Source organism: Chiloscyllium punctatum, chromosome 4, assembly GCF_047496795.1.
Source record: "Chiloscyllium punctatum isolate Juve2018m chromosome 4, sChiPun1.3, whole genome shotgun sequence".
Classification (NCBI taxonomy): Eukaryota; Metazoa; Chordata; class Chondrichthyes; order Orectolobiformes; family Hemiscylliidae; genus Chiloscyllium; species Chiloscyllium punctatum.
Window position 1 is genome coordinate 106,887,128 of NC_092742.1, and position 144,179 is coordinate 107,031,306.

Consider the following 144,179-nt stretch of genomic DNA (forward strand, 5'->3'; position numbering starts at 1 on the left):
TTCGTTCAATTGTTGAATTCAGCCTCAAACATACATTCAATGAATCAAACGTTTTTCATTGATTCAATGAAACAAACTTAACTCATTCTTTGTAAGAAACAAAATGTATTCGTTCAATTGTTGAATTAAGCCTCAAACATACATTCAATGAATCAAACGTTTTTCATTGATTCAATGAAACAAACTGCCCGAGATAATTCAATATTTATTCCTTCTCTCTTTCATTCAATTTCTCCAACTTAATCCATTCAATGAAAGAAACATACCATATTCATTCATTCAATGAAAGAAACGTTCGTGTTCGGGTTAGGGTTAGGGTTAGGGTTAGCGTTAGGCTTAGGGTTAGGGTTAGGGTTGTGTTATTGTTAGGGTCAGGGTTAGGGTCAGGGTTTGGTTTAGGTTTAGGGTTAGCTGCTCTCATTCATTCAATGCCTCGAGCTTAACTCATTCATTGAAAGAAACATACGGTATTCATTCAATTGTTGAATGAAACTGCAATCGTACATTCAATGAATTTAACGTTATTCATTGATTCAATGCAAAAACCTGCACGAGGTGATTCAATGAACATGGCTCCGCTCTTTTATTTAACATCACCAGATAAAATCATTCATTGAAAGAAACTAACTGTATTCATTCATTGAATCAAACGTTATTCATTGATTCAATGAGTTGAGCTTCTCTTATTCATTCAATGCTCAAGCTTAACTCATTCATTGTAAGAAACAAAATGTAGTCGTTCAATTGTTGAATTAAGCTTCAAACATACATTCAATGAAACAAACTGCGCGAGATGATTCAATAAACATACCTCCGATCTTTCATTCAATGTCTTCAGCCATACCATTCGTTGAAAGAAACAAACTGTATTCATTCAATGAAACAAACGTCATTCATTGATTCAATGAGTTGAGCTTCTCTCATTCTTTCAATGCCTCAAGCTTAAATCATTCATTGTAAGAAACAAAATGTAGTCGTTCAATTGTTGAATTAAGCTTCAAACATACATTCAATGATTCAAACGCTTTTCATTGATTGAATCAAACAAACTGCAAGAGTTGATTCAATGATTAGAACTTCTCTCTTTTATTCAATGTGTCCAGCTCCATACATTCATTGACTCAAACAAACTGCATTCGTTCATTCAATGAAACAAACGTTATTCATAGCTTCGCTTCTCTCATTCATTCAATGCCTCAACTTAACTCATTCATTGTAAGAAACAAAATGTATTCGTTCAATTTTTGAATTAAGCCTCAAACATACATTCAATGAATCAAACGTTTTTCATTGATTCAATGAAACAAACTTCACGAGATGATTCAATGATTAGAACTCCTCTGTTGTATTCAATATCTCTAGCTTAATACAGTCACTGAAAGAAACAAACTGTATTCATTCATTCAATGAACAAACGTTATTCATTGATTAAATGAGTTGAGCTTCTCTCATTCATTCAATGCTTCAAGCTTAACTCATACATTGTAAGAAACAAAATGTATTCGTTCGATTGCTGAATTAAGCCTCAAACATACATTCAATGAATGAAACGTTTTTCATTGATTCAATGAAACAAACTTAACTCATTCTTTGTAAGAAACAAAATGTATTCGTTCGATTGCTGAATTAAGCCACAAATATACATTCAATGAATGAAACGTTTTTCATTGATTCAATGACACAAACTGCACGAGATGATTCAATGATTAGAACTTCTCTCTTTCATTCATTGTCTCCAGCGTCAGACATTCATTGACAGAAACAAACTGTATTCATTCATTCAATGAAACAAACGTTATTCATTCATTCAATGAGTTGAGCTTCTCTCATTCATTCAATGCCTCAAGATTATTTCAATCATTGGAAGAAACAAAATGTAGTCGTTCAATTGTTGTATGAAAAATCCATCGTACTTTCAATGAATCAAACGTTGTTGATTGATAAATTTAAACAAACTGCTCGAGGTGATTCAATAAACTCAGCTTCGCTCTTTCATTCAATATCACCAGATAAAATCATTCTTTGAATGAAACTAACTATATTCATTCATTGAAACAAACGTTATTCATTGATTCAATGAGTTGAGCTTCTCTTATTCATTCAATGCCTCAAGCTTAACTCAATCATTGAATGAAACAAACCGTATTCGTCCAATTGTTGAATGAAACATCCATCAAACTTTTAATGAATCAAACGTTATTCATTGATTCAAGCAAAGTGCACGAGATGATTCAATAATTATAGCTTCTCTCTTTCATTCAATGTCTCCAGCCAAATACATTCATTGACAGAAACAAACTATATCATTCAATGATACAAACGTTATTCATTGATTCAATGAGTTGAGTTTCTCTCATTCTTTCTACGCCTCAAGACTAACTCATTCATTCTAAGAAACAAAACGTAGTCGTTCAATTGTTGAATTAAGCTTCAAACATACATTCAGTGATTCAAACGCTTTTGATTGATTCAATGAAACAAACTGCACGAGATGATTCAATAATTATAGCTTCTCTCTTTCATTCAATGTCTCCAGCCAAATACATTCATTGACAGAAACAAACTATATCATTCAATGATACAAACGTTATTCATTGCTTCAATGAGTTGAGCTTCTCTCATTCCTTCAATGCCTCAAGCTTAACTCATTCATTGTAAGAAACAAAATGTATTCGTTCAATTGTTGAATTCAGCCTCAAACATACATTCAATGAATCAAACGTTTTTCATTGATTCAATGAAACAAACTTAACTCATTCTTTGTAAGAAACAAAATGTATTCGTTCAATTGTTGAATTAAGCCTCAAACATACATTCAATGAATCAAACGTTTTTCATTGATTCAATGAAACAAACTGCCCGAGATGATTCAATAATTATTCCTTCTCTCTTTCATTCAATTTCTCCAACTTAATCCATTCAATGAAAGAAACATACCATATTCATTCATTCAATGAAAGAAACGTTCGTGTTCGGGTTAGGGTTAGGGTTAGGGTTAGCGTTAGGCTTAGGGTTAGGGTTAGGGTTGTGTTATTGTTAGGGTCAGGGTTAGGGTCAGGGTTTGGTTTAGGTTTAGGGTTAGCTGCTCTCATTCATTCAATGCCTCGAGCTTAACTCATTCATTGAAAGAAACATACGGTATTCATTCAATTGTTGAATGAAACTGCAATCGTACATTCAATGAATTTTACGTTATTCATTGATTCAATGCAAAAACCTGCACGAGGTGATTCAATGAACATGGCTCCGCTCTTTTATTTAACATCACCAGATAAAATCATTCATTGAAAGAAACTAACTGTATTCATTGAAACAAACGTTATTCATTGATTCAATGAGTTGAGCTTCTCTTATTCATTCAATGCTCAAGCTTAACTCATTCATTGTAAGAAACAAAATGTAGTCGTTCAATTGTTGAATTAAGCTTCAAACATACATTCAATGAAACAAACTGCGCGAGATGATTCAATAAACATACCTCCGATCTTTCATTCAATGTCTTCAGCCATACCATTCGTTGAAAGAAACAAACTGTATTCATTCAATGAAACAAACGTCATTCATTGATTCAATGAGTTGAGCTTCTCTCATTCTTTCAATGCCTCAAGCTTAAATCATTCATTGTAAGAAACAAAATGTAGTCGTTCAATTGTTGAATTAAGCTTCAAACATACATTCAATGATTCAAACGCTTTTCATTGATTGAATCAAACAAACTGCAAGAGTTGATTCAATGATTAGAACTTCTCTCTTTTATTCAATGTGTCCAGCTCCATACATTCATTGACTCAAACAAACTGCATTCGTTCATTCAATGAAACAAACGTTATTCATAGCTTCGCTTCTCTCATTCATTCAATGCCTCAACTTAACTCATTCATTGTAAGAAACAAAATGTATTCGTTCAATTGTTGAATTAAGCCTCAAACATACATTCAATGAATCAAACGTTTTTCATTGATTCAATGAAACAAACTTCACGAGATGATTCAATGATTAGAACTCCTCTGTTGTATTCAATATCTCTAGCTTAATACAGTCACTGAAAGAAACAAACTGTATTCATTCATTCAATGAACAAACGTTATTCATTGATTAAATGAGTTGAGCTTCTCTCATTCATTCAATGCTTCAAGCTTAACTCATACATTGTAAGAAACAAAATGTATTCGTTCGATTGCTGAATTAAGCCTCAAACATACATTAAATGAATGAAACGTTTTTCATTGATTCAATGAAACAAACTTAACTCATTCTTTGTAAGAAACAAAATGTATTCGTTCGATTGCTGAATTAAGCCACAAATATACATTCAATGAATGAAACGTTTTTCATTGATTCAATGACACAAACTGCACGAGATGATTCAATGATTAGAACTTCTCTCTTTCATTCAATGTCTCCAGCGTCAGACATTCATTGACAGAAACAAACTGTATTCATTCATTCAATGAAACAAACGTTATTTATTCATTCAATGAGTTGAGCTTCTCTCATTCCTTCAATGCCTCACGCTTAACTCATTCATTGTAAGAAACAAAATGCATTCGTTCAATTGTTGAATTCAGTTTCAAACATACATTCAATGAATCAAACGTTTTTCATTGATTCAATGAAACAAACTTAACTCATTCTTTGTAAGAAACAAAATGTATTCGTTCAATTGTTTAATTAAGCCTCAAACATACATTCAATGAATCAAACGTTTTCATTGATTCAATGAAACAATCTGCACGAGATGATTCAATGATTGGAACTTCTCTCTTTCATTCAATGTCTCCAGCGTCAGACATTTATTGACAGAAACAAACTGTATTCATTCATTCAATGAAACAAACGTTATTCATTGATTCAATGAGTTGAGCTTCTCTCATTCATTAAATGCCTCAAGCTTCACTCAATCAGTGAAAGAAACAAACCGTATTCGTTCAATTGTTGTATGAAACATCCATCATACTTTCAATGAATCAAACGTTATTCATTGATTCAATGAAACAAACTGCCCGAGATGATTCAATAATTATTCCTTCTCTCTTTCATTCAATTTCTCCTGGTAAATCCATTCAATGAAAGAAATATACCATATTCATTCATTCAATGTACGAAACGTTCGTGTTCGGGTTAGGGTTAGGGTTAGCATTATGTTTAGGGTTAGGGTTAATGTTAGTGTTAGGGTTAGGCCTCAAATTCGTTCGATTGCTGAATTAAGCCTCAAACATACATTCAATGAATGAAACGTTTTTCATTGATTCAATGAAACAAACTTAACTCGTTCTTTGTAAGAAACAAAATGTATTCGTTCGATTGCTGAATTATGCCTCAAACATACATTCAATGAATGAAACGTTTTTCATTGATTCAATGAAACAATCTGTACGAGATGATTCAATGATTAGAACTTCTCTCTTTCATTCATTGTCTCCAGCGTCAGACATTCATTGACAGAAACAAACTGTATTCATTCATTCAATGAGTTGAGCTTCTCTCATTCATTGAATGCCTCAAGCTTTACTCATTCAGTGTAAGAAACAAAATGTAGTCGATCAATTGTTGAATTAAGCTTCAAACATACATTCAATGAAACAAACTGCGAGAGATGATTCAATAAACATACCTCCGATCTTTCATTCAATGTCTTCAACCATATCATTCGTTGAAAGAAACAAACTGTATTCATTCAATGAAACAAACGTCATTCATTGATTCAATGAGTTGAGCTTCTCTCATTCTTTCAATGCCTCAAGCTTAAATCATTCATTGTAAGAAACAGAATGTAGTCGTTCAATTGTTGAATTAAGCTTCAAACATACATTCAGTGATTCAAACGCTTTTGATTGATTCAATGAAACAAACTGCACGAGATGATTCAATAATTATAGCTTCTCTCTTTCATTCAATGTCTCCAGCCAAATACATTCATTGACAGAAACAAACTATATCATTCAATGATACAAACGTTATTCATTGCTTCAATGAGTTGAGCTTCTCTCATTCCTTCAATGCCTCAAGCTTAACTCATTCATTGTAAGAAACAAAATGTATTCGTTCAATTGTTGAATTCAGCCTCAAACATACATTCAATGAATCAAACGTTTTTCATTGATTCAATGAAACAAACTTAACTCATTCTTTGTAAGAAACAAAATGTATTCGTTCAATTGTTGAATTAAGCCTCAAACATACATTCAATGAATCAAACGTTTTTCATTGATTCAATGAAACAAACTGCCCGAGATGATTCAATAATTATTCCTTCTCTCTTTCATTCAATTTCTCCAACTTAATCCATTCAATGAAAGAAACATACCATATTCATTCATTCAATGAAAGAAACGTTCGTGTTCGGGTTAGGGTTAGGGTTAGCGTTAGGCTTAAGGTTAGGGTTAGGGTTGTGTTATGGTTAGGGTCAGGGTTAGGGTCAGGGTACAGGTCAGGGTTTGGTTTAGGTTTAGGGTTAGCTGCTCTCATTCATTCAATGCCTCGAGCTTAACTCATTCATTGAAAGAAACATACGGTATTCATTCAATTGTTGAATGAAACTGCAATCGTACATTCAATGAATTTAACGTTATTCATTGATTCAATGCAAAAACCTGCACGAGGTGATTCAATGAACATGGCTCCGCTCTTTTATTTAACATCACCAGATAAAATCATTCATTGAAAGAAACTAACTGTATTCATTCATTGAATCAAACGTTATTCATTGATTCAATGAGTTGAGCTTCTCTTATTCATTCAATGCTCAAGCTTAACTCATTCATTGTAAGAAACAAAATGTTGTCGTTCAATTGTTGAATTAAGCTTCAAACATACATTCAATGAAACAAACTGCGCGAGATGATTCAATAAACATACCTCCGATCTTTCATTCAATGTCTTCAGCCATACCATTCGTTGAAAGAAACAAACTGTATTCATTCAATGAAACAAACGTCATTCATTGATTCAATGAGTTGAGCTTCTCTCATTCTTTCAATGCCTCAAGCTTAAATCATTCATTGTAAGAAACAAAATGTAGTCGTTCAATTGTTGAATTAAGCTTCAAACATACATTCAATGATTCAAACGCTTTTCATTGATTGAATCAAACAAACTGCAAGAGTTGATTCAATGATTAGAACTTCTCTCTTTTATTCAATGTGTCCAGCTCCATACATTCATTGACTCAAACAAACTGCATTCGTTCATTCAATGAAACAAACGTTATTCATAGCTTCGCTTCTCTCATTCATTCAATGCCTCAACTTAACTCATTCATTGTAAGAAACAAAATGTATTCGTTCAATTGTTGAATTAAGCCTCAAACATACATTCAATGAATCAAACGTTTTTCATTGATTCAATGAAACAAACTTCACGAGATGATTCAATGATTAGAACTCCTCTGTTGTATTCAATATCTCTAGCTTAATACAGTCACTGAAAGAAACAAACTGTATTCATTCATTCAATGAACAAACGTTATTCATTGATTAAATGAGTTGAGCTTCTCTCATTCATTCAATGCTTCAAGCTTAACTCATACATTGTAAGAAACAAAATGTATTCGTTCGATTGCTGAATTAAGCCTCAAACATACATTCAATGAATGAAACGTTTTTCATTGATTCAATTAAACAAACTTAACTCATTCTTTGTAAGAAACAAAATGTATTCGTTCGATTGCTGAATTAAGCCACAAATATACATTCAATGAATGAAACGTTTTTCATTGATTCAATGACACAAACTGCACGAGATGATTCAATGATTAGAACTTCTCTCTTTCATTCATTGTCTCCAGCGTCAGACATTCATTGACAGAAACAAACTGTATTCATTCATTCAATGAAACAAACGTTATTCATTCATTCAATGAGTTGAGCTTCTCTCATTCATTCAATGCCTCAAGATTATTTCAATCATTGGAAGAAACAAAATGTAGTCGTTCAATTGTTGTATGAAAAATCCATCGTACTTTCAATGAATCAAACGTTGTTGATTGATAAATTTAAACAAACTGCTCGAGGTGATTCAATAAACTCAGCTTCGCTCTTTCATTCAATATCACCAGATAAAATCATTCTTTGAATGAAACTAACTATATTCATTCATTGAAACAAACGTTATTCATTGATTCAATGAGTTGAGCTTCTCTTATTCATTCAATGCCTCAAGCTTAACTCAATCATTGAATGAAACAAACCGTATTCGTCCAATTGTTGAATGAAACATCCATCAAACTTTTAATGAATCAAACGTTATTCATTGATTCAAGCAAAGTGCACGAGATGATTCAATAATTATAGCTTCTCTCTTTCATTCAATGTCTCCAGCCAAATACATTCATTGACAGAAACAAACTATATCATTCAATGATACAAACGTTATTCATTGATTCAATGAGTTGAGTTTCTCTCATTCTTTCTACGCCTCAAGACTAACTCATTCATTCTAAGAAACAAAACGTAGTCGTTCAATTGTTGAATTAAGCTTCAAACATACATTCAGTGATTCAAACGCTTTTGATTGATTCAATGAAACAAACTGCACGAGATGATTCAATAATTATAGCTTCTCTCTTTCATTCAATGTCTCCAGCCAAATACATTCATTGACAGAAACAAACTATATCATTCAATGATACAAACGTTATTCATTGCTTCAATGAGTTGAGCTTCTCTCATTCCTTCAATGCCTCAAGCTTAACTCATTCATTGTAAGAAACAAAATGTATTCGTTCAATTGTTGAATTCAGCCTCAAACATACATTCAATGAATCAAACGTTTTTCATTGATTCAATGAAACAAACTTAACTCATTCTTTGTAAGAAACAAAATGTATTCGTTCAATTGTTGAATTAAGCCTCAAACATACATTCAATGAATCAAACGTTTTTCATTGATTCAATGAAACAAACTGCCCGAGATGATTCAATAATTATTCCTTCTCTCTTTCATTCAATTTCTCCAACTTAATCCATTCAATGAAAGAAACATACCATATTCATTCATTCAATGAAAGAAACGTTCGTGTTCGGGTTAGGGTTAGGGTTAGGGTTAGCGTTAGGCTTAGGGTTAGGGTTAGGGTTGTGTTATTGTTAGGGTCAGGGTTAGGGTCAGGGTTTGGTTTAGGTTTAGGGTTAGCTGCTCTCATTCATTCAATGCCTCGAGCTTAACTCATTCATTGAAAGAAACATACGGTATTCATTCAATTGTTGAATGAAACTGCAATCGTACATTCAATGAATTTAACGTTATTCATTGATTCAATGCAAAAACCTGCACGAGGTGATTCAATGAACATGGCTCCGCTCTTTTATTTAACATCACCAGATAAAATCATTCATTGAAAGAAACTAACTGTATTCATTGAAACAAACGTTATTCATTGATTCAATGAGTTGAGCTTCTCTTATTCATTCAATGCTCAAGCTTAACTCATTCATTGTAAGAAACAAAATGTAGTCGTTCAATTGTTGAATTAAGCTTCAAACATACATTCAATGAAACAAACTGCGCGAGATGATTCAATAAACATACCTCCGATCTTTCATTCAATGTCTTCAGCCATACCATTCGTTGAAAGAAACAAACTGTATTCATTCAATGAAACAAACGTCATTCATTGATTCAATGAGTTGAGCTTCTCTCATTCTTTCAATGCCTCAAGCTTAAATCATTCATTGTAAGAAACAAAATGTAGTCGTTCAATTGTTGAATTAAGCTTCAAACATACATTCAATGATTCAAACGCTTTTCATTGATTGAATCAAACAAACTGCAAGAGTTGATTCAATGATTAGAACTTCTCTCTTTTATTCAATGTGTCCAGCTCCATACATTCATTGACTCAAACAAACTGCATTCGTTCATTCAATGAAACAAACGTTATTCATAGCTTCGCTTCTCTCATTCATTCAATCCCTCAACTTAACTCATTCATTGTAAGAAACAAAATGTATTCGTTCAATTGTTGAATTAAGCCTCAAACATACATTCAATGAATCAAACGTTTTTCATTGATTCAATGAAACAAACTTCACGAGATGATTCAATGATTAGAACTCCTCTGTTGTATTCAATATCTCTAGCTTAATACAGTCACTGAAAGAAACAAACTGTATTCATTCATTCAATGAACAAACGTTATTCATTGATTAAATGAGTTGAGCTTCTCTCATTCATTCAATGCTTCAAGCTTAACTCATACATTGTAAGAAACAAAATGTATTCGTTCGATTGCTGAATTAAGCCTCAAACATACATTAAATGAATGAAACGTTTTTCATTGATTCAATGAAACAAACTTAACTCATTCTTTGTAAGAAACAAAATGTATTCGTTCGATTGCTGAATTAAGCCACAAATATACATTCAATGAATGAAACGTTTTTCATTGATTCAATGACACAAACTGCACGAGATGATTCAATGATTAGAACTTCTCTCTTTCATTCAATGTCTCCAGCGTCAGACATTCATTGACAGAAACAAACTGTATTCATTCATTCAATGAAACAAACGTTATTTATTCATTCAATGAGTTGAGCTTCTCTCATTCCTTCAATGCCTCACGCTTAACTCATTCATTGTAAGAAACAAAATGCATTCGTTCAATTGTTGAATTCAGTTTCAAACATACATTCAATGAATCAAACGTTTTTCATTGATTCAATGAAACAAACTTAACTCATTCTTTGTAAGAAACAAAATGTATTCGTTCAATTGTTGAATTAAGCCTCAAACATACATTCAATGAATCAAACGTTTTCATTGATTCAATGAAACAATCTGCACGAGATGATTCAATGATTGGAACTTCTCTCTTTCATTCAATGTCTCCAGCGTCAGACATTTATTGACAGAAACAAACTGTATTCATTCATTCAATGAAACAAACGTTATTCATTGATTCAATGAGTTGAGCTTCTCTCATTCATTAAATGCCTCAAGCTTCACTCAATCAGTGAAAGAAACAAACCGTATTCGTTCAATTGTTGTATGAAACATCCATCATACTTTCAATGAATCAAACGTTATTCATTGATTCAATGAAACAAACTGCCCGAGATGATTCAATAATTATTCCTTCTCTCTTTCATTCAATTTCTCCTGGTAAATCCATTCAATGAAAGAAATATACCATATTCATTCATTCAATGTACGAAACGTTCGTGTTCGGGTTAGGGTTAGGGTTAGCATTATGTTTAGGGTTAGGGTTAATGTTAGTGTTAGGGTTAGGCCTCAAATTCGTTCGATTGCTGAATTAAGCCTCAAACATACATTCAATGAATGAAACGTTTTTCATTGATTCAATGAAACAAACTTAACTCGTTCTTTGTAAGAAACAAAATGTATTCGTTCGATTGCTGAATTATGCCTCAAACATACATTCAATGAATGAAACGTTTTTCATTGATTCAATGAAACAATCTGTACGAGATGATTCAATGATTAGAACTTCTCTCTTTCATTCATTGTCTCCAGCGTCAGACATTCATTGACAGAAACAAACTGTATTCATTCATTCAATGAAACAAACGTTATTTATTCATTCAATGAGTTGAGCTTCTCTCATTCCTTCAATGCCTCACGCTTAACTCATTCATTGTAAGAAACAAAATGCATTCGTTCAATTGTTGAATTCAGTTTCAAACATACATTCAATGAATCAAACGTTTTTCATTGATTCAATGAAACAAACTTAACTCATTCTTTGTAAGAAACAAAATGTATTCGTTCAATTGTTGAATTAAGCCTCAAACATACATTCAATGAATCAAACGTTTTTCATTGATTCAATGAAACAAACTGCCCGAGATGATTCAATAATTATTCCTTCTCTCTTTCATTCAATTTCTCCAACTTAATCCATTCAATGAAAGAAACATACCATATTCATTCATTCAATGAAAGAAACGTTCGTGTTCGGGTTAGGGTTAGGGTTAGCGTTAGGCTTAGGGTTAGGGTTAGGGTTGTGTTATGGTTAGGGTCAGGGTTAGGGTCAGGGTACAGGTCAGGGTTTGGTTTAGGTTTAGGGTTAGCTGCTCTCATTCATTCAATGCCTCGAGCTTAACTCATTCATTGAAAGAAACATACGGTATTCATTCAATTGTTGAATGAAACTGCAATCGTACATTCAATGAATTTAACGTTATTCATTGATTCAATGCAAAAACCTGCACGAGGTGATTCAATGAACATGGCTCCGCTCTTTTATTTAACATCACCAGATAAAATCATTCATTGAAAGAAACTAACTGTATTCATTCATTGAATCAAACGTTATTCATTGATTCAATGAGTTGAGCTTCTCTTATTCATTCAATGCTCAAGCTTAACTCATTCATTGTAAGAAACAAAATGTTGTCGTTCAATTGTTGAATTAAGCTTCAAACATACATTCAATGAAACAAACTGCGCGAGATGATTCAATAAACATACCTCCGATCTTTCATTCAATGTCTTCAGCCATACCATTCGTTGAAAGAAACAAACTGTATTCATTCAATGAAACAAACGTCATTCATTGATTCAATGAGTTGAGCTTCTCTCATTCTTTCAATGCCTCAAGCTTAAATCATTCATTGTAGGAAACAAAATGTAGTCGTTCAATTGTTGAATTAAGCTTCAAACATACATTCAATGATTCAAACGCTTTTCATTGATTGAATCAAACAAACTGCAAGAGTTGATTCAATGATTAGAACTTCTCTCTTTTATTCAATGTGTCCAGCTCCATACATTCATTGACTCAAACAAACTGCATTCGTTCATTCAATGAAACAAACGTTATTCATAGCTTCGCTTCTCTCATTCATTCAATCCCTCAACTTAACACATTCATTGTAAGAAACAAAATGTATTCGTTCAATTGTTGAATTAAGCCTCAAACATACATTCAATGAATCAAACGTTTTTCATTGATTCAATGAAACAAACTTCACGAGATGATTCAATGATTAGAACTCCTCTGTTGTATTCAATATCTCTAGCTTAATACAGTCACTGAAAGAAACAAACTGTATTCATTCATTCAATGAACAAACGTTATTCATTGATTAAATGAGTTGAGCTTCTCTCATTCATTCAATGCTTCAAGCTTAACTCATACATTGTAAGAAACAAAATGTATTCGTTCGATTGCTGAATTAAGCCTCAAACATACATTAAATGAATGAAACGTTTTTCATTGATTCAATGAAACAAACTTAACTCATTCTTTGTAAGAAACAAAATGTATTCGTTCGATTGCTGAATTAAGCCACAAATATACATTCAATGAATGAAACGTTTTTCATTGATTCAATGACACAAACTGCACGAGATGATTCAATGATTAGAACTTCTCTCTTTCATTCAATGTCTCCAGCGTCAGACATTCATTGACAGAAACAAACTGTATTCATTCATTCAATGAAACAAACGTTATTTATTCATTCAATGAGTTGAGCTTCTCTCATTCCTTCAATGCCTCACGCTTAACTCATTCATTGTAAGAAACAAAATGCATTCGTTCAATTGTTGAATTCAGTTTCAAACATACATTCAATGAATCAAACGTTTTTCATTGATTCAATGAAACAAACTTAACTCATTCTTTGTAAGAAACAAAATGTATTCGTTCAATTGTTTAATTAAGCCTCAAACATACATTCAATGAATCAAACGTTTTCATTGATTCAATGAAACAATCTGCACGAGATGATTCAATGATTGGAACTTCTCTCTTTCATTCAATGTCTCCAGCGTCAGACATTTATTGACAGAAACAAACTGTATTCATTCATTCAATGAAACAAACGTTATTCATTGATTCAATGAGTTGAGCTTCTCTCATTCATTAAATGCCTCAAGCTTCACTCAATCAGTGAAAGAAACAAACCGTATTCGTTCAATTGTTGTATGAAACATCCATCATACTTTCAATGAATCAAACGTTATTCATTGATTCAATGAAACAAACTGCCCGAGATGATTCAATAATTATTCCTTCTCTCTTTCATTCAATTTCTCCTGGTAAATCCATTCAATGAAAGAAATATACCATATTCATTCATTCAATGTACGAAACGTTCGTGTTCGGGTTAGGGTTAGGGTTAGCATTATGTTTAGGGTTAGGGTTAATGTTAGTGTTAGGTTTAGGCCTCAAATTCGTTCGATTGCTGAATTAAGCCTCAAACATACATTCAATGAATGAAACGTTTTTCATTGATTCAATGAAACAAACTTAACTCGTTCTTTGTAAGAAACAAAATGTATTCGTTCGATTGCTGAATTATGCCTCAAACATACATTCAATGAATGAAACGTTTTTCATTGATTCAATGAAACAATCTGTACGAGATGATTCAATGATTAGAACTTCTCTCTTTCATTCATTGTCTCCAGCGTCAGACATTCATTGACAGAAACAAACTGTATTCATTCATTCAATGAGTTGAGCTTCTCTCATTCATTGAATGCCTCAAGCTTTACTCATTCAGTGTAAGAAACAAAATGTAGTCGATCAATTGTTGAATTAAGCTTCAAACATACATTCAATGAAACAAACTGCGAGAGATGATTCAATAAACATACCTCCGATCTTTCATTCAATGTCTTCAACCATATCATTCGTTGAAAGAAACAAACTGTATTCATTCAATGAAACAAACGTCATTCATTGATTCAATGAGTTGAGCTTCTCTCATTCTTTCAATGCCTCAAGCTTAAATCATTCATTGTAAGAAACAGAATGTAGTCGTTCAATTGTTGAATTAAGCTTCAAACATACATTCAGTGATTCAAACGCTTTTGATTGATTCAATGAAACAAACTGCACGAGATGATTCAATAATTATAGCTTCTCTCTTTCATTCAATGTCTCCAGCCAAATACATTCATTGACAGAAACAAACTATATCATTCAATGATACAAACGTTATTCATTGCTTCAATGAGTTGAGCTTCTCTCATTCCTTCAATGCCTCAAGCTTAACTCATTCATTGTAAGAAACAAAATGTATTCGTTCAATTGTTGAATTCAGCCTCAAACATACATTCAATGAATCAAACGTTTTTCATTGATTCAATGAAACAAACTTAACTCATTCTTTGTAAGAAACAAAATGTATTCGTTCAATTGTTGAATTAAGCCTCAAACATACATTCAATGAATCAAACGTTTTTCATTGATTCAATGAAACAAACTGCCCGAGATGATTCAATAATTATTCCTTCTCTCTTTCATTCAATTTCTCCAACTTAATCCATTCAATGAAAGAAACATACCACATTCATTCATTCAATGAAAGAAACGTTCGTGTTCGGGTTAGGGTTAGGGTTAGCGTTAGGCTTAGGGTTAGGGTTAGGGTTGTGTTATGGTTAGGGTCAGGGTTAGGGTCAGGGTACAGGTCAGGGTTTGGTTTAGGTTTAGGGTTAGCTGCTCTCATTCATTCAATGCCTCGAGCTTAACTCATTCATTGAAAGAAACATACGGTATTCATTCAATTGTTGAATGAAACTGCAATCGTACATTCAATGAATTTAACGTTATTCATTGATTCAATGCAAAAACCTGCACGAGGTGATTCAATGAACATGGCTCCGCTCTTTTATTTAACATCACCAGATAAAATCATTCATTGAAAGAAACTAACTGTATTCATTCATTGAATCAAACGTTATTCATTGATTCAATGAGTTGAGCTTCTCTTATTCATTCAATGCTCAAGCTTAACTCATTCATTGTAAGAAACAAAATGTAGTCGTTCAATTGTTGAATTAAGCTTCAAACATACATTCAATGAAACAAACTGCGCGAGATGATTCAATAAACATACCTCCGATCTTTCATTCAATGTCTTCAGCCATACCATTCGTTGAAAGAAACAAACTGTATTCATTCAATGAAACAAACGTCATTCATTGATTCAATGAGTTGAGCTTCTCTCATTCTTTCAATGCCTCAAGCTTAAATCATTCATTGTAAGAAACAAAATGTAGTCGTTCAATTGTTGAATTAAGCTTCAAACATACATTCAATGATTCAAACGCTTTTCATTGATTGAATCAAACAAACTGCAAGAGTTGATTCAATGATTAGAACTTCTCTCTTTTATTCAATGTGTCCAGCTCCATACATTCATTGACTCAAACAAACTGCATTCGTTCATTCAATGAAACAAACGTTATTCATAGCTTCGCTTCTCTCATTCATTCAATGCCTCAACTTAACTCATTCATTGTAAGAAACAAAATGTATTCGTTCAATTGTTGAATTAAGCCTCAAACATACATTCAATGAATCAAACGTTTTTCATTGATTCAATGAAACAAACTTCACGAGATGATTCAATGATTAGAACTCCTCTGTTGTATTCAATATCTCTAGCTTAATACAGTCACTGAAAGAAACAAACTGTATTCATTCATTCAATGAACAAACGTTATTCATTGATTAAATGAGTTGAGCTTCTCTCATTCATTCAATGCTTCAAGCTTAACTCATACATTGTAAGAAACAAAATGTATTCGTTCGATTGCTGAATTAAGCCTCAAACATACATTCAATGAATGAAACGTTTTTCATTGATTCAATTAAACAAACTTAACTCATTCTTTGTAAGAAACAAAATGTATTCGTTCGATTGCTGAATTAAGCCACAAATATACATTCAATGAATGAAACGTTTTTCATTGATTCAATGACACAAACTGCACGAGATGATTCAATGATTAGAACTTCTCTCTTTCATTCATTGTCTCCAGCGTCAGACATTCATTGACAGAAACAAACTGTATTCATTCATTCAATGAAACAAACGTTATTCATTCATTCAACGAGTTGAGCTTCTCTCATTCATTCAATGCCTCAAGATTATTTCAATCATTGGAAGAAACAAAATGTAGTCGTTCAATTGTTGTATGAAAAATCCATCGTACTTTCAATGAATCAAACGTTGTTGATTGATAAATTTAAACAAACTGCTCGAGGTGATTCAATAAACTCAGCTTCGCTCTTTCATTCAATATCACCAGATAAAATCATTCTTTGAATGAAACTAACTATATTCATTCATTGAAACAAACGTTATTCATTGATTCAATGAGTTGAGCTTCTCTTATTCATTCAATGCCTCAAGCTTAACTCAATCATTGAATGAAACAAACCGTATTCGTCCAATTGTTGAATGAAACATCCATCAAACTTTTAATGAATCAAACGTTATTCATTGATTCAAGCAAAGTGCACGAGATGATTCAATAATTATAGCTTCTCTCTTTCATTCAATGTCTCCAGCCAAATACATTCATTGACAGAAACAAACTATATCATTCAATGATACAAACGTTATTCATTGCTTCAATGAGTTGAGCTTCTCTCATTCCTTCAATGCCTCAAGCTTAACTCATTCATTGTAAGAAACAAAATGTATTCGTTCAATTGTTGAATTCAGCCTCAAACATACATTCAATGAATCAAACGTTTTTCATTGATTCAATGAAACAAACTTAACTCATTCTTTGTAAGAAACAAAATGTATTCGTTCAATTGTTGAATTAAGCCTCAAACATACATTCAATGAATCAAACGTTTTTCATTGATTCAATGAAACAAACTGCCCGAGATGATTCAATAATTATTCCTTCTCTCTTTCATTCAATTTCTCCAACTTAATCCATTCAATGAAAGAAACATACCATATTCATTCATTCAATGAAAGAAACGTTCGTGTTCGGGTTAGGGTTAGGGTTAGGGTTAGCGTTAGGCTTAGGGTTAGGGTTAGGGTTGTGTTATTGTTAGGGTCAGGGTTAGGGTCAGGGTTTGGTTTAGGTTTAGGGTTAGCTGCTCTCATTCATTCAATGCCTCGAGCTTAACTCATTCATTGAAAGAAACATACGGTATTCATTCAATTGTTGAATGAAACTGCAATCGTACATTCAATGAATTTAACGTTATTCATTGATTCAATGCAAAAACCTGCACGAGGTGATTCAATGAACATGGCTCCGCTCTTTTATTTAACATCACCAGATAAAATCATTCATTGAAAGAAACTAACTGTATTCATTGAAACAAACGTTATTCATTGATTCAATGAGTTGAGCTTCTCTTATTCATTCAATGCTCAAGCTTAACTCATTCATTGTAAGAAACAAAATGTAGTCGTTCAATTGTTGAATTAAGCTTCAAACATACATTCAATGAAACAAACTGCGCGAGATGATTCAATAAACATACCTCCGATCTTTCATTCAATGTCTTCAGCCATACCATTCGTTGAAAGAAACAAACTGTATTCATTCAATGAAACAAACGTCATTCATTGATTCAATGAGTTGAGCTTCTCTCATTCTTTCAATGCCTCAAGCTTAAATCATTCATTGTAAGAAACAAAATGTAGTCGTTCAATTGTTGAATTAAGCTTCAAACATACATTCAATGATTCAAACGCTTTTCATTGATTGAATCAAACAAACTGCAAGAGTTGATTCAATGATTAGAACTTCTCTCTTTTATTCAATGTGTCCAGCTCCATACATTCATTGACTCAAACAAACTGCATTCGTTCATTCAATGAAACAAACGTTATTCATAGCTTCGCTTCTCTCATTCATTCAATCCCTCAACTTAACTCATTCATTGTAAGAAACAAAATGTATTCGTTCAATTGTTGAATTAAGCCTCAAACATACATTCAATGAATCAAACGTTTTTCATTGATTCAATGAAACAAACTTCACGAGATGATTCAATGATTAGAACTCCTCTGTTGTATTCAATATCTCTAGCTTAATACAGTCACTGAAAGAAACAAACTGTATTCATTCATTCAATGAACAAACGTTATTCATTGATTAAATGAGTTGAGCTTCTCTCATTCATTCAATGCTTCAAGCTTAACTCATACATTGTAAGAAACAAAATGTATTCGTTCGATTGCTGAATTAAGCCTCAAACATACATTAAATGAATGAAACGTTTTTCATTGATTCAATGAAACAAACTTAACTCATTCTTTGTAAGAAACAAAATGTATTCGTTCGATTGCTGAATTAAGCCACAAATATACATTCAATGAATGAAACGTTTTTCATTGATTCAATGACACAAACTGCACGAGATGATTCAATGATTAGAACTTCTCTCTTTCATTCAATGTCTCCAGCGTCAGACATTCATTGACAGAAACAAACTGTATTCATTCATTCAATGAAACAAACGTTATTTATTCATTCAATGAGTTGAGCTTCTCTCATTCCTTCAATGCCTCACGCTTAACTCATTCATTGTAAGAAACAAAATGCATTCGTTCAATTGTTGAATTCAGTTTCAAACATACATTCAATGAATCAAACGTTTTTCATTGATTCAATGAAACAAACTTAACTCATTCTTTGTAAGAAACAAAATGTATTCGTTCAATTGTTGAATTAAGCCTCAAACATACATTCAATGAATCAAACGTTTTCATTGATTCAATGAAACAATCTGCACGAGATGATTCAATGATTGGAACTTCTCTCTTTCATTCAATGTCTCCAGCGTCAGACATTTATTGACAGAAACAAACTGTATTCATTCATTCAATGAAACAAACGTTATTCATTGATTCAATGAGTTGAGCTTCTCTCATTCATTAAATGCCTCAAGCTTCACTCAATCAGTGAAAGAAACAAACCGTATTCGTTCAATTGTTGTATGAAACATCCATCATACTTTCAATGAATCAAACGTTATTCATTGATTCAATGAAACAAACTGCCCGAGATGATTCAATAATTATTCCTTCTCTCTTTCATTCAATTTCTCCTGGTAAATCCATTCAATGAAAGAAATATACCATATTCATTCATTCAATGTACGAAACGTTCGTGTTCGGGTTAGGGTTAGGGTTAGCATTATGTTTAGGGTTAGGGTTAATGTTAGTGTTAGGGTTAGGCCTCAAATTCGTTCGATTGCTGAATTAAGCCTCAAACATACATTCAATGAATGAAACGTTTTTCATTGATTCAATGAAACAAACTTAACTCGTTCTTTGTAAGAAACAAAATGTATTCGTTCGATTGCTGAATTATGCCTCAAACATACATTCAATGAATGAAACGTTTTTCATTGATTCAATGAAACAATCTGTACGAGATGATTCAATGATTAGAACTTCTCTCTTTCATTCATTGTCTCCAGCGTCAGACATTCATTGACAGAAACAAACTGTATTCATTCATTCAATGAAACAAACGTTATTTATTCATTCAATGAGTTGAGCGTCTCTCATTCCTTCAATGCCTCACGCTTAACTCATTCATTGTAAGAAACAAAATGCATTCGTTCAATTGTTGAATTCAGTTTCAAACATACATTCAATGAATCAAACGTTTTTCATTGATTCAATGAAACAAACTTAACTCAATTTTTGTAAGAAACAAAATGTATTCGTTCAATTGTTGAATTAAGCCTCAAACATACATTCAATGAATCAAACGTTTTTCATTGATTCAATGAAACAAACTGCCTGAGATGATTCAATAATTATTCCTTCTCTCTTTCATTCAATTTCTCCAACTTAATCCATTCAATGAAAGAAACATACCATATTCATTCATTCAATGAAAGAAACGTTCGTGTTCGGGTTAGGGTTAGGGTTAGCGTTAGGCTTAGGGTTAGGGTTAGGGTTGTGTTATGGTTAGGGTCAGGGTTAGGGTCAGGGTACAGGTCAGGGTTTGGTTTAGGTTTAGGGTTAGCTGCTCTCATTCATTCAATGCCTCGAGCTTAACTCATTCATTGAAAGAAACATACGGTATTCATTCAATTGTTGAATGAAACTGCAATCGTACATTCAATGAATTTAACGTTATTCATTGATTCAATGCAAAAACCTGCACGAGGTGATTCAATGAACATGTCTCCGCTCTTTTATTTAACATCACCAGATAAAATCATTCATTGAAAGAAACTAACTGTATTCATTCATTGAATCAAACGTTATTCATTGATTCAATGAGTTGAGCTTCTCTTATTCATTCAATGCTCAAGCTTAACTCATTCATTGTAAGAAACAAAATGTTGTCGTTCAATTGTTGAATTAAGCTTCAAACATACATTCAATGAAACAAACTGCGCGAGATGATTCAATAAACATACCTCCGATCTTTCATTCAATGTCTTCAGCCATACCATTCGTTGAAAGAAACAAACTGTATTCATTCAATGAAACAAACGTCATTCATTGATTCAATGAGTTGAGCTTCTCTCATTCTTTCAATGCCTCAAGCTTAAATCATTCATTGTAGGAAACAAAATGTAGTCGTTCAATTGTTGAATTAAGCTTCAAACATACATTCAATGATTCAAACGCTTTTCATTGATTGAATCAAACAAACTGCAAGAGTTGATTCAATGATTAGAACTTCTCTCTTTTATTCAATGTGTCCAGCTCCATACATTCATTGACTCAAACAAACTGCATTCGTTCATTCAATGAAACAAACGTTATTCATAGCTTCGCTTCTCTCATTCATTCAATGCCTCAACTTAACTCATTCATTGTAAGAAACAAAATGTATTCGTTCAATTTTTGAATTAAGCCTCAAACATACATTCAATGAATCAAACGTTTTTCATTGATTCAATGAAACAAACTTCACGAGATGATTCAATGATTAGAACTCCTCTGTTGTATTCAATATCTCTAGCTTAATACAGTCACTGAAAGAAACAAACTGTATTCATTCATTCAATGAACAAACGTTATTCATTGATTAAATGAGTTGAGCTTCTCTCATTCATTCAATGCTTCAAGCTTAACTCATACATTGTAAGAAACAAAATGTATTCGTTCGATTGCTGAATTAAGCCTCAAACATACATTCAATGAATGAAACGTTTTTCATTGATTCAATGAAACAAACTTAACTCATTCTTTGTAAGAAACAAAATGTATTCGTTCGATTGCTGAATTAAGCCACAAATATACATTCAATGAATGAAACGTTTTTCATTGATTCAATGACACAAACTGCACGAGATGATTCAATGATTAGAACTTCTCTCTTTCATTCATTGTCTCCAGCGTCAGACATTCATTGACAGAAACAAACTGTATTCATTCATTCAATGAAACAAACGTTATTTATTCATTCAATGAGTTGAGCTTCTCTCATTCCTTCAATGCCTCAAACTTAACTCAATCATTGGAAGAAACAAAATGTAGTCGTTCATTTGTTGTATGAAAAATCCATCGTACTTTCAATGAATCAAACGTTGTTGATTGATTAAATGAAACAAACTGCACGAGGTGATTCAATAAACACAGCTTCGCTCTTTCATTCAATATCACCAGATAAAATCATTCATTGAATGAAACTAACTATATTCATTGATTGAAACAAACGTTATTCATTGATTCAATGAGTTGAGCTTCTCTTATTCATTCAATGCCTCAAGCTTAACTCAATCATTGAATGAAACAAACCGTATTCGTCCAATTGTTGAATGAAACATCCATCATACTTTTAATGAATCAAACGTTATTCATTGATTCAAACAAACTACACGAGATGATTCAATAATTATAGCTTCTCTCTTTCATTCAATGTCTCCAGCCAAATACATTCATTGACAGAAACAAACTATATCATTCAATGATACAAACGTTATTCATTGCTTCAATGAGTTGAGCTTCTCTCATTCCTTCAATGCCTCAAGCTTAACTCATTCATTGTAAGAAACAAAATGTATTCGTTCAATTGTTGAATTCAGCCTCAAACATACATTCAATGTATCAAACGTTTTTCATTGATTCAAACAAACTGCACGAGATGATTCAATAATTATAGCTTCTCTCATCCATTCAATGTCTCCAGCCAAATACATTCATTGACAGAAACAAACTATATCATTCAATGATACAAACGTTATTCATTGATTCAATGAGTTGAGTTTCTCTCATTCTTTCTACGCCTCAAGACTAACTCATTCATTCTAAGAAACAAAACGTAGTCGTTCAATTGTTGAATTAAGCTTCAAACATACATTCAGTGATTCAAACGCTTTTGATTGATTCAATGAAACAAACTGCACGAGATGATTCAATAATTATAGCTTCTCTCTTTCATTCAATGTCTCCAGCCAAATACATTCATTGACAGAAACAAACTATATCATTCAATGATACAAAAGTTATTCATTGCTTCAATGAGTTGAGCTTCTCTCATTCCTTCAATGCCTCAAGCTTAACTCATTCATTGTAAGAAACAAAATGTATTCGTTCAATTGTTGAATTCAGCCTCAAACATACATTCAATGTATCAAACGTTTTTCATTGATTCAATGAAACAAACTTAACTCATTCTTTGTAAGAAACAAAATGTATTCGTTCAATTGTTGAATTAAGCCTCAAACATACATTCAATGAATCAAACGTTTTTCATTGATTCAATGAAACAAACTGCCCGAGATGATTCAATAATTATTCCTTCTCTCTTTCATTCAATTTCTCCAACTTAATCCATTCAATGAAAGAAACATACCATATTCATTCATTCAATGAAAGAAACGTTCGTGTTCGGGTTAGGGTTAGGGTTAGCGTTAGGCTTAGGGTTAGGGTTAGGGTTGTGTTATGGTTAGGGTCAGGGTTAGGGTCAGGGTACAGGTCAGGGTTTGGTTTAGGTTTAGGGTTAGCTGCTCTCATTCATTCAATGCCTCGAGCTTAACTCATTCATTGAAAGAAACATACGGTATTCATTCAATTGTTGAATGAAACTGCAATCGTACATTCAATGAATTTAACGTTATTCATTGATTCAATGCAAAAACCTGCACGAGGTGATTCAATGAACATGGCTCCGCTCTTTTATTTAACATCACCAGATAAAATCATTCATTGAAAGAAACTAACTGTATTCATTCATTGAATCAAACGTTATTCATTGATTCAATGAGTTGAGCTTCTCTTATTCATTCAATGCTCAAGCTTAACTCATTCATTGTAAGAAACAAAATGTAGTCGTTCAATTGTTGAATTAAGCTTCAAACATACATTCAATGAAACAAACTGCGCGAGATGATTCAATAAACATACCTCCGATCTTTCATTCAATGTCTTCAGCCATACCATTCGTTGAAAGAAACAAACTGTATTCATTCAATGAAACAAACGTCATTCATTGATTCAATGAGTTGAGCTTCTCTCATTCTTTCAATGCCTCAAGCTTAAATCATTCATTGTAAGAAACAAAATGTAGTCGTTCAATTGTTGAATTAAGCTTCAAACATACATTCAATGATTCAAACGCTTTTCATTGATTGAATCAAACAAACTGCAAGAGTTGATTCAATGATTAGAACTTCTCTCTTTTATTCAATGTGTCCAGCTCCATACATTCATTGACTCAAACAAACTGCATTCGTTCATTCAATGAAACAAACGTTATTCATAGCTTCGCTTCTCTCATTCATTCAATGCCTCAACTTAACTCATTCATTGTAAGAAACAAAATGTATTCGTTCAATTTTTGAATTAAGCCTCAAACATACATTCAATGAATCAAACGTTTTTCATTGATTCAATGAAACAAACTTCACGAGATGATTCAATGATTAGAACTCCTCTGTTGTATTCAATATCTCTAGCTTAATACAGTCACTGAAAGAAACAAACTGTATTCATTCATTCAATGAACAAACGTTATTCATTGATTAAATGAGTTGAGCTTCTCTCATTCATTCAATGCTTCAAGCTTAACTCATACATTGTAAGAAACAAAATGTATTCGTTCGATTGCTGAATTAAGCCTCAAACATACATTCAATGAATGAAACGTTTTTCATTGATTCAATGAAACAAACTTAACTCATTCTTTGTAAGAAACAAAATGTATTCGTTCGATTGCTGAATTAAGCCACAAATATACATTCAATGAATGAAACGTTTTTCATTGATTCAATGACACAAACTGCACGAGATGATTCAATGATTAGAACTTCTCTCTTTCATTCATTGTCTCCAGCGTCAGACATTCATTGACAGAAACAAACTGTATTCATTCATTCAATGAAACAAACGTTATTTATTCATTCAATGAGTTGAGCTTCTCTCATTCCTTCAATGCCTCAAGCTTCACTCAATCAGTGAAAGAAACAAACCGTATTCGTTCAATTGTTGTATGAAACATCCACCATACTTTCAATGAATCAAACGTTATTCATTGATTCAATGAAACAAACTGCCCGAGATGATTCAATAATTATTCCTTCTCTCTTTTATTCAATTTCTCCTGCTTAATCCATTCAATGAAAGAAACATACCATATTCATTCATTCAATGAAAGAAACATTCGTGTTCGGGTTAGGGTTAGGGTTAGCATTAGGTTTAGGGTTAGGGTTAGGGTTAGTGTTAGGGTTAGGCCTCAAATTCGTTCGATTGCTGAATTAAGCCTCAAACATACATTCAATGAATGAAACGTTTTTCATTGATTCAATGAAACAAACTTAACTCGTTCTTTGTAAGAAACAAAATGTATTCGTTCGATTGCTGAATTATGCCTCAAACATACATTCAATGAATGAAACGTTTTTCATTGATTCAATGAAAAAATCTGTACGAGATGATTCAATGATTAGAACTTCTCTCTTTCCTTCATTGTCTCCAGCGTCAGACATTCATTGACAGAAACAAACTGTATTCATTCATTCAATGAGTTGAGCTTCTCTCATTCATTGAATGCCTCAATCTTTACTCATTCAGTGTAAGAAACAAAATGTAGTCGATCAATTGTTGAATTAAGCTTCAAACATACATTCAATGAAACAAACTGCGAGAGATGATTCAATAAACATACCTCCGATCTTTCATTCAATGTCGTCAACCATACCATTCGTTGAAAAAAACAAACTGTATTCATTCAATGAAACAAACGTCATTCATTGATTCAATGAGTTGAGCTTCTCTCATTCTTTCAATGCCTCAAGCTTAAATCATTCATTGTAAGAAACAGAATGTAGTCGTTCAATTGTTGAATTAAGCTTCGAACATACATTCAATGATTCAAACGCTTTTCATTGATTGAATCAAACTAACTGCAAGAGTTGATTCAATGATTAGAACTTCTCTCTTTTATTCAATGTGTCCAGCTCCATACATTCATTGACTCAAACAAACTGCATTCGTTCATTCAATGAAACAAACGTTATTCATAGCTTCGCTTCTCTCATTCATTCAATGCCTCAACTTAACTCATTCATTGTAAGAAACAAAATGTATTCGTTCAATTTTTGAATTAAGCCTCAAACATACATTCAATGAATCAGACGTTTTTCATTGATTCAATGAAACAAACTTCACGAGATGATTCAATGATTAGAACTCCTCTGTTGTATTCAATATCTCTAGCTTAATACAGTCACTGAAAGAAACAAACTGTATTCATTCATTCAATGAACAAACGTTATTCATTGATTAAATGAGTTGAGCTTCTCTCATTCATTCAATGCTTCAAGCTTAACTCATACATTGTAAGAAACAAAATGTATTCGTTCAATTGTTGAATTAAGCCCCAAACATACATTCAATGAATGAAACGTTTTTCATTGATTCAATGAAACAAACTTAACTCATTCTTTGTAAGAAACAAAATGTATTCGTTCGATTGCTGAATTAAGCCTCAAACATACATTCAATGAATCAAACGTTTTTCATTGATTCAATTAAACAAACTGCACGAGATGATTCAATGATTAGAACTTCTCTCTTTCATTCATTGTCTCCAGCGTCAGACATTCATTGACAGAAACAAACTGTATTCATTCATTCAATGAAACAAACGTTATTCATTCATTCAATGAGTTGAGCTTCTCTCATTCATTCAATGCCTCAAGATTAACTCAATCATTGGAAGAAACAAAATGTAGTCGTTCAATTGTTGTATGAAAAATCCATCGTACTTTCAATGAATCAAACGTTGTTGATTGATTAATTGAAACAAACTGCTCGAGGTGATTCAATAAACACAGCTTCGATCTTTCATTCAATATCACCAGATAAAATCATTCATTGAATGAAAATAACTATATTCATTCATTGAAACAAACGTTATTCATTGATTCAATGAGTTGAGCTTCTCTTATTCATTCAATGCCTCAAGCTTAACTCAATCATTGAATGAAACAAACCGTATTCGTCCAATTGTTGAATGAAACATCCATCAAACTTTTAATGAATCAAACGTTATTCATTGATTCAAGGAAAGTGCACGAGATGATTCAATAATTATAGCTTCTCTCTTTCATTCAATGTCTCCAGCCAAATACATTCATTGACAGAAACAAACTATATCATTCAATGATACAAACGTTATTCATTGATTCAATGAGTTGAGTTTCTCTCATTCTTTCTACGCCTCAAGACTAACTCATTCATTCTAAGAAACAAAACGTAGTCGTTCAATTGTTGAATTAAGCTTCAAACATACATTCAGTGATTCAAACGCTTTTGATTGATTCAATGAAACAAACTGCACGAGATGATTCAATAATTATAGCTTCTCTCTTTCATTCAATGTCTCCAGCCAAATACATTCATTGACAGAAACAAACTATATCATTCAATGATACAAACGTTATTCATTGCTTCAATGAGTTGAGCTTCTCTCATTCCTTCAATGCCTCAAGCTTAACTCATTCATTGTAAGAAACAAAATGTATTCGTTCAATTGTTGAATTCAGCCTCAAACATACATTCAATGAATCAAACGTTTTTCATTGATTCAATGAAACAAACTTAACTCATTCTTTGTAAGAAACAAAATGTATTCGTTCAATTGTTGAATTAAGCCTCAAACATACATTCAATGAATCTAACCTTTTTCATTGATTCAATGAAACAAACTGCCCGAGATGATTCAATAATTATTCCTTCTCTCTTTCATTCAATTTCTCCAACTTAATCCAGTCAATGAAAGAAACATACCACATTCATTCATTCAATGAAAGAAACGTTCGTGTTCGGGTTAGGGTTAGGGTTAGCGTCAGGCTTAGGGTTAGGGTTAAGGGTTGTGTTATTGTTAGGGTCAGGGTTAGGGTCAGGGTTTGGTTTAGGTTTAGGGTTAGCTGCTCTCATTCATTCAATGCCTCGAGCTTAACTCATTCATTGAAAGAAACATACGGTATTCATTCAATTGTTGAATGAAACTGCAATCGTACATTCAATGAATTTAACGTTATTCATTGATTCAATGCAAAAACCTGCACGAGGTGATTCAATGAACATGGCTCCGCTCTTTCATTTAATATCACCAGATAAAATCATTCATTGAAAGAAACTAACTGTATTCATTCATTGAAACAAACGTTATTCATTGATTCAATGAGTTGAGCTTCTCTTATTCATTCAATGCTCAAGCTTAACTCATTCATTGTAAGAAACAAAATGTAGTCGTTCAATTGTTGAATTAAGCTTCAAACATACATTCAATGAAACAAACTGCGCGAGATGATTCAATAAACATACCTCCGATCTTTCATTCAATGTCTTCAGCCATACCATTCGTTGAAAGAAACAAACTGTATTCATTCAATGAAACAAACGTCATTCATTAATTCAATGAGTTGAGCTTCTCTCATTCTTTCAATGCCTCAAGCTTAAATCATTCATTGTAAGAAACAAAATGTAGTCGTTCAATTGTTGAATTAAGCTTCAAACATACATTCAATAATTCAAACGCTTTTCATTGATTGAATCAAACTAACTGCAAGAGTTGATTCAATGATTAGAACTTCTCTCTTTTATTCAATGTGTCAAGCTCCATACATTCATTGACTCAAACAAACTGCATTCGTTCATTCAATGAAACAAACGTTATTCATAGCTTCGCTTCTCTCATTCATTCAATCCCTCAACTTAACTCATTCATTGTAAGAAACAAAATGTATTCGTTCAATTGTTGAATTAAGCCTCAAACATACATTCAATGAATCAAACGTTTTTCATTGATTCAATGAAACAAACTTCACGAGATGATTCAATGATTAGAACTCCTCTGTTGTATTCAATATCTCTAGCTTAATACAGTCACTGAAAGAAACAAACTGTATTCATTCATTCAATGAACAAACGTTATTCATTGATTAAATGAGTTGAGCTTCTCTCATTCATTCAATGCTTCAAGCTTAACTCATACATTGTAAGAAACAAAATGTATTCGTTCGATTGCTGAATTAAGCCTCAAACATACATTCAATGAATGAAACGTTTTTCATTGATTCAATGAAACAAACTTAACTCATTCTTTGTAAGAAACAAAATGTATTCGTTCGATTGCTGAATTAAGCCTCAAACATACATTCAATGAATGAAACGTTTTTCATTGATTCAATGAAACAAACTGCACAAGATGATTCAATGATTAGAACTTCTCTCTTTCATTCATTGTCTCCAGCGTCAGACATTCATTGACAGAAACAAACTGTATTCATTCATTCAATGAAACAAACGTTATTCATTCATTCAATGAGTTGAGCTTCTCTCATTCATTCAATGCCTCAAGATTAACTCAATCATTGGAAGAAACAAAATGTAGTCGTTCAATTGTTGTATGAAAAATCCATCGTACTTTCAATGAATCAAACGTTGTTGATTGATTAATTGAAACAAACTGCTCGAGGTGATTCAATAAACACAGCTTCGCTCTTTCATTCAATATCACCAGATAAAATCATTCATTGAATGAAACTAACTATATTCATTCATTGAAACAAACGTTATTCATTGATTCAATGAGTTGAGCTTCTCTTATTCATTCAATGCCTCAAGCTTAACTCAATCATTGAATGAAACAAACCGTATTCGTCCAATTGTTGAATGAAACATCCATCAAACTTTTAATGAATCAAACGTTATTCATTGATTCAAGCAAAGTGCACGAGATGATTCAATAATTATAGCTTCTCTCTTTCATTCAATGTCTCCAGCCAAATACATTCATTGACAGAAACAAACTATATCATTCAATGATACAAACGTTATTCATTGATTCAATGAGTTGAGTTTCTCTCATTCTTTCTACGCCTCAAGACTAACTCATTCATTCTAAGAAACAAAACGTAGTCGTTCAATTGTTGAATTAAGCTTCAAACATACATTCAGTGATTCAAACGCTTTTGATTGATTCAATGAAACAAACTGCACGACATGATTCAATAATTATAGCTTCTCTCTTTCATTCAATGTCTCCAGCCAAATACATTCATGGACAGAAACAAACTATATCATTCAATGATACAAACGTTATTCATTGCTTCAATGAGTTGAGCTTCTCTCATTCCTTCAATGCCTCAAGCTTAACTCATTCATTGTAAGAAACAAAATGTATTCGTTCAATTGTTGAATTCAGCCTCAAACATACATTCAATGAATCAAACGTTTTTCATTGATTCAATGAAACAACCTTAACTCATTCTTTGTAAGAAACAAAATGTATTCGTTCAATTGTTGAATTAAGCCTCAATCATACATTCAATGAATCAAACGTTTTTCATTGATTCAATGAAACAAACTGCCCGAGATGATTCAATAATTATTCCTTCTCTCTTTCATTCAATTTCTCCAACTTAATCCAGTCAATGAAAGAAACATACCACATTCATTCATTCAATGAAAGAAACGTTCGTGTTCGGGTTAGGGTTAGGGTTAGCGTTAGGCTTAGGGTTAGGGTTAGGGTTGTGTTATTGTTAGGGTCAGGATTAGGGTCAGGGTTTGGTTTAGGTTTAGGGTTAGCTGCTCTCATTCATTCAATGCCTCGAGCTTAACTCATTCATTGAAAGAAACATACGGTATTCATTCAATTGTTGAATGAAACTGCAATCGTACATTCAATGAATTTAACGTTATTCATTGATTCAATGCAAAAACCTGCACGAGGTGATTCAATGAACATGGCTCCGCTCTTTCATTTAATATCACCAGATAAAATCATTCATTGAAAGAAACTAACTGTATTCATTCATTGAAACAAACGTTATTCATTGATTCAATGAGTTGAGCTTCTCTTATTCATTCAATGCTCAAGCTTAACTCATTCATTGTAAGAAACAAAATGTAGTCGTTCAATTGTTGAATTAAGCTTCAAACATACATTCAATGAAACAAACTGCGCGAGATGATTCAATAAACATACCTCCGATCTTTCATTCAATGTCTTCAGCCATACCATTCGTTGAAAGAAACAAACTGTATTCATTCAATGAAACAAACGTCATTCATTGATTCAATGAGTTGAGCTTCTCTCATTCTTTCAATGCCTCAAGCTTAAATCATTCATTGTAAGAAACAAAATGTAGTCGTTCAATTGTTGAATTAAGCTTCAAACATACATTCAATGATTCAAACGCTTTTCATTGATTGAATCACACTAACTGCAAGAGTTGATTCAATGATGAGAACTTCTCTCTTTTATTCAATGTGTCCAGCTCCATACATTCATTGACTCAAACAAACTGCATTCGTTCATTCTATGAAACAAACGTTATTCATAGCTTCGCTTCTCTCATTCATTCAATCCCTCAACTTAACTCATTCATTGTAAGAAACAAAATGTATTCGTTCAATTGTTGAATTAAGCCTCAAACATACATTCAATGAATCAAACGTTTTTCATTGATTCAATGAAACAAACTTCACGAGATGATTCAATGATTAGAACTCCTCTGTTGTATTCAATATCTCTAGCTTAATACAGTCACTGAAAGAAACAAACTGTATTCATTCATTCAATGAACAAACGTTATTCATTGATTAAATGAGTTGAGCTTCTCTCATTCATTCAATGCTTCAAGCTTAACTCATACATTGTAAGAAACAAAATGTATTCGTTCGATTGCTGAATTAAGCCTCAAACATACATTCAATGAATGAAACGTTTTTCATTGATTCAATGAAACAAACTTAACTCATTCTTTGTAAGAAACAAAATGTATTCGTTCGATTGCTGAATTAAGCCTCAAACATACATTCAATGAATGAAACGTTTTTCATTGATTCAATGAAACAAACTGCACAAGATGATTCAATGATTAGAACTTCTCTCTTTCATTCATTGTCTCCAGCGTCAGACATTCATTGACAGAAACAAACTGTATTCATTCATTCAATGAAACAAACGTTATTCATTCATTCAATGAGTTGAGCTTCTCTCATTCATTCAATGCCTCAAGATTAACTCAATCATTGGAAGAAACAAAATGTAGTCGTTCAATTGTTGTATGAAAAATCCATCGTACTTTCAATGAATCAAACGTTGTTGATTGATTAATTGAAACAAACTGCTCGAGGTGATTCAATAAACACAGCTTCGCTCTTTCATTCAATATCACCAGATAAAATCATTCATTGAATGAAACTAACTATATGCATTGATTGAAACAAACGTTATTCAGTGATTCAATGAGTTGAGCTTCTCTTATTCATTCAATGCCTCAAGCTTAACTCAATCATTGAATGAAACAAACCGTATTCGTCCAATTGTTGAATGAAACATCCATCAAACTTTTAATGAATCAAACGTTATTCATTGATTCAAGCAAAGTGCACGAGATGATTCAATAATTATAGCTTCTCTCTTTCATTCAATGTCTCCAGCCAAATACATTCATTGACAGAAACAAACTATATCATTCAATGATACAAACGTTATTCATTGATTCAATGAGTTGAGTTTCTCTCATTCTTTCTACGCCTCAAGACTAACTCATTCATTCTAAGAAACAAAACGTAGTCGTTCAATTGTTGAATTAAGCTTCAAACATACATTCAGTGATTCAAACGCTTTTGATTGATTCAATGAAACAAACTGCACGACATGATTCAATAATTATAGCTTCTCTCTTTCATTCAATGTCTCCAGCCAAATACATTCATGGACAGAAACAAACTATATCATTCAATGATACAAACGTTATTCATTGCTTCAATGAGTTGAGCTTCTCTCATTCCTTCAATGCCTCAAGCTTAACTCATTCATTGTAAGAAACAAAATGTATTCGTTCAATTGTTGAATTCAGCCTCAAACATACATTCAATGAATCAAACGTTTTTCATTGATTCAATGAAACAAACTTAACTCATTCTTTGTAAGAAACAAAATGTATTCGTTCAATTGTTGAATTAAGCCTCAAACATACATTCAATGAATCAAACGTTTTTCATTGATTCAATGAAACAAACTGCCCGAGATGATTCAATAATTATTCCTTCTCTCTTTCATTCAATTTCTCCAACTTAATCCAGTCAATGAAAGAAACATACCACATTCATTCATTCAATGAAAGAAACGTTCGTGTTCGGGTTAGGGTTAGGGTTAGCGTTAGGCTTAGGGTTAGGGTTAAGGGTTGTGTTATTGTTAGGGTCAGGATTAGGGTCAGGGTTTGGTTTAGGTTTAGGGTTAGCTGCTCTCATTCATTCAATGCCTCGAGCTTAACTCATTCATTGAAAGAAACATACGGTATTCATTCAATTGTTGAATGAAACTGCAATCGTACATTCAATGAATTTAACGTTATTCATTGATTCAATGCAAAAACCTGCACGAGGTGATTCAATGAACATGGCTCCGCTCTTTCATTTAATATCACCAGATAAAATCATTCATTGAAAGAAACTAACTGTATTCATTCATTGAAACAAACGTTATTCATTGATTCAATGAGTTGAGCTTCTCTTATTCATTCAATGCTCAAGCTTAACTCATTCATTGTAAGAAACAAAATGTAGTCGTTCAATTGTTGAATTAAGCTTCAAACATACATTCAATGATTCAAACGCTTTTCATTGATTGAATCAAACTAACTGCAAGAGTTGATTCAATGATTAGAACTTCTCTCTTTTATTCAATGTGTCCAGCTCCATACATTCATTGACTCAAACAAACTGCATTCGTTCATTCAATGAAACAAACGTTATTCATAGCTTCGCTTCTCTCATTCATTCAATCCCTCAACTTAACTCATTCATTGTAAGAAACAAAATGTATTCGTTCAATTGTTGAATTAAGCCTCAAACATACATTCAATGAATCAAACGTTTTTCATTGATTCAATGAAACAAACTTCACGAGATGATTCAATGATTAGAACTCCTCTGTTGTATTCAATATCTCTAGCTTAATACAGTCACTGAAAGAAACAAACTGTATTCATTCATTCAATGAACAAACGTTATTCATTGATTAAATGAGTTGAGCTTCTCTCATTCATTTAATGCTTCAAGCTTAACTCATACATTGTAAGAAACAAAATGTATTCGTTCGATTGCTGAATTAAGCCTCAAACATACATTAAATGAATGAAACGTTTTTCATTGATTCAATGAAACAAACTTAACTCATTCTTTGTAAGAAACAAAATGTATTCGTTCGATTGCTGAATTAAGCCTCAAACATACATTCAATGAATGAAACGTTTTTCATTGATTCAATGAAACAAACTGCACAAGATGATTCAATGATTAGAACTTCTCTCTTTCATTCATTGTCTCCAGCGTCAGACATTCATTGACAGAAACAAACTGTATTCATTCATTCAATGAAACAAACGTTATTCATTCATTCAATGAGTTGAGCTTCTCTCATTCATTCAATGCCTCAAGATTAACTCAATCATTGGAAGAAACAAAATGTAGTCGTTCAATTGTTGTATGAAAAATCCATCGTACTTTCAATGAATCAAACGTTGTTGATTGATTAATTGAAACAAACTGCTCGAGGTGATTCAATAAACACAGCTTCGCTCTTTCATTCAATATCACCAGATAAAATCATTCATTGAATGAAACTAACTATATTCATTGATTGAAACAAACGTTATTCATTGATTCAATGAGTTGAGCTTCTCTTATTCATTCAATGCCTCAAGCTTAACTCAATCATTGAATGAAACAAACCGTATTCGTCCAATTGTTGAATGAAACATCCATCAAACTTTTAATGAATCAAACGTTATTCATTGATTCAAGCAAAGTGCACGAGATGATTCAATAATTATAGCTTCTCTCTTTCATTCAATGTCTCCAGCCAAATACATTCATTGACAGAAACAAACTATATCATTCAATGATACAAACGTTATTCATTGATTCAATGAGTTGAGTTTCTCTCATTCTTTCTACGCCTCAAGACTAACTCATTCATTCTAAGAAACAAAACGTAGTCGTTCAATTGTTGAATTAAGCTTCAAACATACATTCAGTGATTCAAACGCTTTTGATTGATTCAATGAAACAAACTGCACGACATGATTCAATAATTATAGCTTCTCTCTTTCATTCAATGTCTCCAGCCAAATACATTCATGGACAGAAACAAACTATATCATTCAATGATACAAACGTTATTCATTGCTTCAATGAGTTGAGCTTCTCTCATTCCTTCAATGCCTCAAGCTTAACTCATTCATTGTAAGAAACAAAATGTATTCGTTCAATTGTTGAATTCAGCCTCAAACATACATTCAATGAATCAAACGTTTTTCATTGATTCAATGAAACAACCTTAACTCATTCTTTGTAAGAAACAAAATGTATTCGTTCAATTGTTGAATTAAGCCTCAATCATACATTCAATGAATCAAACGTTTTTCATTGATTCAATGAAACAAACTGCCCGAGATGATTCAATAATTATTCCTTCTCTCTTTCATTCAATTTCTCCAACTTAATCCAGTCAATGAAAGAAACATACCACATTCATTCATTCAATGAAAGAAACGTTCGTGTTCGGGTTAGGGTTAGGGTTAGCGTTAGGCTTAGGGTTAGGGTTAGGGTTGTGTTATTGTTAGGGTCAGGATTAGGGTCAGGGTTTGGTTTAGGTTTAGGGTTAGCTGCTCTCATTCATTCAATGCCTCGAGCTTAACTCATTCATTGAAAGAAACATACGGTATTCATTCAATTGTTGAATGAAACTGCAATCGTACATTCAATGAATTTAACGTTATTCATTGATTCAATGCAAAAACCTGCACGAGGTGATTCAATGAACATGGCTCCGCTCTTTCATTTAATATCACCAGATAAAATCATTCATTGAAAGAAACTAACTGTATTCATTCATTGAAACAAACGTTATTCATTGATTCAATGAGTTGAGCTTCTCTTATTCATTCAATGCTCAAGCTTAACTCATTCATTGTAAGAAACAAAATGTAGTCGTTCAATTGTTGAATTAAGCTTCAAACATACATTCAATGAAACAAACTGCGCGAGATGATTCAATAAACATACCTCCGATCTTTCATTCAATGTCTTCAGCCATACCATTCGTTGAAAGAAACAAACTGTATTCATTCAATGAAACAAACGTCATTCATTAATTCAATGAGTTGAGCTTCTCTCATTCTTTCAATGCCTCAAGCTTAAATCATTCATTGTAAGAAACAAAATGTAGTCGTTCAATTGTTGAATTAAGCTTCAAACATACATTCAATGATTCAAACGCTTTTCATTGATTGAATCACACTAACTGCAAGAGTTGATTCAATGATGAGAACTTCTCTCTTTTATTCAATGTGTCCAGCTCCATACATTCATTGACTCAAACAAACTGCATTCGTTCATTCAATGAAACAAACGTTATTCATAGCTTCGCTTCTCTCATTCATTCAATCCCTCAACTTAACTCATTCATTGTAAGAAACAAAATGTATTCGTTCAATTGTTGAATTAAGCCTCAAACATACATTCAATGAATCAAACGTTTTTCATTGATTCAATGAAACAAACTTCACGAGATGATTCAATGATTAGAACTCCTCTGTTGTATTCAATATCTCTAGCTTAATACAGTCACTGAAAGAAACAAACTGTATTCATTCATTCAATGAACAAACGTTATTCATTGATTAAATGAGTTGAGCTTCTCTCATTCATTCAATGCTTCAAGCTTAACTCATACATTGTAAGAAACAAAATGTATTCGTTCGATTGCTGAATTAAGCCTCAAACATACATTCAATGAATGAAACGTTTTTCATTGATTCAATGAAACAAACTTAACTCATTCTTTGTAAGAAACTAAATGAATTCGTTCGATTGCTGAATTAAGCCTCAAACATACATTCAATGAATGAAACGTTTTTCATTGATTCAATGAAACAAACTGCACAAGATGATTCAATGATTAGAACTTCTCTCTTTCATTCATTGTCTCCAGCGTCAGACATTCATTGACAGAAACAAACTGTATTCATTCATTCAATGAAACAAACGTTATTCATTCATTCAATGAGTTGAGCTTCTCTCATTCATTCAATGCCTCAAGATTAACTCAATCATTGGAAGAAACAAAATGTAGTCGTTCAATTGTTGTATGAAAAATCCATCGTACTTTCAATGAATCAAACGTTGTTGATTGATTAATTGAAACAAACTGCTCGAGGTGATTCAATAAACACAGCTTCGCTCTTTCATTCAATATCACCAGATAAAATCATTCATTGAATGAAACTAACTATATTCATTGATTGAAACAAACGTTATTCATTGATTCAATGAGTTGAGCTTCTCTTATTCATTCAATGCCTCAAGCTTAACTCAATCATTGAATGAAACAAACCGTATTCGTCCAATTGTTGAATGAAACATCCATCAAACTTTTAATGAATCAAACGTTATTCATTGATTCAAGCAAAGTGCACGAGATGATTCAATAATTATAGCTTCTCTCTTTCATTCAATGTCTCCAGCCAAATACATTCATTGACAGAAACAAACTATATCATTCAATGATACAAACGTTATTCATTGATTCAATGAGTTGAGTTTCTCTCATTCTTTCTACGCCTCAAGACTAACTCATTCATTCTAAGAAACAAAACGTAGTCGTTCAATTGTTGAATTAAGCTTCAAACATACATTCAGTGATTCAAACGCTTTTGATTGATTCAATGAAACAAACTGCACGACATGATTCAATAATTATAGCTTCTCTCTTTCATTCAATGTCTCCAGCCAAATACATTCATGGACAGAAACAAACTATATCATTCAATGATACAAACGTTATTCATTGCTTCAATGAGTTGAGCTTCTCTCATTCCTTCAATGCCTCAAGCTTAACTCATTCATTGTAAGAAACAAAATGTATTCGTTCAATTGTTGAATTCAGCCTCAAACATACATTCAATGAATCAAACGTTTTTCATTGATTCAATGAAACAAACTTAACTCATTCTTTGTAAGAAACAAAATGTATTCGTTCAATTGTTGAATTAAGCCTCAAACATACATTCAATGAATCAAACGTTTTTCATTGATTCAATGAAACAAACTGCCCGAGATGATTCAATAATTATTCCTTCTCTCTTTCATTCAATTTCTCCAACTTAATCCAGTCAATGAAAGAAACATACCACATTCATTCATTCAATGAAAGAAACGTTCGTGTTCGGGTTAGGGTTAGGGTTAGCGTTAGGCTTAGGGTTAGGGTTAAGGGTTGTGTTATTGTTAGGGTCAGGATTAGGGTCAGGGTTTGGTTTAGGTTTAGGGTTAGCTGCTCTCATTCATTCAATGCCTCGAGCTTAACTCATTCATTGAAAGAAACATACGGTATTCATTCAATTGTTGAATGAAACTGCAATCGTACATTCAATGAATTTAACGTTATTCATTGATTCAATGCAAAAACCTGCACGAGGTGATTCAATGAACATGGCTCCGCTCTTTCATTTAATATCACCAGATAAAATCATTCATTGAAAGAAACTAACTGTATTCATTCATTGAAACAAACGTTATTCATTGATTCAATGAGTTGAGCTTCTCTTATTCATTCAATGCTCAAGCTTAACTCATTCATTGTAAGAAACAAAATGTAGTCGTTCAATTGTTGAATTAAGCTTCAAACATACATTCAATGATTCAAACGCTTTTCATTGATTGAATCAAACTAACTGCAAGAGTTGATTCAATGATTAGAACTTCTCTCTTTTATTCAATGTGTCCAGCTCCATACATTCATTGACTCAAACAAACTGCATTCGTTCATTCAATGAAACAAACGTTATTCATAGCTTCGCTTCTCTCATTCATTCAATCCCTCAACTTAACTCATTCATTGTAAGAAACAAAATGTATTCGTTCAATTGTTGAATTAAGCCTCAAACATACATTCAATGAATCAAACGTTTTTCATTGATTCAATGAAACAAACTTCACGAGATGATTCAATGATTAGAACTCCTCTGTTGTATTCAATATCTCTAGCTTAATACAGTCACTGAAAGAAACAAACTGTATTCATTCATTCAATGAACAAACGTTATTCATTGATTAAATGAGTTGAGCTTCTCTCATTCATTTAATGCTTCAAGCTTAACTCATACATTGTAAGAAACAAAATGTATTCGTTCGATTGCTGAATTAAGCCTCAAACATACATTAAATGAATGAAACGTTTTTCATTGATTCAATGAAACAAACTTAACTCATTCTTTGTAAGAAACAAAATGTATTCGTTCGATTGCTGAATTAAGCCTCAAACATACATTCAATGAATGAAACGTTTTTCATTGATTCAATGAAACAAACTGCACAAGATGATTCAATGATTAGAACTTCTCTCTTTCATTCATTGTCTCCAGCGTCAGACATTCATTGACAGAAACAAACTGTATTCATTCATTCAATGAAACAAACGTTATTCATTCATTCAATGAGTTGAGCTTCTCTCATTCATTCAATGCCTCAAGATTAACTCAATCATTGGAAGAAACAAAATGTAGTCGTTCAATTGTTGTATGAAAAATCCATCGTACTTTCAATGAATCAAACGTTGTTGATTGATTAATTGAAACAAACTGCTCGAGGTGATTCAATAAACACAGCTTCGCTCTTTCATTCAATATCACCAGATAAAATTATTCATTGAATGAAACTAACTATATTCATTCATTGAAACAAACGTTATTCATTGATTCAATGAGTTGAGCTTCTCTTATTCATTCAATGCCTCAAGCGTAACTCAATCATTGAATGAAACAAACCGTATTCGTCCAATTGTTGAATGAAACATCCATCAAACTTTTAATGAATCAAACGTTATTCATTGATTCAAGCAAAGTGCACGAGATGATTCAATAATTATAGCTTCTCTCTTTCATTCAATGTCTCCAGCCAAATACATTCATTGACAGAAACAAACTATATCATTCAATGATACAAACGTTATTCATTGATTCAATGAGTTGAGTTTCTCTCATTCTTTCTACGCCTCAAGACTAACTCATTCATTCTAAGAAACAAAACGTAGTCGTTCAATTGTTGAATTAAGCTTCAAACATACATTCAGTGATTCAAACGCTTTTGATTGATTCAATGAAACAAACTGCACGACATGATTCAATAATTATAGCTTCTCTCTTTCATTCAATGTCTCCAGCCAAATACATTCATGGACAGAAACAAACTATATCATTCAATGATACAAACGTTATTCATTGCTTCAATGAGTTGAGCTTCTCTCATTCCTTCAATGCCTCAAGCTTAACTCATTCATTGTAAGAAACAAAATGTATTCGTTCAATTGTTGAATTCAGCCTCAAACATACATTCAATGAATCAAACGTTTTTCATTGATTCAATGAAACAAACTTAACTCATTCTTTGTAAGAAACAAAATGTATTCGTTCAATTGTTGAATTAAGCCTCAAACATACATTCAATGAATCAAACGTTTTTCATTGATTCAATGAAACAAACTGCCCGAGATGATTCAATAATTATTCCTTCTCTCTTTCATTCAATTTCTCCAACTTAATCCAGTCAATGAAAGAAACATACCACATTCATTCATTCAATGAAAGAAACGTTCGTGTTCGGGTTAGGGTTAGGGTTAGCGTTAGGCTTAGGGTTAGGGTTAGGGTTGTGTTATTGTTAGGGTCAGGATTAGGGTCAGGGTTTGGTTTAGGTTTAGGGTTAGCTGCTCTCATTCATTCAATGCCTCGAGCTTAACTCATTCATTGAAAGAAACATACGGTATTCATTCAATTGTTGAATGAAACTGCAATCGTACATTCAATGAATTTAACGTTATTCATTGATTCAATGCAAAAACCTGCACGAGGTGATTCAATGAACATGGCTCCGCTCATTTATTTAACATCACCAGATAAAATCATTCATTGAAAGAAACTAACTGTATTCATTCATTGAAACAAACGTTATTCATTGATTCAATGAGTTGAGCTTCTCTTATTCATTCAATGCTCAAGCTTAACTCATTCATTGTAAGAAACAAAATGTAGTCGTTCAATTGTTGAATTAAGCTTCAAACATACATTCAATGATTCAAACGCTTTTCATTGATTGAATCAAACTAACTGCAAGAGTTGATTCAATGATTAGAACTTCTCTCTTTTATTCAATGTGTCCAGCTCCATACATTCATTGACTCAAACAAACTGCATTCGTTCATTCAATGAAACAAACGTTATTCATAGCTTCGCTTCTCTCATTCATTCAATCCCTCAACTTAACTCATTCATTGTAAGAAACAAAATGTATTCGTTCAATTGTTGAATTAAGCCTCAAACATACATTCAATGAATCAAACGTTTTTCATTGATTCAATGAAACAAACTTCACGAGATGATTCAATGATTAGAACTCCTCTGTTGTATTCAATATCTCTAGCTTAATACAGTCACTGAAAGAAACAAACTGTATTCATTCATTCAATGAACAAACGTTATTCATTGATTAAATGAGTTGAGCTTCTCTCATTCATTTAATGCTTCAAGCTTAACTCATACATTGTAAGAAACAAAATGTATTCGTTCGATTGCTGAATTAAGCCTCAAACATACATTCAATGAATGAAACGTTTTTCATTGATTCAATGAAACAAACTTAACTCATTCTTTGTAAGAAACAAAATGTATTCGTTCGATTGCTGAATTAAGCCTCAAACATACATTCAATGAATGAAACGTTTTTCATTGATTCAATGAAACAAACTGCACAAGATGATTCAATGATTAGAACTTCTCTCTTTCATTCATTGTCTCCAGCGTCAGACATTCATTGACAGAAACAAACTGTATTCATTCATTCAATGAAACAAACGTTATTCATTCATTCAATGAGTTGAGCTTCTCTCATTCATTCAATGCCTCAAGATTAACTCAATCATTGGAAGAAACAAAATGTAGTCGTTCAATTGTTGTATGAAAAATCCATCGTACTTTCAATGAATCAAACGTTGTTGATTGATTAATTGAAACAAACTGCTCGAGGTGATTCAATAAACACAGCTTCGCTCTTTCATTCAATATCACCAGATAAAATTATTCATTGAATGAAACTAACTATATTCATTCATTGAAACAAACGTTATTCATTGATTCAATGAGTTGAGCTTCTCTTATTCATTCAATGCCTCAAGCGTAACTCAATCATTGAATGAAACAAACCGTATTCGTCCAATTGTTGAATGAAACATCCATCAAACTTTTAATGAATCAAACGTTATTCATTGATTCAAGCAAAGTGCACGAGATGATTCAATAATTATAGCTTCTCTCTTTCATTCAATGTCTCCAGCCAAATACATTCATTGACAGAAACAAACTATATCATTCAATGATACAAACGTTATTCATTGATTCAATGAGTTGAGTTTCTCTCATTCTTTCTACGCCTCAAGACTAACTCATTCATTCTAAGAAACAAAACGTAGTCGTTCAATTGTTGAATTAAGCTTCAAACATACATTCAGTGATTCAAACGCTTTTGATTGATTCAATGAAACAAACTGCACGACATGATTCAATAATTATAGCTTCTCTCTTTCATTCAATGTCTCCAGCCAAATACATTCATGGACAGAAACAAACTATATCATTCAATGATACAAACGTTATTCATTGCTTCAATGAGTTGAGCTTCTCTCATTCCTTCAATGCCTCAAGCTTAACTCATTCATTGTAAGAAACAAAATGTATTCGTTCAATTGTTGAATTCAGCCTCAAACATACATTCAATGAATCAAACGTTTTTCATTGATTCAATGAAACAAACTTAACTCATTCTTTGTAAGAAACAAAATGTATTCGTTCAATTGTTGAATTAAGCCTCAAACATACATTCAATGAATCAAACGTTTTTCATTGATTCAATGAAACAAACTGCCCGAGATGATTCAATAATTATTCCTTCTCTCTTTCATTCAATTTCTCCAACTTAATCCAGTCAATGAAAGAAACATACCACATTCATTCATTCAATGAAAGAAACGTTCGTGTTCGGGTTAGGGTTAGGGTTAGCGTTAGGCTTAGGGTTAGGGTTAGGGTTGTGTTATTGTTAGGGTCAGGATTAGGGTCAGGGTTTGGTTTAGGTTTAGGGTTAGCTGCTCTCATTCATTCAATGCCTCGAGCTTAACTCATTCATTGAAAGAAACATACGGTATTCATTCAATTGTTGAATGAAACTGCAATCGTACATTCAATGAATTTAACGTTATTCATTAATTCAATGCAAAAACCTGCACGAGGTGATTCAATGAACATGGCTCCGCTCATTTATTTAACATCACCAGATAAAATCATTCATTGAAAGAAACTAACTGTATTCATTCATTGAAACAAACGTTATTCATTGATTCAATGAGTTGAGCTTCTCTTATTCATTCAATGCTCAAGCTTAACTCATTCATTGTAAGAAACAAAATGTAGTCGTTCAATTGTTGAATTAAGCTTCAAACATACATTCAATGATTCAAACGCTTTTCATTGATTGAATCAAACTAACTGCAAGAGTTGATTCAATGATTAGAACTTCTCTCTTTTATTCAATGTGTCCAGCTCCATACATTCATTGACTCAAACAAACTGCATTCGTTCATTCAATGAAACAAACGTTATTCATAGCTTCGCTTCTCTCATTCATTCAATCCCTCAACTTAACTCATTCATTGTAAGAAACAAAATGTATTCGTTCAATTGTTGAATTAAGCCTCAAACATACATTCAATGAATCAAACGTTTTTCATTGATTCAATGAAACAAACTTCACGAGATGATTCAATGATTAGAACTCCTCTGTTGTATTCAATATCTCTAGCTTAATACAGTCACTGAAAGAAACAAACTGTATTCATTCATTCAATGAACAAACGTTATTCATTGATTAAATGAGTTGAGCTTCTCTCATTCATTTAATGCTTCAAGCTTAACTCATACATTGTAAGAAACAAAATGTATTCGTTCGATTGCTGAATTAAGCCTCAAACATACATTAAATGAATGAAACGTTTTTCATTGATTCAATGAAACAAACTTAACTCATTCTTTGTAAGAAACAAAATGTATTCGTTCGATTGCTGAATTAAGCCTCAAACATACATTCAATGAATGAAACGTTTTTCATTGATTCAATGAAACAAACTGCACAAGATGATTCAATGATTAGAACTTCTCTCTTTCATTCATTGTCTCCAGCGTCAGACATTCATTGACAGAAACAAACTGTATTCATTCATTCAATGAAACAAACGTTATTCATTCATTCAATGAGTTGAGCTTCTCTCATTCATTCAATGCCTCAAGATTAACTCAATCATTGGAAGAAACAAAATGTAGTCGTTCAATTGTTGTATGAAAAATCCATCGTACTTTCAATGAATCAAACGTTGTTGATTGATTAATTGAAACAAACTGCTCGAGGTGATTCAATAAACACAGCTTCGCTCTTTCATTCAATATCACCAGATAAAATTATTCATTGAATTTAAACTAACTATATTCATTCATTGAAACAAACGTTATTCATTGATTCAATGAGTTGAGCTTCTCTTATTCATTCAATGCCTCAAGCGTAACTCAATCATTGAATGAAACAAACCGTATTCGTCCAATTGTTGAATGAAACATCCATCAAACTTTTAATGAATCAAACGTTATTCATTGATTCAAGCAAAGTGCACGAGATGATTCAATAATTATAGCTTCTCTCTTTCATTCAATGTCTCCAGCCAAATACATTCATTGACAGAAACAAACTATATCATTCAATGATACAAACGTTATTCATTGATTCAATGAGTTGAGTTTCTCTCATTCTTTCTACGCCTCAAGACTAACTCATTCATTCTAAGAAACAAAACGTAGTCGTTCAATTGTTGAATTAAGCTTCAAACATACATTCAGTGATTCAAACGCTTTTGATTGATTCAATGAAACAAACTGCACGACATGATTCAATAATTATAGCTTCTCTCTTTCATTCAATGTCTCCAGCCAAATACATTCATGGACAGAAACAAACTATATCATTCAATGATACAAACGTTATTCATTGCTTCAATGAGTTGAGCTTCTCTCATTCCTTCAATGCCTCAAGCTTAACTCATTCATTGTAAGAAACAAAATGTATTCGTTCAATTGTTGAATTCAGCCTCAAACATACATTCAATGAATCAAACGTTTTTCATTGATTCAATGAAACAAACTTATCTCATTCTTTGTAAGAAACAAAATGTATTCGTTCAATTGTTGAATTAAGCCTCAAACATACATTCAATGAATCAAACGTTTTTCATTGATTCAATGAAACAAACTGCCCGAGATGATTCAATAATTATTCCTTCTCTCTTTCATTCAATTTCTCCAACTTAATCCAGTCAATGAAAGAAACATACCACATTCATTCATTCAATGAAAGAAACGTTCGTGTTCGGGTTAGGGTTAGGGTTAGCGTTAGGCTTAGGGTTAGGGTTAGGGTTGTGTTATTGTTAGGGTCAGGATTAGGGTCAGGGTTTGGTTTAGGTTTAGGGTTAGCTGCTCTCATTCATTCAATGCCTCGAGCTTAACTCATTCATTGAAAGAAACATACGGTATTCATTCAATTGTTGAATGAAACTGCAATCGTACATTCAATGAATTTAACGTTATTCATTGATTCAATGCAAAAACCTGCACGAGGTGATTCAATGAACATGGCTCCGCTCATTTATTTAACATCACCAGATAAAATCATTCATTGAAAGAAACTAACTGTATTCATTCATTGAAACAAACGTTATTCATTGATTCAATGAGTTGAGCTTCTCTTATTCATTCAATGCTCAAGCTTAACTCATTCATTGTAAGAAACAAAATGTAGTCGTTCAATTGTTGAATTAAGCTTCAAACATACATTCAATGATTCAAACGCTTTTCATTGATTGAATCAAACTAACTGCAAGAGTTGATTCAATGATTAGAACTTCTCTCTTTTATTCAATGTGTCCAGCTCCATACATTCATTGACTCAAACAAACTGCATTCGTTCATTCAATGAAACAAACGTTATTCATAGCTTCGCTTCTCTCATTCATTCAATCCCTCAACTTAACTCATTCATTGTAAGAAACAAAATGTATTCGTTCAATTGTTGAATTAAGCCTCAAACATACATTCAATGAATCAAACGTTTTTCATTGATTCAATGAAACAAACTTCACGAGATGATTCAATGATTAGAACTCCTCTGTTGTATTCAATATCTCTAGCTTAATACAGTCACTGAAAGAAACAAACTGTATTCATTCATTCAATGAACAAACGTTATTCATTGATTAAATGAGTTGAGCTTCTCTCATTCATTTAATGCTTCAAGCTTAACTCATACATTGTAAGAAACAAAATGTATTCGTTCGATTGCTGAATTAAGCCTCAAACATACATTAAATGAATGAAACGTTTTTCATTGATTCAATGAAACAAACTTAACTCATTCTTTGTAAGAAACAAAATGTATTCGTTCGATTGCTGAATTAAGCCTCAAACATACATTCAATGAATGAAACGTTTTTCATTGATTCAATGAAACAAACTGCACAAGATGATTCAATGATTAGAACTTCTCTCTTTCATTCATTGTCTCCAGCGTCAGACATTCATTGACAGAAACAAACTGTATTCATTCATTCAATGAAACAAACGTTATTCATTCATTCAATGAGTTGAGCTTCTCTCATTCATTCAATGCCTCAAGATTAACTCAATCATTGGAAGAAACAAAATGTAGTCGTTCAATTGTTGTATGAAAAATCCATCGTACTTTCAATGAATCAAACGTTGTTGATTGATTAATTGAAACAAACTGCTCGAGGTGATTCAATAAACACAGCTTCGCTCTTTCATTCAATATCACCAGATAAAATCATTCATTGAATGAAACTAACTATATTCATTCATTGAAACAAACGTTATTCATTGATTCAATGAGTTGAGCTTCTCTTATTCATTCAATGCCTCAAGCGTAACTCAATCATTGAATGAAACAAACCGTATTCGTCCAATTGTTGAATGAAACATCCATCAAACTTTTAATGAATCAAACGTTATTCATTGATTCAAGCAAAGTGCACGAGATGATTCAATAATTATAGCTTCTCTCTTTCATTCAATGTCTCCAGCCAAATACATTCATTGACAGAAACAAACTATATCATTCAATGATACAAACGTTATTCATTGATTCAATGAGTTGAGTTTCTCTCATTCTTTCTACGCCTCAAGACTAACTCATTCATTCTAAGAAACAAAACGTAGTCGTTCAATTGTTGAATTAAGCTTCAAACATACATTCAGTGATTCAAACGCTTTTGATTGATTCAATGAAACAAACTGCACGACATGATTCAATAATTATAGCTTCTCTCTTTCATTCAATGTCTCCAGCCAAATACATTCATGGACAGAAACAAACTATATCATTCAATGATACAAACGTTATTCATTGCTTCAATGAGTTGAGCTTCTCTCATTCCTTCAATGCCTCAAGCTTAACTCATTCATTGTAAGAAACAAAATGTATTCGTTCAATTGTTGAATTCAGCCTCAAACATACATTCAATGAATCAAACGTTTTTCATTGATTCAATGAAACAAACTTAACTCATTCTTTGTAAGAAACAAAATGTATTCGTTCAATTGTTGAATTAAGCCTCAAACATACATTCAATGAATCAAACGTTTTTCATTGATTCAATGAAACAAACTGCCCGAGATGATTCAATAATTATTCCTTCTCTCTTTCATTCAATTTCTCCAACTTAATCCAGTCAATGAAAGAAACATACCACATTCATTCATTCAATGAAAGAAACGTTCGTGTTCGGGTTAGGGTTAGGGTTAGCGTTAGGCTTAGGGTTAGGGTTAGGGTTGTGTTATTGTTAGGGTCAGGATTAGGGTCAGGGTTTGGTTTAGGTTTAGGGTTAGCTGCTCTCATTCATTCAATGCCTCGAGCTTAACTCATTCATTGAAAGAAACATACGGTATTCATTCAATTGTTGAATGAAACTGCAATCGTACATTCAATGAATTTAACGTTATTCATTGATTCAATGCAAAAACCTGCACGAGGTGATTCAATGAACATGGCTCCGCTCATTTATTTAACATCACCAGATAAAATCATTCATTGAAAGAAACTAACTGTATTCATTCATTGAAACAAACGTTATTCATTGATTCAATGAGTTGAGCTTCTCTTATTCATTCAATGCTCAAGCTTAACTCATTCATTGTAAGAAACAAAATGTAGTCGTTCAATTGTTGAATTAAGCTTCAAACATACATTCAATGAAACAAACTGCGCGAGATGATTCAATAAACATACCTCCGATCTTTCATTCAATGTCTTCAGCCATACCATTCGTTGAAAGAAACAAACTGTATTCATTCAATGAAACAAACGTCATTCATTAATTCAATGAGTTGAGCTTCTCTCATTCTTTCAATGCCTCAAGCTTAAATCATTCATTGTAAGAAACAAAATGTAGTCGTTCAATTGTTGAATTAAGCTTCAAACATACATTCAGTGATTCAAACGCTTTTCATTGATTGAATCAAACTAACTGCAAGAGTTGATTCAATGATTAGAACTTCTCTCTTTTATTCAATGTGTCCAGCTCCATACATTCATTGACTCAAACAAACTGCATTCGTTCATTCAATGAAACAAACGTTATTCATAGCTTCGCTTCTCTCATTCATTCAATCCCTCAACTTAACTCATTCATTGTAAGAAACAAAATGTATTCGTTCAATTGTTGAATTAAGCCTCAAACATACATTCAATGAATCAAACGTTTTTCATTGATTCAATGAAACAAACTTCACGAGATGATTCAATGATTAGAACTCCTCTGTTGTATTCAATATCTCTAGCTTAATACAGTAACTGAAAGAAACAAATTGTATTCATTCATTCAATGAACAAACGTTATTCATTGATTAAATGAGTTGAGCTTCTCTCATTCATTCAATGCTTCAAGCTTAACTCATACATTGTAAGAAACAAAATGTATTCGTTCGATTGCTGAATTAAGCCTCAAACATACATTCAATGAATCAAACGTTTTTCATTGATTCAATGAAACAAACTTAACTCATTCTTTGTAAGAAACAAAATGTATTCGTTCAATTGTTGAATTAAGCCTCAAACATACATTCAATGAATCAAACGTTTTTCATTGATTCAATGAAACAAACTGCCCGAGATGATTCAATAATTATTCCTTCTCTCTTTCATTCAATTTCTCCAACTTAATCCAGTCAATGAAAGAAACATACCACATTCATTCATTCAATGAAAGAAACGTTCGTGTTCGGGTTAGGGTTAGGGTTAGCGTTAGGCTTAGGGTTAGGGTTAGGGTTGTGTTATTGTTAGGGTCAGGATTAGGGTCAGGGTTTGGTTTAGGTTTAGGGTTAGCTGCTCTCATTCATTCAATGCCTCGAGCTTAACTCATTCATTGAAAGAAACATACGGTATTCATTCAATTGTTGAATGAAACTGCAATCGTACATTCAATGAATTTAACGTTATTCATTGATTCAATGCAAAAACCTGCACGAGGTGATTCAATGAACATGGCTCCGCTCTTTCATTTAATATCACCAGATAAAATCATTCATTGAAAGAAACTAACTGTATTCATTCATTGAAACAAACGTTATTCATTGATTCAATGAGTTGAGCTTCTCTTATTCATTCAATGCTCAAGCTTAACTCATTCATTGTAAGAAACAAAATGTAGTCGTTCAATTGTTGAATTAAGCTTCAAACATACATTCAATGAAACAAACTGCGCGAGATGATTCAATAAACATACCTCCGATCTTTCATTCAATGTCTTCAGCCATACCATTCGTTGAACGAAACAAACTGTATTCATTCAATGAAACAAACGTCATTCATTAATTCAATGAGTTGAGCTTCTCTCATTCTTTCAATGCCTCAACTTAAATCATTCATTGTAAGAAACAAAATGTAGTCGTTCAATTGTTGAATTAAGCTTCAAACATACATTCAATGATTCAAACGCTTTTCATTGATTGAATCAAACTAACTGCAAGAGTTGATTCAATGATTAGAACTTCTCTCTTTTATTCAATGTGTCCAGCTCCATACATTCATTGACTCAAACAAACTGCATTCGTTCATTCAATGAAACAAACGTTATTCATAGCTTCGCTTCTCTCATTCATTCAATCCCTCAACTTAACTCATTCATTGTAAGAAACAAAATGTATTCGTTCAATTGTTGAATTAAGCCTCAAACATACATTCAATGAATCAAACGTTTTTCATTGATTCAATGAAACAAACTTCACGAGATGATTCAATGATTAGAACTCCTCTGTTGTATTCAATATCTCTAGCTTAATACAGTCACTGAAAGAAACAAACTGTATTCATTCATTCAATGAACAAACGTTATTCATTGATTAAATGAGTTGAGCTTCTCTCATTCATTCAATGCTTCAAGCTTAACTCATACATTTTAAGAAACAAAATGTATTCGTTCGATTGCTGAATTAAGCCTCAAACATACATTCAATGAATGAAACGTTTTTCATTGATTCAATGAAACAAACTTAACTCATTCTTTGTAAGAAACAAAATGTATTCGTTCGATTGCTGAATTAAGCCTCAAACATACATTCAATGAATGAAACGTTTTTCATTGATTCAATGAAACAAACTGCACAAGATGATTCAATGATTAGAACTTCTCTCTTTCATTCATTGTCTCCAGCGTCAGACATTCATTGACAGAAACAAACTGTATTCATTCATTCAATGAAACAAACGTTATTCATTCATTCAATGAGTTGAGCTTCTCTCATTCATTCAATGCCTCAAGATTATTTCAATCATTGTAAGAAACAAAATGCATTCGTTCAATTGTTGAATTCAGTTTCAAACATACATTCAATGAATCAAACGTTTTTAATTGATTCAATGAAACAAACTTAACTCATTCTTTGTAAGAAACAAAATGTATTCGTTCAATTGTTGAATTAAGCCTCAAACATACATTCAATGAATCAAACGTTTTTCATTGATTCAATGAAACAAACTTCACGAGATGATTCAATGATTAGAACTCCTCTGTTGTATTCAATATCTCTAGCTTAATACAGTCACTGAAAGAAACAAACTGTATTCATTCATTCAATGAACAAACGTTATTCATTGATTAAATGAGTTGAGCTTCTCTCATTCATTCAATGCTTCAAGCTTAACTCATACATTTTAAGAAACAAAATGTATTCGTTCGATTGCTGAATTAAGCCTCAAACATACATTCAATGAATGAAACGTTTTTCATTGATTCAATGAAACAAACTTAACTCATTCTTTGTAAGAAACAAAATGTATTCGTTCGATTGCTGAATTAAGCCTCAAACATACATTCAATGAATGAAACGTTTTTCATTGATTCAATGAAACAAACTGCACAAGATGATTCAATGATTAGAACTTCTCTCTTTCATTCATTGTCTCCAGCGTCAGACATTCATTGACAGAAACAAACTGCATTCATTCATTCAATGAAACAAACGTTATTTATTCATTCAATGAGTTGAGTTTCTCTCATTCCTTCAATGCCTCACGCTTAACTCATTCATTGTAAGAAACAAAATGCATTCGTTCAATTGTTGAATTCAGTTTCAAACATACATTCAATGAATCAAACGTTTTTAATTGATTCAATGAAACAAACTTAACTCATTCTTTGTAAGAAACAAAATGTATTCGTTCAATTGTTGAATTAAGCCTCAAACATACATTCAATGAATCAAACGTTTTCATTGATTCAATGAAACAATCTGCACGAGATGATTCAATGATTGGAACTTCTCTCTTTCATTCAATGTCTCCAGCGTCAGACATTTATTGACAGAAACAAACTGTATTCATTCATTCAATGAAACAAACGTTATTCATTGATTCAATGAGTTGAGCTTCTCTCATTCATTAAATGCCTCAAGCTTCACTCAATCAGTGAAAGAAACAAACCGTATTCGTTCAATTGTTGTATGAAACATCCATCATACTTTCAATGAATCAAACGTTATTCATTGATTCAATGAAACAAACTGCCCGAGATGATTCAATAATTATTCCTTCTCTCTTTCATTCAATTTCTCCTGGTAAATCCATTCAATGAAAGAAATATACCATATTCATTCATTCAATGTACGAAACGTTCGTGTTCGGGTTAGGGTTAGGGTTAGCATTAGGTTTAGGGTTAGGGTTAGGGTTAGTGTTTGGGTTAGGCCTCAAATTCGTTCGATTGCTGAATTAAGCCTCAAACATACATTCAATGAATGAAACGTTTTTCATTGATTCAATGAAACAAACTTAACTCGTTCGTTGTAAGAAACAAAATGTATTCGTTCGATTGTTGAATTATGCCTCAAACATACATTCAATGAATGAAACGTTTTTCATTGATTCAATGAAACAATCTGTACGAGATGATTCAATGATTAGAACTTCTCTCTTTCATTCATTGTCTCCAGCGTCAGACATTCATTGACAGAAACAAACTGTATTCATTCATTCAATGAGTTGAGCTTCTCTCATTCATTGAATGCCTCAATCTTTACTCATTCAGTGTAAGAAACAAAATGTAGTCGATCAATTGTTGAATTAAGCTTCAAACATACATTCAATGAAACAAACTGCGAGAGATGATTCAATAAACATACCTCCGATCTTTCATTCAATGTCTTCAACCATATCATTCGTTGAAAGAAACAAACTGTATTCATTCAATGAAACAAACGTCATTCATTGATTCAATGAGTTGAGCTTCTCTCATTCTTTCAATGCCTCAAGCTTAAATCATTCATTGTAAGAAACAAAATGTAGTCGTTCAATTGTTGAATTAAGCTTCGAACATACATTCAATGATTCAAACGCTTTTCATTGATTGAATCAAACAAACTGCAAGAGTTGATTCAATGATTAGAACTTCTCTCTTTTATTCAATGTGTCCAGCTCCATACATTCATTGACTCAAACAAACTGCATTCGTTCATTCAATGAAACAAACGTTATTCATAGCTTCGCTTCTCTCATTCATTCAATGCCTCAACTTAACTCATTCATTGTAAGAAACAAAATGTATTCGTTCAATTTTTGAATTAAGCCTCAAACATACATTCAATGAATCAAACGTTTTTCATTGATTCAATGAAACAAACTGCACGAGATAATTCAATGATTAGAACTTCCCTCTTTCATTCATTGTCTCCAGCGTCAGACATTCATTGACAGAAACAAACTGTATTCATTCATTCAATGAAACAAACGTTATTCATTCATTCAATGAGTTGAGCTTCTCTCATTCATTCAATGCCTCAAGCTTAACTCAATCATTGGAAGAAACAAAATGTAGTCGTTCAATTGTTGTATGAAACATCCATCGTACTTTCAATGAATCAAACGTTGTTGTTTGATTAAATGAAACAAACTGCACGAGGTGATTCAATAAACACAGCTTCGCTCTTTCATTCAATATCACCAGATAAAATCATTCATTGAATGAAACTAACTATATTCATTGATTGAAACAAACGTTATTCAGTGATTCAATGAGGTGAGCTTCTCTTATTCATTCAATGCCTCAAGCTTAACTCAATCATTGAATGAAACAAACCGTATTCGTCCAATTGTTGAATGAAACATCCATCATACTTTTAATGAATCAAACGTTATTCATTGATTCAAACAAACTGCACGAGATGATTCAATAATTATAGCTTCTCTCATTCATTCAATGTCTCCAGCCAAATACATTCATTGACAGAAACAAACTATATCATTCAATGATACAAACGTTATTCATTGCTTCAATGAGTTGAGCTTCTCTCATTCCTTCAATGCCTCAAGCTTAACTCATTCATTGTAAGAAACAAAATGTATTCGTTCAATTGTTGAATTCAGCCTCAAACATACATTCAATGAATCAAACGTTTTTCATTGATTCAATGAAACAAACTTAACTCATTCTTTGTAAGAAACAAAATGTATTCTATCAATTGTTGAATTAAGCCTCAAACATACATTCAATGAATCTAACGTTTTTCATTGATTCAATGAAACAAACTGCCCGAGATGATTCAATAATTATTCCTTCTCTCTTTCATTCAATTTCTCCAACTTAATCCATTCAATGAAAGAAACATACCATATTCATTCATTCAATGAAAGAAACGTTCGTGTTCGTGTTCGGGTTAGGGTTAGCGTTAGGCTTAGGGTTAGGGTTAGGGTTGTGTTATGGTTAGGGTCAGGGTTAGGGTCAGGGTACAGGTCAGGGTTTGGTTTAGGTTTAGGGTTAGCTGCTCTCATTCATTCAATGCCTCGAGCTTAACTCATTCATTGAAAGAAACATACGGTATTCATTCAATTGTTGAATGAAACTGCAATCGTACATTCAATGAATTTAACGTTATTCATTGATTCAATGCAAAAACCTGCACGAGGTGATTCAATGAACATGGCTCCGCTCTTTTATTTAACATCACCAGATAAAATCATTCATTGAAAGAAACTAACTGTATTCATTCATTGAAACAAACGTTATTCATTGATTCAATGAGTTGAGCTTCTCTTATTCATTCAATGCTCAAGCTTAACTCATTCATTGTAAGAAACAAAATGTAGTCGTTCAATTGTTGAATTAAGCTTCAAACATACATTCAATGAAACAAACTGCGCGAGATGATTCAATAAACATACCTCCGATCTTTCATTCAATGTCTTCAGCCATACCATTCGTTGAAAGAAACAAACTGTATTCATTCAATGAAACAAACGTCATTCATTGATTCAATGAGTTGAGCTTCTCTCATTCTTCAATGCCTCAAGCTTAAATCATTCATTGTAAGAAACAAAATGTAGTCGTTCAATTGTTGAATTAAGCTTCAACCATACATTCAATGATTCAAACGCTTTTCATTGATTGAATCAAACAAACTGCAAGAGTTGATTCAATGATTAGAACTTCTCTCTTTTATTCAATGTGTCCAGCTCCATACATTCATTGACTCAAACAAACTGCATTCGTTCATTCAATGAAACAAACGTTATTCATAGCTTCGCTTCTCTCCTTCATTCAATGCCTCAACTTAACTCATTCATTGTAAGAAAAAAAATGTATTCGTTCAATTTTTGAATTAAGCCTCAAACATACATTCAATGAATCAAACGTTTTTCATTGATTCAATGAAACAAACTTCACGAGATGATTCAATGATTAGAACTCCTCTGTTGTATTCAATATCTCTAGCTTAATACAGTCACTGAAATAAACAAACTGTATTCATTCATTCAATGAACAAACGTTATTCATTGATTAAATGAGTTGAGCTTCTCTCATTCATTCAATGCTTCAAGCTTAACTCATACATTGTAAGAAACAAAATGTATTCGTTCGATTGCTGAATTAAGCCTCAAACATACATTCAATGAATGAAACGTTTTTCATTGATTCAATGAAACAAACTTAACTCATTCTTTGTAAGAAACAAAATGTATTCGTTCGATTGCTGAATTAAGCCACAAATATACATTCAATGAATGAAACGTTTTTCATTGATTCAATGACACAAACTGCACGAGATGATTCAATGATTAGAACTTCTCTCTTTCATTCATTGTCTCCAGCGTCAGACATTCATTGACAGAAACAAACTGTATTCATTCATTCAAGGAAACAAACGTTATTTATTCATTCAATGAGTTGAGCTTCTCTCATTCCTTCAATGCCTCAAGCTTCACTCAATCAGTGAAAGAAACAAACCGTATTCGTTCAATTGTTGTATGAAACATCCACCATACTTTCAATGAATCAAACGTTATTCATTGATTCAATGAAACAAACTGCCCGAGATGATTCAATAATTATTCCTTCTCTCTTTCATTCAATTTCTCCTGCTTAATCCATTCAATGAAAGAAACATACCATATTCATTCATTCAATGTACGAAACGTTCGTGTTCGGGTTAGGGTTAGGGTTAGCATTAGGTTTAGGGTTAGGGTTAGGGTTAGTGTTAGGGTTAGGCCTCAAATTCGTTCCATTGCTGAATTAAGCCTCAAACATACATTCAATGAATGAAACGTTTTTCATTGATTCAATGAAACAAACTTAACTCGTTCTTTGTAAGAAACAAAATGTATTCGTTCCATTGCTGAATTATGCCTCAAACATACATTCAATGAATGAAACGTTTTTCATTGATTCAATGAAACAATCTGTACGAGATGATTCAATGATTAGAACTTCTCTCTTTCCTTCATTGTCTCCAGCGTCAGACATTCATTGACAGAAACAAACTGTATTCATTCATTCAATGAGTTGAGCTTCTCTCATTCATTGAATGCCTCAATCTTTACTCATTCAGTGTAAGAAACAAAATGTAGTCGATCAATTGTTGAATTAAGCTTCAAACATACATTCAATGAAACAAACTGCGAGAGATGATTCAATAAACATACCTCCGATCTTTCATTCAATGTCTTCAACCATACCATTCGTTGAAAGAAACAAACTGTATTCATTCAATGAAACAAACGTCATTCATTGATTCAATGAGTTGAGCTTCTCTCATTCTTTCAATGCCTCAAGCTTAAATCATTCATTGTAAGAAACAGAATGTAGTCGTTCAATTGTTGAATTAAGCTTCGAACATACATTCAATGATTCAAACGCTTTTCATTGATTGAATCAAACAAACTGCAAGAGTTGATTCAATGATTAGAACTTCTCTCTTTTATTCAATGTGTCAAGCTCCATACATTCATTGACTCAAACAAACTGCATTCGTTCATTCAATGAAACAAACGTTATTCATAGCTTCGCTTCTCTCATTCATTCAATGCCTCAACTTAACTCATTCATTGTAAGAAACAAAATGTATTCGTTCAATTTTTGAATTAAGCCTCAAACATACATTCAATGAATCAAACGTTTTTCATTGATTCAATGAAACAAACTTCACGAGATGATTCAATGATTAGAACTCCTCTGTTGTATTCAATATCTCTAGCTTAATACAGTCACTGAAAGAAACAAACTGTATTCATTCATTCAATGAACAAACGTTATTCATTGATTAAATGAGTTGAGCTTCTCTCATTCATTCAATGCTTCAAGCTTAACTCATACATTTTAAGAAACAAAATGTATTCGTTCGATTGCTGAATTAAGCCTCAAACATACATTCAATGAATGAAACGTTTTTCATTGATTCAATGAAACAAACTTAACTCATTCTTTGTAAGAAACAAAATGTATTCGTTCGATTGCTGAATTAAGCCTCAAACATACATTCAATGAATGAAACGTTTTTCATTGATTCAATGAAACAAACTGCACAAGATGATTCAATGATTAGAACTTCTCTCTTTCATTCATTGTCTCCAGCGTCAGACATTCATTGACAGAAACAAACTGCATTCATTCATTCAATGAAACAAACGTTATTTATTCATTCAATGAGTTGAGCTTCTCTCATTCCTTCAATGCCTCACGCTTAACTCATTCATTGTAAGAAACAAAATGCATTCGTTCAATTGTTGAATTCAGTTTCAAACATACATTCAATGAATCAAACGTTTTTCATTGATTCAATGAAACAAACTTAACTCATTCTTTGTAAGAAACAAAATGTATTCGTTCAATTGTTGAATTAAGCCTCAAACATACATTCAATGAATCAAACGTTTTCATTGATTCAATGAAACAATCTGCACGAGATGATTCAATGATTGGAACTTCTCTCTTTCATTCAATGTCTCCAGCGTCAGACATTTATTGACAGAAACAAACTGTATTCATTCATTCAATGAAACAAACGTTATTCATTGATTCAATGAGTTGAGCTTCTCTCATTCATTAAATGCCTCAAGCTTCACTCAATCAGTGAAAGAAACAAACCGTATTCGTTCAATTGTTGTATGAAACATCCATCATACTTTCAATGAATCAAACGTTATTCATTGATTCAATGAAACAAACTGCCCGAGATGATTCAATAATTATTCCTTCTCTCTTTCATTCAATTTCTCCTGGTAAATCCATTCAATGAAAGAAATATACCATATTCATTCATTCAATGTACGAAACGTTCGTGTTCGGGTTAGGGTTAGGGTTAGCATTAGGTTTAGGGTTAGGGTTAGGGTTAGTGTTTGGGTTAGGCCTCAAATTCGTTCGATTGCTGAATTAAGCCTCAAACATACATTCAATGAATGAAACGTTTTTCATTGATTCAATGAAACAAACTTAACTCGTTCTTTGTAAGAAACAAAATGTATTCGTTCGATTGTTGAATTATGCCTCAAACATACATTCAATGAATGAAACGTTTTTCATTGATTCAATGAAACAATCTGTACGAGATGATTCAATGATTAGAACTTCTCTCTTTCATTCATTGTCTCCAGCGTCAGACATTCATTGACAGAAACAAACTGTATTCATTCATTCAATGAGTTGAGCTTCTCTCATTCATTGAATGCCTCAATCTTTACTCATTCAGTGTAAGAAACAAAATGTAGTCGATCAATTGTTGAATTAAGCTTCAAACATACATTCAATGAAACAAACTGCGCGAGATGATTCAATAAACATACCTCCGATCTTTCATTCAATGTCTTCAGCCATACCATTCGTTGAACGAAACAAACTGTATTCATTCAATGAAACAAACGTCATTCGTTGATTCAATGAGTTGAGCTTCTCTCATTCTTTCAATGCCTCAAGCTTAAATCATTCATTGTAAGAAACAAAATGTAGTCGTTCAATTGTTGAATTAAGCTTCAAACATACATTCAATGATTCAAACGCTTTTCATTGATTGAATCAAACAAACTGCAAGAGTTGATTCAATGATTAGAACTTCTCTCTTTTATTCAATGTGTCCAGCTCCATACATTCATTGACTCAAACAAACTGCATTCGTTCATTCAATGAAACAAACGTTATTCATAGCTTCGCTTCTCTCATTCATTCAATGCCTCAACTTAACTCATTCATTGTAAGAAACAAAATGTATTCGTTCAATTGTTGAATTAAGCCTCAAACATACATTCAATGAATCAAACGTTTTTCATTGATTCAATGAAACAAACTTCACGAGATGATTCAATGATTAGAACTCCTCTGTTGTATTCAATATCTCTAGCTTAATACAGTCACTGAAAGAAACAAACTGTATTCATTCATTCAATGAACAAACGTTATTCATTGATTAAATGAGTTGAGCTTCTCTCATTCATTCAATGCTTCAAGCTTAACTCATACATTTTAAGAAACAAAATGTATTCGTTCGATTGCTGAATTAAGCCTCAAACATACATTCAATGAATGAAACGTTTTTCATTGATTCAATGAAACAAACTTAACTCATTCTTTGTAAGAAACAAAATGTATTCGTTCGATTGCTGAATTAAGCCTCAAACATACATTCAATGAATCAAACGTTTTTCATTGATTCAATGAAACAAACTGCACGAGATGATTCAATGATTAGAACTTCCCTCTTTCATTCATTGTCTCCAGCGTCAGACATTCATTGACAGAAACAAACTGTATTCATTCATTCAATGAAACAAACGTTATTCATTCATTCAATGAGTTGAGCTTCTCTCATTCATTCAATGCCTCAAGCTTAACTCAATCATTGGAAGAAACAAAATGTAGTCGTTCAATTGTTGTATGAAACATCCATCGTACTTTCAATGAATCAAACGTTGTTGTTTGATTAAATGAAACAAACTGCACGAGGTGATTCAATAAACACAGCTTCGCTCTTTCATTCAATATCACCAGATAAAATCATTCATTGAATGAAACTAACTATATGCATTGATTGAAACAAACGTTATTCAGTGATTCAATGAGTTGAGCTTCTCTTATTCATTCAATGCCTCAAGCTTAACTCAATCATTGAATGAAACAAACCGTATTCGTCCAATTGTTGAATGAAACATCCATCATACTTTTAATGAATCAAACGTTATTCATTGATTCAAACAAACTGCACGAGATGATTCAATAATTATAGCTTCTCTCTTTCATTCAATGTCTCCAGCCAAATACATTCATTGACAGAAACAAACTATATCATTCAATGATACAAACGTTATTCATTGATTCAATGAGTTGAGTTTCTCTCATTCTTTCTACGCCTCAAGACGAACTCATTCTTTCTAAGAAACAAAACGTAGTCGTTCAATTGTTGAATTAAGCTTCAAACATACATTCAGTGATTTAAACGCTTTTGATTGATTCAATGAAACAAACTGCACGAGATGATTCAATAATTATAGCTTCTCTCTTTCATTCAATGTCTCCAGCCAAATACATTCATTGACAGAAACAAACTATATCATTCAATGATACAAACGTTATTCATTGCTTCAATGAGTTGAGCTTCTCTCATTCCTTCAATGCCTCAAGCTAAACTCATTCATTGTAAGAAACAAAATGTATTCGTTCAATTGTTGAATTCAGCCTCAAACATACATTCAATGAATCAAACGTTTTTCATTGATTCAATGAAACAAACTTAACTCATTCTTTGTAAGAAACAAAATGTATTCGTTCAATTGTTGAATTAAGCCTCAAACATACATTCAATGAATGAAACGTTTTTCATTGATTCAATGAAACAAACTGCCCGAGATGATTCAATAATTATTCCTTCTCTCTTTCATTCAATTTCTCCAACTTAATCCATTCAATGAAAGAAACATACCATATTCATTCATTCAATGAAAGAAACGTTCGTGTTCGTGTTCGGGTTAGGGTTAGCGTTAGGCTTAGGGTTAGGGTTAGGGTTGTGTTATGGTTAGGGTCAGGGTTAGGGTCAGGGTACAGGTCAGGGTTTGGTTTAGGTTTAGGGTTAGCTGCTCTCATTCATTCAATGCCTCGAGCTTAACTCATTCATTGAAAGAAACATACGGTATTCATTCAATTGTTGAATGAAACTGCAATCGTACATTCAATGAATTTAACGTTATTCATTGATTCAATGCAAAAACCTGCACGAGGTGATTCAATGAACATGGCTCCGCTCTTTTATTTAACATCACCAGATAAAATCATTCATTGAAAGAAACTAACTGTATTCATTCATTGAAACAAACGTTATTCATTGATTCAATGAGTTGAGCTTCTCTTATTCATTCAATGCTCAAGCTTAACTCATTCATTGTAAGAAACAAAATGTAGTCGTTCAATTGTTGAATTAAGCTTCAAACATACATTCAATGAAACAAACTGCGCGAGATGATTCAATAAACATACCTCCGATCTTTCATTCAATGTCTTCAGCCATACCATTCGTTGAAAGAAACAAACTGTATTCATTCAATGAAACAAACGTCATTCATTGATTCAATGAGTTGAGCTTCTCTCATTCTTTCAATGCCTCAAGCTTAAATCATTCATTGTAAGAAACAAAATGTAGTCGTTCAATTGTTGAATTAAGCTTCAAACATACATTCAATGATTCAAACGCTTTTCATTGATTGAATCAAACAAACTGTACGAGTTGATTCAATGATTAGAACTTCTCTCTTTTATTCAATGTGTCCAGCTCCATACATTCATTGACTCAAACAAACTGCATTCGTTCATTCAATGAAACAAACGTTATTCATTGCTTCGCTTCTCTCATTCATTCAATGCCTCAACTTAACTCATTCATTGTAAGAAACAAAATGTATTCGTTCAATTGTTGAATTAAGCCTCAAACATACATTCAATGAATGAAACGTTTTTCATTGATTCAATGAAACAAACTGCACGAGATGATTCAATGATTAGAACTTCTCTCTTTCATTCATTGTCTCCAGTGTCAGACATTCATTGACAGAAACAAACTGTATTCATTCATTCAATGAAACAAACGTTATTCATTCATTCAATGAGTTGAGCTTCTCTCATTCATTCAATGCCTCAAGCTTAACTCAATCATTGGAAGAAACAAAATGTAGTCGTTCAATTGTTGTATGAAACATCCATCGTACTTTCAATGAATCAAACGTTGTTGTTTGATTAAATGAAACAAACTGCACGAGGTGATTCAATAAACACAGCTTCGCTCTTTCATTCAATATCACCAGATAAAATCATTCATTGAATGAAACTAACTATATGCATTGATTGAAACAAACGTTATTCAGTGATTCAATGAGTTGAGCTTCTCTTATTCATTCAATGCCTCAAGCTTAACTCAATCATTGAATGAAACAAACCGTATTCGTCCAATTGTTGAATGAAACATCCATCATACTTTTAATGAATCAAACGTTATTCATTGATTCAAACAAACTGCACGAGATGATTCAATAATTATAGCTTCTCTCTTTCATTCAATGTCTCCAGCCAAATACATTCATTGACAGAAACAAACTATATCATTCAATGATACAAACGTTATTCATTGATTCAATGAGTTGAGTTTCTCTCATTCTTTCTACGCCTCAAGACGAACTCATTCTTTCTAAGAAACAAAACGTAGTCGTTCAATTGTTGAATTAAGCTTCAAACATACATTCAGTGATTTAAACGCTTTTGATTGATTCAATGAAACAAACTGCACGAGATGATTCAATAATTATAGCTTCTCTCTTTCATTCAATGTCTCCAGCCAAATACATTCATTGACAGAAACAAACTATATCATTCAATGATACAAACGTTATTCATTGCTTCAATGAGTTGAGCTTCTCTCATTCCTTCAATGCCTCAAGCTAAACTCATTCATTGTAAGAAACAAAATGTATTCGTTCAATTGTTGAATTCAGCCTCAAACATACATTCAATGAATCAAACGTTTTTCATTGATTCAATGAAACAAACTTAACTCATTCTTTGTAAGAAACAAAATGTATTCGTTCAATTGTTGAATTAAGCCTCAAACATACATTCAATGAATGAAACGTTTTTCATTGATTCAATGAAACAAACTGCCCGAGATGATTCAATAATTATTCCTTCTCTCTTTCATTCAATTTCTCCAACTTAATCCATTCAATGAAAGAAACATACCATATTCATTCATTCAATGAAAGAAACGTTCGTGTTCGTGTTCGGGTTAGGGTTAGCGTTAGGCTTAGGGTTAGGGTTAGGGTTGTGTTATGGTTAGGGTCAGGGTTAGGGTCAGGGTACAGGTCAGGGTTTGGTTTAGGTTTAGGGTTAGCTGCTCTCATTCATTCAATGCCTCGAGCTTAACTCATTCATTGAAAGAAACATACGGTATTCATTCAATTGTTGAATGAAACTGCAATCGTACATTCAATGAATTTAACGTTATTCATTGATTCAATGCAAAAACCTGCACGAGGTGATTCAATGAACATGGCTCCGCTCTTTTATTTAACATCACCAGATAAAATCATTCATTGAAAGAAACTAACTGTATTCATTCATTGAAACAAACGTTATTCATTGATTCAATGAGTTGAGCTTCTCTTATTCATTCAATGCTCAAGCTTAACTCATTCATTGTAAGAAACAAAATGTAGTCGTTCAATTGTTGAATTAAGCTTCAAACATACATTCAATGAAACAAACTGCGCGAGATGATTCAATAAACATACCTCCGATCTTTCATTCAATGTCTTCAGCCATACCATTCGTTGAAAGAAACAAACTGTATTCATTCAATGAAACAAACGTCATTCATTGATTCAATGAGTTGAGCTTCTCTCATTCTTTCAATGCCTCAAGCTTAAATCATTCATTGTAAGAAACAAAATGTAGTCGTTCAATTGTTGAATTAAGCTTCAAACATACATTCAATGATTCAAACGCTTTTCATTGATTGAATCAAACAAACTGTACGAGTTGATTCAATGATTAGAACTTCTCTCTTTTATTCAATGTGTCCAGCTCCATACATTCATTGACTCAAACAAACTGCATTCGTTCATTCAATGAAACAAACGTTATTCATTGCTTCGCTTCTCTCATTCATTCAATGCCTCAACTTAACTCATTCATTGTAAGAAACAAAATGTATTCGTTCAATTGTTGAATTAAGCCTCAAACATACATTCAATGAATGAAACGTTTTTCATTGATTCAATGAAACAAACTGCACGAGATGATTCAATGATTAGAACTTCTCTCTTTCATTCATTGTCTCCAGCGTCAGACATTCATTGACAGAAACAAACTGTATTCATTCATTCAATGAAACAAACGTTATTCATTCATTCAATGAGTTGAGCTTCTCTCATTCATTCAATGCCTCAAGCTTAACTCAATCATTGGAAGAAACAAAATGTAGTTGTTCAATTGTTGTATGAAAAATCCATCGTACTTTCAATGAATCAAACGTTGTTGATTGATTAAATGAAACAAACTGCACGAGGTGATTCAATAAACACAGCTTCGCTCTTTCATTCAATATCACCAGATAAAATCATTCATTGAATGAAACTAACTATATTCATTGATTGAAACAAACGTTATTCATTGATTCAATGAGTTGAGCTTCTCTTATTCATTCAATGCCTCAAGCTTAACTCAATCATTGAATGAAACAAACCGTATTCGTCCAATTGTTGAATGAAACATCCATCATACTTTTAATGAATCAAACGTTATTCATTGATTCAAACAAACTACACGAGATGATTCAATAATTATAGCTTCTCTCTTTCATTCAATGTCTCCAGCCAAATACATTCATTGACAGAAACAAACTATATCATTCAATGATACAAACGTTATTCATTGCTTCAATGAGTTGAGCTTCTCTCATTCCTTCAATGCCTCAAGCTTAACTCATTCATTGTAAGAAACAAAATGTATTCGTTCAATTGTTGAATTCAGCCTCAAACATACATTCAATGAATCAAACGTTTTTCATTGATTCATTGAAACAAACTTCACTCATTCTTTGTAAGAAACAAAATGTATTCGTTCAATTGTTGAATTAAGCCTCAAACATACATTCAATGAATCAAACGTTTTTCATTGATTCAATGAAACAAACTGCCCGAGATGATTCAATAATTATTCCTTCTCTCTTTCATTCAATTTCTCCAACTTAATCCATTCAATGAAAGAAACATACCATATTCATTCATTCAATGAAAGAAACGTTCGTGTTCGGGTTAGGGTTAGGGTTAGCGTTAGGCTTAGGGTTAGGGTTAGGGTTGTGTTATGGTTAGGGTCAGGGTTAGGGTCAGGGTACAGGTCAGGGTTTGGTTTAGGTTTAGGGTTAGCTGCTCTCATTCATTCAATGCCTCGAGCTTAACTCATTCATTGAAAGAAACATACGGTATTCATTCAATTGTTGAATGAAACTGCAATCGTACATTCAATGAATTTAACGTTATTCATTGATTCAATGCAAAAACCTGCACGAGGTGATTCAATGAACATGGCTCCGCTCTTTCATTTAACATCACCAGATAAAATCATTCATTGAAAGAAATTAACTGTATTCATTCATTGAAACAAACGTTATTCATTGATTCAATGAGTTGAGCTTCTCTTATTCATTCAATGCTCAAGCTTAACTCATTCATTGTAAGAAACAAAATGTAGTCGTTCAATTGTTGAATTAAGCTTCAAACATACATTCAATGATTCAAACGCTTTTCATTGATTGAATCAAACAAACTGCAAGAGTTGATTCAATGATTAGAACTTCTCTCTTTTATTCAATGTGTCCAGCTCCATACATTCATTGACTCAAACAAACTGCATTCGTTCATTCAATGAAACAAACGTTATTCATAGCTTCGCTTCTCTCATTCATTCAATGCCTCAACTTAACTCATTCATTGTAAGAAACAAAATGTATTCGTTCAATTTTTGAATTAAGCCTCAAACATACATTCAATTAATCAAACGTTTTTCATTGATTCAATGAAACAAACTTCACGAGATGATTCAATGATTAGAACTCCTCTGTTTCATTCATTGTCTCCAGCGTCAGACATTCATTGACAGAAACAAACTGTATTCATTCATTCAATGAAACAAACGTTATTCATTCATTCAATGAGTTGAGCTTCTCTCATTCATTCAATGCCTCAAGCTTAACTCAATCATTGGAAGAAACAAAATGTAGTCGTTCAATTGTTGTATGAAACATCCATCGTACTTTCAATGAATCAAACGTTGTTGTTTGATTAAATGAAACAAACTGCACGAGGTGATTCAATAAACACAGCTTCGCTCTTTCATTCAATATCACCAGATAAAATCATTCATTGAATGAAACTAACTATATGCATTGATTGAAACAAACGTTATTCAGTGATTCAATGAGTTGAGCTTCTCTTATTCATTCAATGCCTCAAGCTTAACTCAATCATTGAATGAAACAAACCGTATTCGTCCAATTGTTGAATGAAACATCCATCATACTTTTAATGAATCAAACGTTATTCATTGATTCAAACAAACTGCACGAGATGATTCAATAATTATAGCTTCTCTCTTTCATTCAATGTCTCCAGCCAAATACATTCATTGACAGAAACAAACTATATCATTCAATGATACAAACGTTATTCATTGATTCAATGAGTTGAGTTTCTCTCATTCTTTCTACGCCTCAAGACGAACTCATTCTTTCTAAGAAACAAAACGTAGTCGTTCAATTGTTGAATTAAGCTTCAAACATACATTCAGTGATTTAAACGCTTTTGATTGATTCAATGAAACAAACTGCACGAGATGATTCAATAATTATAGCTTCTCTCTTTCATTCAATGTCTCCAGCCAAATACATTCATTGACAGAAACAAACTATATCATTCAATGATACAAACGTTATTCATTGCTTCAATGAGTTGAGCTTCTCTCATTCCTTCAATGCCTCAAGCTTAACTCATTCATTGTAAGAAACAAAATGTATTCGTTCAATTGTTGAATTCAGCCTCAAACATACATTCAATGAATCAAACGTTTTTCATTGATTCAATGAAACAAACTTAACTCATTCTTTGTAAGAAACAAAATGTATTCGTTCAATTGTTGAATTAAGCCTCAAACATACATTCAATGAATGAAACGTTTTTCATTGATTCAATGAAACAAACTGCCCGAGATGATTCAATAATTATTCCTTCTCTCTTTCATTCAATTTCTCCAACTTAATCCATTCAATGAAAGAAACATACCATATTCATTCATTCAATGAAAGAAACGTTCGTGTTCGTGTTCGGGTTAGGGTTAGCGTTAGGCTTAGGGTTAGGGTTAGGGTTGTGTTATGGTTAGGGTCAGGGTTAGGGTCAGGGTACAGGTCAGGGTTTGGTTTAGGTTTAGGGTTAGCTGCTCTCATTCATTCAATGCCTCGAGCTTAACTCATTCATTGAAAGAAACATACGGTATTCATTCAATTGTTGAATGAAACTGCAATCGTACATTCAATGAATTTAACGTTAATCATTGATTCAATGCAAAAACCTGCACGAGGTGATTCAATGAACATGGCTCCGCTCTTTTATTTAACATCACCAGATAAAATCATTCATTGAAAGAAACTAACTGTATTCATTCATTGAAACAAACGTTATTCATTGATTCAATGAGTTGAGCTTCTCTTATTCATTCAATGCTCAAGCTTAACTCATTCATTGTAAGAAACAAAATGTAGTCGTTCAATTGTTGAATTAAGCTTCAAACATACATTCAATGAAACAAACTGCGCGAGATGATTCAATAGACATACCTCCGATCTTTCATTCAATGTCTTCAGCCATACCATTCGTTGAAAGAAACAAACTGTATTCATTCAATGAAACAAACGTCATTCATTGATTCAATGAGTTGAGCTTCTCTCATTCTTTCAATGCCTCAAGCTTAAATCATTCATTGTAAGAAACAAAATGTAGTCGTTCAATTGTTGAATTAAGCTTCAAACATACATTCAATGATTCAAACGCTTTTCATTGATTGAATCAAACAAACTGTACGAGTTGATTCAATGATTAGAACTTCTCTCTTTTATTCAATGTGTCCAGCTCCATACATTCATTGACTCAAACAAACTGCATTCGTTCATTCAATGAAACAAACGTTATTCATTGCTTCGCTTCTCTCATTCATTCAATGCCTCAACTTAACTCATTCATTGTAAGAAACAAAATGTATTCGTTCAATTGTTGAATTAAGCCTCAAACATACATTCAATGAATGAAACGTTTTTCATTGATTCAATGAAACAAACTGCACGAGATGATTCAATGATTAGAACTTCTCTCTTTCATTCATTGTCTCCAGCGTCAGACATTCATTGACAGAAACAAACTGTATTCATTCATTCAATGAAACAAACGTTATTCATTCATTCAATGAGTTGAGCTTCTCTCATTCATTCAATGCCTCAAGCTTAACTCAATCATTGGAAGAAACAAAATGTAGTTGTTCAATTGTTGTATGAAAAATCCATCGTACTTTCAATGAATCAAACGTTGTTGATTGATTAAATGAAACAAACTGCACGAGGTGATTCAATAAACACAGCTTCGCTCTTTCATTCAATATCACCAGATAAAATCATTCATTGAATGAAACTAACTATATTCATTGATTGAAACAAACGTTATTCATTGATTCAATGAGTTGAGCTTCTCTTATTCATTCAATGCCTCAAGCTTAACTCAATCATTGAATGAAACAAACCGTATTCGTCCAATTGTTGAATGAAACATCCATCATACTTTTAATGAATCAAACGTTATTCATTGATTCAAACAAACTACACGAGATGATTCAATAATTATAGCTTCTCTCTTTCATTCAATGTCTCCAGCCAAATACATTCATTGACAGAAACAAACTATATCATTCAATGATACAAACGTTATTCATTGCTTCAATGAGTTGAGCTTCTCTCATTCCTTCAATGCCTCAAGCTTAACTCATTCATTGTAAGAAACAAAATGTATTCGTTCAATTGTTGAATTCAGCCTCAAACATACATTCAATGAATCAAACGTTTTTCATTGATTCATTGAAACAAACTTCACTCATTCTTTGTAAGAAACAAAATGTATTCGTTCAATTGTTGAATTAAGCCTCAAACATACATTCAATGAATCAAACGTTTTTCATTGATTCAATGAAACAAACTGCCCGAGATGATTCAATAATTATTCCTTCTCTCTTTCATTCAATTTCTCCAACTTAATCCATTCAATGAAAGAAACATACCATATTCATTCATTCAATGAAAGAAACGTTCGTGTTCGGGTTAGGGTTAGGGTTAGCGTTAGGCTTAGGGTTAGGGTTAGGGTTGTGTTATGGTTAGGGTCAGGGTTAGGGTCAGGGTACAGGTCAGGGTTTGGTTTAGGTTTAGGGTTAGCTGCTCTCATTCATTCAATGCCTCGAGCTTAACTCATTCATTGAAAGAAACATACGGTATTCATTCAATTGTTGAATGAAACTGCAATCGTACATTCAATGAATTTAACGTTATTCATTGATTCAATGCAAAAACCTGCACGAGGTGATTCAATGAACATGGCTCCGCTCTTTCATTTAACATCACCAGATAAAATCATTCATTGAAAGAAATTAACTGTATTCATTCATTGAAACAAACGTTATTCATTGATTCAATGAGTTGAGCTTCTCTTATTCATTCAATGCTCAAGCTTAACTCATTCATTGTAAGAAACAAAATGTAGTCGTTCAATTGTTGAATTAAGCTTCAAACATACATTCAATGATTCAAACGCTTTTCATTGATTGAATCAAACAAACTGCAAGAGTTGATTCAATGATTAGAACTTCTCTCTTTTATTCAATGTGTCCAGCTCCATACATTCATTGACTCAAACAAACTGCATTCGTTCATTCAATGAAACAAACGTTATTCATAGCTTCGCTTCTCTCATTCATTCAATGCCTCAACTTAACTCATTCATTGTAAGAAACAAAATGTATTCGTTCAATTTTTGAATTAAGCCTCAAACATACATTCAATTAATCAAACGTTTTTCATTGATTCAATGAAACAAACTTCACGAGATGATTCAATGATTAGAACTCCTCTGTTTCATTCATTGTCTCCAGCGTCAGACATTCATTGACAGAAACAAACTGTATTCATTCATTCAATGAAACAAACGTTATTCATTCATTCAATGAGTTGAGCTTCTCTCATTCATTCAATGCCTCAAGCTTAACTCAATCATTGGAAGAAACAAAATGTAGTCGTTCAATTGTTGTATGAAACATCCATCGTACTTTCAATGAATCAAACGTTGTTGTTTGATTAAATGAAACAAACTGCACGAGGTGATTCAATAAACACAGCTTCGCTCTTTCATTCAATATCACCAGATAAAATCATTCATTGAATGAAACTAACTATATGCATTGATTGAAACAAACGTTATTCAGTGATTCAATGAGTTGAGCTTCTCTTATTCATTCAATGCCTCAAGCTTAACTCAATCATTGAATGAAACAAACCGTATTCGTCCAATTGTTGAATGAAACATCCATCATACTTTTAATGAATCAAACGTTATTCATTGATTCAAACAAACTGCACGAGATGATTCAATAATTATAGCTTCTCTCTTTCATTCAATGTCTCCAGCCAAATACATTCATTGACAGAAACAAACTATATCATTCAATGATACAAACGTTATTCATTGATTCAATGAGTTGAGTTTCTCTCATTCTTTCTACGCCTCAAGACGAACTCATTCTTTCTAAGAAACAAAACGTAGTCGTTCAATTGTTGAATTAAGCTTCAAACATACATTCAGTGATTTAAACGCTTTTGATTGATTCAATGAAACAAACTGCACGAGATGATTCAATAATTATAGCTTCTCTCTTTCATTCAATGTCTCCAGCCAAATACATTCATTGACAGAAACAAACTATATCATTCAATGATACAAACGTTATTCATTGCTTCAATGAGTTGAGCTTCTCTCATTCCTTCAATGCCTCAAGCTTAACTCATTCATTGTAAGAAACAAAATGTATTCGTTCAATTGTTGAATTCAGCCTCAAACATACATTCAATGAATCAAACGTTTTTCATTGATTCAATGAAACAAACTTAACTCATTCTTTGTAAGAAACAAAATGTATTCGTTCAATTGTTGAATTAAGCCTCAAACATACATTCAATGAATGAAACGTTTTTCATTGATTCAATGAAACAAACTGCCCGAGATGATTCAATAATTATTCCTTCTCTCTTTCATTCAATTTCTCCAACTTAATCCATTCAATGAAAGAAACATACCATATTCATTCATTCAATGAAAGAAACGTTCGTGTTCGTGTTCGGGTTAGGGTTAGCGTTAGGCTTAGGGTTAGGGTTAGGGTTGTGTTATGGTTAGGGTCAGGGTTAGGGTCAGGGTACAGGTCAGGGTTTGGTTTAGGTTTAGGGTTAGCTGCTCTCATTCATTCAATGCCTCGAGCTTAACTCATTCATTGAAAGAAACATACGGTATTCATTCAATTGTTGAATGAAACTGCAATCGTACATTCAATGAATTTAACGTTAATCATTGATTCAATGCAAAAACCTGCACGAGGTGATTCAATGAACATGGCTCCGCTCTTTTATTTAACATCACCAGATAAAATCATTCATTGAAAGAAACTAACTGTATTCATTCATTGAAACAAACGTTATTCATTGATTCAATGAGTTGAGCTTCTCTTATTCATTCAATGCTCAAGCTTAACTCATTCATTGTAAGAAACAAAATGTAGTCGTTCAATTGTTGAATTAAGCTTCAAACATACATTCAATGAAACAAACTGCGCGAGATGATTCAATAGACATACCTCCGATCTTTCATTCAATGTCTTCAGCCATACCATTCGTTGAAAGAAACAAACTGTATTCATTCAATGAAACAAACGTCATTCATTGATTCAATGAGTTGAGCTTCTCTCATTCTTTCAATGCCTCAAGCTTAAATCATTCATTGTAAGAAACAAAATGTAGTCGTTCAATTGTTGAATTAAGCTTCAAACATACATTCAATGATTCAAACGCTTTTCATTGATTGAATCAAACAAACTGTACGAGTTGATTCAATGATTAGAACTTCTCTCTTTTATTCAATGTGTCCAGCTCCATACATTCATTGACTCAAACAAACTGCATTCGTTCATTCAATGAAACAAACGTTATTCATAGCTTCGCTTCTCTCATTCATTCAATGCCTCAACTTAACTCATTCATTGTAAGAAACAAAATGTATTCGTTCAATTGTTGAATTAAGCCTCAAACATACATTCAATGAATGAAACGTTTTTCATTGATTCAATGAAACAAACTTCACGAGATGATTCAATGATTAGAACTTCTCTCTTTCATTCATTGTCTCCAGCGTCAGACATTCATTGACAGAAACAAACTGTATTCATTCATTCAATGAAACAAACGTTATTCATTCATTCAATGAGTTGAGCTTCTCTCATTCATTCAATGCCTCAAGCTTAACTCAATCATTGGAAGAAACAAAATGTAGTCGTTCAATTGTTGTATGAAAAATCCATCGTACTTTCAATGAATCAAACGTTGTTGATTGATTAAATGAAACAAACTGCACGAGGTGATTCAATAAACACAGCTTCGCTCTTTCATTCAATATCACCAGATAAAATCATTCATTGAATGAAACTAACTATATTCATTGATTGAAACAAACGTTATTCATTGATTCAATGAGTTGAGCTTCTCTTATGCATTCAATGCCTCAAGCTTAACTCAATCATTGAATGAAACAAACCGTATTCGTCCAATTGTTGAATGAAACATCCATCATACTTTTAATGAATCAAACGTTATTCATTGATTCAAACAAACTACACGAGATGATTCAATAATTATAGCTTCTCTCTTTCATTCAATGTCTCCAGCCAAATACATTCATTGACAGAAACAAACTATATCATTCAATGATACAAACGTTATTCATTGCTTCAATGAGTTGAGCTTCTCTCATTCCTTCAATGCCTCAAGCTTAACTCATTCATTGTAAGAAACAAAATGTATTCGTTCAATTGTTGAATTCAGCCTCAAACATACATTCAATGAATCAAACGTTTTTCATTGATTCATTGAAACAAACTTAACTCATTCTTTGTAAGAAACAAAATGTATTCGTTCAATTGTTGAATTAAGCCTCAAACATACATTCAATGAATCAAACGTTTTTCATTGATTCAATGAAACAAACTGCCCGAGATGATTCAATAATTATTCCTTCTCTCTTTCATTCAATTTCTCCAACTTAATCCATTCAATGAAAGAAACATACCATATTCATTCATTCAATGAAAGAAACGTTCGTGTTCGGGTTAGGGTTAGGGTTAGCGTTAGGCTTAGGGTTAGGGTTAGGGTTGTGTTATGGTTAGGGTCAGGGTTAGGGTCAGGGTACAGGTCAGGGTTTGGTTTAGGTTTAGGGTTAGCTGCTCTCATTCATTCAATGCCTCGAGCTTAACTCATTCATTGAAAGAAACATACGGTATTCATTCAATTGTTGAATGAAACTGCAATCGTACATTCAATGAATTTAACGTTATTCATTGATTCAATGCAAAAACCTGCACGAGGTGATTCAATGAACATGGCTCCGCTCTTTCATTTAACATCACCAGATAAAATCATTCATTGAAAGAAACTAACTGTATTCATTCATTGAAACAAACGTTATTCATTGATTCAATGAGTTGAGCTTCTCTTATTCATTCAATGCTCAAGCTTAACTCATTCATTGTAAGAAACAAAATGTAGTCGTTCAATTGTTGAATTAAGCTTCAAACATACATTCAATGATTCAAACGCTTTTCATTGATTGAATCAAACAAACTGCAAGAGTTGATTCAATGATTAGAACTTCTCTCTTTTATTCAATGTGTCCAGCTCCATACATTCATTGACTCAAACAAACTGCATTCGTTCATTCAATGAAACAAACGTTATTCATAGCTTCGCTTCTCTCATTCATTCAATGCCTCAACTTAACTCATTCATTGTAAGAAACAAAATGTATTCGTTCAATTTTTGAATTAAGCCTCAAACATACATTCAATGAATCAAACGTTTTTCATTGATTCAATGAAACAAACTTCACGAGATGATTCAATGATTAGAACTCCTCTGTTTCATTCATTGTCTCCAGCGTCAGACATTCATTGACAGAAACAAACTGTATTCATTCATTCAATGAAACAAACGTTATTCATTCATTCAATGAGTTGAGCTTCTCTCATTCATTCAATGCCTCAAGCTTAACTCAATCATTGGAAGAAACAAAATGTAGTCGTTCAATTGTTGTATGAAACATCCATCGTACTTTCAATGAATCAAACGTTGTTGTTTGATTAAATGAAACAAACTGCACGAGGTGATTCAATAAACACAGCTTCGCTCTTTCATTCAATATCACCAGATAAAATCATTCATTGAATGAAACTAACTATATGCATTGATTGAAACAAACGTTATTCAGTGATTCAATGAGTTGAGCTTCTCTTATTCATTCAATGCCTCAAGCTTAACTCAATCATTGAATGAAACAAACCGTATTCGTCCAATTGTTGAATGAAACATCCATCATACTTTTAATGAATCAAACGTTATTCATTGATTCAAACAAACTGCACGAGATGATTCAATATTTATAGCTTCTCTCTTTCATTCAATGTCTCCAGCCAAATACATTCATTGACAGAAACAAACTATATCATTCAATGATACAAACGTTATTCATTGATTCAATGAGTTGAGTTTCTCTCATTCTTTCTACGCCTCAAGACGAACTCATTCTTTCTAAGAAACAAAACGTAGTCGTTCAATTGTTGAATTAAGCTTCAAACATACATTCAGTGATTTAAACGCTTTTGATTGATTCAATGAAACAAACTGCACGAGATGATTCAATAATTATAGCTTCTCTCTTTCATTCAATGTCTCCAGCCAAATACATTCATTGACAGAAACAAACTATATCATTCAATGATACAAACGTTATTCATTGCTTCAATGAGTTGAGCTTCTCTCATTCCTTCAATGCCTCAAGCTTAACTCATTCATTGTAAGAAACAAAATGTATTCGTTCAATTGTTGAATTCAGCCTCAAACATACATTCAATGAATCAAACGTTTTTCATTGATTCAATGAAACAAACTTAACTCATTCTTTGTAAGAAACAAAATGTATTCGTTCAATTGTTGAATTCAGCCTCAAACATACATTCAATGAATCAAACGTTTTTCATTGATTCATTGAAACAAACTTAACTCATTCTTTGTAAGAAACAAAATGTATTCGTTCAATTGTTGAATTAAGCCTCAAACATACATTCAATGAATGAAACGTTTTTCATTGATTCAATGAAACAAACTGCCCGAGATGATTCAATAATTATTCCTTCTCTCTTTCATTCAATTTCTCCAACTTAATCCATTCAATGAAAGAAACATACCATATTCATTCATTCAATGAAAGAAACGTTCGTGTTCGGGTTAGGGTTAGGGTTAGCGTTAGGCTTAGGGTTAGGGTTAGGGTTGTGTTATGGTTAGGGTCAGGGTTAGGGTCAGGGTACAGGTCAGGGTTTGGTTTAGGTTTAGGGTTAGCTGCTCTCATTCATTCAATGCCTCGAGCTTAACTCATTCATTGAAAGAAACATACGGTATTCATTCAATTGTTGAATGAAACTGCAATCGTACATTCAATGAATTTAACGTTATTCATTGATTCAATGCAAAAACCTGCACGAGGTGATTCAATGAACATGGCTCCGCTCTTTCATTTAACATCACCAGATAAAATCATTCATTGAAAGAAACTAACTGTATTCATTCATTGAAACAAACGTTATTCATTGATTCAATGAGTTGAGCTTCTCTTATTCATTCAATGCTCAAGCTTAACTCATTCATTGTAAGAAACAAAATGTAGTCGTTCAATTGTTGAATTAAGCTTCAAACATACATTCAATGATTCAAACGCTTTTCATTGATTGAATCAAACAAACTGCAAGAGTTGATTCAATGATTAGAACTTCTCTCTTTTATTCAATGTGTCCAGCTCCATACATTCATTGACTCAAACAAACTGCATTCGTTCATTCAATGAAACAAACGTTATTCATAGCTTCGCTTCTCTCATTCATTCAATGCCTCAACTTAACTCATTCATTGTAAGAAACAAAATGTATTCGTTCAATTTTTGAATTAAGCCTCAAACATACATTCAATGAATCAAACGTTTTTCATTGATTCAATGAAACAAACTTCACGAGATGATTCAATGATTAGAACTCCTCTGTTTCATTCATTGTCTCCAGCGTCAGACATTCATTGACAGAAACAAACTGTATTCATTCATTCAATGAAACAAACGTTATTCATTCATTCAATGAGTTGAGCTTCTCTCATTCATTCAATGCCTCAAGCTTAACTCAATCATTGGAAGAAACAAAATGTAGTCGTTCAATTGTTGTATGAAACATCCATCGTACTTTCAATGAATCAAACGTTGTTGTTTGATTAAATGAAAGAAACTGCACGAGGTGATTCAATAAACACAGCTTCGCTCTTTCATTCAATATCACCAGATAAAATCATTCATTGAATGAAACTAACTACATGCATTGATTGAAACAAACGTTATTCATTGATTCAATGAGTTGAGCTTCTCTTATTCATTCAATGCCTCAAGCTTAACTCAATCATTGAATGAAACAAACCGTATTCGTCCAATTGTTGAATGAAACATCCATCATACTTTTAATGAATCAAACGTTATTCATTGATTCAAACAAACTGCACGAGATGATTCAATAATTATAGCTTCTCTCTTTCATTCAATGTCTCCAGCCAAATACATTCATTGACAGAAACAAACTATATCATTCAATGATACAAACGTTATTCATTGATTCAATGAGTTGAGTTTCTCTCATTCTTTCTACGCCTCAAGACGAACTCATTCTTTCTAAGAAACAAAACGTAGTCGTTCAATTGTTGAATTAAGCTTCAAACATACATTCAGTGATTTAAACGCTTTTGATTGATTCAATGAAACAAACTGCACGAGATGATTCAATAATTATAGCTTCTCTCTTTCATTCAATGTCTCCAGCCAAATACATTCATTGACAGAAACAAACTATATCATTCAATGATACAAACGTTATTCATTGCTTCAATGAGTTGAGCTTCTCTCATTCCTTCAATGCCTCAAGCTTAACTCATTCATTGTAAGAAACAAAATGTATTCGTTCAATTGTTGAATTCAGCCTCAAACATACATTCAATGAATCAAACGTTTTTCATTGATTCAATGAAACAAACTTAACTCATTCTTTGTAAGAAACAAAATGTATTCGTTCAATTGTTGAATTAAGCCTCAAACATACATTCAATGAATCAAACGTTTTTCATTGATTCAATGAAACAAACTGCCCGAGATGATTCAATAATTATTCCTTCTCTCTTTCATTCAATTTCTCCAACTTAATCCATTCAATGAAAGAAACATACCATATTCATTCATTCAATGAAAGAAACGTTCGTGTTCGTGTTCGGGTTAGGGTTAGCGTTAGGCTTAGGGTTAGGGTTAGGGTTGTGTTATGGTTAGGGTCAGGGTTAGGGTCAGGGTACAGGTCAGGGTTTGGTTTAGGTTTAGGGTTAGCTGCTCTCATTCATTCAATGCCTCGAGCTTAACTCATTCATTGAAAGAAACATACGGTATTAATTCAATTGTTGAATGAAACTGCAATCGTACATTCAATGAATTTAACGTTAATCATTGATTCAATGCAAAAACCTGCACGAGGTGATTCAATGAACATGGCTCCGCTCTTTTATTTAACATCACCAGATAAAATCATTCATTGAAAGAAACTAACTGTATTCATTCATTGAAACAAACGTTATTCATTGATTCAATGAGTTGAGCTTCTCTTATTCATTCAATGCTCAAGCTTAACTCATTCATTGTAAGAAACAAAATGTAGTCGTTCAATTGTTGAATTAAGCTTCAAACATACATTCAATGAAACAAACTGCGCGAGATGATTCAATAAACATACCTCCGATCTTTCATTCAATGTCTTCAGCCATACCATTCGTTGAAAGAAACAAACTGTATTCATTCAATGAAACAAACGTCATTCATTGATTCAATGAGTTGAGCTTCTCTCATTCTTTCAATGCCTCAAGCTTAAATCATTCATTGTAAGAAACAAAATGTAGTCGTTCAATTGTTGAATTAAGCTTCAAACATACATTCAATGATTCAAACGCTTTTCATTGATTGAATCAAACAAACTGTACGAGTTGATTCAATGATTAGAACTTCTCTCTTTTATTCAATGTGTCCAGCTCCATACATTCATTGACTCAAACAAACTGCATTCGTTCATTCAATGAAACAAACGTTATTCATAGCTTCGCTTCTCTCATTCATTCAATGCCTCAACTTAACTCATTCATTGTAAGAAACAAAATGTATTCGTTCTATTGTTGAATTAAGCCTCAAACATACATTCAATGAATGAAACGTTTTTCATTGATTCAATGAAACAAACTGCACGAGATGATTCAATGATTAGAACTTCTCTCTTTCATTCATTGTCTCCAGCGTCAGACATTCATTGACAGAAACAAACTGTATTCATTCATTCAATGAAACGAACGTTATTCATTCATTCAATGAGTTGAGCTTCTCTCATTCATTCAATGCCTCAAGCTTAACTCAATCATTGGAAGAAACAAAATGTAGTCGTTCAATTGTTGTATGAAAATTCCATCGTACTTTCAATGAAACAAACGTTGTTGATTGATTAAATGAAACAAACTGCACAAGGTGATTCAATAAACACAGCTTCGCTCTTTCATTCAATATCACCAGATAAAATCATTCATTGAATGAAACTAACTATATTCATTGATTGAAACAAACGTTATTCATTGATTCAATGAGTTGAGCTTCTCTTATTCATTCAATGCCTCAAGCTTAACTCAATCATTGAATGAAACAAACCGTATTCGTCCAATTGTTGAATGAAACATCCATCATACTTTTAATGAATCAAACGTTATTCATTGATTCAAACAAACTACACGAGATGATTCAATAATTATAGCTTCTCTCTTTCATTCAATGTCTCCAGCCAAATACATTCATTGACAGAAACAAACTATATCATTCAATGATACAAACGTTATTCATTGCTTCAATGAGTTGAGCTTCTCTCATTCCTTCAATGCCTCAAGCTTAACTCATTCATTGTAAGAAACAAAATGTATTCGTTCAATTGTTGAATTCAGCCTCAAACATACATTCAATGAATCAAACGTTTTTCATTGATTCAATGAAACAAACTTAACTCATTCTTTGTAAGAAACAAAATGTATTCGTTCAATTGTTGAATTAAGCCTCAAACATACATTCAATGAATGAAACGTTTTTCATTGATTCAATGAAACAAACTGCCCGAGATGATTCAATAATTATTCCTTCTCTCTTTCATTCAATTTCTCCAACTTAATCCATTCAATGAAAGAAACATACCATATTCATTCATTCAATGAAAGAAACGTTCGTGTTCGGGTTAGGGTTAGGGTTAGCGTTAGGCTTAGGGTTAGGGTTAGGGTTGTGTTATGGTTAGGGTCAGGGTTAGGGTCAGGGTACAGGTCAGGGTTTGGTTTAGGTTTAGGGTTAGCTGCTCTCATTCATTCAATGCCTCGAGCTTAACTCATTCATTGAAAGAAACATACGGTATTCATTCAATTGTTGAATGAAACTGCAATCGTACATTCAATGAATTTAACGTTATTCATTGATTCAATGCAAAAACCTGCACGAGGTGATTCAATGAACATGGCTCCGCTCTTTCATTTAACATCACCAGATAAAATCATTCATTGAAAGAAACTAACTGTATTCATTCATTGAAACAAACGTTATTCATTGATTCAATGAGTTGAGCTTCTCTTATTCATTCAATGCTCAAGCTTAACTCATTCATTGTAAGAAACAAAATGTAGTCGTTCAATTGTTGAATTAAGCTTCAAACATACATTCAATGATTCAAACGCTTTTCATTGATTGAATCAAACAAACTGCAAGAGTTGATTCAATGATTAGAACTTCTCTCTTTTATTCAATGTGTCCAGCTCCATACATTCATTGACTCAAACAAACTGCATTCGTTCATTCAATGAAACAAACGTTATTCATAGCTTCGCTTCTCTCATTCATTCAATGCCTCAACTTAACTCATTCATTGTAAGAAACAAAATGTATTCGTTCAATTTTTGAATTAAGCCTCAAATATACATTCAATGAATCAAACGTTTTTCATTGATTCAATGAAACAAACTGCACGAGATGATTCAATGATTAGAACTTCCCTCTTTCATTCATTGTCTCCAGCGTCAGACATTCATTGACAGAAACAAACTGTATTCATTCATTCAATGAAACAAACGTTATTCATTCATTCAATGAGTTGAGCTTCTCTCATTCATTCAATGCCTCAAGCTTAACTCAATCATTGGAAGAAACAAAATGTAGTCGTTCAATTGTTGTATGAAACATCCATCGTACTTTCAATGAATCAAACGTTGTTGATTGATTAAATGAAACAAACTGCACGAAGTGATTCAATAAACACAGCTTCGCTCATTCATTCAATATCACCAGATAAAATCATTCATTGAATGAAACTAACTATATGCATTGATTGAAACAAACGTTATTCAGTGATTCAATGAGTTGAGCTTCTCTTATTCATTCAATGCCTCAAGCTTAACTCAATCATTGAATGAAACAAACCGTATTCGTCCAATTGTTGAATGAAACATCCATCATACTTTTAATGAATCAAACGTTATTCATTGATTCAAACAAACTGCACGAGATGATTCAATAATTATAGCTTCTCTCTTTCATTCAATGTCTCCAGCCAAATACATTCATTGACAGAAACAAACTATATCATTCAATGATACAAACGTTATTCATTGATTCAATGAGTTGAGTTTCTCTCATTCTTTCTACGCCTCAAGACGAACTCATTCTTTCTAAGAAACAAAACGTAGTCGTTCAATTGTTGAATTAAGCTTCAAACATACATTCAGTGATTTAAACGCTTTTGATTGATTCAATGAAACAAACTGCACGAGATGATTCAATAATTATAGCTTCTCTCTTTCATTCAATGTCTCCAGCCAAATACATTCATTGACAGAAACAAACTATATCATTCAATGATACAAACGTTATTCATTGCTTCAATGAGTTGAGCTTCTCTCATTCCTTCAATGCCTCAAGCTTAACTCATTCATTGTAAGAAACAAAATGTATTCGTTCAATTGTTGAATTCAGCCTCAAACATACATTCAATGAATCAAACGTTTTTCATTGATTCAATGAAACAAACTTAACTCATTCTTTGTAAGAAACAAAATGTATTCGTTCAATTGTTGAATTAAGCCTCAAACATACATTCAATGAATCAAACGTTTTTCATTGATTCAATGAAACGAACTGCCCGAGATGATTCAATAATTATTCCTTCTCTCTTTCATTCAATTTCTCCAACTTAATCCATTCAATGAAAGAAACATACCATATTCATTCATTCAATGAAAGAAACGTTCGTGTTCGTGTTCGGGTTAGGGTTAGCGTTAGGCTTAGGGTTAGGGTTAGGGTTGTGTTATGGTTAGGGTCAGGGTTAGGGTCAGGGTACAGGTCAGGGTTTGGTTTAGGTTTAGGGTTAGCTGCTCTCATTCATTCAATGCCTCGAGCTTAACTCATTCATTGAAAGAAACATACGGATTCATTCAATTGTTGAATGAAACTGCAATCGTACATTCAATGAATTTAACGTTAATCATTGATTCAATGCAAAAACCTGCACGAGGTGATTCAATGAACATGGCTCCGCTCTTTTATTTAACATCACCAGATAAAATCATTCATTGAAAGAAACTAACTGTATTCATTCATTGAAACAAACGTTATTCATTGATTCAATGAGTTGAGCTTCTCTTATTCATTCAATGCTCAAGCTTAACTCATTCATTGTAAGAAACAAAATGTAGTCGTTCAATTGTTGAATTAAGCTTCAAACATACATTCAATGAAACAAACTGCGCGAGATGATTCAATAAACATACCTCCGATCTTTCATTCAATGTCTTCAGCCATACCATTCGTTGAAAGAAACAAACTGTATTCATTCAATGAAACAAACGTCATTCATTGATTCAATGAGTTGAGCTTCTCTCATTCTTTCAATGCCTCAAGCTTAAATCATTCATTGTAAGAAACAAAATGTAGTCGTTCAATTGTTGAATTAAGCTTCAAACATACATTCAATGATTCAAACGCTTTTCATTGATTGAATCAAACAAACTGTACGAGTTGATTCAATGATTAGAACTTCTCTCTTTTATTCAATGTGTCCAGCTCCATACATTCATTGACTCAAACAAACTGCATTCGTTCATTCAATGAAACAAACGTTATTCATAGCTTCGCTTCTCTCATTCATTCAATGCCTCAACTTAACTCATTCATTGTAAGAAACAAAATGTATTCGTTCAATTTTTGAATTAAGCCTCAAACATACATTCAATGAATCAAACGTTTTTCATTGATTCAATGAAACAAACTGCACGAGATGATTCAATGATTAGAACTTCCCTCTTTCATTCATTGTCTCCAGCGTCAGACATTCATTGACAGAAACAAACTGTATTCATTCATTCAATGAAACAAACGTTATTCATTCATTCAATGAGTTGAGCTTCTCTCATTCATTCAATGCCTCAAGCTTAACTCAATCATTGGAAGAAACAAAATGTAGTCGTTCAATTGTTGTATGAAACATCCATCGTACTTTCAATGAATCAAACGTTGTTGTTTGATTAAATGAAACAAACTGCACGAGGTGATTCAATAAACACAGCTTCGCTCTTTCATTCAATATCACCAGATAAAATCATTCATTGAATGAAACTAACTGTATGCATTGATTGAAACAAACGTTATTCAGTGATTCAATGAGTTGAGCTTCTCTTATTCATTCAATGCCTCAAGCTTAACTCAATCATTGAATGAAACAAACCGTATTCGTCCAATTGTTGAATGAAACATCCATCATACTTTTAATGAATCAAACGTTATTCATTGATTCAAACAAACTGCACGAGATGATTCAATAATTATAGCTTCTCTCTTTCATTCAATGTCTCCAGCCAAATACATTCATTGACAGAAACAAACTATATCATTCAATGATACAAACGTTATTCATTGATTCAATGAGTTGAGTTTCTCTCATTCTTTCTACGCCTCAAGACGAACTCATTCTTTCTAAGAAACAAAACGTAGTCGTTCAATTGTTGAATTAAGCTTCAAACATACATTCAGTGATTTAAACGCTTTTGATTGATTCAATGAAACAAACTGCACGAGATGATTCAATAATTATAGCTTCTCTCTTTCATTCAATGTCTCCAGCCAAATACATTCATTGACAGAAACAAACTATATCATTCAATGATACAAACGTTATTCATTGCTTCAATGAGTTGAGCTTCTCTCATTCCTTCAATGCCTCAAGCTTAACTCATTCATTGTAAGAAACAAAATGTATTCGTTCAATTGTTGAATTCAGCCTCAAACATACATTCAATGAATCAAACGTTTTTCATTGATTCAATGAAACAAACTTAACTCATTCTTTGTAAGAAACAAAATGTATTCGTTCAATTGTTGAATTAAGACTCAAACATACATTCAATGAATGAAACGTTTTTCATTGATTCAATGAAACAAACTGCCCGAGATGATTCAATAATTATTCCTTCTCTCTTTCATTCAATTTCTCCAACTTAATCCATTCAATGAAAGAAACATACCATATTCATTCATTCAATGAAAGAAACGTTCGTGTTCGTGTTCGGGTTAGGGTTAGCGTTAGGCTTAGGGTTAGGGTTAGGGTTGTGTTATGGTTAGGGTCAGGGTTAGGGTCAGGGTACAGGTCAGGGTTTGGTTTAGGTTTAGGGTTAGCTGCTCTCATTCATTCAATGCCTCGAGCTTAACTCATTCATTGAAAGAAACATACGGTATTCATTCAATTGTTGAATGAAACTGCAATCGTACATTCAATGAATTTAACGTTAATCATTGATTCAATGCAAAAACCTGCACGAGGTGATTCAATGAACATGGCTCCGCTCTTTTATTTAACATCACCAGATAAAATCATTCATTGAAAGAAACTAACTGTATTCATTCATTGAAACAAACGTTATTCATTGATTCAATGAGTTGAGCTTCTCTTATTCATTCAATGCTCAAGCTTAACTCATTCATTGTAAGAAACAAAATGTAGTCGTTCAATTGTTGAATTAAGCTTCAAACATACATTCAATGAAACAAACGTTATTCATAGCTTCGCTTCTCTCATTCATTCAATGCCTCAACTTAACTCATTCATTGTAAGAAACAAAATGTATTCGTTCAATTTTTGAATTAAGCCTCAAACATACATTCAATGAATCAAACGTTTTTCATTGATTCAATGAAACAAACTGCACGAGATGATTCAATGATTAGAACTTCCCTCTTTCATTCATTGTCTCCAGCGTCAGACATTCATTGACAGAAACAAACTGTATTCATTCATTCAATGAAACAAACGTTATTCATTCATTCAATGAGTTGAGCTTCTCTCATTCATTCAATGCCTCAAGCTTAACTCAATCATTGGAAGAAACAAAATGTAGTCGTTCAATTGTTGTATGAAACATCCATCGTACTTTCAATGAATCAAACGTTGTTGTTTGATTAAATGAAACAAACTGCACGAGGTGATTCAATAAACACAGCTTCGCTCTTTCATTCAATATCACCAGATAAAATCATTCATTGAATGAAACTAACTGTATGCATTGATTGAAACAAACGTTATTCAGTGATTCAATGAGTTGAGCTTCTCTTATTCATTCAATGCCTCAAGCTTAACTCAATCATTGAATGAAACAAACCGTATTCGTCCAATTGTTGAATGAAACATCCATCATACTTTTAATGAATCAAACGTTATTCATTGATTCAAACAAACTGCACGAGATGATTCAATAATTATAGCTTCTCTCTTTCATTCAATGTCTCCAGCCAAATACATTCATTGACAGAAACAAACTATATCATTCAATGATACAAACGTTATTCATTGATTCAATGAGTTGAGTTTCTCTCATTCTTTCTACGCCTCAAGACGAACTCATTCTTTCTAAGAAACAAAACGTAGTCGTTCAATTGTTGAATTAAGCTTCAAACATACATTCAGTGATTTAAACGCTTTTGATTGATTCAATGAAACAAACTGCACGAGATGATTCAATAATTATAGCTTCTCTCTTTCATTCAATGTCTCCAGCCAAATACATTCATTGACAGAAACAAACTATATCATTCAATGATACAAACGTTATTCATTGCTTCAATGAGTTGAGCTTCTCTCATTCCTTCAATGCCTCAAGCTTAACTCATTCATTGTAAGAAACAAAATGTATTCGTTCAATTGTTGAATTCAGCCTCAAACATACATTCAATGAATCAAACGTTTTTCATTGATTCAATGAAACAAACTTAACTCATTCTTTGTAAGAAACAAAATGTATTCGTTCAATTGTTGAATTAAGACTCAAACATACATTCAATGAATGAAACGTTTTTCATTGATTCAATGAAACAAACTGCCCGAGATGATTCAATAATTATTCCTTCTCTCTTTCATTCAATTTCTCCAACTTAATCCATTCAATGAAAGAAACATACCATATTCATTCATTCAATGAAAGAAACGTTCGTGTTCGTGTTCGGGTTAGGGTTAGCGTTAGGCTTAGGGTTAGGGTTAGGGTTGTGTTATGGTTAGGGTCAGGGTTAGGGTCAGGGTACAGGTCAGGGTTTGGTTTAGGTTTAGGGTTAGCTGCTCTCATTCATTCAATGCCTCGAGCTTAACTCATTCATTGAAAGAAACATACGGTATTCATTCAATTGTTGAATGAAACTGCAATCGTACATTCAATGAATTTAACGTTAATCATTGATTCAATGCAAAAACCTGCACGAGGTGATTCAATGAACATGGCTCCGCTCTTTTATTTAACATCACCAGATAAAATCATTCATTGAAAGAAACTAACTGTATTCATTCATTGAAACAAACGTTATTCATTGATTCAATGAGTTGAGCTTCTCTTATTCATTCAATGCTCAAGCTTAACTCATTCATTGTAAGAAACAAAATGTAGTCGTTCAATTGTTGAATTAAGCTTCAAACATACATTCAATGAAACAAACTGCGCGAGATGATTCAATAAACATACCTCCGATCTTTCATTCAATGTCTTCAGCCATACCATTCGTTGAAAGAAACAAACTGTATTCATTCAATGAAACAAACGTCATTCATTGATTCAATGAGTTGAGCTTCTCTCATTCTTTCAATGCCTCAAGCTTAAATCATTCATTGTAAGAAACAAAATGTAGTCGTTCAATTGTTGAATTAAGCTTCAAACATACATTCAATGATTCAAACGCTTTTCATTGATTGAATCAAACAAACTGTACGAGTTGATTCAATGATTAGAACTTCTCTCTTTTATTCAATGTGTCCAGCTCCATACATTCATTGACTCAAACAAACTGCATTCGTTCATTCAATGAAACAAACGTTATTCATAGCTTCGCTTCTCTCATTCATTCAATGCCTCAACTTAACTCATTCATTGTAAGAAACAAAATGTATTCGTTCAATTGTTGAATTAAGCCTCAAACATACATTCAATGAATGAAACGTTTTTCATTGATTCAATGAAACAAACTTCACGAGATGATTCAATGATTAGAACTTCTCTCTTTCATTCATTGTCTCCAGCGTCAGACATTCATTGACAGAAACAAACTGTATTCATTCATTCAATGAAACAAACGTTATTCATTCATTCAATGAGTTGAGCTTCTCTCATTCATTCAATGCCTCAAGCTTAACTCAATCATTGGAAGAAACAAAATGTAGTCGTTCAATTGTTGTATGAAAAATCCATCGTACTTTCAATGAATCAAACGTTGTTGATTGATTAAATGAAACAAACTGCACGAGGTGATTCAATAAACACAGCTTCGCTCTTTCATTCAATATCACCAGATAAAATCATTCATTGAATGAAACTAACTATATTCATTGATTGAAACAAACGTTATTCATTGATTCAATGAGTTGAGCTTCTCTTATTCATTCAATGCCTCAAGCTTAACTCAATCATTGAATGAAACAAACCGTATTCGTCCAATTGTTGAATGAAACATCCATCATACTTTTAATGAATCAAACGTTATTCATTGATTCAAACAAACTACACGAGATGATTCAATAATTATAGCTTCTCTCTTTCATTCAATGTCTCCAGCCAAATACATTCATTGACAGAAACAAACTATATCATTCAATGATACAAACGTTATTCATTGCTTCAATGAGTTGAGCTTCTCTCATTCCTTCAATGCCTCAAGCTTAACTCATTCATTGTAAGAAACAAAATGTATTCGTTCAATTGTTGAATTCAGCCTCAAACATACATTCAATGAATCAAACGTTTTTCATTGATTCATTGAAACAAACTTAACTCATTCTTTGTAAGAAACAAAATGTATTCGTTCAATTGTTGAATTAAGCCTCAAACATACATTCAATGAATCAAACGTTTTTCATTGATTCAATGAAACAAACTGCCCGAGATGATTCAATAATTATTCCTTCTCTCTTTCATTCAATTTCTCCAACTTAATCCATTCAATGAAAGAAACATACCATATTCATTCATTCAATGAAAGAAACGTTCGTGTTCGGGTTAGGGTTAGGGTTAGCGTTAGGCTTAGGGTTAGGGTTAGGGTTGTGTTATGGTTAGGGTCAGGGTTAGGGTCAGGGTACAGGTCAGGGTTTGGTTTAGGTTTAGGGTTAGCTGCTCTCATTCATTCAATGCCTCGAGCTTAACTCATTCATTGAAAGAAACATACGGTATTCATTCAATTGTTGAATGAAACTGCAATCGTACATTCAATGAATTTAACGTTATTCATTGATTCAATGCAAAAACCTGCACGAGGTGATTCAATGAACATGGCTCCGCTCTTTCATTTAACATCACCAGATAAAATCATTCATTGAAAGAAACTAACTGTATTCATTCATTGAAACAAACGTTATTCATTGATTCAATGAGTTGAGCTTCTCTTATTCATTCAATGCTCAAGCTTAACTCATTCATTGTAAGAAACAAAATGTAGTCGTTCAATTGTTGAATTAAGCTTCAAACATACATTCAATGATTCAAACGCTTTTCATTGATTGAATCAAACAAACTGCAAGAGTTGATTCAATGATTAGAACTTCTCTCTTTTATTCAATGTGTCCAGCTCCATACATTCATTGACTCAAACAAACTGCATTCGTTCATTCAATGAAACAAACGTTATTCATAGCTTCGCTTCTCTCATTCATTCAATGCCTCAACTTAACTCCTTCATTGTAAGAAACAAAATGTATTCGTTCAATTTTTGAATTAAGCCTCAAACATACATTCAATGAATCAAACGTTTTTCATTGATTCAATGAAACAAACTGCACGAGATGATTCAATGATTAGAACTTCCCTCTTTCATTCATTGTCTCCAGCGTCAGACATTCATTGACAGAAACAAACTGTATTCATTCATTCAATGAAACAAACGTTATTCATTCATTCAATGAGTTGAGCTTCTCTAATTCATTCAATGCCTCAAGCTTAACTCAATCATTGGAAGAAACAAAATGTAGTCGTTCAATTGTTGTATGAAACATCCATCGTACTTTCAATGAATCAAACGTTGTTGTTTGATTAAATGAAACAAACTGCACGAGGTGATTCAATAAACACAGCTTCGCTCTTTCATTCAATATCACCAGATAAAATCATTCATTGAATGAAACTAACTGTATGCATTGATTGAAACAAACGTTATTCAGTGATTCAATGAGTTGAGCTTCTCTTATTCATTCAATGCCTCAAGCTTAACTCAATCATTGAATGAAACAAACCGTATTCGTCCAATTGTTGAATGAAACATCCATCATACTTTTAATGAATCAAACGTTATTCATTGATTCAAACAAACTGCACGAGATGATTCAATAATTATAGCTTCTCTCTTTCATTCAATGTCTCCAGCCAAATACATTCATTGACAGAAACAAACTATATCATTCAATGATACAAACGTTATTCATTGATTCAATGAGTTGAGTTTCTCTCATTCTTTCTACGCCTCAAGACGAACTCATTCTTTCTAAGAAACAAAACGTAGTCGTTCAATTGTTGAATTAAGCTTCAAACATACATTCAGTGATTTAAACGCTTTTGATTGATTCAATGAAACAAACTGCACGAGATGATTCAATAATTATAGCTTCTCTCTTTCATTCAATGTCTCCAGCCAAATACATTCATTGACAGAAACAAACTATATCATTCAATGATACAAACGTTATTCATTGCTTCAATGAGTTGAGCTTCTCTCATTCCTTCAATGCCTCAAGCTTAACTCATTCATTGTAAGAAACAAAATGTATTCGTTCAATTGTTGAATTCAGCCTCAAACATACATTCAATGAATCAAACGTTTTTCATTGATTCAATGAAACAAACTTAACTCATTCTTTGTAAGAAACAAAATGTATTCGTTCAATTGTTGAATTAAGACTCAAACATACATTCAATGAATGAAACGTTTTTCATTGATTCAATGAAACAAACTGCCCGAGATGATTCAATAATTATTCCTTCTCTCTTTCATTCAATTTCTCCAACTTAATCCATTCAATGAAAGAAACATACCATATTCATTCATTCAATGAAAGAAACGTTCGTGTTCGTGTTCGGGTTAGGGTTAGCGTTAGGCTTAGGGTTAGGGTTAGGGTTGTGTTATGGTTAGGGTCAGGGTTAGGGTCAGGGTACAGGTCAGGGTTTGGTTTAGGTTTAGGGTTAGCTGCTCTCATTCATTCAATGCCTCGAGCTTAACTCATTCATTGAAAGAAACATACGGTATTCATTCAATTGTTGAATGAAACTGCAATCGTACATTCAATGAATTTAACGTTAATCATTGATTCAATGCAAAAACCTGCACGAGGTGATTCAATGAACATGGCTCCGCTCTTTTATTTAACATCACCAGATAAAATCATTCATTGAAAGAAACTAACTGTATTCATTCATTGAAACAAACGTTATTCATTGATTCAATGAGTTGAGCTTCTCTTATTCATTCAATGCTCAAGCTTAACTCATTCATTGTAAGAAACAAAATGTAGTCGTTCAATTGTTGAATTAAGCTTCAAACATACATTCAATGAAACAAACGTTATTCATAGCTTCGCTTCTCTCATTCATTCAATGCCTCAACTTAACTCATTCATTGTAAGAAACAAAATGTATTCGTTCAATTTTTGAATTAAGCCTCAAACATACATTCAATGAATCAAACGTTTTTCATTGATTCAATGAAACAAACTGCACGAGATGATTCAATGATTAGAACTTCCCTCTTTCATTCATTGTCTCCAGCGTCAGACATTCATTGACAGAAACAAACTGTATTCATTCATTCAATGAAACAAACGTTATTCATTCATTCAATGAGTTGAGCTTCTCTCATTCATTCAATGCCTCAAGCTTAACTCAATCATTGGAAGAAACAAAATGTAGTCGTTCAATTGTTGTATGAAACATCCATCGTACTTTCAATGAATCAAACGTTGTTGTTTGATTAAATGAAACAAACTGCACGAGGTGATTCAATAAACACAGCTTCGCTCTTTCATTCAATATCACCAGATAAAATCATTCATTGAATGAAACTAACTGTATGCATTGATTGAAACAAACGTTATTCAGTGATTCAATGAGTTGAGCTTCTCTTATTCATTCAATGCCTCAAGCTTAACTCAATCATTGAATGAAACAAACCGTATTCGTCCAATTGTTGAATGAAACATCCATCATACTTTTAATGAATCAAACGTTATTCATTGATTCAAACAAACTGCACGAGATGATTCAATAATTATAGCTTCTCTCTTTCATTCAATGTCTCCAGCCAAATACATTCATTGACAGAAACAAACTATATCATTCAATGATACAAACGTTATTCATTGATTCAATGAGTTGAGTTTCTCTCATTCTTTCTACGCCTCAAGACGAACTCATTCTTTCTAAGAAACAAAACGTAGTCGTTCAATTGTTGAATTAAGCTTCAAACATACATTCAGTGATTTAAACGCTTTTGATTGATTCAATGAAACAAACTGCACGAGATGATTCAATAATTATAGCTTCTCTCTTTCATTCAATGTCTCCAGCCAAATACATTCATTGACAGAAACAAACTATATCATTCAATGATACAAACGTTATTCATTGCTTCAATGAGTTGAGCTTCTCTCATTCCTTCAATGCCTCAAGCTTAACTCATTCATTGTAAGAAACAAAATGTATTCGTTCAATTGTTGAATTCAGCCTCAAACATACATTCAATGAATCAAACGTTTTTCATTGATTCAATGAAACAAACTTAACTCATTCTTTGTAAGAAACAAAATGTATTCGTTCAATTGTTGAATTAAGACTCAAACATACATTCAATGAATGAAACGTTTTTCATTGATTCAATGAAACAAACTGCCCGAGATGATTCAATAATTATTCCTTCTCTCTTTCATTCAATTTCTCCAACTTAATCCATTCAATGAAAGAAACATACCATATTCATTCATTCAATGAAAGAAACGTTCGTGTTCGTGTTCGGGTTAGGGTTAGCGTTAGGCTTAGGGTTAGGGTTAGGGTTGTGTTATGGTTAGGGTCAGGGTTAGGGTCAGGGTACAGGTCAGGGTTTGGTTTAGGTTTAGGGTTAGCTGCTCTCATTCATTCAATGCCTCGAGCTTAACTCATTCATTGAAAGAAACATACGGTATTCATTCAATTGTTGAATGAAACTGCAATCGTACATTCAATGAATTTAACGTTAATCATTGATTCAATGCAAAAACCTGCACGAGGTGATTCAATGAACATGGCTCCGCTCTTTTATTTAACATCACCAGATAAAATCATTCATTGAAAGAAACTAACTGTATTCATTCATTGAAACAAACGTTATTCATTGATTCAATGAGTTGAGCTTCTCTTATTCATTCAATGCTCAAGCTTAACTCATTCATTGTAAGAAACAAAATGTAGTCGTTCAATTGTTGAATTAAGCTTCAAACATACATTCAATGAAACAAACTGCGCGAGATGATTCAATAAACATACCTCCGATCTTTCATTCAATGTCTTCAGCCATACCATTCGTTGAAAGAAACAAACTGTATTCATTCAATGAAACAAACGTCATTCATTGATTCAATGAGTTGAGCTTCTCTCATTCTTTCAATGCCTCAAGCTTAAATCATTCATTGTAAGAAACAAAATGTAGTCGTTCAATTGTTGAATTAAGCTTCAAACATACATTCAATGATTCAAACGCTTTTCATTGATTGAATCAAACAAACTGTACGAGTTGATTCAATGATTAGAACTTCTCTCTTTTATTCAATGTGTCCAGCTCCATACATTCATTGACTCAAACAAACTGCATTCGTTCATTCAATGAAACAAACGTTATTCATAGCTTCGCTTCTCTCATTCATTCAATGCCTCAACTTAACTCATTCATTGTAAGAAACAAAATGTATTCGTTCAATTGTTGAATTAAGCCTCAAACATACATTCAATGAATGAAACGTTTTTCATTGATTCAATGAAACAAACTTCACGAGATGATTCAATGATTAGAACTTCTCTCTTTCATTCATTGTCTCCAGCGTCAGACATTCATTGACAGAAACAAACTGTATTCATTCATTCAATGAAACAAACGTTATTCATTCATTCAATGAGTTGAGCTTCTCTCATTCATTCAATGCCTCAAGCTTAACTCAATCATTGGAAGAAACAAAATGTAGTCGTTCAATTGTTGTATGAAAAATCCATCGTACTTTCAATGAATCAAACGTTGTTGATTGATTAAATGAAACAAACTGCACGAGGTGATTCAATAAACACAGCTTCGCTCTTTCATTCAATATCACCAGATAAAATCATTCATTGAATGAAACTAACTATATTCATTGATTGAAACAAACGTTATTCATTGATTCAATGAGTTGAGCTTCTCTTATTCATTCAATGCCTCAAGCTTAACTCAATCATTGAATGAAACAAACCGTATTCGTCCAATTGTTGAATGAAACATCCATCATACTTTTAATGAATCAAACGTTATTCATTGATTCAAACAAACTACACGAGATGATTCAATAATTATAGCTTCTCTCTTTCATTCAATGTCTCCAGCCAAATACATTCATTGACAGAAACAAACTATATCATTCAATGATACAAACGTTATTCATTGCTTCAATGAGTTGAGCTTCTCTCATTCCTTCAATGCCTCAAGCTTAACTCATTCATTGTAAGAAACAAAATGTATTCGTTCAATTGTTGAATTCAGCCTCAAACATACATTCAATGAATCAAACGTTTTTCATTGATTCATTGAAACAAACTTAACTCATTCTTTGTAAGAAACAAAATGTATTCGTTCAATTGTTGAATTAAGCCTCAAACATACATTCAATGAATCAAACGTTTTTCATTGATTCAATGAAACAAACTGCCCGAGATGATTCAATAATTATTCCTTCTCTCTTTCATTCAATTTCTCCAACTTAATCCATTCAATGAAAGAAACATACCATATTCATTCATTCAATGAAAGAAACGTTCGTGTTCGGGTTAGGGTTAGGGTTAGCGTTAGGCTTAGGGTTAGGGTTAGGGTTGTGTTATGGTTAGGGTCAGGGTTAGGGTCAGGGTACAGGTCAGGGTTTGGTTTAGGTTTAGGGTTAGCTGCTCTCATTCATTCAATGCCTCGAGCTTAACTCATTCATTGAAAGAAACATACGGTATTCATTCAATTGTTGAATGAAACTGCAATCGTACATTCAATGAATTTAACGTTATTCATTGATTCAATGCAAAAACCTGCACGAGGTGATTCAATGAACATGGCTCCGCTCTTTCATTTAACATCACCAGATAAAATCATTCATTGAAAGAAACTAACTGTATTCATTCATTGAAACAAACGTTATTCATTGATTCAATGAGTTGAGCTTCTCTTATTCATTCAATGCTCAAGCTTAACTCATTCATTGTAAGAAACAAAATGTAGTCGTTCAATTGTTGAATTAAGCTTCAAACATACATTCAATGATTCAAACGCTTTTCATTGATTGAATCAAACAAACTGCAAGAGTTGATTCAATGATTAGAACTTCTCTCTTTTATTCAATGTGTCCAGCTCCATACATTCATTGACTCAAACAAACTGCATTCGTTCATTCAATGAAACAAACGTTATTCATAGCTTCGCTTCTCTCATTCATTCAATGCCTCAACTTAACTCCTTCATTGTAAGAAACAAAATGTATTCGTTCAATTTTTGAATTAAGCCTCAAACATACATTCAATGAATCAAACGTTTTTCATTGATTCAATGAAACAAACTGCACGAGATGATTCAATGATTAGAACTTCCCTCTTTCATTCATTGTCTCCAGCGTCAGACATTCATTGACAGAAACAAACTGTATTCATTCATTCAATGAAACAAACGTTATTCATTCATTCAATGAGTTGAGCTTCTCTCATTCATTCAATGCCTCAAGCTTAACTCAATCATTGGAAGAAACAAAATGTAGTCGTTCAATTGTTGTATGAAACATCCATCGTACTTTCAATGAATCAAACGTTGTTGTTTGATTAAATGAAACAAACTGCACGAGGTGATTCAATAAACACAGCTTCGCTCTTTCATTCAATATCACCAGATAAAATCATTCATTGAATGAAACTAACTGTATGCATTGATTGAAACAAACGTTATTCAGTGATTCAATGAGTTGAGCTTCTCTTATTCATTCAATGCCTCAAGCTTAACTCAATCATTGAATGAAACAAACCGTATTCGTCCAATTGTTGAATGAAACATCCATCATACTTTTAATGAATCAAACGTTATTCATTGATTCAAACAAACTACACGAGATGATTCAATAATTATAGCTTCTCTCTTTCATTCAATGTCTCCAGCCAAATACATTCATTGACAGAAACAAACTATATCATTCAATGATACAAACGTTATTCATTGCTTCAATGAGTTGAGCTTCTCTCATTCCTTCAATGCCTCAAGCTTAACTCATTCATTGTAAGAAACAAAATGTATTCGTTCAATTGTTGAATTCAGCCTCAAACATACATTCAATGAATCAAACGTTTTTCATTGATTCATTGAAACAAACTTAACTCATTCTTTGTAAGAAACAAAATGTATTCGTTCAATTGTTGAATTAAGCCTCAAACATACATTCAATGAATCAAACGTTTTTCATTGATTCAATGAAACAAACTGCCCGAGATGATTCAATAATTATTCCTTCTCTCTTTCATTCAATTTCTCCAACTTAATCCATTCAATGAAAGAAACATACCATATTCATTCATTCAATGAAAGAAACGTTCGTGTTCGGGTTAGGGTTAGGGTTAGCGTTAGGCTTAGGGTTAGGGTTAGGGTTGTGTTATGGTTAGGGTCAGGGTTAGGGTCAGGGTACAGGTCAGGGTTTGGTTTAGGTTTAGGGTTAGCTGCTCTCATTCATTCAATGCCTCGAGCTTAACTCATTCATTGAAAGAAACATACGGTATTCATTCAATTGTTGAATGAAACTGCAATCGTACATTCAATGAATTTAACGTTATTCATTGATTCAATGCAAAAACCTGCACGAGGTGATTCAATGAACATGGCTCCGCTCTTTCATTTAACATCACCAGATAAAATCATTCATTGAAAGAAACTAACTGTATTCATTCATTGAAACAAACGTTATTCATTGATTCAATGAGTTGAGCTTCTCTTATTCATTCAATGCTCAAGCTTAACTCATTCATTGTAAGAAACAAAATGTAGTCGTTCAATTGTTGAATTAAGCTTCAAACATACATTCAATGATTCAAACGCTTTTCATTGATTGAATCAAACAAACTGCAAGAGTTGATTCAATGATTAGAACTTCTCTCTTTTATTCAATGTGTCCAGCTCCATACATTCATTGACTCAAACAAACTGCATTCGTTCATTCAATGAAACAAACGTTATTCATAGCTTCGCTTCTCTCATTCATTCAATGCCTCAACTTAACTCATTCATTGTAAGAAACAAAATGTATTCGTTCAATTTTTGAATTAAGCCTCAAACATACATTCAATGAATCAAACGTTTTTCATTGATTCAATGAAACAAACTGCACGAGATGATTCAATGATTAGAACTTCCCTCTTTCATTCATTGTCTCCAGCGTCAGACATTCATTGACAGAAACAAACTGTATTCATTCATTCAATGAAACAAACGTTATTCATTCATTCAATGAGTTGAGCTTCTCTCATTCATTCAATGCCTCAAGCTTAACTCAATCATTGGAAGAAACAAAATGTAGTCGTTCAATTGTTGTATGAAACATCCATCGTACTTTCAATGAATCAAACGTTGTTGTTTGATTAAATGAAACAAACTGCACGAGGTGATTCAATAAACACAGCTTCGCTCTTTCATTCAATATCACCAGATAAAATCATTCATTGAATGAAACTAACTGTATGCATTGATTGAAACAAACGTTATTCAGTGATTCAATGAGTTGAGCTTCTCTTATTCATTCAATGCCTCAAGCTTAACTCAATCATTGAATGAAACAAACCGTATTCGTCCAATTGTTGAATGAAACATCCATCATACTTTTAATGAATCAAACGTTATTCATTGATTCAAACAAACTGCACGAGATGATTCAATAATTATAGCTTCTCTCTTTCATTCAATGTCTCCAGCCAAATACATTCATTGACAGAAACAAACTATATCATTCAATGATACAAACGTTATTCATTGATTCAATGAGTTGAGTTTCTCTCATTCTTTCTACGCCTCAAGACGAACTCATTCTTTCTAAGAAACAAAACGTAGTCGTTCAATTGTTGAATTAAGCTTCAAACATACATTCAGTGATTTAAACGCTTTTGATTGATTCAATGAAACAAACTGCACGAGATGATTCAATAATTATAGCTTCTCTCTTTCATTCAATGTCTCCAGCCAAATACATTCATTGACAGAAACAAACTATATCATTCAATGATACAAACGTTATTCATTGCTTCAATGAGTTGAGCTTCTCTCATTCCTTCAATGCCTCAAGCTTAACTCATTCATTGTAAGAAACAAAATGTATTCGTTCAATTGTTGAATTCAGCCTCAAACATACATTCAATGAATCAAACGTTTTTCATTGATTCAATGAAACAAACTTAACTCATTCTTTGTAAGAAACAAAATGTATTCGTTCAATTGTTGAATTAAGACTCAAACATACATTCAATGAATGAAACGTTTTTCATTGATTCAATGAAACAAACTGCCCGAGATGATTCAATAATTATTCCTTCTCTCTTTCATTCAATTTCTCCAACTTAATCCATTCAATGAAAGAAACATACCATATTCATTCATTCAATGAAAGAAACGTTCGTGTTCGTGTTCGGGTTAGGGTTAGCGTTAGGCTTAGGGTTAGGGTTAGGGTTGTGTTATGGTTAGGGTCAGGGTTAGGGTCAGGGTACAGGTCAGGGTTTGGTTTAGGTTTAGGGTTAGCTGCTCTCATTCATTCAATGCCTCGAGCTTAACTCATTCATTGAAAGAAACATACGGTATTCATTCAATTGTTGAATGAAACTGCAATCGTACATTCAATGAATTTAACGTTAATCATTGATTCAATGCAAAAACCTGCACGAGGTGATTCAATGAACATGGCTCCGCTCTTTTATTTAACATCACCAGATAAAATCATTCATTGAAAGAAACTAACTGTATTCATTCATTGAAACAAACGTTATTCATTGATTCAATGAGTTGAGCTTCTCTTATTCATTCAATGCTCAAGCTTAACTCATTCATTGTAAGAAACAAAATGTAGTCGTTCAATTGTTGAATTAAGCTTCAAACATACATTCAATGAAACAAACTGCGCGAGATGATTCAATAAACATACCTCCGATCTTTCATTCAATGTCTTCAGCCATACCATTCGTTGAAAGAAACAAACTGTATTCATTCAATGAAACAAACGTCATTCATTGATTCAATGAGTTGAGCTTCTCTCATTCTTTCAATGCCTCAAGCTTAAATCATTCATTGTAAGAAACAAAATGTAGTCGTTCAATTGTTGAATTAAGCTTCAAACATACATTCAATGATTCAAACGCTTTTCATTGATTGAATCAAACAAACTGTACGAGTTGATTCAATGATTAGAACTTCTCTCTTTTATTCAATGTGTCCAGCTCCATACATTCATTGACTCAAACAAACTGCATTCGTTCATTCAATGAAACAAACGTTATTCATAGCTTCGCTTCTCTCATTCATTCAATGCCTCAACTTAACTCATTCATTGTAAGAAACAAAATGTATTCGTTCAATTGTTGAATTAAGCCTCAAACATACATTCAATGAATGAAACGTTTTTCATTGATTCAATGAAACAAACTTCACGAGATGATTCAATGATTAGAACTTCTCTCTTTCATTCATTGTCTCCAGCGTCAGACATTCATTGACAGAAACAAACTGTATTCATTCATTCAATGAAACAAACGTTATTCATTCATTCAATGAGTTGAGCTTCTCTCATTCATTCAATGCCTCAAGCTTAACTCAATCATTGGAAGAAACAAAATGTAGTCGTTCAATTGTTGTATGAAAAATCCATCGTACTTTCAATGAATCAAACGTTGTTGATTGATTAAATGAAACAAACTGCACGAGGTGATTCAATAAACACAGCTTCGCTCTTTCATTCAATATCACCAGATAAAATCATTCATTGAATGAAACTAACTATATTCATTGATTGAAACAAACGTTATTCATTGATTCAATGAGTTGAGCTTCTCTTATTCATTCAATGCCTCAAGCTTAACTCAATCATTGAATGAAACAAACCGTATTCGTCCAATTGTTGAATGAAACATCCATCATACTTTTAATGAATCAAACGTTATTCATTGATTCAAACAAACTACACGAGATGATTCAATAATTATAGCTTCTCTCTTTCATTCAATGTCTCCAGCCAAATACATTCATTGACAGAAACAAACTATATCATTCAATGATACAAACGTTATTCATTGCTTCAATGAGTTGAGCTTCTCTCATTCCTTCAATGCCTCAAGCTTAACTCATTCATTGTAAGAAACAAAATGTATTCGTTCAATTGTTGAATTCAGCCTCAAACATACATTCAATGAATCAAACGTTTTTCATTGATTCATTGAAACAAACTTAACTCATTCTTTGTAAGAAACAAAATGTATTCGTTCAATTGTTGAATTAAGCCTCAAACATACATTCAATGAATCAAACGTTTTTCATTGATTCAATGAAACAAACTGCCCGAGATGATTCAATAATTATTCCTTCTCTCTTTCATTCAATTTCTCCAACTTAATCCATTCAATGAAAGAAACATACCATATTCATTCATTCAATGAAAGAAACGTTCGTGTTCGGGTTAGGGTTAGGGTTAGCGTTAGGCTTAGGGTTAGGGTTAGGGTTGTGTTATGGTTAGGGTCAGGGTTAGGGTCAGGGTACAGGTCAGGGTTTGGTTTAGGTTTAGGGTTAGCTGCTCTCATTCATTCAATGCCTCGAGCTTAACTCATTCATTGAAAGAAACATACGGTATTCATTCAATTGTTGAATGAAACTGCAATCGTACATTCAATGAATTTAACGTTATTCATTGATTCAATGCAAAAACCTGCACGAGGTGATTCAATGAACATGGCTCCGCTCTTTCATTTAACATCACCAGATAAAATCATTCATTGAAAGAAACTAACTGTATTCATTCATTGAAACAAACGTTATTCATTGATTCAATGAGTTGAGCTTCTCTTATTCATTCAATGCTCAAGCTTAACTCATTCATTGTAAGAAACAAAATGTAGTCGTTCAATTGTTGAATTAAGCTTCAAACATACATTCAATGATTCAAACGCTTTTCATTGATTGAATCAAACAAACTGCAAGAGTTGATTCAATGATTAGAACTTCTCTCTTTTATTCAATGTGTCCAGCTCCATACATTCATTGACTCAAACAAACTGCATTCGTTCATTCAATGAAACAAACGTTATTCATAGCTTCGCTTCTCTCATTCATTCAATGCCTCAACTTAACTCCTTCATTGTAAGAAACAAAATGTATTCGTTCAATTTTTGAATTAAGCCTCAAACATACATTCAATGAATCAAACGTTTTTCATTGATTCAATGAAACAAACTGCACGAGATGATTCAATGATTAGAACTTCCCTCTTTCATTCATTGTCTCCAGCGTCAGACATTCATTGACAGAAACAAACTGTATTCATTCATTCAATGAAACAAACGTTATTCATTCATTCAATGAGTTGAGCTTCTCTAATTCATTCAATGCCTCAAGCTTAACTCAATCATTGGAAGAAACAAAATGTAGTCGTTCAATTGTTGTATGAAACATCCATCGTACTTTCAATGAATCAAACGTTGTTGTTTGATTAAATGAAACAAACTGCACGAGGTGATTCAATAAACACAGCTTCGCTCTTTCATTCAATATCACCAGATAAAATCATTCATTGAATGAAACTAACTGTATGCATTGATTGAAACAAACGTTATTCAGTGATTCAATGAGTTGAGCTTCTCTTATTCATTCAATGCCTCAAGCTTAACTCAATCATTGAATGAAACAAACCGTATTCGTCCAATTGTTGAATGAAACATCCATCATACTTTTAATGAATCAAACGTTATTCATTGATTCAAACAAACTACACGAGATGATTCAATAATTATAGCTTCTCTCTTTCATTCAATGTCTCCAGCCAAATACATTCATTGACAGAAACAAACTATATCATTCAATGATACAAACGTTATTCATTGCTTCAATGAGTTGAGCTTCTCTCATTCCTTCAATGCCTCAAGCTTAACTCATTCATTGTAAGAAACAAAATGTATTCGTTCAATTGTTGAATTCAGCCTCAAACATACATTCAATGAATCAAACGTTTTTCATTGATTCATTGAAACAAACTTAACTCATTCTTTGTAAGAAACAAAATGTATTCGTTCAATTGTTGAATTAAGCCTCAAACATACATTCAATGAATCAAACGTTTTTCATTGATTCAATGAAACAAACTGCCCGAGATGATTCAATAATTATTCCTTCTCTCTTTCATTCAATTTCTCCAACTTAATCCATTCAATGAAAGAAACATACCATATTCATTCATTCAATGAAAGAAACGTTCGTGTTCGGGTTAGGGTTAGGGTTAGCGTTAGGCTTAGGGTTAGGGTTAGGGTTGTGTTATGGTTAGGGTCAGGGTTAGGGTCAGGGTACAGGTCAGGGTTTGGTTTAGGTTTAGGGTTAGCTGCTCTCATTCATTCAATGCCTCGAGCTTAACTCATTCATTGAAAGAAACATACGGTATTCATTCAATTGTTGAATGAAACTGCAATCGTACATTCAATGAATTTAACGTTATTCATTGATTCAATGCAAAAACCTGCACGAGGTGATTCAATGAACATGGCTCCGCTCTTTCATTTAACATCACCAGATAAAATCATTCATTGAAAGAAACTAACTGTATTCATTCATTGAAACAAACGTTATTCATTGATTCAATGAGTTGAGCTTCTCTTATTCATTCAATGCTCAAGCTTAACTCATTCATTGTAAGAAACAAAATGTAGTCGTTCAATTGTTGAATTAAGCTTCAAACATACATTCAATGATTCAAACGCTTTTCATTGATTGAATCAAACAAACTGCAAGAGTTGATTCAATGATTAGAACTTCTCTCTTTTATTCAATGTGTCCAGCTCCATACATTCATTGACTCAAACAAACTGCATTCGTTCATTCAATGAAACAAACGTTATTCATAGCTTCGCTTCTCTCATTCATTCAATGCCTCAACTTAACTCATTCATTGTAAGAAACAAAATGTATTCGTTCAATTTTTGAATTAAGCCTCAAACATACATTCAATGAATCAAACGTTTTTCATTGATTCAATGAAACAAACTGCACGAGATGATTCAATGATTAGAACTTCCCTCTTTCATTCATTGTCTCCAGCGTCAGACATTCATTGACAGAAACAAACTGTATTCATTCATTCAATGAAACAAACGTTATTCATTCATTCAATGAGTTGAGCTTCTCTCATTCATTCAATGCCTCAAGCTTAACTCAATCATTGGAAGAAACAAAATGTAGTCGTTCAATTGTTGTATGAAACATCCATCGTACTTTCAATGAATCAAACGTTGTTGTTTGATTAAATGAAACAAACTGCACGAGGTGATTCAATAAACACAGCTTCGCTCTTTCATTCAATATCACCAGATAAAATCATTCATTGAATGAAACTAACTGTATGCATTGATTGAAACAAACGTTATTCAGTGATTCAATGAGTTGAGCTTCTCTTATTCATTCAATGCCTCAAGCTTAACTCAATCATTGAATGAAACAAACCGTATTCGTCCAATTGTTGAATGAAACATCCATCATACTTTTAATGAATCAAACGTTATTCATTGATTCAAACAAACTGCACGAGATGATTCAATAATTATAGCTTCTCTCTTTCATTCAATGTCTCCAGCCAAATACATTCATTGACAGAAACAAACTATATCATTCAATGATACAAACGTTATTCATTGATTCAATGAGTTGAGTTTCTCTCATTCTTTCTACGCCTCAAGACGAACTCATTCTTTCTAAGAAACAAAACGTAGTCGTTCAATTGTTGAATTAAGCTTCAAACATACATTCAGTGATTTAAACGCTTTTGATTGATTCAATGAAACAAACTGCACGAGATGATTCAATAATTATAGCTTCTCTCTTTCATTCAATGTCTCCAGCCAAATACATTCATTGACAGAAACAAACTATATCATTCAATGATACAAACGTTATTCATTGCTTCAATGAGTTGAGCTTCTCTCATTCCTTCAATGCCTCAAGCTTAACTCATTCATTGTAAGAAACAAAATGTATTCGTTCAATTGTTGAATTCAGCCTCAAACATACATTCAATGAATCAAACGTTTTTCATTGATTCAATGAAACAAACTTAACTCATTCTTTGTAAGAAACAAAATGTATTCGTTCAATTGTTGAATTAAGCCTCAAACATACATTCAATGAATGAAACGTTTTTCATTGATTCAATGAAACAAACTGCGCGAGATGATTCAATAATTATTCCTTCTCTCTTTCATTCAATTTCTCCAACTTAATCCATTCAATGAAAGAAACATACCATATTCATTCATTCAATGAAAGAAACGTTCGTGTTCGTGTTCGGGTTAGGGTTAGCGTTAGGCTTAGGGTTAGGGTTAGGGTTGTGTTATGGTTAGGGTCAGGGTTAGGGTCAGGGTACAGGTCAGGGTTTGGTTTAGGTTTAGGGTTAGCTGCTCTCATTCATTCAATGCCTCGAGCTTAACTCATTCATTGAAAGAAACATACGGTATTCATTCAATTGTTGAATGAAACTGCAATCGTACATTCAATGAATTTAACGTTAATCATTGATTCAATGCAAAAACCTGCACGAGGTGATTCAATGAACATGGCTCCGCTCTTTTATTTAACATCACCAGATAAAATCATTCATTGAAAGAAACTAACTGTATTCATTCATTGAAACAAACGTTATTCATTGATTCAATGAGTTGAGCTTCTCTTATTCATTCAATGCTCAAGCTTAACTCATTCATTGTAAGAAACAAAATGTAGTCGTTCAATTGTTGAATTAAGCTTCAAACATACATTCAATGAAACAAACTGCGCGAGATGATTCAATAAACATACCTCCGATCTTTCATTCAATGTCTTCAGCCATACCATTCGTTGAAAGAAACAAACTGTATTCATTCAATGAAACAAACGTCATTCATTGATTCAATGAGTTGAGCTTCTCTCATTCTTTCAATGCCTCAAGCTTAAATCATTCATTGTAAGAAACAAAATGTAGTCGTTCAATTGTTGAATTAAGCTTCAAACATACATTCAATGATTCAAACGCTTTTCATTGATTGAATCAAACAAACTGTACGAGTTGATTCAATGATTAGAACTTCTCTCTTTTATTCAATGTGTCCAGCTCCATACATTCATTGACTCAAACAAACTGCATTCGTTCATTCAATGAAACAAACGTTATTCATAGCTTCGCTTCTCTCATTCATTCAATGCCTCAACTTAACTCATTCATTGTAAGAAACAAAATGTATTCGTTCAATTGTTGAATTAAGCCTCAAACATACATTCAATGAATGAAACGTTTTTCATTGATTCAATGAAACAAACTTCACGAGATGATTCAATGATTAGAACTTCTCTCTTTCATTCATTGTCTCCAGCGTCAGACATTCATTGACAGAAACAAACTGTATTCATTCATTCAATGAAACAAACGTTATTCATTCATTCAATGAGTTGAGCTTCTCTCATTCATTCAATGCCTCAAGCTTAACTCAATCATTGGAAGAAACAAAATGTAGTCGTTCAATTGTTGTATGAAAAATCCATCGTACTTTCAATGAATCAAACGTTGTTGATTGATTAAATGAAACAAACTGCACGAGGTGATTCAATAAACACAGCTTCGCTCTTTCATTCAATATCACCAGATAAAATCATTCATTGAATGAAACTAACTATATTCATTGATTGAAACAAACGTTATTCATTGATTCAATGAGTTGAGCTTCTCTTATTCATTCAATGCCTCAAGCTTAACTCAATCATTGAATGAAACAAACCGTATTCGTCCAATTGTTGAATGAAACATCCATCATACTTTTAATGAATCAAACGTTATTCATTGATTCAAACAAACTACACGAGATGATTCAATAATTATAGCTTCTCTCTTTCATTCAATGTCTCCAGCCAAATACATTCATTGACAGAAACAAACTATATCATTCAATGATACAAACGTTATTCATTGCTTCAATGAGTTGAGCTTCTCTCATTCCTTCAATGCCTCAAGCTTAACTCATTCATTGTAAGAAACAAAATGTATTCGTTCAATTGTTGAATTCAGCCTCAAACATACATTCAATGAATCAAACGTTTTTCATTGATTCATTGAAACAAACTTAACTCATTCTTTGTAAGAAACAAAATGTATTCGTTCAATTGTTGAATTAAGCCTCAAACATACATTCAATGAATCAAACGTTTTTCATTGATTCAATGAAACAAACTGCCCGAGATGATTCAATAATTATTCCTTCTCTCTTTCATTCAATTTCTCCAACTTAATCCATTCAATGAAAGAAACATACCATATTCATTCATTCAATGAAAGAAACGTTCGTGTTCGGGTTAGGGTTAGGGTTAGCGTTAGGCTTAGGGTTAGGGTTAGGGTTGTGTTATGGTTAGGGTCAGGGTTAGGGTCAGGGTACAGGTCAGGGTTTGGTTTAGGTTTAGGGTTAGCTGCTCTCATTCATTCAATGCCTCGAGCTTAACTCATTCATTGAAAGAAACATACGGTATTCATTCAATTGTTGAATGAAACTGCAATCGTACATTCAATGAATTTAACGTTATTCATTGATTCAATGCAAAAACCTGCACGAGGTGATTCAATGAACATGGCTCCGCTCTTTCATTTAACATCACCAGATAAAATCATTCATTGAAAGAAACTAACTGTATTCATTCATTGAAACAAACGTTATTCATTGATTCAATGAGTTGAGCTTCTCTTATTCATTCAATGCTCAAGCTTAACTCATTCATTGTAAGAAACAAAATGTAGTCGTTCAATTGTTGAATTAAGCTTCAAACATACATTCAATGATTCAAACGCTTTTCATTGATTGAATCAAACAAACTGCAAGAGTTGATTCAATGATTAGAACTTCTCTCTTTTATTCAATGTGTCCAGCTCCATACATTCATTGACTCAAACAAACTGCATTCGTTCATTCAATGAAACAAACGTTATTCATAGCTTCGCTTCTCTCATTCATTCAATGCCTCAACTTAACTCCTTCATTGTAAGAAACAAAATGTATTCGTTCAATTTTTGAATTAAGCCTCAAACATACATTCAATGAATCAAACGTTTTTCATTGATTCAATGAAACAAACTGCACGAGATGATTCAATGATTAGAACTTCCCTCTTTCATTCATTGTCTCCAGCGTCAGACATTCATTGACAGAAACAAACTGTATTCATTCATTCAATGAAACAAACGTTATTCATTCATTCAATGAGTTGAGCTTCTCTCATTCATTCAATGCCTCAAGCTTAACTCAATCATTGGAAGAAACAAAATGTAGTCGTTCAATTGTTGTATGAAACATCCATCGTACTTTCAATGAATCAAACGTTGTTGTTTGATTAAATGAAACAAACTGCACGAGGTGATTCAATAAACACAGCTTCGCTCTTTCATTCAATATCACCAGATAAAATCATTCATTGAATGAAACTAACTGTATGCATTGATTGAAACAAACGTTATTCAGTGATTCAATGAGTTGAGCTTCTCTTATTCATTCAATGCCTCAAGCTTAACTCAATCATTGAATGAAACAAACCGTATTCGTCCAATTGTTGAATGAAACATCCATCATACTTTTAATGAATCAAACGTTATTCATTGATTCAAACAAACTACACGAGATGATTCAATAATTATAGCTTCTCTCTTTCATTCAATGTCTCCAGCCAAATACATTCATTGACAGAAACAAACTATATCATTCAATGATACAAACGTTATTCATTGCTTCAATGAGTTGAGCTTCTCTCATTCCTTCAATGCCTCAAGCTTAACTCATTCATTGTAAGAAACAAAATGTATTCGTTCAATTGTTGAATTCAGCCTCAAACATACATTCAATGAATCAAACGTTTTTCATTGATTCATTGAAACAAACTTAACTCATTCTTTGTAAGAAACAAAATGTATTCGTTCAATTGTTGAATTAAGCCTCAAACATACATTCAATGAATCAAACGTTTTTCATTGATTCAATGAAACAAACTGCCCGAGATGATTCAATAATTATTCCTTCTCTCTTTCATTCAATTTCTCCAACTTAATCCATTCAATGAAAGAAACATACCATATTCATTCATTCAATGAAAGAAACGTTCGTGTTCGGGTTAGGGTTAGGGTTAGCGTTAGGCTTAGGGTTAGGGTTAGGGTTGTGTTATGGTTAGGGTCAGGGTTAGGGTCAGGGTACAGGTCAGGGTTTGGTTTAGGTTTAGGGTTAGCTGCTCTCATTCATTCAATGCCTCGAGCTTAACTCATTCATTGAAAGAAACATACGGTATTCATTCAATTGTTGAATGAAACTGCAATCGTACATTCAATGAATTTAACGTTATTCATTGATTCAATGCAAAAACCTGCACGAGGTGATTCAATGAACATGGCTCCGCTCTTTCATTTAACATCACCAGATAAAATCATTCATTGAAAGAAACTAACTGTATTCATTCATTGAAACAAACGTTATTCATTGATTCAATGAGTTGAGCTTCTCTTATTCATTCAATGCTCAAGCTTAACTCATTCATTGTAAGAAACAAAATGTAGTCGTTCAATTGTTGAATTAAGCTTCAAACATACATTCAATGATTCAAACGCTTTTCATTGATTGAATCAAACAAACTGCAAGAGTTGATTCAATGATTAGAACTTCTCTCTTTTATTCAATGTGTCCAGCTCCATACATTCATTGACTCAAACAAACTGCATTCGTTCATTCAATGAAACAAACGTTATTCATAGCTTCGCTTCTCTCATTCATTCAATGCCTCAACTTAACTCATTCATTGTAAGAAACAAAATGTATTCGTTCAATTTTTGAATTAAGCCTCAAACATACATTCAATGAATCAAACGTTTTTCATTGATTCAATGAAACAAACTGCACGAGATGATTCAATGATTAGAACTTCCCTCTTTCATTCATTGTCTCCAGCGTCAGACATTCATTGACAGAAACAAACTGTATTCATTCATTCAATGAAACAAACGTTATTCATTCATTCAATGAGTTGAGCTTCTCTCATTCATTCAATGCCTCAAGCTTAACTCAATCATTGGAAGAAACAAAATGTAGTCGTTCAATTGTTGTATGAAACATCCATCGTACTTTCAATGAATCAAACGTTGTTGTTTGATTAAATGAAACAAACTGCACGAGGTGATTCAATAAACACAGCTTCGCTCTTTCATTCAATATCACCAGATAAAATCATTCATTGAATGAAACTAACTGTATGCATTGATTGAAACAAACGTTATTCAGTGATTCAATGAGTTGAGCTTCTCTTATTCATTCAATGCCTCAAGCTTAACTCAATCATTGAATGAAACAAACCGTATTCGTCCAATTGTTGAATGAAACATCCATCATACTTTTAATGAATCAAACGTTATTCATTGATTCAAACAAACTGCACGAGATGATTCAATAATTATAGCTTCTCTCTTTCATTCAATGTCTCCAGCCAAATACATTCATTGACAGAAACAAACTATATCATTCAATGATACAAACGTTATTCATTGATTCAATGAGTTGAGTTTCTCTCATTCTTTCTACGCCTCAAGACGAACTCATTCTTTCTAAGAAACAAAACGTAGTCGTTCAATTGTTGAATTAAGCTTCAAACATACATTCAGTGATTTAAACGCTTTTGATTGATTCAATGAAACAAACTGCACGAGATGATTCAATAATTATAGCTTCTCTCTTTCATTCAATGTCTCCAGCCAAATACATTCATTGACAGAAACAAACTATATCATTCAATGATACAAACGTTATTCATTGCTTCAATGAGTTGAGCTTCTCTCATTCCTTCAATGCCTCAAGCTTAACTCATTCATTGTAAGAAACAAAATGTATTCGTTCAATTGTTGAATTCAGCCTCAAACATACATTCAATGAATCAAACGTTTTTCATTGATTCAATGAAACAAACTTAACTCATTCTTTGTAAGAAACAAAATGTATTCGTTCAATTGTTGAATTAAGACTCAAACATACATTCAATGAATGAAACGTTTTTCATTGATTCAATGAAACAAACTGCCCGAGATGATTCAATAATTATTCCTTCTCTCTTTCATTCAATTTCTCCAACTTAATCCATTCAATGAAAGAAACATACCATATTCATTCATTCAATGAAAGAAACGTTCGTGTTCGTGTTCGGGTTAGGGTTAGCGTTAGGCTTAGGGTTAGGGTTAGGGTTGTGTTATGGTTAGGGTCAGGGTTAGGGTCAGGGTACAGGTCAGGGTTTGGTTTAGGTTTAGGGTTAGCTGCTCTCATTCATTCAATGCCTCGAGCTTAACTCATTCATTGAAAGAAACATACGGTATTCATTCAATTGTTGAATGAAACTGCAATCGTACATTCAATGAATTTAACGTTAATCATTGATTCAATGCAAAAACCTGCACGAGGTGATTCAATGAACATGGCTCCGCTCTTTTATTTAACATCACCAGATAAAATCATTCATTGAAAGAAACTAACTGTATTCATTCATTGAAACAAACGTTATTCATTGATTCAATGAGTTGAGCTTCTCTTATTCATTCAATGCTCAAGCTTAACTCATTCATTGTAAGAAACAAAATGTAGTCGTTCAATTGTTGAATTAAGCTTCAAACATACATTCAATGAAACAAACTGCGCGAGATGATTCAATAAACATACCTCCGATCTTTCATTCAATGTCTTCAGCCATACCATTCGTTGAAAGAAACAAACTGTATTCATTCAATGAAACAAACGTCATTCATTGATTCAATGAGTTGAGCTTCTCTCATTCTTTCAATGCCTCAAGCTTAAATCATTCATTGTAAGAAACAAAATGTAGTCGTTCAATTGTTGAATTAAGCTTCAAACATACATTCAATGATTCAAACGCTTTTCATTGATTGAATCAAACAAACTGTACGAGTTGATTCAATGATTAGAACTTCTCTCTTTTATTCAATGTGTCCAGCTCCATACATTCATTGACTCAAACAAACTGCATTCGTTCATTCAATGAAACAAACGTTATTCATAGCTTCGCTTCTCTCATTCATTCAATGCCTCAACTTAACTCATTCATTGTAAGAAACAAAATGTATTCGTTCAATTGTTGAATTAAGCCTCAAACATACATTCAATGAATGAAACGTTTTTCATTGATTCAATGAAACAAACTTCACGAGATGATTCAATGATTAGAACTTCTCTCTTTCATTCATTGTCTCCAGCGTCAGACATTCATTGACAGAAACAAACTGTATTCATTCATTCAATGAAACAAACGTTATTCATTCATTCAATGAGTTGAGCTTCTCTCATTCATTCAATGCCTCAAGCTTAACTCAATCATTGGAAGAAACAAAATGTAGTCGTTCAATTGTTGTATGAAAAATCCATCGTACTTTCAATGAATCAAACGTTGTTGATTGATTAAATGAAACAAACTGCACGAGGTGATTCAATAAACACAGCTTCGCTCTTTCATTCAATATCACCAGATAAAATCATTCATTGAATGAAACTAACTATATTCATTGATTGAAACAAACGTTATTCATTGATTCAATGAGTTGAGCTTCTCTTATTCATTCAATGCCTCAAGCTTAACTCAATCATTGAATGAAACAAACCGTATTCGTCCAATTGTTGAATGAAACATCCATCATACTTTTAATGAATCAAACGTTATTCATTGATTCAAACAAACTACACGAGATGATTCAATAATTATAGCTTCTCTCTTTCATTCAATGTCTCCAGCCAAATACATTCATTGACAGAAACAAACTATATCATTCAATGATACAAACGTTATTCATTGCTTCAATGAGTTGAGCTTCTCTCATTCCTTCAATGCCTCAAGCTTAACTCATTCATTGTAAGAAACAAAATGTATTCGTTCAATTGTTGAATTCAGCCTCAAACATACATTCAATGAATCAAACGTTTTTCATTGATTCATTGAAACAAACTTAACTCATTCTTTGTAAGAAACAAAATGTATTCGTTCAATTGTTGAATTAAGCCTCAAACATACATTCAATGAATCAAACGTTTTTCATTGATTCAATGAAACAAACTGCCCGAGATGATTCAATAATTATTCCTTCTCTCTTTCATTCAATTTCTCCAACTTAATCCATTCAATGAAAGAAACATACCATATTCATTCATTCAATGAAAGAAACGTTCGTGTTCGGGTTAGGGTTAGGGTTAGCGTTAGGCTTAGGGTTAGGGTTAGGGTTGTGTTATGGTTAGGGTCAGGGTTAGGGTCAGGGTACAGGTCAGGGTTTGGTTTAGGTTTAGGGTTAGCTGCTCTCATTCATTCAATGCCTCGAGCTTAACTCATTCATTGAAAGAAACATACGGTATTCATTCAATTGTTGAATGAAACTGCAATCGTACATTCAATGAATTTAACGTTATTCATTGATTCAATGCAAAAACCTGCACGAGGTGATTCAATGAACATGGCTCCGCTCTTTCATTTAACATCACCAGATAAAATCATTCATTGAAAGAAACTAACTGTATTCATTCATTGAAACAAACGTTATTCATTGATTCAATGAGTTGAGCTTCTCTTATTCATTCAATGCTCAAGCTTAACTCATTCATTGTAAGAAACAAAATGTAGTCGTTCAATTGTTGAATTAAGCTTCAAACATACATTCAATGATTCAAACGCTTTTCATTGATTGAATCAAACAAACTGCAAGAGTTGATTCAATGATTAGAACTTCTCTCTTTTATTCAATGTGTCCAGCTCCATACATTCATTGACTCAAACAAACTGCATTCGTTCATTCAATGAAACAAACGTTATTCATAGCTTCGCTTCTCTCATTCATTCAATGCCTCAACTTAACTCCTTCATTGTAAGAAACAAAATGTATTCGTTCAATTTTTGAATTAAGCCTCAAACATACATTCAATGAATCAAACGTTTTTCATTGATTCAATGAAACAAACTGCACGAGATGATTCAATGATTAGAACTTCCCTCTTTCATTCATTGTCTCCAGCGTCAGACATTCATTGACAGAAACAAACTGTATTCATTCATTCAATGAAACAAACGTTATTCATTCATTCAATGAGTTGAGCTTCTCTAATTCATTCAATGCCTCAAGCTTAACTCAATCATTGGAAGAAACAAAATGTAGTCGTTCAATTGTTGTATGAAACATCCATCGTACTTTCAATGAATCAAACGTTGTTGTTTGATTAAATGAAACAAACTGCACGAGGTGATTCAATAAACACAGCTTCGCTCTTTCATTCAATATCACCAGATAAAATCATTCATTGAATGAAACTAACTGTATGCATTGATTGAAACAAACGTTATTCAGTGATTCAATGAGTTGAGCTTCTCTTATTCATTCAATGCCTCAAGCTTAACTCAATCATTGAATGAAACAAACCGTATTCGTCCAATTGTTGAATGAAACATCCATCATACTTTTAATGAATCAAACGTTATTCATTGATTCAAACAAACTACACGAGATGATTCAATAATTATAGCTTCTCTCTTTCATTCAATGTCTCCAGCCAAATACATTCATTGACAGAAACAAACTATATCATTCAATGATACAAACGTTATTCATTGCTTCAATGAGTTGAGCTTCTCTCATTCCTTCAATGCCTCAAGCTTAACTCATTCATTGTAAGAAACAAAATGTATTCGTTCAATTGTTGAATTCAGCCTCAAACATACATTCAATGAATCAAACGTTTTTCATTGATTCATTGAAACAAACTTAACTCATTCTTTGTAAGAAACAAAATGTATTCGTTCAATTGTTGAATTAAGCCTCAAACATACATTCAATGAATCAAACGTTTTTCATTGATTCAATGAAACAAACTGCCCGAGATGATTCAATAATTATTCCTTCTCTCTTTCATTCAATTTCTCCAACTTAATCCATTCAATGAAAGAAACATACCATATTCATTCATTCAATGAAAGAAACGTTCGTGTTCGGGTTAGGGTTAGGGTTAGCGTTAGGCTTAGGGTTAGGGTTAGGGTTGTGTTATGGTTAGGGTCAGGGTTAGGGTCAGGGTACAGGTCAGGGTTTGGTTTAGGTTTAGGGTTAGCTGCTCTCATTCATTCAATGCCTCGAGCTTAACTCATTCATTGAAAGAAACATACGGTATTCATTCAATTGTTGAATGAAACTGCAATCGTACATTCAATGAATTTAACGTTATTCATTGATTCAATGCAAAAACCTGCACGAGGTGATTCAATGAACATGGCTCCGCTCTTTCATTTAACATCACCAGATAAAATCATTCATTGAAAGAAACTAACTGTATTCATTCATTGAAACAAACGTTATTCATTGATTCAATGAGTTGAGCTTCTCTTATTCATTCAATGCTCAAGCTTAACTCATTCATTGTAAGAAACAAAATGTAGTCGTTCAATTGTTGAATTAAGCTTCAAACATACATTCAATGATTCAAACGCTTTTCATTGATTGAATCAAACAAACTGCAAGAGTTGATTCAATGATTAGAACTTCTCTCTTTTATTCAATGTGTCCAGCTCCATACATTCATTGACTCAAACAAACTGCATTCGTTCATTCAATGAAACAAACGTTATTCATAGCTTCGCTTCTCTCATTCATTCAATGCCTCAACTTAACTCATTCATTGTAAGAAACAAAATGTATTCGTTCAATTTTTGAATTAAGCCTCAAACATACATTCAATGAATCAAACGTTTTTCATTGATTCAATGAAACAAACTGCACGAGATGATTCAATGATTAGAACTTCCCTCTTTCATTCATTGTCTCCAGCGTCAGACATTCATTGACAGAAACAAACTGTATTCATTCATTCAATGAAACAAACGTTATTCATTCATTCAATGAGTTGAGCTTCTCTCATTCATTCAATGCCTCAAGCTTAACTCAATCATTGGAAGAAACAAAATGTAGTCGTTCAATTGTTGTATGAAACATCCATCGTACTTTCAATGAATCAAACGTTGTTGTTTGATTAAATGAAACAAACTGCACGAGGTGATTCAATAAACACAGCTTCGCTCTTTCATTCAATATCACCAGATAAAATCATTCATTGAATGAAACTAACTGTATGCATTGATTGAAACAAACGTTATTCAGTGATTCAATGAGTTGAGCTTCTCTTATTCATTCAATGCCTCAAGCTTAACTCAATCATTGAATGAAACAAACCGTATTCGTCCAATTGTTGAATGAAACATCCATCATACTTTTAATGAATCAAACGTTATTCATTGATTCAAACAAACTGCACGAGATGATTCAATAATTATAGCTTCTCTCTTTCATTCAATGTCTCCAGCCAAATACATTCATTGACAGAAACAAACTATATCATTCAATGATACAAACGTTATTCATTGATTCAATGAGTTGAGTTTCTCTCATTCTTTCTACGCCTCAAGACGAACTCATTCTTTCTAAGAAACAAAACGTAGTCGTTCAATTGTTGAATTAAGCTTCAAACATACATTCAGTGATTTAAACGCTTTTGATTGATTCAATGAAACAAACTGCACGAGATGATTCAATAATTATAGCTTCTCTCTTTCATTCAATGTCTCCAGCCAAATACATTCATTGACAGAAACAAACTATATCATTCAATGATACAAACGTTATTCATTGCTTCAATGAGTTGAGCTTCTCTCATTCCTTCAATGCCTCAAGCTTAACTCATTCATTGTAAGAAACAAAATGTATTCGTTCAATTGTTGAATTCAGCCTCAAACATACATTCAATGAATCAAACGTTTTTCATTGATTCAATGAAACAAACTTAACTCATTCTTTGTAAGAAACAAAATGTATTCGTTCAATTGTTGAATTAAGCCTCAAACATACATTCAATGAATGAAACGTTTTTCATTGATTCAATGAAACAAACTGCGCGAGATGATTCAATAATTATTCCTTCTCTCTTTCATTCAATTTCTCCAACTTAATCCATTCAATGAAAGAAACATACCATATTCATTCATTCAATGAAAGAAACGTTCGTGTTCGTGTTCGGGTTAGGGTTAGCGTTAGGCTTAGGGTTAGGGTTAGGGTTGTGTTATGGTTAGGGTCAGGGTTAGGGTCAGGGTACAGGTCAGGGTTTGGTTTAGGTTTAGGGTTAGCTGCTCTCATTCATTCAATGCCTCGAGCTTAACTCATTCATTGAAAGAAACATACGGTATTCATTCAATTGTTGAATGAAACTGCAATCGTACATTCAATGAATTTAACGTTAATCATTGATTCAATGCAAAAACCTGCACGAGGTGATTCAATGAACATGGCTCCGCTCTTTTATTTAACATCACCAGATAAAATCATTCATTGAAAGAAACTAACTGTATTCATTCATTGAAACAAACGTTATTCATTGATTCAATGAGTTGAGCTTCTCTTATTCATTCAATGCTCAAGCTTAACTCATTCATTGTAAGAAACAAAATGTAGTCGTTCAATTGTTGAATTAAGCTTCAAACATACATTCAATGAAACAAACTGCGCGAGATGATTCAATAAACATACCTCCGATCTTTCATTCAATGTCTTCAGCCATACCATTCGTTGAAAGAAACAAACTGTATTCATTCAATGAAACAAACGTCATTCATTGATTCAATGAGTTGAGCTTCTCTCATTCTTTCAATGCCTCAAGCTTAAATCATTCATTGTAAGAAACAAAATGTAGTCGTTCAATTGTTGAATTAAGCTTCAAACATACATTCAATGATTCAAACGCTTTTCATTGATTGAATCAAACAAACTGTACGAGTTGATTCAATGATTAGAACTTCTCTCTTTTATTCAATGTGTCCAGCTCCATACATTCATTGACTCAAACAAACTGCATTCGTTCATTCAATGAAACAAACGTTATTCATAGCTTCGCTTCTCTCATTCATTCAATGCCTCAACTTAACTCATTCATTGTAAGAAACAAAATGTATTCGTTCAATTGTTGAATTAAGCCTCAAACATACATTCAATGAATGAAACGTTTTTCATTGATTCAATGAAACAAACTTCACGAGATGATTCAATGATTAGAACTTCTCTCTTTCATTCATTGTCTCCAGCGTCAGACATTCATTGACAGAAACAAACTGTATTCATTCATTCAATGAAACAAACGTTATTCATTCATTCAATGAGTTGAGCTTCTCTCATTCATTCAATGCCTCAAGCTTAACTCAATCATTGGAAGAAACAAAATGTAGTCGTTCAATTGTTGTATGAAAAATCCATCGTACTTTCAATGAATCAAACGTTGTTGATTGATTAAATGAAACAAACTGCACGAGGTGATTCAATAAACACAGCTTCGCTCTTTCATTCAATATCACCAGATAAAATCATTCATTGAATGAAACTAACTATATTCATTGATTGAAACAAACGTTATTCATTGATTCAATGAGTTGAGCTTCTCTTATTCATTCAATGCCTCAAGCTTAACTCAATCATTGAATGAAACAAACCGTATTCGTCCAATTGTTGAATGAAACATCCATCATACTTTTAATGAATCAAACGTTATTCATTGATTCAAACAAACTACACGAGATGATTCAATAATTATAGCTTCTCTCTTTCATTCAATGTCTCCAGCCAAATACATTCATTGACAGAAACAAACTATATCATTCAATGATACAAACGTTATTCATTGCTTCAATGAGTTGAGCTTCTCTCATTCCTTCAATGCCTCAAGCTTAACTCATTCATTGTAAGAAACAAAATGTATTCGTTCAATTGTTGAATTCAGCCTCAAACATACATTCAATGAATCAAACGTTTTTCATTGATTCATTGAAACAAACTTAACTCATTCTTTGTAAGAAACAAAATGTATTCGTTCAATTGTTGAATTAAGCCTCAAACATACATTCAATGAATCAAACGTTTTTCATTGATTCAATGAAACAAACTGCCCGAGATGATTCAATAATTATTCCTTCTCTCTTTCATTCAATTTCTCCAACTTAATCCATTCAATGAAAGAAACATACCATATTCATTCATTCAATGAAAGAAACGTTCGTGTTCGGGTTAGGGTTAGGGTTAGCGTTAGGCTTAGGGTTAGGGTTAGGGTTGTGTTATGGTTAGGGTCAGGGTTAGGGTCAGGGTACAGGTCAGGGTTTGGTTTAGGTTTAGGGTTAGCTGCTCTCATTCATTCAATGCCTCGAGCTTAACTCATTCATTGAAAGAAACATACGGTATTCATTCAATTGTTGAATGAAACTGCAATCGTACATTCAATGAATTTAACGTTATTCATTGATTCAATGCAAAAACCTGCACGAGGTGATTCAATGAACATGGCTCCGCTCTTTCATTTAACATCACCAGATAAAATCATTCATTGAAAGAAACTAACTGTATTCATTCATTGAAACAAACGTTATTCATTGATTCAATGAGTTGAGCTTCTCTTATTCATTCAATGCTCAAGCTTAACTCATTCATTGTAAGAAACAAAATGTAGTCGTTCAATTGTTGAATTAAGCTTCAAACATACATTCAATGATTCAAACGCTTTTCATTGATTGAATCAAACAAACTGCAAGAGTTGATTCAATGATTAGAACTTCTCTCTTTTATTCAATGTGTCCAGCTCCATACATTCATTGACTCAAACAAACTGCATTCGTTCATTCAATGAAACAAACGTTATTCATAGCTTCGCTTCTCTCATTCATTCAATGCCTCAACTTAACTCATTCATTGTAAGAAACAAAATGTATTCGTTCAATTTTTGAATTAAGCCTCAAACATACATTCAATGAATCAAACGTTTTTCATTGATTCAATGAAACAAACTGCACGAGATGATTCAATGATTAGAACTTCCCTCTTTCATTCATTGTCTCCAGCGTCAGACATTCATTGACAGAAACAAACTGTATTCATTCATTCAATGAAACAAACGTTATTCATTCATTCAATGAGTTGAGCTTCTCTCATTCATTCAATGCCTCAAGCTTAACTCAATCATTGGAAGAAACAAAATGTAGTCGTTCAATTGTTGTATGAAACATCCATCGTACTTTCAATGAATCAAACGTTGTTGTTTGATTAAATGAAACAAACTGCACGAGGTGATTCAATAAACACAGCTTCGCTCTTTCATTCAATATCACCAGATAAAATCATTCATTGAATGAAACTAACTGTATGCATTGATTGAAACAAACGTTATTCAGTGATTCAATGAGTTGAGCTTCTCTTATTCATTCAATGCCTCAAGCTTAACTCAATCATTGAATGAAACAAACCGTATTCGTCCAATTGTTGAATGAAACATCCATCATACTTTTAATGAATCAAACGTTATTCATTGATTCAAACAAACTGCACGAGATGATTCAATAATTATAGCTTCTCTCTTTCATTCAATGTCTCCAGCCAAATACATTCATTGACAGAAACAAACTATATCATTCAATGATACAAACGTTATTCATTGATTCAATGAGTTGAGTTTCTCTCATTCTTTCTACGCCTCAAGACGAACTCATTCTTTCTAAGAAACAAAACGTAGTCGTTCAATTGTTGAATTAAGCTTCAAACATACATTCAGTGATTTAAACGCTTTTGATTGATTCAATGAAACAAACTGCACGAGATGATTCAATAATTATAGCTTCTCTCTTTCATTCAATGTCTCCAGCCAAATACATTCATTGACAGAAACAAACTATATCATTCAATGATACAAACGTTATTCATTGCTTCAATGAGTTGAGCTTCTCTCATTCCTTCAATGCCTCAAGCTTAACTCATTCATTGTAAGAAACAAAATGTATTCGTTCAATTGTTGAATTCAGCCTCAAACATACATTCAATGAATCAAACGTTTTTCATTGATTCAATGAAACAAACTTAACTCATTCTTTGTAAGAAACAAAATGTATTCGTTCAATTGTTGAATTAAGCCTCAAACATACATTCAATGAATGAAACGTTTTTCATTGATTCAATGAAACAAACTGCGCGAGATGATTCAATAATTATTCCTTCTCTCTTTCATTCAATTTCTCCAACTTAATCCATTCAATGAAAGAAACATACCATATTCATTCATTCAATGAAAGAAACGTTCGTGTTCGTGTTCGGGTTAGGGTTAGCGTTAGGCTTAGGGTTAGGGTTAGGGTTGTGTTATGGTTAGGGTCAGGGTTAGGGTCAGGGTACAGGTCAGGGTTTGGTTTAGGTTTAGGGTTAGCTGCTCTCATTCATTCAATGCCTCGAGCTTAACTCATTCATTGAAAGAAACATACGGTATTCATTCAATTGTTGAATGAAACTGCAATAGTACATTCAATGAATTTAACGTTAATCATTGATTCAATGCAAAAACCTGCACGAGGTGATTCAATGAACATGGCTCCGCTCTTTTATTTAACATCACCAGATAAAATCATTCATTGAAAGAAACTAACTGTATTCATTCATTGAAACAAACGTTATTCATTGATTCAATGAGTTGAGCTTCTCTTATTCATTCAATGCTCAAGCTTAACTCATTCATTGTAAGAAACAAAATGTAGTCGTTCAATTGTTGAATTAAGCTTCAAACATACATTCAATGAAACAAACTGCGCGAGATGATTCAATAAACATACCTCCGATCTTTCATTCAATGTCTTCAGCCATACCATTCGTTGAAAGAAACAAACTGTATTCATTCAATGAAACAAACGTCATTCATTGATTCAATGAGTTGAGCTTCTCTCATTCTTTCAATGCCTCAAGCTTAAATCATTCATTGTAAGAAACAAAATGTAGTCGTTCAATTGTTGAATTAAGCTTCAAACATACATTCAATGATTCAAACGCTTTTCATTGATTGAATCAAACAAACTGTACGAGTTGATTCAATGATTAGAACTTCTCTCTTTTATTCAATGTGTCCAGCTCCATACATTCATTGACTCAAACAAACTGCATTCGTTCATTCAATGAAACAAACGTTATTCATAGCTTCGCTTCTCTCATTCATTCAATGCCTCAACTTAACTCATTCAGTGTAAGAAACAAAATGTATTCGTTCAATTGTTGAATTAAGCCTCAAACATACATTCAATGAATGAAACGTTTTTCATTGATTCAATGAAACAAACTGCACGAGATGATTCAATGATTAGAACTTCTCTCTTTCATTCATTGTCTCCAGCGTCAGACATTCATTGACAGAAACAAACTGTATTCATTCATTCAATGAAACAAACGTTATTCATTCATTCAATGAGTTGAGCTTCTCTCATTCATTCAATGCCTCAAGCTTAACTCAATCATTGGAAGAAACAAAATGTAGTCGTTCAATTGTTGTATGAAAAATCCATCGTACTTTCAATGAATCAAACGTTGTTGATTGATTAAATGAAACAAACTGCACGAGGTGATTCAATAAACACAGCTTCGCTATTTCATTCAATATCACCAGATAAAATCATTCATTGAATGAAACTAACTATATTCATTGATTGAAACAAACGTTATTCATTGATTCAATGAGTTGAGCTTCTCTTATTCATTCAATGCCTCAAGCTTAACTCAATCATTGAATGAAACAAACCGTATTCGTCCAATTGTTGAATGAAACATCCATCATACTTTTAATGAATCAAACGTTATTCATTGATTCAAACAAACTACACGAGATGATTCAATAATTATAGCTTCTCTCTTTCATTCAATGTCTCCAGCCAAATACATTCATTGACAGAAACAAACTATATCATTCAATGATACAAACGTTATTCATTGCTTCAATGAGTTGAGCTTCTCTCATTCCTTCAATGCCTCAAGCTTAACTCATTCATTGTAAGAAACAAAATGTATTCGTTCAATTGTTGAATTCAGCCTCAAACATACATTCAATGAATCAAACGTTTTTCATTGATTCATTGAAACAAACTTAACTCATTCTTTGTAAGAAACAAAATGTATTCGTTCAATTGTTGAATTAAGCCTCAAACATACATTCAATGAATCAAACGTTTTTCATTGATTCAATGAAACAAACTGCCCGAGATGATTCAATAATTATTCCTTCTCTCTTTCATTCAATTTCTCCAACTTAATCCATTCAATGAAAGAAACATACCATATTCATTCATTCAATGAAAGAAACGTTCGTGTTCGGGTTAGGGTTAGGGTTAGCGTTAGGCTTAGGGTTAGGGTTAGGGTTGTGTTATGGTTAGGGTCAGGGTTAGGGTCAGGGTACAGGTCAGGGTTTGGTTTAGGTTTAGGGTTAGCTGCTCTCATTCATTCAATGCCTCGAGCTTAACTCATTCATTGAAAGAAACATACGGTATTCATTCAATTGTTGAATGAAACTGCAATCGTACATTCAATGAATTTAACGTTATTCATTGATTCAATGCAAAAACCTGCACGAGGTGATTCAATGAACATGGCTCCGCTCTTTCATTTAACATCACCAGATAAAATCATTCATTGAAAGAAACTAACTGTATTCATTCATTGAAACAAACGTTATTCATTGATTCAATGAGTTGAGCTTCTCTTATTCATTCAATGCTCAAGCTTAACTCATTCATTGTAAGAAACAAAATGTAGTCGTTCAATTGTTGAATTAAGCTTCAAACATACATTCAATGATTCAAACGCTTTTCATTGATTGAATCAAACAAACTGTACGAGTTGATTCAATGATTAGAACTTCTCTCTTTTATTCAATGTGTCCAGCTCCATACATTCATTGACTCAAACAAACTGCATTCGTTCATTCAATGAAACAAACGTTATTCATAGCTTCGCTTCTCTCATTCATTCAATGCCTCAACTTAACTCATTCATTGTAAGAAACAAAATGTATTCGTTCAATTTTTGAATTAAGCCTCAAACGTACATTCAATGAATCAAACGTTTTTCATTGATTCAATGAAACAAACTTCACGAGATGATTCAATGATTAGAACTCCTCTGTTTCATTCATTGTCTCCAGCGTCAGACATTCATTGACAGAAACAAACTGTATTCATTCATTCAATGAAACAAACGTTATTCATTCATTCAATGAGTTGAGCTTCTCTCATTCATTCAATGCCTCAAGCTTAACTCAATCATTGGAAGAAACAAAATGTAGTCGTTCAATTGTTGTATGAAACATCCATCGTACTTTCAATGAATCAAACGTTGTTGTTTGATTAAATGAAACAAACTGCACGAGGTGATTCAATAAACACAGCTTCGCTCTTTCATTCAATATCACCAGATAAAATCATTCATTGAATGAAACTAACTACATGCATTGATTGAAACAAACGTTATTCATTGATTCAATGAGTTGAGCTTCTCTTATTCATTCAATGCCTCAAGCTTAACTCAATCATTGAATGAAACAAACCGTATTCGTCCAATTGTTGAATGAAACATCCATCATACTTTTAATGAATCAAACGTTATTCATTGATTCAAACAAACTGCACGAGATGATTCAATAATTATAGCTTCTCTCTTTCATTCAATGTCTCCAGCCAAATACATTCATTGACAGAAACAAACTATATCATTCAATGATACAAACGTTATTCATTGATTCAATGAGTTGAGTTTCTCTCATTCTTTCTACGCCTCAAGACGAACTCATTCTTTCTAAGAAACAAAACGTAGTCGTTCAATTGTTGAATTAAGCTTCAAACATACATTCAGTGATTTAAACGCTTTTGATTGATTCAATGAAACAAACTGCACGAGATGATTCAATAATTATAGCTTCTCTCTTTCATTCAATGTCTCCAGCCAAATACATTCATTGACAGAAACAAACTATATCATTCAATGATACAAACGTTATTCATTGCTTCAATGAGTTGAGCTTCTCTCATTCCTTCAATGCCTCAAGCTTAACTCATTCATTGTAAGAAACAAAATGTATTCGTTCAATTGTTGAATTCAGCCTCAAACATACATTCAATGAATCAAACGTTTTTCATTGATTCAATGAAACAAACTTAACTCATTCTTTGTAAGAAACAAAATGTATTCGTTCAATTGTTGAATTAAGCCTCAAACATACATTCAATGAATCAAACGTTTTTCATTGATTCAATGAAACAAACTGCCCGAGATGATTCAATAATTATTCCTTCTCTCTTTCATTCAATTTCTCCAACTTAATCCATTCAATGAAAGAAACATACCATATTCATTCATTCAATGAAAGAAACGTTCGTGTTCGTGTTCGGGTTAGGGTTAGCGTTAGGCTTAGGGTTAGGGTTAGGGTTGTGTTATGGTTAGGGTCAGGGTTAGGGTCAGGGTACAGGTCAGGGTTTGGTTTAGGTTTAGGGTTAGCTGCTCTCATTCATTCAATGCCTCGAGCTTAACTCATTCATTGAAAGAAACATACGGTATTCATTCAATTGTTGAATGAAACTGCAATCGTACATTCAATGAATTTAACGTTAATCATTGATTCAATGCAAAAACCTGCACGAGGTGATTCAATGAACATGGCTCCGCTCTTTTATTTAACATCACCAGATAAAATCATTCATTGAAAGAAACTAACTGTATTCATTCATTGAAACAAACGTTATTCATTGATTCAATGAGTTGAGCTTCTCTTATTCATTCAATGCTCAAGCTTAACTCATTCATTGTAAGAAACAAAATGTAGTCGTTCAATTGTTGAATTAAGCTTCAAACATACATTCAATGAAACAAACTGCGCGAGATGATTCAATAAACATACCTCCGATCTTTCATTCAATGTCTTCAGCCATACCATTCGTTGAAAGAAACAAACTGTATTCATTCAATGAAACAAACGTCATTCATTGATTCAATGAGTTGAGCTTCTCTCATTCTTTCAATGCCTCAAGCTTAAATCATTCATTGTAAGAAACAAAATGTAGTCGTTCAATTGTTGAATTAAGCTTCAAACATACATTCAATGATTCAAACGCTTTTCATTGATTGAATCAAACAAACTGTACGAGTTGATTCAATGATTAGAACTTCTCTCTTTTATTCAATGTGTCCAGCTCCATACATTCATTGACTCAAACAAACTGCATTCGTTCATTCAATGAAACAAACGTTATTCATAGCTTCGCTTCTCTCATTCATTCAATGCCTCAACTTAACTCATTCATTGTAAGAAACAAAATGTATTCGTTCAATTGTTGAATTAAGCCTCAAACATACATTCAATGAATGAAACGTTTTTCATTGATTCAATGAAACAAACTGCACGAGATGATTCAATGATTAGAACTTCTCTCTTTCATTCATTGTCTCCAGCGTCAGACATTCATTGACAGAAACAAACTGTATTCATTCATTCAATGAAACGAACGTTATTCATTCATTCAATGAGTTGAGCTTCTCTCATTCATTCAATGCCTCAAGCTTAACTCAATCATTGGAAGAAACAAAATGTAGTCGTTCAATTGTTGTATGAAAATTCCATCGTACTTTCAATGAAACAAACGTTGTTGATTGATTAAATGAAACAAACTGCACGAGGTGATTCAATAAACACAGCTTCGCTCTTTCATTCAATATCACCAGATAAAATCATTCATTGAATGAAACTAACTATATTCATTGATTGAAACAAACGTTATTCATTGATTCAATGAGTTGAGCTTCTCTTATTCATTCAATGCCTCAAGCTTAACTCAATCATTGAATGAAACAAACCGTATTCGTCCAATTGTTGAATGAAACATCCATCATACTTTTAATGAATCAAACGTTATTCTTTGATTCAAACAAACTACACGAGATGATTCAATAATTATAGCTTCTCTCTTTCATTCAATGTCTCCAGCCAAATACATTCATTGACAGAAACAAACTATATCATTCAATGATACAAACGTTATTCATTGCTTCAATGAGTTGAGCTTCTCTCATTCCTTCAATGCCTCAAGCTTAACTCATTCATTGTAAGAAACAAAATGTATTCGTTCAATTGTTGAATTCAGCCTCAAACATACATTCAATGAATCAAACGTTTTTCATTGATTCAATGAAACAAACTTAACTCATTCTTTGTAAGAAACAAAATGTATTCGTTCAATTGTTGAATTAAGCCTCAAACATACATTCAATGAATGAAACGTTTTTCATTGATTCAATGAAACAAACTGCCCGAGATGATTCAATAATTATTCCTTCTCTCTTTCATTCAATTTCTCCAACTTAATCCATTCAATGAAAGAAACATACCATATTCATTCATTCAATGAAAGAAACGTTCGTGTTCGGGTTAGGGTTAGGGTTAGCGTTAGGCTTAAGGTTAGGGTTAGGGTTGTGTTATGGTTAGGGTCAGGGTTAGGGTCAGGGTACAGGTCAGGGTTTGGTTTAGGTTTAGGGTTAGCTGCTCTCATTCATTCAATGCCTCGAGCTTAACTCATTCATTGAAAGAAACATACGGTATTCATTCAATTGTTGAATGAAACTGCAATCGTACATTCAATGAATTTAACGTTATTCATTGATTCAATGCAAAAACCTGCACGAGGTGATTCAATGAACATGGCTCCGCTCTTTCATTTAACATCACCAGATAAAATCATTCATTGAAAGAAACTAACTGTATTCATTCATTGAAACAAACGTTATTCATTGATTCAATGAGTTGAGCTTCTCTTATTCATTCAATGCTCAAGCTTAACTCATTCATTGTAAGAAACAAAATGTAGTCGTTCAATTGTTGAATTAAGCTTCAAACATACATTCAATGATTCAAACGCTTTTCATTGATTGAATCAAACAAACTGCAAGAGTTGATTCAATGATTAGAACTTCTCTCTTTTATTCAATGTGTCCAGCTCCATACATTCATTGACTCAAACAAACTGCATTCGTTCATTCAATGAAATAAACGTTATTCATAGCTTCGCTTCTCTCATTCATTCAATGCCTCAACTTAACTCATTCATTGTAAGAAACAAAATGTATTCGTTCAATTTTTGAATTAAGCCTCAAATATACATTCAATGAATCAAACGTTTTTCATTGATTCAATGAAACAAACTGCACGAGATGATTCAATGATTAGAACTTCCCTCTTTCATTCATTGTCTCCAGCGTCAGACATTCATTGACAGAAACAAACTGTATTCATTCATTCAATGAAACAAACGTTATTCATTCATTCAATGAGTTGAGCTTCTCTCATTCATTCAATGCCTCAAGCTTAACTCAATCATTGGAAGAAACAAAATGTAGTCGTTCAATTGTTGTATGAAACATCCATCGTACTTTCAATGAATCAAACGTTGTTGATTGATTAAATGAAACAAACTGCACGAAGTGATTCAATAAACACAGCTTCGCTCTTTCATTCAATATCACCAGATAAAATCATTCATTGAATGAAACAAACTATATGCATTGATTGAAACAAACGTTATTCAGTGATTCAATGAGTTGAGCTTCTCTTATTCATTCAATGCCTCAAGCTTAACTCAATCATTGAATGAAACAAACCGTATTCGTCCAATTGTTGAATGAAACATCCATCATACTTTTAATGAATCAAACGTTATTCATTGATTCAAACAAACTGCACGAGATGATTCAATAATTATAGCTTCTCTCTTTCATTCAATGTCTCCAGCCAAATACATTCATTGACAGAAACAAACTATATCATTCAATGATACAAACGTTATTCATTGATTCAATGAGTTGAGTTTCTCTCATTCTTTCTACGCCTCAAGACTAACTCATTCATTCTAAGAAACAAAACGTAGTCGTTCAATTGTTGAATTAAGCTTCAAACATACATTCAGTGATTCAAACGCTTTTGATTGATTCAATGAAACAAACTGCACGAGATGATTCAATAATTATAGCTTCTCTCTTTCATTCAATGTCTCCAGCCAAATACATTCATTGACAGAAACAAACTATATCATTCAATGATACAAACGTTATTCATTGCTTCAATGAGTTGAGCTTCTCTCATTCCTTCAATGCCTCAAGCTTAACTCATTCATTGTAAGAAACAAAATGTATTCGTTCAATTGTTGAATTAAGCATCAAACATATATTCAATGAATCAAACGTTTTTCATTGATTCAATGAAACAAACTTAACTCATTCTTTGTAAGAAACAAAATGTATTCGTTCAATTGTTGAATTAAGCATCAAACATATATTCAATGAATCAAACGTTTTTCATTGATTCAATGAAACAAACTGCCCGAGATGATTCAATAATTATTCCTTCTCTCTTTCATTCAATTTCTCCAACTTAATCCATTCAATGAAAGAAACATACCATATTCATTCATTCAATGAAAGAAACGTTCGTGTTCGTGTTCGGGTTAGGGTTAGCGTTAGGCTTAGGGTTAGGGTTAGGGTTGTGTTATGGTTAGGGTCAGGGTTAGGGTCAGGGTACAGGTCAGAGTTTGGTTTAGGTTTAGGGTTAGCTGCTCTCATTCATTCAATGCCTCGAGCTTAACTCATTCATTGAAAGAAACATACGGTATTCATTCAATTGTTGAATGAAACTGCAATCGTACATTCAATGAATTTAACGTTAATCATTGATTCAATGCAAAAACCTGCACGAGGTGATTCAATGAACATGGCTCCGCTCTTTTATTTAACATCACCAGATAAAATCATTCATTGAAAGAAACTAACTGTATTCATTCATTGAAACAAACGTTATTCATTGATTCAATGAGTTGAGCTTCTCTTATTCATTCAATGCTCAAGCTTAACTCATTCATTGTAAGAAACAAAATGTAGTCGTTCAATTGTTGAATTAAGCTTCAAACATACATTCAATGAAACAAACTGCGCGAGATGATTCAATAAACATACCTCCGATCTTTCATTCAATGTCTTCAGCCATACCATTCGTTGAACGAAACAAACTGTATTCATTCAATGAAACAAACGTCATTCATTAATTCAATGAGTTGAGCTTCTCTCATTCTTTCAATGCCTCAAGCTTAAATCATTCATTGTAAGAAACAAAATGTAGTCGTTCAATTGTTGAATTAAGCTTCAAACATACATTCAATGATTCAAACGCTTTTCATTGATTGAATCAAACAAACTGCAAGAGTTGATTCAATGATTAGAACTTCTCTCTTTTATTCAATGTGTCCAGCTCCATACATTCATTGACTCAAACAAACTGCATTCGTTCATTCAATGAAACAAACGTTATTCATAGCTTCGCTTCTCTCATTCATTCAATGCCTCAACTTAACTCATTCATTGTAAGAAACAAAATGTATTCGTTCAATTTTTGAATTAAGCCTCAAACATACATTCAATGAATCAAACGTTTTTCATTGATTCAATGAAACAAACTTCACGAGATGATTCAATGATTAGAACTCCTCTGTTGTATTCAATATCTCTAGCTTAATACAGTCACTGAAAGAAACAAACTGTATTCATTCATTCAATGAACAAACGTTATTCATTGATTAAATGAGTTGAGCTTCTCTCATTCATTCAATGCTTCAAGCTTAACTCATACATTTTAAGAAACAAAATGTATTCGTTAGATTGCTGAATTAAGCCTCAAACATACATTCAATGAATGAAACGTTTTTCATTGATTCAATGAATCAAACTTAACTCATTCTTTGTAAGAAACAAAATGTATTCGTTCGATTGCTGAATTAAGCCTCAAACATACATTCAATGAATGAAACGTTTTTCATTGATTCAATGAAACAAACTGCACAAGATGATTCAATGATTAGAACTTCTCTCTTTCATTCATTGTCTCCAGCGTCAGACATTCATTGACAGAAACAAACTGTATTCATTCATTCAATGAAACAAACGTTATTCATTCATTCAATGAGTTGAGCTTCTCTCATTCATTCAATGCCTCAAGATTAACTCAATCATTGGAAGAAACAAAATGTAGTCGTTCAATTGTTGTATGAAAAATCCATCGTACTTTCAATGAATCAAACGTTGTTGATTGATAAATTTAAACAAACTGCTCGAGGTGATTCAATAAACACAGCTTCGCTCTTTCATTCAATATCACCAGATAAAATCATTCATTGAATGAAACTAACTATATTCATTCATTGAAACAAACGTTATTCATTGATTCAATGAGTTGAGCTTCTCTTATTCATTCAATGCCTCAAGCTTAACTCAATCATTGAATGAAACAAACCGTATTCGTCCAATTGTTGAATGAAACATCCATCAAACTTTTAATGAATCAAACGTTATTCATTGATTCAAGCAAAGTGCACGAGATGATTCAATAATTATAGCTTCTCTCTTTCATTCAATGTCTCCAGCCAAATACATTCATTGACAGAAACAAACTATATCATTCAATGATACAAACGTTATTCATTGATTCAATGAGTTGAGTTTCTCTCATTCTTTCTACGCCTCAAGACTAACTCATTCATAATAAGAAACAAAACGTAGTCGTTCAATTGTTGAATTAAGCTTCAAACATACATTCAGTGATTCAAACGCTTTTGATTGATTCAATGAAACAAACTGCACGAGATGATTCAATAATTATAGCTTCTCTCTTTCATTCAATGTCTCCAGCCAAATACATTCATTGACAGAAACAAACTATATCATTCAATGATACAAACGTTATTCATTGCTTCAATGAGTTGAGCTTCTCTCATTCCTTCAATGCCTCAAGCTTAACTCATTCATTGTAAGAAACAAAATGTATTCGTTCAATTGTTGAATTCAGCCTCAAACATACATTCAATGAATCAAACGTTTTTATTGATTCAATGAAACAAACTTAACTCATTCTTTGTAAGAAACAAAATGTATTCGTTCAATTGTTGAATTAAGCCTCAAACATACATTCAATGAATCTAACGTTTTTCATTGATTCAATGAAACAAACTGCCCGAGATGATTCAATAATTATTCCTTCTCTCTTTCATTCAATTTCTCCAACTTAATCCAGTCAATGAAAGAAACATACCATATTCATTCATTCAATGAAAGAAACGTTCGTGTTCGGGTTAGGGTTAGGGTTAGCGTTAGGCTTAGGGTTAGGGTTAGGGTTGTGTTATGGTTAGGGTCAGGGTTAGGGTCATGGTACAGGTCAGGGTTTGGTTTAGGTTTAGGGTTAGCTGCTCTCATTCATTCAATGCCTCGAGCTTAACTCATTCATTGAAAGAAACATACGGTATTCATTCAATTGTTGAATGAAACTGCAATCGTACATTCAATGAATTTAACGTTATTCATTGATTCAATGCAAAAACCTGCACGAGGTGATTCAATGAACATGGCTCCGCTCTTTCATTTAATATCACCAGATAAAATCATTCATTGAAAGAAACTAACTGTATTCATTCATTGAAACAAACGTTATTCATTGATTCAATGAGTTGAGCTTCTCTTATTCATTCAATGCTCAAGCTTAACTCATTCATTGTAAGAAACAAAATGTAGTCGTTCAATTGTTGAATTAAGCTTCAAACATACATTCAATGAAACAAACTGCGCGAGATGATTCAATAAACATACCTCCGATCTTTCATTCAATGTCTTCAGCCATACCATTCGTTGAAAGAAACAAACTGTATTCATTCAATGAAACAAACGTCATTCATTAATTCAATGAGTTGAGCTTCTCTCATTCTTTCAATGCCTCAAGCTTAAATCATTCATTGTAAGAAACAAAATGTAGTCGTTCAATTGTTGAATTAAGCTTCAAACATACATTCAATGATTCAAACGCTTTTCATTGATTGAATCAAACAAACTGCAAGAGTTGATTCAATGATTAGAACTTCTCTCTTTTATTCAATGTGTCCAGCTCCATACATTCATTGACTCAAACAAACTGCATTCGTTCATTCAATGAAACAAACGTTATTCATAGCTTCGCTTCTCTCATTCATTCAATGCCTCAACTTAACTCATTCATTGTAAGAAACAAAATGTATTCGTTCAATTGTTGAATTAAGCCTCAAACATACATTCAATGAATCAAACGTTTTTCATTGATTCAATGAAACAAACTTCACGAGATGATTCAATGATTAGAACTCCTCTGTTGTATTCAATATCTCTAGCTTAATACAGTCACTGAAAGAAACAAACTGTATTCATTCATTCAATGAACAAACGTTATTCATTGATTAAATGAGTTGAGCTTCTCTCATTCATTCAATGCTTCAAGCTTAACTCATACATTGTAAGAAACAAAATGTATTCGTTCGATTGCTGAATTAAGCCTCAAACATACATTCAATGAATGAAACGTTTTTCATTGATTCAATGAAACAAACTTAACTCATTCTTTGTAAGAAACAAAATGTATTCGTTCGATTGCTGAATTAAGCCTCAAACATACATTCAATGAATGAAACGTTTTTCATTGATTCAATGAAACAAACTGCACAAGATGATTCAATGAATAGAACTTCTCTCTTTCATTCATTGTCTCCAGCGTCAGACATTCATTGACAGAAACAAACTGTATTCATTCATTCAATGAAACAAACGTTATTCATTCATTCAATGAGTTGAGCTTCTCTCATTCATTCAATGCCTCAAGATTAACTCAATCATTGGAAGAAACAAAATGTAGTCGTTCAATTGTTGTATGAAAAATCCATCGTACTTTCAATGAATCAAACGTTGTTGATTGATAAATTTAAACAAACTGCTCGAGGTGAATCAATAAACACAGCTTCGCTCTTTCATTCAATATCACCAGATAAAATCATTCTTTGAATGAAACTAACTATATTCATTCATTGAAACAAACGTTATTCATTGATTCAATGAGTTGAGTTTCTCTCATTCTTTCTACGCCTCAAGACTAACTCATTCATTCTAAGAAACAAAACGTAGTCGTTCAATTGTTGAATTAAGCTTCAAACATACATTCAGTGATTCAAACGCTTTTGATTGATTCAATGAAACAAACTGCACGACATGATTCAATAATTATAGCTTCTCTCTTTCATTCAATGTCTCCAGCCAAATACATTCATTGACAGAAACAAACTATATCATTCAATGATACAAACGTTATTCACTGCTTCAATGAGTTGAGCTTCTCTCATTCCTTCAATGCCTCAAGCTTAACTTATTCACTGTAAGAAACAAAATGTATTCGTTCAATTGTTGAATTCAGCCTCAAACATACATTCAATGAATCAAACGTTTTTCATTGATTCAATGAAACAATCTGTACGAGATGATTCAATGATTAGAACTTCTCTCTTTCATTCATTGTCTCCAGCGTCACACATTCATTGACAGAAACAAACTGTATTCATTCATTCAATGAGTTGAGCTTCTCTCATTCATTGAATGCCTCAATCTTTACTCATTCAGTGTAAGAAACAAAATGTAGTCGATCAATTGTTGAATTAAGCTTCAAACATACATTCAATGAAACAAACTGCGAGAGATGATTCAATAAACATACCTCCGATCTTTCATTCAATGTCTTCAACCATACCATTCGTTGAAAGAAACAAACTGTATTCATTCAATGAAACAAACGTCATTCATTGATTCAATGAGTTGAGCTTCTCTCATTCTTTCAATGCCTCAAGCTTAAATCATTCATTGTAAGAAACAGAATGTAGTCGTTCAATTGTTGAATTAAGCTTCGAACATACATTCAATGATTCAAACGCTGTTCATTGATTGAATCAAACAAACTGCAAGAGTTGATTCAATGATTAGAACTTCTCTCTTTTATTCAATGTGTCAAGCTCCATACATTCATTGACTCAAACAAACTGCATTCGTTCATTCAATGAAACAAACGTTATTCATTGCTTCAATGAGTTGAGCTTCTCTCATTCCTTCAATGCCTCAAGCTTAACTCATTCATTGTAAGAAACAAAATGTATTCGTTCAATTGTTGAATTCAGCCTCAAACATACATTCAATGAATCAAACGTTTTTCATTGATTCAATGAAACAAACTTAACTCATTCTTTGTAAGAAACAAAATGTATTCGTTCAATTGTTGAATTAAGCCTCAAACATACATTCAATGAATGAAACGTTTTTCATTGATTCAATGAAACAAACTGCCCGAGATGATTCAATAATTATTCCTTCTCTCTTTCATTCAATTTCTCCAACTTAATCCATTCAATGAAAGAAACATACCATATTCATTCATTCAATGAAAGAAACGTTCGTGTTCGTGTTCGGGTTAGGGTTAGCGTTAGGCTTAGGGTTAGGGTTAGGGTTGTGTTATGGTTAGGGTCAGGGTTAGGGTCAGGGTACAGGTCAGGGTTTGGTTTAGGTTTAGGGTTAGCTGCTCTCATTCATTCAATGCCTCGAGCTTAACTCATTCATTGAAAGAAACATACGGTATTCATTCAATTGTTGAATGAAACTGCAATCGTACATTCAATGAATTTAACGTTATTCATTGATTCAATGCAAAAACCTGCACGAGGTGATTCAATGAACATGGCTCCGCTCTTTTATTTAACATCACCAGATAAAATCATTCATTGAAAGAAACTAACTGTATTCATTAATTGAAACAAACGTTATTCATTGATTCAATGAGTTGAGCTTCTCTTATTCAGTCAATGCTCAAGCTTAACTCATTCATTGTAAGAAACAAAATGTAGTCGTTTAATTGTTGAATTAAGCTTCAAACATACATTCAATGAAACAATCTGCGCGAGATGATTCAATAAACATACCTCCGATCTTTCATTCAATGTCTTCAGCCATACCATTCGTTGAAAGAAACAAACTGTATTCATTCAATGAAACAAACGTCATTCATTGATTCAATGAGTTGAGCTTCTCTCATTCATTCAATGCTCAAGCTTAACTCATTCATTGTAAGAAACAAAATGTAGTCGTTCAATTGTTGAATTAAGCTTCAAACATACATTCAATGATTCAAACGCTTTTCATTGATTGAATCAAACAAACTGTACGAGTTGATTCAATGATTAGAACTTCTCTCTTTTATTCAATGTGTCCAGCTCCATACATTCATTGACTCAAACAAACTGCATTCGTTCATTCAATGAAACAAACGTTATTCATAGCTTCGCTTCTCTCATTCATTCAATGCCTCAACTTAACTCATTCATTGTAAGAAACAAAATGTATTCGTTCAATTGTTGAATTAAGCCACAAATATACATTCAATGAATGAAACGTTTTTCATTGATTCAATGAAACAAACTGCACGAGATGATTCAATGATTAGAACTTCTCTCTTTCATTCATTGTCTCCAGCGTCAGACATTCATTGACAGAAACAAACTGTATTCATTCATTCAATGAAACAAACGTTATTCATTCATTCAATGAGTTGAGCTTCTCTCATTCATTCAATGCCTCAAGCTTAACTCAATCATTGGAAGAAACAAAATGTAGTCGTTCAATTGTTGTATGAAAAATCCATCGTACTTTCAATGAATCAAACGTTGTTGATTGATTAAATGAAACAAACTGCACGAGGTGATTCAATAAACACAGCTTCGCTCTTTCATTCAATATCACCAGATAAAATCATTCATTGAATGAAACTAACTATATTCATTGATTGAAACAAACGTTATTCATTGATTCAATGAGTTGAGCTTCTCTTATTCATTCAATGCCTCAAGCTTAACTCAATCATTGAATGAAACAAACCGTATTCGTCCAATTGTTGAATGAAACATCCATCATACTTTTAATGAATCAAACGTTATTCATTGATTCAAACAAACTACACGAGATGATTCAATAATTATAGCTTCTCTCTTTCATTCAATGTCTCCAGCCAAATACATTCATTGACAGAAACAAACTATATCATTCAATGATACAAACGTTATTCATTGCTTCAATGAGTTGAGCTTCTCTCATTCCTTCAATGCCTCAAGCTTAACTCATTCATTGTAAGAAACAAAATGTATTCGTTCAATTGTTGAATTCAGCCTCAAACATACATTCAATGAATCAAACGTTTTTCATTGATTCAATGAAACAAACTTAACTCATTCTTTGTAAGAAACAAAATGTATTCGTTCAATTGTTGAATTAAGCCTCAAACATACATTCAATGAATCAAACGTTTTTCATTGATTCAATGAAACAAACTGCCCGAGATGATTCAATAATTATTCCTTCTCTCTTTCATTCAATTTCTCCAACTTAATCCATTCAATGAAAGAAACATACCATATTCATTCATTCAATGAAAGAAACGTTCGTGTTCGGGTTAGGGTTAGGGTTAGCGTTAGGCTTAGGGTTAGGGTTAGGGTTGTGTTATGGTTAGGGTCAGGGTTAGGGTCAGGGTACAGGTCAGGGTTTGGTTTAGGTTTAGGGTTAGCTGCTCTCATTCATTCAATGCCTCGAGCTTAACTCATTCATTGAAAGAAACATACGGTATTCATTCAATTGTTGAATGAAACTGCAATCGTACATTCAATGAATTTAACGTTATTCATTGATTCAATGCAAAAACCTGCACGAGGTGATTCAATGAACATGGCTCCGCTCTTTCATTTAACATCACCAGATAAAATCATTCATTGAAAGAAACTAACTGTATTCATTCATTGAAACAAACGTTATTCATTGATTCAATGAGTTGAGCTTCTCTTATTCATTCAATGCTCAAGCTTAACTCATTCATTGTAAGAAACAAAATGTAGTCGTTCAATTGTTGAATTAAGCTTCAAACATACATTCAATGAAACAATCTGCGCGAGATGATTCAATAAACATACCTCCGATCTTTCATTCAATGTCTTCAGCCATACCATTCGTTGAAAGAAACAAACTGTATTCATTCAATGAAACAAACGTCATTCATTGATTCAATGAGTTGAGCTTCTCTCATTCATTCAATGCTCAAGCTTAACTCATTCATTGTAAGAAACAAAATGTAGTCGTTCAATTGTTGAATTAAGCTTCAAACATACATTCAATGATTCAAACGCTTTTCATTGATTGAATCAAACAAACTGTACGAGTTGATTCAATGATTAGAACTTCTCTCTTTTATTCAATGTGTCCAGCTCCATACATTCATTGACACAAACAAACTGCATTCGTTCATTCAATGAAACAAACGTTATTCATAGCTTCGCTTCTCTCATTCATTCAATGCCTCAACTTAACTCATTCATTGTAAGAAACAAAATGTATTCGTTCAATTGTTGAATTAAGCCACAAATATACATTCAATGAATGAAACGTTTTTCATTGATTCAATGAAACAAACTGCACGAGATGATTCAATGATTAGAACTTCTCTCTTTCATTCATTGTCTCCAGCGTCAGACATTCATTGACAGAAACAAACTGTATTCATTCATTCAATGAAACAAACGTTATTCATTCATTCAATGAGTTGAGCTTCTCTCATTCATTCAATGCCTCAAGCTTAACTCAATCATTGGAAGAAACAAAATGTAGTCGTTCAATTGTTGTATGAAAAATCCATCGTACTTTCAATGAATCAAACGTTGTTGATTGATTAAATGAAACAAACTGCACGAGGTGATTCAATAAACACAGCTTCGCTCTTTCATTCAATATCACCAGATAAAATCATTCATTGAATGAAACTAACTATATTCATTGATTGAAACAAACGTTATTCATTGATTCAATGAGTTGAGCTTCTCTTATTCATTCAATGCCTCAAGCTTAACTCAATCATTGAATGAAACAAACCGTATTCGTCCAATTGTTGAATGAAACATCCATCATACTTTTAATGAATCAAACGTTATTCATTGATTCAAACAAACTACACGAGATGATTCAATAATTATAGCTTCTCTCTTTCATTCAATGTCTCCAGCCAAATACATTCATTGACAGAAACAAACTATATCATTCAATGATACAAACGTTATTCATTGCTTCAATGAGTTGAGCTTCTCTCATTCCTTCAATGCCTCAAGCTTAACTCATTCATTGTAAGAAACAAAATGTATTCGTTCAATTGTTGAATTCAGCCTCAAACATACATTCAATGAATCAAACGTTTTTCATTGATTCAATGAAACAAACTTAACTCATTCTTTGTAAGAAACAAAATGTATTCGTTCAATTGTTGAATTAAGCCTCAAACATACATTCAATGAATCAAACGTTTTTCATTGATTCAATGAAACAAACTGCCCGAGATGATTCAATAATTATTCCTTCTCTCTTTCATTCAATTTCTCCAACTTAATCCATTCAATGAAAGAAACATACCATATTCATTCATTCAATGAAAGAAACGTTCGTGTTCGGGTTAGGGTTAGGGTTAGCGTTAGGCTTAGGGTTAGGGTTAGGGTTGTGTTATGGTTAGGGTCAGGGTTAGGGTCAGGGTACAGGTCAGGGTTTGGTTTAGGTTTAGGGTTAGCTGCTCTCATTCATTCAATGCCTCGAGCTTAACTCATTCATTGAAAGAAACATACGGTATTCATTCAATTGTTGAATGAAACTGCAATCGTACATTCAATGAATTTAACGTTATTCATTGATTCAATGCAAAAACCTGCACGAGGTGATTCAATGAACATGGCTCCGCTCTTTCATTTAACATCACCAGATAAAATCATTCATTGAAAGAAACTAACTGTATTCATTCATTGAAACAAACGTTATTCATTGATTCAATGAGTTGAGCTTCTCTTATTCATTCAATGCTCAAGCTTAACTCATTCATTGTAAGAAACAAAATGTAGTCGTTCAATTGTTGAATTAAGCTTCAAACATACATTCAATGATTCAAACGCTTTTCATTGATTGAATCAAACAAACTGCAAGAGTTGATTCAATGATTAGAACTTCTCTCTTTTATTCAATGTGTCCAGCTCCATACATTCATTGACTCAAACAAACTGCATTCGTTCATTCAATGAAACAAACGTTATTCATAGCTTCGCTTCTCTCATTCATTCAATGCCTCAACTTAACTCATTCATTGTAAGAAACAAAATGTATTCGTTCAATTTTTGAATTAAGCCTCAAACATACATTCAATGAATCAAACGTTTTTCATTGATTCAATGAAACAAACTGCACGAGATGATTCAATGATTAGAACTTCCCTCTTTCATTCATTGTCTCCAGCGTCAGACATTCATTGACAGAAACAAACTGTATTCATTCATTCAATGAAACAAACGTTATTCATTCATTCAATGAGTTGAGCTTCTCTCATTCATTCAATGCCTCAAGCTTAACTCAATCATTGGAAGAAACAAAATGTAGTCGTTCAATTGTTGTATGAAACATCCATCGTACTTTCAATGAATCAAACGTTGTTGATTGATTAAATGAAACAAACTGCACGAAGTGATTCAATAAACACAGCTTCGCTCTTTCATTCAATATCACCAGATAAAATCATTCATTGAATGAAACTAACTATATGCATTGATTGAAACAAACGTTATTCAGTGATTCAATGAGTTGAGCTTCTCTTATTCATTCAATGCCTCAAGCTTAACTCAATCATTGAATGAAACAAACCGTATTCGTCCAATTGTTGAATGAAACATCCATCATACTTTTAATGAATCAAACGTTATTCATTGATTCAAACAAACTGCACGAGATGATTCAATAATTATAGCTTCTCTCTTTCATTCAATGTCTCCAGCCAAATACATTCATTGACAGAAACAAACTATATCATTCAATGATACAAACGTTATTCATTGATTCAATGAGTTGAGTTTCTCTCATTCTTTCTACGCCTCAAGACTAACTCATTCATTCTAAGAAACAAAACGTAGTCGTTCAATTGTTGAATTAAGCTTCAAACATACATTCAGTGATTCAAACGCTTTTGATTGATTCAATGAAACAAACTGCACGAGATGATTCAATAATTATAGCTTCTCTCTTTCATTCAATGTCTCCAGCCAAATACATTCATTGACAGAAACAAACTATATCATTCAATGATACAAACGTTATTCATTGCTTCAATGAGTTGAGCTTCTCTCATTCCTTCAATGCCTCAAGCTTAACTCATTCATTGTAAGAAACAAAATGTATTCGTTCAATTGTTGAATTCAGCCTCAAACATACATTCAATGAATCAAACGTTTTTCATTGATTCAATGAAACAAACTTAACTCATTCTTTGTAAGAAACAAAATGTATTCGTTCAATTGTTGAATTAAGCATCAAACATATATTCAATGAATCAAACGTTTTTCATTGATTCAATGAAACAAACTGCCCGAGATGATTCAATAATTATTCCTTCTCTCTTTCATTCAATTTCTCCAACTTAATCCATTCAATGAAAGAAACATACCATATTCATTCATTCAATGAAAGAAACGTTCGTGTTCGTGTTCGGGTTAGGGTTAGCGTTAGGCTTAGGGTTAGGGTTAGGGTTGTGTTATGGTTAGGGTCAGGGTTAGGGTCAGGGTACAGGTCAGGGTTTGGTTTAGGTTTAGGGTTAGCTGCTCTCATTCATTCAATGCCTCGAGCTTAACTCATTCATTGAAAGAAACATACGGTATTCATTCAATTGTTGAATGAAACTGCAATCGTACATTCAATGAATTTAACGTTATTCATTGATTCAATGCAAAAACCTGCACGAGGTGATTCAATGAACATGGCTCCGCTCTTTTATTTAACATCACCAGATAAAATCATTCATTGAAAGAAACTAACTGTATTCATTCATTGAAACAAACGTTATTCATTGATTCAATGAGTTGAGCTTCTCTTATTCATTCAATGCTCAAGCTTAACTCATTCATTGTAAGAAACAAAATGTAGTCGTTCAATTGTTGAATTAAGCTTCAAACATACATTCAATGAAACAAACTGCGCGAGATGATTCAATAAACATACCTCCGATCTTTCATTCAATGTCTTCAGCCATACCATTCGTTGAACGAAACAAACTGTATTCATTCAATGAAACAAACGTCATTCATTAATTCAATGAGTTGAGCTTCTCTCATTCTTTCAATGCCTCAAGCTTAAATCATTCATTGTAAGAAACAAAATGTAGTCGTTCAATTGTTGAATTAAGCTTCAAACATACATTCAATGATTCAAACGCTTTTCATTGATTGAATCAAACAAACTGCAAGAGTTGATTCAATGATTAGAACTTCTCTCTTTTATTCAATGTGTCCAGCTCCATACATTCATTGACTCAAACAAACTGCATTCGTTCATTCAATGAAACAAACGTTATTCATAGCTTCGCTTCTCTCATTCATTCAATGCCTCAACTTAACTCATTCATTGTAAGAAACAAAATGTATTCGTTCAATTGTTGAATTAAGCCTCAAACATACATTCAATGAATCAAACGTTTTTCATTGATTCAATGAAACAAACTTCACGAGATGATTCAATGATTAGAATTGTATTCAATATCTCTAGCTTAATACAGTCACTGAAAGAAACAAACTGTATTCATTCATTCAATGAACAAACGTTATTCATTGATTAAATGAGTTGAGCTTCTCTCATTCATTCAATGCTTCAAGCTTAACTCATACATTTTAAGAAACAAAATGTATTCGTTAGATTGCTGAATTAAGCCTCAAACATACATTCAATGAATGAAACGTTTTTCATTGATTCAATGAATCAAACTTAACTCATTCTTTGTAAGAAACAAAATGTATTCGTTCGATTGCTGAATTAAGCCTCAAACATACATTCAATGAATGAAACGTTTTTCATTGATTCAATGAAACAAACTGCACAAGATGATTCAATGATTAGAACTTCTCTCTTTCATTCATTGTCTCCAGCGTCAGACATTCATTGACAGAAACAAACTGTATTCATTCATTCAATGAAACAAACGTTATTCATTCATTCAATGAGTTGAGCTTCTCTCATTCATTCAATGCCTCAAGATTAACTCAATCATTGGAAGAAACAAAATGTAGTCGTTCAATTGTTGTATGAAAAATCCATCGTACTTTCAATGAATCAAACGTTGTTGATTGATAAATTTAAACAAACTGCTCGAGGTGATTCAATAAACACAGCTTCGCTCTTTCATTCAATATCACCAGATAAAATCATTCATTGAATGAAACTAACTATATTCATTCATTGAAACAAACGTTATTCATTGATTCAATGAGTTGAGCTTCTCTTATTCATTCAATGCCTCAAGCTTAACTCAATCATTGAATGAAACAAACCGTATTCGTCCAATTGTTGAATGAAACATCCATCAAACTTTTAATGAATCAAACGTTATTCATTGATTCAAGCAAAGTGCACGAGATGATTCAATAATTATAGCTTCTCTCTTTCATTCAATGTCTCCAGCCAAATACATTCATTGACAGAAACAAACTATATCATTCAATGATACAAACGTTATTCATTGATTCAATGAGTTGAGTTTCTCTCATTCTTTCTACGCCTCAAGACTAACTCATTCATAATAAGAAACAAAACGTAGTCGTTCAATTGTTGAATTAAGCTTCAAACATACATTCAGTGATTCAAACGCTTTTGATTGATTCAATGAAACAAACTGCACGAGATGATTCAATAATTATAGCTTCTCTCTTTCATTCAATGTCTCCAGCCAAATACATTCATTGACAGAAACAAACTATATCATTCAATGATACAAACGTTATTCATTGCTTCAATGAGTTGAGCTTCTCTCATTCCTTCAATGCCTCAAGCTTAACTCATTCATTGTAAGAAACAAAATGTATTCGTTCAATTGTTGAATTCAGCCTCAAACATACATTCAATGAATCAAACGTTTTTATTGATTCAATGAAACAAACTTAACTCATTCTTTGTAAGAAACAAAATGTATTCGTTCAATTGTTGAATTAAGCCTCAAACATACATTCAATGAATCTAACGTTTTTCATTGATTCAATGAAACAAACTGCCCGAGATGATTCAATAATTATTCCTTCTCTCTTTCATTCAATTTCTCCAACTTAATCCAGTCAATGAAAGAAACATACCATATTCATTCATTCAATGAAAGAAACGTTCGTGTTCGGGTTAGGGTTAGGGTTAGCGTTAGGCTTAGGGTTAGGGTTAGGGTTGTGTTATGGTTAGGGTCAGGGTTAGGGTCAGGGTACAGGTCAGGGTTTGGTTTAGGTTTAGGGTTAGCTGCTCTCATTCATTCAATGCCTCGAGCTTAACTCATTCATTGAAAGAAACATACGGTATTCATTCAATTGTTGAATGAAACTGCAATCGTACATTCAATGAATTTAACGTTATTCATTGATTCAATGCAAAAACCTGCACGAGGTGATTCAATGAACATGGCTCCGCTCTTTCATTTAATATCACCAGATAAAATCATTCATTGAAAGAAACTAACTGTATTCATTCATTGAAACAAACGTTATTCATTGATTCAATGAGTTGAGCTTCTCTTATTCATTCAATGCTCAAGCTTAACTCATTCATTGTAAGAAACAAAATGTAGTCGTTCAATTGTTGAATTAAGCTTCAAACATACATTCAATGAAACAAACTGCGCGAGATGATTCAATAAACATACCTCCGATCTTTCATTCAATGTCTTCAGCCATACCATTCGTTGAAAGAAACAAACTGTATTCATTCAATGAAACAAACGTCATTCATTAATTCAATGAGTTGAGCTTCTCTCATTCTTTCAATGCCTCAAGCTTAAATCATTCATTGTAAGAAACAAAATGTAGTCGTTCAATTGTTGAATTAAGCTTCAAACATACATTCAATGATTCAAACGCTTTTCATTGATTGAATCAAACAAACTGCAAGAGTTGATTCAATGATTAGAACTTCTCTCTTTTATTCAATGTGTCCAGCTCCATACATTCATTGACTCAAACAAACTGCATTCGTTCATTCAATGAAACAAACGTTATTCATAGCTTCGCTTCTCTCATTCATTCAATGCCTCAACTTAACTCATTCATTGTAAGAAACAAAATGTATTCGTTCAATTGTTGAATTAAGCCTCAAACATACATTCAATGAATCAAACGTTTTTCATTGATTCAATTAAACAAACTTCACGAGATGATTCAATGATTAGAATTGTATTCAATATCTCTAGCTTAATACAGTCACTGAAAGAAACAAACTGTATTCATTCATTCAATGAACAAACGTTATTCATTGATTAAATGAGTTGAGCTTCTCTCATTCATTCAATGCTTCAAGCTTAACTCATACATTTTAAGAAACAAAATGTATTCGTTAGATTGCTGAATTAAGCCTCAAACATACATTCAATGAATGAAACGTTTTTCATTGATTCAATGAATCAAACTTAACTCATTCTTTGTAAGAAACAAAATGTATTCGTTCGATTGCTGAATTAAGCCTCAAACATACATTCAATGAATGAAACGTTTTTCATTGATTCAATGAAACAAACTGCACAAGATGATTCAATGATTAGAACTTCTCTCTTTCATTCATTGTCTCCAGCGTCAGACATTCATTGACAGAAACAAACTGTATTCATTCAT